Raw genomic sequence first — 144,179 nt, forward strand, 5'->3', positions numbered from 1 at the left:
GACAAGAGTCTTACCACTTCTGGTGGAGTATTAGTAGATGCACATTTAGAAATACAACTCCAAATTGGAAGCTTAAGAAGAGCCATTGTAATAAAAATAAATGTTAGAATACAAAGACTCCAATAGAAAACAAGTTTCATGACCTCCTTCTAGCGCCAAAAATGTTGAAGCTCGAAAATATCTGCCTACAACACTATAAGGGAGACCACCTGGTCCAGATTTTAAAACAATGCCTTTTCCATTGAAATGATGGTTCCAACTAGTTTAACTAGGTCCAATTACCTTCTCTCTATCTCCAATGGATTAAAATATGACTTTCATCTACCAATAGAGAAGAGACATGAGATCAACCTTCTTGTTGATCAAGCAAGAAAGTGATCCTTAAGATGATTTGGGGCTCAGTGAAGACACAACTAAATGTTGCCTCTATTGGAAGAGGACTTCTAAGAATGTAGAATTAAATCTAAATGAAAAATAAATCCTAAAATATAAGCAAAATGAAATAAATCCCAAGCCTATCTCGATTAGGAAGATGGAGATCTAACCCAATGGAGAGCAAGATATTTAAATGATTGGGATTAAATATGCTTATAATGAATATCGAGCTAACAAAGTAGTTCAATTAACTAGCATTATGAATACCAAAACACATTTAGTTCAGAGACCTATTAACTGAGATAATCAATCAACAACATTTAGGAAGTAGTTCACAAAATGATATTGATTGTTAAATCCGTAATTCAAATAATTAAACAATAATATAAGGAAATAGTTCACAGAATATTACTGTTTGTTAAGACAAAATTAAAACATAGATTTATGAGTAAATAGTTACTCAGAAATCAAAATGCAAATCCACAAGAGCAAAGATAAATAATAACATATAATTGAGACAAATTACTCATACTGACAATAGTGCACAAATATAAATAAAATGACACATTTCTGCCATCATAAAATGAAACCAATGTTTAAAACAATAGTATTATAAATACCAATTTATTGAATCTGTTTCTGTGGCTCAGGTATCCAACAATCATTTACAATGCTTTGAACTTCTTCTTTTAAAACAAAAGTTGCAGTAGTACAAGCTCTATTCTCCATACATAACTCAGAATGTAAAAAGAAAAATCCTCAATAATCCTCAGATCTGAGATTTTCGCTCCTCTCATCTACAACTCTAAATCCTCATTACAATAGTGCTTTAACAATTCCAGAATTGTAGAGAAGAGAATCCCCTAATACATTCTACAATCTATTATTTATAATATTTACAAAAAGAATTCTCAATAAGAAAGTTTGTTGAAGAATAAATCTGCTCAATCAATTTTCATTGGCCCAAAATATTATTCTTCTATTGCTAGAGTATTCTCATTGATTGAAGTATTCTTCTTTTCATCTCTTCAATTGTTTTCATGTAAAAACAAATCAAAACAAAATTAAAATGGAAAAATAAAATCAAAATACTAAATTTGGAATTAAAACATATCCAATCAAAAGTTAATTAAATAATTGAACGAAAATGAAGTATGATCTTTCTATTGATATTTGTGAGGATCTAATTGGTCAAAGAAAACATATATGAATGGATCTGCACTCAGAAGAAGTTGTGAGCATATGAGAATGCAGAAAATAAAATTCAGAGAATTGATTTTATTTAAAAATTTGGAGTTTGATCTTCTATTGAATTTTAAACCCATTAAATGATTAAATATGGTTATGGAATAAATATTTTCCTTGATTTTATCTATCCAATGAGTCATCGAGGGCCTCATTTGGTCAAGTAAAAGTCAATTTATGAACCTCCAAAGTTGATAAGTCAAAACTGTGAGAATTCTGGAAATTCTGTTGCCTCGGCTAAAAATAGATTTTTAAAATTAAATTCTAATCCTAAATTAGATTACAATATCTAATTAACTAATACTAATTAATTTCAATTATATTATTAATCTAAATTAACTACAAATTAATTATTAATGGAATTAAATTAATTAAAACAAAATATTAATTATTTATTAAAATATTATTATATTATATTAAAATTATAATATAACGTGATTATAATACAAATATAATACAATTATATTAATAGTAATCAAAAGAAAAATCAGGATACAACTCACCTCATATATAAGTTACCTTATAAAGGTCAACCCATAAATACTTATGTATGGGAGTTAAATGGGGAGGGAATTAATGAGGTGGAGGGATAAGGAGGGTGAGTGGAGGGTACAGTGAGGTGAGCGTGACATAAGCGGAGGACAGAGCGGGATTCATAAGGAGGTTAATACAAAAATCTTATATTAAAACTAAAAACCCCATCGCATAATTCAAAATTGCAAATTGTTAAATGAACGCACAATTAAACTTGTGATATGCGATATGCAATATATCGCACCACATTTTTTTGATCGGATTTTTTAATTTAGGGTTTTTGGAAGGGAGGATTTGATGAGAAGTGGGACCCATGTGGAATTAAAGATTTTACAAATCGAATTATAGCCACTTTGCAATTTTGAGATTCTGGGCTTGACAATTTTTTTTTTAAATAATAAATTGGAGTAAATTACCGAGATCCCAAAATGCCTTTTTCAACTGTCATACAATTTAGCTGGGTCATTTTGTAGGACTGTTAGTGAAAAATGAAAAAAATAGTAAAAATCAATGAAGATTTAATATTTACAATGAAGGAATATTGAACTTAATTAGTTACAAAAATTGAAATATTATACATTTTTTTAGTTGAGGCGACAAAATGATCAAAATTCGAAGGAGTACCGTTTACAAACTAGTTAACCAAATGAGGTGAAACAAGTATCAATGGAAAGATAGTGAAAAGTCAAATTCAATGAAACAATCAAAATATAAATTCGATGAAAACAAAAAGGGAAAATTTATTTTATTTTATTTATTTTCCATTAATTATTTTTATTGATTAAATGATCTTGTCTCGATTAGGGTCTTGACTCCTTTTTATAATTTTTGAATTCCCTCCTTGTTTGGAGTTTGACTTTGATTCTTTTTTTAAGATTATTTCTGAGTAATATAATTTTTAATAATATTTGATTTTAATAAATTAATTTAAATATTATTTTTCAAAAACTAGCCATTTAATATAGCCATTACTTATTAATATTTGTTTTTAATAAATTATTATCATTTTTAAAATATTATTTTCAAAAACTAGCAGTTTAATATAGTCGTTACTTAATAATATTTATTTTTAATATATTAATAAATTAATATCATAATTTAAATATTATTGTTCAAATATAGCCGTTACTTGAAATTATGGTCTCTACATTGCTCTCTATTTAAACATTTGCCATGGTCTGCCTCTTCATCTAGTCCTGATGATGAACCACACATGTTGGTTCGAAACACGTCGACCAAAAACTTATCTTATGTGATTTCTACCAAAATTCTTTTCTTAATTAAATATGTTATTGTTTGGAAAAATAAAACTAGTAATTGCATCAAGAGGTGTAAGGGAATGTTGATAGGAGGAGTAGGAAAATGTGGAAGGAAATACTCAAGTGAAATATATGGACAATTAAATAGAATCAAAATTTGAGTTTCTATAGTAGTAGGGGAATAAATTTAAGAAAAAAATTACATTAACATAAATGTCCTAGAACAATGGCATAGTAATGATGGTATCCTTCCCCTTCCTACTCCTTCCACATCCTACGCTTTACTATATGACATTTGAGAAATGGAGGAAGTACCAAGGTGGGATAGGAATCAATCAATGGAAAATATGAAGAGAGAAAATGAAGGAAAGGAAACCCTTTGCACTCAAGAAGCATAGAAAATGCATCCATGAACTCCTTCATACACTAGATCAAATAAAAAAATCATCGAGCTCCTTGCCAATAATGAGAAAGAAAAGAAAATTGGAAAAAAAGGAAACTTGAGAAAGAGATGCTCATTTCAATATAACACTGGGCTCAAAAGCATCTCTAGTTAAATTTGGCTACTATGTGAAGTTCCTTTGAAATTTAAGTACCTTTTTTCATTTTATAAGGACAATTTATCAATCAATGCTCAAGTCATTTCATAGGTTAAAATAAGAAGCTCATAAAAGTGATACTCTTTGAGCAGCCAATGATATTTTTATTTCCCATTGTATACCATGACTATATCTATAGAGGGGGGTTCACAGTAATGTTTACAGAGTAATGAAAAGGCACATAAAATAGATTGCACTTAGTTGATGTGTTTGTAAGTAATTACAATGATTAAAGTTCTACATAATATCAAATTGTCCAGTCATCCAACTAACTACTTAGTAGTCCAAAACTTCATATACAAGATTTGACACTCTTTTATTATTAGTAGGTTGTATTCACAGTGAGCACATGGAACGTCTAAAACTTGAGGATTAAAACATCTCTATAATGAGTAAATAATAGTGAAGTCTAGTTTCTGTACAAGCTACGTGGTTCAGAGGTGTAGGAGAGTTACATAGTGGGAACAAAATCCCTTATCAAGAGAATTTCATTATAAGGACATACTTTGCGATTTCCCATAAAAATATATCAATAGAGAGGCATAAAGTTGTTATCAGTTCACTAAGGAAAAGAATATACAAATGAGAACATCAACCCATCCTTGTTACTTTGCCTAGGTATTCCTTCCACCACAGTGCAAAATCCAAGCTTACAAATTTTCCAATTATTGTCAATTAGTGTCATTAGAGTTCGTGGAAGAAATCTCAAGTTTCTAATACAAAATAGATTTGAGATATGTAGTGCCATCATGTTAGTTATAGTAAGAAAAATATGTACTCTAATTTTAATACAAAATGAAATGAGATTATAAAACATATGCATTAAAGTGAAAATTTGCACATTGCTACTCTACAATAGTTGAAAATTGCATTATAAATAAATAAATGCTCTTAAAAGGCTATTTTAATAAAAATAGGGACTAAACTACACCCTCAATTTAACATTGAATGGTCTCCACAAGAAACAAAAGATTGCTTCCTATAGATACAGGAATAAAGTAGATGGAGAGAAGGTCAAGCATGTCATGGATTCTACACTTGAATATGACTCTCAACATAATAATGAGTCAAAAGTTGGGAGCAATAACTCCCATAAAATATGAACAAGTTGTATAGCTTGGTAGCCTTTTCAATTTTGTGATGCAACTAAGTTGTGTCAAGAGAATCAAATATATTCTTCATCCTGGGTCACAAATCAGGATTTTCTTCTACACATGCAAGAGAAATATAAAATACATCAAGTACTTATCTTGGCATGGAGTGATGGATCCACAATTTTTGATAGTGGGTGTGATGTAACCAAAATGAACTTGGCACCAACTACCCATTCTCTGCACCATTAACCTATGTGAATTCACATTCACATTTCAATTCATTCCTTAATGATTCACAACACTTCATGATCATCTTGATAAAAAGAACTCACCCAATAAAATATAATATAATTCATGGGAAGCACTCACTATCTCACCACTCATTCTCACTCCTTCCACTAAGCATCTCCTCTTCCATAAGATCATCTACTTATGTTTCAATTCAACATAAAATAATACTAGTTGCTTTCTAAAAAATAAACACTTAGCCTATTTCTTTGATAAACCCATTTTCGCATACAAATTTCCTTTTCATATTAAATGATGTCTCTCATAATTTCCATGTTTAATTTATATCTGTCCAATGAAATTTCCCATGCTACACTAAGGGTCTATCATACATTAGAGAAAATATCCACGCTATGTTCAGAGTTTGCAAGGTTAAGTTTGCCCCTAAAAGGTGCAAAGATATACTGAAGGAATATGCAAAGTAAGAAATATGCGACCGAGTTTCAACTAACAAGAAACCAAAATATGAACTAACATGCCCATTAACATGTTGAAATAAATGGCAAGTGAAAACTCAAATATAACAAGAGTCATTGGGTGACAATGTCACTTCTCTTGCTTTTTTCCACATTGCCACCACGTGGCTTTGTATATAAAATGCATATCTAAGTTGTAATGATGATACACGTGCTATGAATGAGTCACTTTAGCCACATTTAAAATCACAAACATTAATACCGGGTTGTAATTTTATTTCATGTCAATATATTATCGGCCTTGCCAAGCATAACAAATATTATTTCTCGTTTTTATTTTGCATGTCAAATTTTTTCATTCAACTTTGATTTGTTCAAAAACATAAAATTACATACAGGTGATTCAACTGATCTATTTTTCTCATTTGGACATTGTATCCACAAGGATTGTTGAGGTGATATTTTTACAAAAAAATTGTGATTCAACTTTGATTTGTTCAACCGATCCATTTTTCTCATTTTGACATTAGTATCCACAAGGATTGTTGAGGTGATATTTTTACACAAAATGTTTTCACACAAAAGGTTTTCTTCATGTATAAACAAGGTTGATACCAAGAATACCCCATAACCATGATTGCCCACATGAGAACCTTGGGGTCCATGTGCCATATGGAAATAAATCCAGGGATATCATCCTTCTCTCTACCCTTCCCCATTGAGATGATCACATAAATCAAAAGTCAAAATCCTCGTAAAGTAAGCAGAGAAAAGCATTGAATTAAACATGGCAAGGCGGTTCCTAACAGAAGAAAATTATGTTATTGGCAAAAATGAATACAAAATTATCTGATTTACTAATGACGCATTTAGCTTCCTCAAGCCGTGGTAGTTCCTAGCACAAGAAAGTAATGTTATTGGCAAAAATAAATGCAAAATTATCTAATTTCCTAATGGTACATTTAGCTCCCTCAAGCCTATGGAGGATGCAATGCCTATAAAATATGGGCACTATTTCCTGGCCCTTCAGATAAATTGATGAGTGAGCCAAGCACACAATGAAGAAAACTTTAATTTTTATATAAACCAGATTTGAAAGTGTGAATATTTATTTTCTATATAAATGATAAAATAAACTCAGTTTTTAAATTTTATAGTAATCATTTTATTAAATTCTAATAATTAACATTTAAAAATTATAAATTTTATTTTCTAAAATATGAATAATGATGTTTTTTTTTAATCTAAAATAAATTCAATAAATCAAATATTAGTTTTAAAAAATATAAATTTTCATCTTAATATAAACTTTAAAATATATAAATTTCCATTTTAAAAAAAAATATTAGTATTTATTTTTACCATGTGTATTTAAATTCAAATTCAAATTCAAATTTTAAATGAGTACATTTGAGTTAATTAATACCAATTTAAATTCAAAAATTATAATTTTTTTTTATAAAAATATGAATATTTATATTTTATATTTTTCAAAAATGTAAAACTTAAAAAAGGTTAATATCAAATTATTGCAATACATATTTAGATTTCATTATTTTTTTAATCTATATATATTTAAATCCAAAATACTACGTTTCATTTTATTTTAGTCAATATATATGCATATGGCATAGTTTACTTAATATATCTAGATTAAAAGGGTGGATTTTTTAAGCTAATGTATAATAAGGTTGCATAAATTAAATGATAATTATGTCAGTGGCTTTTATCTATTTTTCACTTTAATTACAAACACTATAAATGCTGTTGATTTGAATAAATTTTTGGAATAATACGTGTAATTTCATTGCAGGAATTAAATGTAAATTACACGTTTGAAAAATATCTCTTTCCATATACAAATTAAAAATTTTAGTGGAACTGAACAAGGGCTTCTTACAGTAATGCCCAAAGAACTTAGTGGAACTGAACAAGGGATTCTTACAATAATGCCAAAAGAACCTAATGCCTAAAAAAATAAAGTGATTCTTAATTTTGTTTTCCATTTAATACCCAAAGACTTTAAAATCAAAGTAAAATAAAATAATGCCCGGAAAACCTAATGCCTAAAAACCTAAAGGAATTAAGTTATTCTTTGTTTTGTTTTCTAAGTAATACCCAAAAAGTTTAGAATCAGTATAACCTAATTATTCCTGTAATTCATCTTTTTTCCCTCGCATATGTATAACAACCCTAAGATCCCTTTGCCTTAACTAAAAACAAGTTAACAAAAATAAATTGTGGACGTTTAGAGTTTCTCCAAACATGGCATTTAGGATTTCATACTTCTGAAATTGCTACTAATGTCGTATTATATAAAAATGGTTATCTTGTAATAATTACAAGAAAAGATAAACGGGACTTCATAAGATTATGTAACTAGCTTGAAATTTCATTTAATTATCATAATAAGGAAAACTTAATCTTCCCATAGCAAGTCCTTTAAATATAATCCGCTAAATATATAACGAAGAATCTGTATGGGGCACCTTGTAGTTTATCTTCATATGAATAGCTTTCAGATTTACTGTGTCAGGTTTCCTCAAGTTAACGAGGTTTTGAACATGTGACATGCAATCCATCACCAGCACAATGATAACTTAAATCTTAATAACTTTGTGTAATTTCTCGATTAATATTTTGAATTATGTAAATTAATTTATTTTGAATTAATTTCTATCATTTCTAAATCAATCTACTTTGAATTAATTTATTTTGAATTTTTCATGATTTTTGTTTGTTAACCTTGAATGGATCAAATTAATGGGCATGTTTTTAACTTTACTTTTTACTTCTTTTTCTTTTAGAGGAGCTTCTTTTATCTATTTACAAAGATAAATAAAACATGGTCATTTGAAAACATTCATCGAGCCATAAAAGGATTTTGTTTCACAAATTAAGAATACCATGCAACTTGGTCATCGTCTAGGATCAAGTTACCATGCTTGATATGGAAATAGTAAAACACAAGCATTGTTGAAGAACAAGCTTCATCTCTTTTGTGCAAAGGTATGAGAAAGCATAATCATGTATGGGTTGATGGGAACCATGTTCTCTGATAGATGCATTAACTTATGCTGCAAGCAAAATTGAAAGAAGAACACTATGTAAAGACTTGGAGATAAAAAATATGTCCTTTCTAAGTTCTCAGTTTACAAAAGGTTTAATCACAAATTAAGGCTACAGACCTTAGCAGTAGCTTTAATCCACCAAGTTCTGTAGATCCAACTACCTACTGAGCAATTGCCATAGGCTTTTCATATTCACAAACCAAAGGTTTGCATATATGAATTGGAGAATCAGTTCTGTTTTATGGTACATTATTAACTTAGCCATGTGCTCCAACATGTCCAAATTGCTAATATTGTTGACGTATAAGTTCACATAGCCACAACATGAGTCCAAATAATGTTTTCTCTTCGCCCCTGAGATAGAGAAAGTACACAGTTTTTTCATTCCAAAATTGAAAACTATCTAAAATCTTTATCTTCCACAATAATCGTATGAATTATTCCCATTTGTACATAGTCATCACTCAGACTTCTCAAGCCTCTAAAAAATTTCTATACTTCAAAATAATGTGCATTCTTATCATGAAACAATACAGATAGTCATTATTCCTAGTAGAATTTCAAAGTACAACAAGTATTAAATAAATAAACTTGGCCACTGGAGAGGATAGATCTTTACGTGAAGACACTTGTACTTCGAAATATAAGAACTTGGCATCCTTTTATCATAGGTAATCCTATGAGAATAACCAAATTAAAACACCACTCATGTCAGATTTCATCTCACACATGCATTTACTTGCCATGTATTTGCAAGCAGGATAAGTAATGGGCCAGAACACAAACAAACTAATATGAAATCCTTTCCTCTATGCTAAACAACTTCATGAAATGGATGAAGAGGAAATCCAGGAAACATGCTTATTCGGCATTTTGACTAAGGCTTGGATTCTACATATTTTTGGACTCCATACAAATATGGAAAAATGAAGTTGCACTTTACCTGGTTGGTACTCACAGAAGATTCAGTTCCCTGGCTCGTGCCTTGAGCAACAATTGATAATCCTCCCAAAACCTCAATGAAAACTTTTCCAATCAAAGTTCACAACCTAATGGGCACTATTATGTAAATATTGTAAATTCATATAAGAAACATATATAATGATACACCATGATTTTTATATGGAACAAAACTTTTTCTAGATGAAATAACATGGTTACAATTATATCTAACACCAGAGTAATGGATGTTTCGAAGGGTTTATTCTCACAAAAATATTTTGTGACTAATTCCCGCTTATTTGCCACAACCCAAAGTATGAGGTTCTTTGTACCATGCATGTATTGTGAACACTATCCTTTCTCCACATATATAGATGACATCAATATCTGTTGAATAAAAGAAAATGAATATTCAACTATGGATTATGAATGCAAACAATTTACAAAGAATAAGTTTTTCCTAATTATCATTGGTCAATAGGATCAAGCTAGAATTATTTTTTTTTTGAAGAATTTAGGCAGAATCACTAAACAATTTCTAATAAAAAACTACCCACCTAATCAAATGAATGTTCAACATAACTACTAATCAACAATTGGCCACCTAATCAAATGAATGTTCAACCCAACTAGTTCAGGGTAGTAATTCTTCTACTTCACCTATGGAACTCACGCTTATCAATGACTTTTTCATTTTGCAACGGTTAAGAATTTCAACCTCTTCTATAAATACAACTTTAACTGGTTTATGATATGAAAACTTTTGACTCAGCACGTACATATGACAATTGTCTCAATCCATTCTAAACCATAGTACAATCACACCTGCAACATGAAAAACAATTATAACAATGGAAGTTGTTGATCATGAAAGGATGGACAAGGAATAACCTAAAATGCAAATGTTGTGGAACACCAACATCTATGCTAAAAGGGGGTAAAAATTTAAAAAAATTACAATTATTTTTCACATTTTAATGCCTTAAAACATAAATATCAGATCTAGTTTTAGAGAAATGTAAAATAAAGTACAAAGTTACAAAATTATCACATAATAACAATGGATCTAAGACAATATTCAAGCATATTATTCAACTACTTAAATGTATCTCTCAAGGTACAAAAAGGAAAGTTATTGGGTCATCACCCATCTGTAAATTGTCTTCGTTCTGGTCACTCTGCACCGCCGAAGAATTCTTCAATTTGGTTGGTGGTGGAAACTTGAAATTGGTTGCCATTGTTATGCCCCACTTAGTTATGTAATCTTCTTCTACCAACATTGGAGGGAGGCCTAGTCATGGACCGCGAGGTTTCCATTGTCGCCACATCCCCTATGTAACTTAATGGTGTTGTTTCTATCGTTCTTCTGCGGAAAACCCCCCTTCTCAAGGCTAAACCAGTGAGGATTCATAGTCTTGTGATCTAGTCGTTTGTCTCATATGATATTCAAAGGAATCATTACTCTCCCCATAATTTCTTCCTTATTCAGCCGCAAATAATTATCGATTGTAAGAATCAAATGACCTTCGAATGGCTTCGCTACCACAAAAAGAAACTCCCCATTCCAGAAAGGACTCGTGTTTTGACTGGAAAATTGGATTTATCGTCTGCAATAGATTTCCCAACTTAACCTTGGCATGAAGTGCACTATTGTTGCATCAGAGTTTCGTGCCTCTGAAAACACTCGTCTTCTTGAGTACCCAACCAGAAAACCAACATCATGTCGCCCTTGACCTTCCCTTCACCTTGCTTATCCTCAAGCCGATACCACAGAAGCTCAAAGAACCATAGTGAAAGAGAAGGTAGAGGACGGTGGGGAGGATTTACCATATGTATGGTGTTTGTTGTGGTTAGGCGAATTTACTGATAAGACACCATTCTTAAGGAATTGAATCCCAATTCATGATTTTCATGCCTCTTTGGAAGTTTCAATGAAGGTTGAATTTCTTATATGCACCACCATACTGAAAATAACATCCACAATCATTTGACCAAGAGATAAATTAATAAAGGCCGGGAGGCTTAAATGCTAATTCGAATGAGAATTATAACTAAAATTAATTCACACTGATTTCATGACTTGGGTGTTCGATTTTGTCTCTACAATGAAATTTTCCCACATTTTCCAACACAAAGAGCCAATTAAATATTTTGTGCATCTGAGAGGAGCATCATCCATGATGCCCTTTCAATTCTCAAACATAGCTTTGAACCATCCTATGATCTGCAATCTATAAGGAAGATAAAACGACAATGTAGAAATTAATTGTAGATTTAATACTACTCATGTAATGTTCTAAAACATAAGACTCAAATCTACTCTAGTCATATGCGTAAAGAAATTCACGATTGAGAAGCAACATCAAAAACATGTGACATGAATTAATTAGCACACATAACATGAGGATCTATCTAGGGGAAAGCCATTGCTCAAAACCCCTTCCTATCTGTATTGCATTAATTAGAAAATAGAGAAGAAATATAATGTTTGTTCAAGCCTCAACAATATTTTCACAAGTATAATCTATCTCACTGCCTCACAAGATGACTCTGGTCAATACTTAGCCAATTTTGTTGCCTGCTAAGCTCCTATTTTCTTGCTCTATTTGTTAAGGAATAAACCCCCAATTAATTAGGGAAATCTCCATCTTGAAGTGTGAAATCCCTATAGGCCCTTCTCTGGCTACATGCACCATCTGTAGAACTTGGATAATTGTACAAGTAATAGTACACTTACCTTGAACTCCAATCTCAACTGGGTAACTCGTATTTCATGCCTGCATGAGTTAATTATGTTTGATTTATGAGTTAACTCGTTGATCACTTAGTACACACCCTACTACTATACCTTCCACTAGTTCCTCCAATAGTTGGAACTAGTTTAACTGACTTTAACTCAGTTTAATTGAATTACATTATTACAACTCAAATTAAACTCAACTTAGGTTCCTAAAATTTAGGAACCACTCTACATGGATCAAGTTAGGCCCTCAACTAGAATTAACTGAACCAACAAAGTAAAACTAACTTAGTTAACTCATACAAGTTGTCTTATGATGTGGAATTACAATTTTCTCCTAATTTAATTCAAGGGAAAATTAAATTAAGATTTTCTTGTTGCATTTTCAACACTCCCTCTGATCAAGAAAGGGATTATCATATACCCCAATCTTTTCTCTATGGAAATCGAATTTTCTTCTTGGCAATGCCTTTGTCAAAATATATGCATCTCGTTCCTCTACAGGAATGTATTCCAACAACCTAGTCTACCTTTGCACACAATCTCATAGATGGTGATACTAGATGTCGATATGCTTGGATCGATCATGAAAAATTGGATTTTCACAGAGTTTGATACAATTCTAATTGTCACAGTAAATCATAGTAGGATCCATCATCTAACCAAATAACCCAATAAGAATCTTCCTCGTCTAGCTAACTTCACAATTTTCTTGACTAGCACCCATGTACTCTACTTCCGCTAAACTGAGTGCAATTGATCTCTTCTTCCTACTTGATCCAAGAGGATCTCGAGACACCAAGGGGATGGATAAAGGCTCGAAATTAAAAATGGTTGAAAGGAGAATTTGATGGCATCAGTTGAGAGGGCTCGTCTTCTTGATCGCGGTGGCGCGAACGGTTTGTCAATCCGAGCTTGTATGCAAAAGATAGAGCTCTTCAAAGATTGGTATGGCAGAGGAAAAAGGGGGCCCACAGTGCGCCACATGGAATCCTAGTCAGCATGTGGGACCCACATGGCAACCCATCAAACGCTGACACATGGCATCCCGTCATTAGCCTCCTAAACCTGCACAAGAAACATTTTGGTTATAACTGCAGTTTTCATATAGTTATCCACTTAACTATATCAAAAACCAAATCAAATTAAAAAATATATGTAATAATAACCAAAACCATATAATAATATGGTTATACCATACATGGTAAAAAGTTATAACCATACCAAAACATATATAACAAATATAACAAACCAACCAACGTATGCCAAGGTCTGTTGTAACGTATGGCGGTTATGTTCAATGAAAACCAACGAAGTTCCATGTTGAAGTTTTCAACATATGGTTGGTTGCAACAAACGTATATGGTAAAGATTGCATGAAGATATGGTGTGGTTGGGGGCAGCCACGTGGTGGTCCTGTCGTCCCCCACATAACCAACATACAACCCAAAGTAAAAGCATGTTCCTTAGGTTGGGGTGAGTGCGGTCCCGTGGAGTATGGGCCCATTCCCCGATGAAAATTAAAAAATATATTATGTATTAAAAAAGGCATATAGTTTTTGGTATGTGGTTATGTTAAAATGGGTTTTGATAAAAATAAACCATAAAAACATTATGGTTTAATCCGCCCAGAATTATTTAAACTCATTTTTTTTACCATTTGCAAGGGAGAGATCAACGGGCATGGATTTTGAGACCAGGTGGTGGAACCTTGAGCAGTGGAGAAACACTGGTGGAACCTTGTTTGAGCAGTGTTTTTGCAGGAAGGTGATTTTGGTCCAGACTCAGAATTGGGCAAGTTTTATATGGATTTTGCACCTCTTGGCGACAGGAATCCATTGGTAGTGTCAGTTTCTGCAACAGAGATCTGCAATTTTCGAGCATTTTTCAGCATGGAGGTATAATGCTCCATTTTTGTAATTGATGAATGTAACTTCTTTTGATGCCATTTTTAATGAATGAAGGCCTCCCCATTGATCAAGCAGGGCCCGAAGACGTAGTCCAGGAGGGACGAACTCCATTATCAAGTTCTTGTCTTCTTGTCTTCTCATGTGTTTCTTCTTCTTCTTCTCACATGTGCACATTTAAGTTTCTCTTTGGTTAAGCTACAAACTGTTTATGTAATTCTTTTCATGCATCTATAAACAAAAGATAACCTGGATCAAGTGGTATCAGAGCAGGTGTTTTTAGATGTGAATTGCATGTTTGTATGCTAACGAGAAACAGGCTCCGAAGAGGTGAAGGAGAATTACAGTCTTTCGATCCCGAGGCAGGGCGTGCACATCGAAGGAGAAACATGGCAGATGAAGAGGCTCGGTATGAGGAGGAGCTCAATTTTCGCAAGACTTTCTATATGATGGTAGATCGTGTTGAGAAGTTGTTCTCAAAGCTCGAAAAGCAGGAAAATGCAGAGGGGAAAACTCCAAAAGGACAAGGTTCAGTACATGGAGGTGATGGAGGAGATCCACCTCCTTCTCCTTCTACAAGTGAAAGTTCTTCTTCTTCTCACCATAATGATAATCGAAATTCAAAAAATACATCTAAGAAGCCCTTTTTTAAATTAGATGTTAAATTTGATCTCCCCATGTACAATGGTGAAAGCAATGCAGAAAAGCTTAATAATTGGATTAGGCAGATTGAGATCTACTGCAGGATTCAGCAGATCGTGGAGGATGAAGCAAAGATTCAGTTGGCCTCTTTGCGATTAACCAGCACCGCTCTCATTTGGTGGGAGAGCAAGGTACAAAGCAATAAGGATGTGGGTAATCTTTATTCCTCTTGGCCTAATTTCATTTCTGCATTAAAAGCACAATTTTATCCGTTGGGTTACATGCAAAAAGCTTTAATGAACTGGCAGTATTTAAGGCAAGGCAAAGGTCAGGATGTTCAGAGTTTTACAGAAGAATTTAGAAAGCAAGCACTAAATTTGGGTATTGCACTTGATACACCTGAAATTGTAACTAAATACATTGGATCATTACATAATTATATTAGACATTCATTGTTATTGTTTGAACCAACCACCATTGATGCGGCCAGTGTAAAGGCCATTCACATTGAGAACAGGGGCAAATATGACAGAGATGACCAATCAAAGAGAATGGCAGTAGTCAAGAGAAGTGGAGCAAAGCCCTCTTGTACCCATTGTGGGAATGAAAGGCATGATGAAGAGAATTGTTGGAAGCTATACCCTGAGCTGAGACCTGAAAGGAATGACAGAAATGGGAAACAGAAGGCCATTGCCACCATACAACAAAGCCAAGATTCCGAGTCAGAGGAAGATGAGAAAGTCACAGCTACAGGATTTGCACAAGGTAGGCCCATTGACTTGGGGTCTGACTCTGGTGATGAGATGAAGTTTGCAGCCCTGGGGGTCGCGACAAGAGGACCCATAGATTTGGGGTCTGATTCTGGTTATGAATCAAGGATTTCAACCAGGACACTTCCTTCAGTAGGACACCAAGAACTTGAAGAAATTAACCACCGCATCCAAGCAGAGAATGTGGAACTAAGGAGGCTTCTACAGGAGGCGAGGGATGAAAACCAAAGGTTGCTATGCAAGTTACAAGCCAAGGATGGGGTCTTGGAATAGCCACAACATAGTTATCGGGAGGTAAAAAGCGATTCTCCAATTTCATATGATTTTCATGATGACGAGTTTGTTGCTTTTGAAAAACATACTATAGGGATTGGATCCAGACTAATGAAGAAATTGGGATGTCAAGGAAAGGGCCTTGGCATCAAAGGCCAAGGCATCATAAACCCCATCAAAGTCAAGGAGTTTCCGCACCATGCAGGAATCGAATACACCAGAAAGGAAGTGGAGGAAAATACCAATATAGCTAGTAACCAGCCAACAACAAACGATGAAATTCCTTCCTCACAATCCAGCAATAGTGAGGGCTCCATGAACACCTTTTGAAGAAACACCAAGGGGAAGCGCCCCAAGGCAGCCCTGAAAGTTTGGAGGAGAAAGAATCGTTGTAGTCATTGCAACAAAGAGGGACACCAACAAACCACGTGTTCGATGCTCCATGTTCCAGAAACATCGCCAAAGGAGCCGAAAGATGAACATGTTCCACAGATGAATCCGCACCAGTCACGATGGTCTGCTTTGTTAAGATGGTTTTTTTAGGAGTAGTAGCTTGTTATGGCCACCATTGTAAATCATACGTTGCAATGTAAAAATGATGGCGTGTTTCCCATCACTTCAAGATGCAACGATGATATTTTGGCCTTTCCTTATTAGTATTTGAGGCATTAATTACTTTTTATGTAATCCTTGGCCAATGAGTGTGTGCTATGAACTCTTGGCAAGGAGGGGTTGTTGAGTCATGTGTGGTGTGCATGATTGCAAGAATGTACCAGTTTCGCATGCAGGAGATTGACAGTGTGGATTGACAGTGTGCTAATGCTTTTGGAGGACCAAAAGCTCCTCAGTGGGGAGGATTGATCTAGGAGGATCTCGAGACACCAAGGGGATGGATAATGGCTCGAAATTCAAAATGTCTGAAATGAGAATTTGATGGCATCAGTTGAGAGGGCTCGTCTTCCTGATCGCGATGGCATGAACGATTTGTCAATCCGAGCTCGTATGCAAAAGATAGAGCTCTTCAAAAATTGGTATGGTAGAGGAAAAATGGGGCCCACAGTGTGCCACATGGAATCCCAGTCATCACGTGGGACCCACATGGCAACCCATCAAACGCTGACACATGGAATCCTGTCATTAGCCTCCTAAACCTGCACAAAAACATTTTGGTTATAACTACAGTTTTAGTTATCAACGTAACTATATCAAAAACCAAATCAAATTAAAAAATATATGTAATAATAACCAAAACCATATAATAATATGGTTATACCATACATGGTAAAAAATTATAACCATACCAAAACATATATAACACATATAACAAACCAACCAACGTATGCCAAGGTCCGTTGTAATGTATGGCGGTTATGTTCAATGAAAACCAACAAAGTTCCATGGTGAAGTTTTCAACGTATGGTTGGTTGCAGCAAATGTATATGGTAAAGATTGCATGAAGATATGGTGTGGTTGGGGGCAGCCACGTGGTGGTCCCACCGCCCCCACATAACCAACGTACAACCTAAAGTAAAAGCATGTCCCTTAGGTTTGGATGAGTGCGGTCCCGTGGAGTACGGGCTCACTCCCCGATGAAAATTAAAAAATATATTATGTATTAAAAAGGCATACTGTTTTTGGTATGTGGTTATGTTAAAAGGGGTTTTGATAAAAATAAACCATAACAACATTATGGTTTAATCTTCCCAGAATTATTTAAACTCATTTTTTTTACCATTTGCAAGGGGGAGAGATCAACGGGCACGGATTTTGAGACCAGGTGGCAGAACCTTGAGCAGCGGAGAAACACTGGTGGAACCTTGTTTGAGCAGCGTTTTTGCAAGAAGGTGATTTTGGTCCAGAATCAGAATTGGGCAAGTTTTGTATGGATTTTGCACCTCTTGGCGACAGGAATCCATTGGTAGTGTCAGTTTCTCCAACAGAGATCTAAAATTTTCGGGCATTTTTCAACATGGAGGTATAATGCTCCATTTTTGTAACTGATGAATGTAACTTCTTTTGATGCCATTTTTAATGAATGAAGGCCTCCCCATTGATCAAGTAGGGCCGGAAGACGTAGTCTAGGAGGGACGAACTCCGTTATTAAGTTCTTGTTTTCTTGTCTTCTCATGTGTTTCTTCTTCTTCTTCTCACATGTGCACATTTAAGTTTCTCTTTGGTTAACCTACAAATTGTTTATGTAATTCTTTTCATGCATCTATAAACAAAAGATAACCTAGATCACTACTATACCAAGAAATTGCTACTGACCCGATGTTGAAAATTCCTCCTGATGTGCTCTTCTGATTTGATGGACTACTAGTCCAATCTGCATCTATGAAGCCTTGAAGCTTCACTCCCTTTGTTCGTCTATACCAAATACCAGACTGAGTAGTGCCTCTGAGGTATTTCAACACATGTTTGGTCGCCTTCCAATATAGTTTGGTTGGCATAACAATTGTTTGACTAAGTTGGTTAACTGCATAAAACATGTATGGTCGTGTTCACCAAGTAGATGAATGAACCCACAAGCTGCATGTAAATAGTGGCCTCCACCTCCTCACCTAAAGTGGCATCCTCTTTCCTCCAAGTGCAAGCTAGAGCAGTGTCCATGGGTTTGCTACTTTCCATGCGAAACTTCTTCATTATCTCATTGGCATACTTTTCCTAAGAGACAAATAGTTCCCCATCTCCTTGCGATACTTCCAAACCAAGGAAATAATGCATGAGTCCCATGTACTTCATCTTGAATTCTCTTGCAAGATCCTCTTTGAAAGATTTGATCAACTTCTCATCACCGGTGAAAATCCAATAATCGACATATAGTACTAAAATAAAAAATTTTCCTTCAACAAAAATATGGTAAAGGTTTGCATCTACTTCACTTTTGGTGAAGCCAAACCTGGTGAAATAACTGTCGATCTTGGTGTACCAAGCACCGAGTGCTTATTTCAGTCCATACAACGCTCGCTTGAGTCTACACACATGTGACTCTCTTTTGAAGGTCTAAAATCCTTCTGGTTCAATGTAAACCTCCTCCTCAATCACTCCATTGAGGAATGTCCTCACATCCATTTGATGTATCTTCCATCACATCTGCGCTTCAAGTGTTAGAATTGATATGATAGAAAATTACCTTGATACTGGAGCAACAGTCTCCTCATAATCAATTACCTCCATTTGAGAAAACCCTTTGGCCACAAATCTGGCATTTTCTTTCTCGATGCTTCCATTTTCTCATTGCTTCACTTTGTAGATCCACCTCGAACCTACCACTAACTTGTTCTCTAGTTGCAGGACCACTTCCCAAACACTTTTTGTAACTATGGAATCATATTCCTCTACCATGGAATCAACCCATACTTTTTTCTACATTGCTTCCTTCAATAAGGATGGTTCTATCTCAAATAGATCACTCACCAGAGCCATGTACCCAGCGTATTGATCTGGTGACCTCCTCTGCCTACGTTGTGATGTGGGTGCTCCCACATTCTCTCTAGCATTATGCAATAGTTTGTCGGTGATGCAGGTGGATATTGGCGGCCACCCACGTATTCCACTTGGACCCTCACCATTGTTTCTTTAAGTTTTTTAGTTTCCTTAATTGTAGCATAATTTACTATTGTTGGAATTTTTTCGGGTTCTGAACTTCCAGAGCCGTTTTGAGGCCCTAAACAACGTTTTTTGTGAAATTTGAGGCCAATTTTGGTCATTAACCAAGTTGGTGACTTGAAAGTTGTAGTATTCGTATAGATATTTCTAACGAGGTATTGTGCACGTTAAACAAAGATCGTATGCCAATGTAATGACCCGGGGAAGTTGATGTACCAATTTACCCAAACGAGGCCCATAGTTTTGGTGCTTAATCTCCTAGGATTAGGGTTTTGGATGTTTAGGGTTTTCCATTATTTCTCAATAATAAATAAGACTTAGAGCCTCATTGTAACATAGGTCAGAGGCATGTAGCCGCCACATCTCTTCTCAGAGATAAGCTACCATCGCCCGAGCTAGTCTTATTTCCATTCTGTTTGTAAGCATAGTTCAATTCTTTGATACAAATGAAATGAAGTTTTATTTCTGCTGCATCTTTGCGTTTATGGTTATACCTGTAATTTTTTGTGTTCCTGTTTAAATTCAGATCAGTGGTATCAGAGGGTTATGCTCTTTCTCGATCCTATTTTTCATGTCCCCAACGAGGTCGGGGTATAAGGAGTTAGGGCTCGATCTGGTTGAACCTTTGCAAGATAAACCTCAAAAACCCCAATCCTATCAAAAAGACGAGGGGGCAGGAGATCCTATCAAAAAATTTCTTGAGGAGGCCTTCGATAAACAAAGGAATGCGATGATGGATAACTTTGCCCAGATCCTTCAATGGTTGCCCACCGACGACACATCCACATTCAACAGCCACTTTGGAGGTGCCACTCCTTTTAAGGTACAAGTAAAATTTGACATTCCCATATTTGAGGGCCAAATTGATGCAGACATTGTAGATAAATGGTTAAATCTACTAGAAGGATATTTTTCTGTTCATTATTTTTCCAACTGAGAAAAGATTACTTTTTCTCTTCTCAAGCCGCCCCCCACGTCAAGGACTAGTGGGAAACCTACTGTGAGCAGAAGGATGAAAGTACGCTCTCACTGTTTTCAGCTGCACCCACTTGGAATTTGTTCCAGGATGCCATCAAGGAGAAGTACTACTCTATCATGAGCTATGAGGATAAATACATAAAGTGGACCACGCTGTGGCAGGGAAGGGACCAAGACATGCCAGAGTTTACCAATGTTTTTCATACCCTTCGCACGAAGTTGGGTATCAAGGATTTTGAGAAACATTTGGTACTCAAGTACCACATTTGCCTACACAGATACATCTATGATGAGATGGAGTTCCTGGACATCTCCTCACTCGGCATGATGTACCAACATGTTATCAAGATTGAGTAGAAGATTAAATGGAAAAATAGAGACTTTGGATCTACGAATCTGAAGTAAGGGAAAGGTGCCCCCAAAACCGCAGAACAAAGGACAAAGCCAAGGCAGGGCGGCCTAGGAAAACCCACCAAAGCCACAACCAAAGAAAAATGCCATGAAGCCTAAGAAGGACACGGGAAAGTGGTGTGAGCTCCATAAGATCCCCACTGACAACACAAGTGAGTGTCAATCCAAGCAGTCACTGGTGGCCGAGATGAAGGCTTCTGAATCAGATGCATGTTCCGAATCTGAGTCAGAACCCGATAAGGGGAATGAAAAAGGGAAGCAGATTATCAACATGAATCCTAATGCCATCGTTGCCACCATGAAGATCTAGAAGGAGGAACTCGAATATCCAGAGGAGGAGGAGTGCCCCTTCCACTCCTAGATGTGGGTAAAGGGTTCCCCGCTACAGTTCATTGTTGACAACGGGTGCCAAAAGAACCTCATTTCAGTAGATGTCGTGAAGCAACTAGGCTTACCGACCACAACACACCCACAACCATACACCATCGGATAACTTCACCAAGGATAGGATATTCGCATCAGCCAGCAGTGTCGCCTTCCATACAACATCAAGCCCTTCATGAATTAGGTTTTATGTGACATTTCTCCTCTTGATGTTTGTGATGTATTATTAGGCCAACCATACTTGTGGAAGCGACATGTTGTGTATGAGTCAACACCTCGCGTTGTTATTGTTACCTTGGGAAATAAGTTGTACAAGATATTGGAGGTTGCACTGCTTACCGCCATCTCTTTCGTTATAGCAAAATAATGCGGCAAGCTCATTCCCAAAATTGGGAAATTTGTTTTCATGATGATATCCCCTCATGGAAATAATAAGACAGTGGCCACAACCTCAAAATAGGGCCTCTCCGCATGAAAACAACATATGGAAAAGGTCATGGAGGAGTATAAGGACATCTTGACCTCCCCCGTAGGGGTGCCTCTGCACTGTTAGTTCAAGTACTCCATCTATCTGATCGTAGGTGTGTTCTTGTCGAATGGACCAACATCTAACAGCTCTCTTCCGGAGAATGATGAAATCAAGATGTAGATTTAGGAGTTGTTGTAGAAGGGTCACATCTGGTCGAGTTCATCGCCCTGTGGGAGCTTGATCATGTTGGTATAGAAGAAGGATGGGACTTGGAGACTCTGTATTGACTATTAGATGTTGAACAAGATCATTGTCCAAAGTAGGTACCTGATCACACAGATTGATGACCTTCTGGACCAACTCAAGGGGGGAAATATTTCAGCAAGATCGACTTGAAGTCCAAATATCACCAGGTACTAATCAAACCCTTCGATGTGTGGAAGACTGCTTTCAAAGCCAAAGAGGGCCCTTTCAAATGGCTAGTTATGCCTTTCAGGTTGACGAATTCTCCTGCAACCTTCATGAGGCTAATGGATGACATATTGCGGCCATTCACCAACTCATTTGTAGTGGTATACTTGGATGACATCTTGATCTTTAGTTATAGTTGGGAAGAGCACCTCCACCACATCCAACAGTTTCTCTAAACATTGCAACAATACAAGTTGTCTGGTAATTTTGAGAAATGCACTTTTTGCAATGACCCGGGCTCAATATCTGGGATACATTATTGATGAATGGGGGGTGCATGTGGATCCAGCCAGGATCCAAGTCATTCTGGATTGGCTAGGCCCAACCACTATGATAGAACTCCGCAACTTTCTAGGTCTTGCCAATTTCTATTGCGGGTTCGCGTTGGGGTTCTCTCATATCACTTGGCCCTTGATTCAAGTCACCAAGGGAGGAGTGAAAGAAAAATTATTTTGGTCTGAATCTCAACAGAAAGTGTTCGCAAAGTTGAAACATCGCCTCTAGTTTGCACCAATACTCACATTACCAGACTTGCAACAACCATTTGAGATCGAGAAAGATGCCTCTGACTATGCTATTGGGGCAGTCCTTACTCAACAGGGGCATTTAGTGGCATATCATAGTGAAATTTTTTTAAAGACAATCTGAAAGTATCCCACTTATAAAAAAAAGATGTATTCTAATGTGCAGGCCTGCCGACAATGGGAGCATTACATTTTGGGGAAGGAAATGGTCATCCACATAGACCACTGACCCCTACAGTTCATACAGACTCAAGGGAAGTTGTAGAATGATCGCCATCAAAAGTGGACTACATACCTGCAACAATTCCATTTGAATATCATGTATAAGAAGGGAAACACTAATAATGTTGCAGACTACCTCAGCTAACCACTGATCATGGCGTTAACCACCGTGCTCAACCCTTGTGGGCACGAGACTTCTGATTGGCCACTTCTCTACAAAAGCAACCTAGAATTCGGCCACACATACCAAACACTCTTCGAGGGTCAGCAAGTTCCATATTTTCACCTCCAGGATCCACTGTTATGCCACCTGGGACACCTTTGTGTTCATTCAAGCGAGCGTGCCAAGATGAGTTCGGAAGCGCACTATAGTCAGGTCACTCGGCATTTCGGGGTCGAGAAAATAATGGCAGTACTGCAGAAGTATTTCTATTGGATGAATCTTCAACAGGATGTTGAGAAGTACATCAGATCCTACACTGCCTGCACCATTTCCAAACTGACCATCAAGAAGCAAGGCCTCTATACTCTGCTTCCTACCCCTAGTCGACCTTGGGAATCCATCTCCATGGATTACATGTCAGGTTTTCCTTCTACTAAGCATGGCAACGACTATGTTTTTGTGTTCGTCGACAGATTCTCAAAGATGGCCATTATGGTGGCTTATAAGAAGAATATCACAGCAGAAGTCACTGCTAAACTCTTCTTTGAATGAGTATGGTTACACTTTGGGATCCAACAATCTATCATCTCATATCGAGACAGCAGGTTCCTTAGTACATTTTGGTCCAGTCTCTGGTCGATGCTAGACACCAAGCTCACTAAGTCCACAAATTTCTATCCCAAAATTGATGGCCAGACATAGGTCATCAACAAGATGATTGTACGCATTATGCGCATGCACAACTCAAAGAATCCATGCACATGGGATGAGAGCCTCCCCTATGTCCAGCACAACTATAACTAAGCTCTCCACTGATCGACTGGCCATAACCCTTTTCAGGTGGGCTTGGGATTCCATATATTATGTCCCATTCATGTGGCCATACCATTTGTAGTTACTCAGGTAGATTCAGCTCATGTCTAGTCTGAAGTCGACAATCAAATTCATTGAGCACATCCAACACATCCACCAGTAGTTCCATGACATTATGGAGAAATCAAATGTCAAGTACAAGCAGTGACATGATCAACATTGGGTGCCACTCAAGTTTCAGGTGGGCGACAAACTCTGGTTGAATTTGCAGAAGGAATGCCTTACCATAGCCTATGGGGTCCGGGGCAGCACCCTCAAAAATTTTGGTTTTGGACCCTATGTTAGGTTGGGCGGACCCACCTATGGTTTTGTGCATGATTTTCGCACATGGTTTTAGACACGATGGTTTTCGGTCCATGGTTTTGGACACGATGGTTTTCGGTCTGTGGTTTTGGACACGATGGTTTTTAGTCCCTGGTATTGGATGCTTCAGCATGTATAAATATGCATTGTAACATTGAAAGGAACAAAAATGAAAAATCAAGTTGGTACTCCTGGTTTTGGGATCCAGGGGAAAATCTCTGTGTATATGTGTTATGCTCTCACATTTGTTTATTTTCTATTCTTAGAATTCGTATGCAGGTAGACCCTGTTCAGTGGGAGATCCACGGGATCGATTCTGGTGGTGAAAGAAGATGGCGAGCAGTGGAAAGATAGAGAGCGAGAAATTTAATGGTCAGAGTTTTGAGTTGTGGAAACTCAAGATGGAGGATCTGTTGGTGGATAAAGATCAGTGGATCGCGGTAGATCCGGGTACTAAACCAACAGGAGTGTCGGATGAAGATTGGAAGAAGTTGGATCGGAAGGAAAAGAGCACAATACGATTGTGTGTCTCAGATTCACTATTGTTGAATGTATCAGGGGAAGCTACAGTGAAGGATTTGTGGGACAAATTAGGGACTTTGTAACAATCCAAGTCTCTGGTGAATAAACTGTTCCTATGGAAAAAGTTGTATAACCTGAGGATGAAAGATGGAGACTCGGTGTCAGAGCATCTGAAAGAATTTAATATTGTGTTAAGTCAGTTAGCATAAGTTGATATTAAAAATTTAGATGAAGATAAGTGCATCAGTTTGTCGTGTTCTCTACCAGATTCATGAGATACTCTGGTTATTGCAATAGGTAGCAATGCAACTACCTTGCAGTTTGATGAAATAGTCTCATCCTTGTTGACGAAGGAGATGAGATGGAAAAATATGGAGAGCCAAAATGGTGATGCCTTGTCTATACGAGGACGGTCCCAGAACAGAAACAAAAATAAGTAATCGAGTGGGAGATATAAATCTAGAGGGAGATCTAAATCTCCAGGAAAACCTATAAAGATGGTGTACTAGAAATGCGGAAAGGAAGGGAACTACGAAAGGGACTGTAAATCTAAAGCTCCTGATAAAGGAAAGGGATCTGATGATGCTCCTTCTGCAGAAGCAAAAACCACCTCAGATGAAGGTGGGGATGTGTACTTGGCTTCTTCAAGTACACTTGTTGATCATGAGGCATGGTTGATTGACTCAAATGCATCCTTTCACTTCACTCCCCATAGAGAGTGGTTCTATGAGTATGAGAAATATGATGGTGGTGATGTCTTCTTGGGGGATGACAGGAAGGCTAGAATCATTGGTCGTGGAAAAGTAAAGTTGAAGTTGCAAGGTGGAAGGGTTAGAACACTTCCGGGTGTTCTGCATATTCCTGCATTAGCCAGAAATCTAATTTCCATAAGCAAGCTGGATGATATAGGTGTAAAAACAATGTTCGAGAAGGATACTTGCAAAATGGTTTGGGGAGCATTGGTATTGATGTGGGGAGTTCGGATTGGAACTCTGTACAAGCTGCAAGGTAGCACTGTTATTGATGGGTGCAACAGTTCTGTGGTTCATGAAAGTGGAGCAGAAAATTCAGTGGTCTCTGGAGAGAAGACCATGTTGTGGCATCAAAGGCTTGGACATATTGGAGAGAAGGGCCTTCGAATACTTCATGGTAAAGGTATGGTAGAAGGTATGAGTAATAGCTCTTTGGATTTTAATTTATGTAAAAATTGTGTATATGGGAAGCAAAATTGGGTGAGTTTCCCCTCTTGTGGTAAGAGGGAGAAACAGATATTAGAGCTTGTGCACAATGATGTGTTTGGAACTATGAAGGTTCCATCACTGGGTAAGTCTGTGTACTATGTATCATTCTTTGATGACTTCTCAAGGAATACATGGATATATTTCCTTAACCAGAAATCTAAAGTCTTTGACAGGTTTAAAGAATTTAAGGCTCTGTTGGAAAACTAGACAGAGAAGAAGATAAAGGTGTTGAGGACAGATAATAGTGGAGAGTTTTGCAGTAAGGAATTTTAAGAATTCTGTAAGAAGTGTGGTATATCATGGTAGAAGACTACTCCATATACACCTCAGAAAAATGGAGTTTCAAAAAGAATGAACAAGACATTGATGGAAAGGGCAAGAAGCATGCTTAGTGGTGTCGGGTTAGGACAAGAATTCTGGTCAGAGGCGGTGGAGACAGCATGTTACCTGGTCAACAGATCACCTTCATCAGCGTTGGAGGATAAAATTGCACAAGAGGTATGGACTGGTAAGAAACTCTTTCTTTCACATTTGAGGGTATTTGGATGTGATGCATATGTACATGTTCCAAAGGAGAAATGAACGAAGTTGATAGTAAATCTGAAAAGTGCATCTTTATTAGGTATAAGGATGGTTTAAAGGGTTATAAAATTTGGAACCCAGTAACAAGGAAGGTTGTGTACAGTTGAGATGTGGTGTTTAGAGAGGTGAAAGATGTTATTAAACATGAAGTCCAACCAAAGGAACCTGAGAAGATAGAGTTTGAGCTAAAGGAGGAAGAATCATACTCTACAACAGAGGAGGAATCAGAAGATGAAGAGCCACAAACTCTGGGTGTGAGAAGATTAGTCCGAGAAAGAAGGCAGCTAGAAAGGTAAAGTTCATCTGCTTTTTGTTTGAATTTTGATTTATCTATTACTAATGATGATCCCATAACTGTGAAGGAAGCAGTAGATTCAGAGGATGGAAAACTATGGAAAGAGGCCATGGTTGATGAAATGGCATCTTTGCACAAAAATGAGGCTTGGGATCTGGTGGAGTTGCCGGCTAGAAGGAAACCCATTGGAAGCAAATGGTTGTTCAAGAAGAAGACAAATGTAGAAGGAAAGGTGGAGAAATACAAAGCTTGGTTGGTAGCAAATGGTTATTCCCAAGTGCCGGGAATTGATTTTGGTGGTATTTTTTCTCCTGTTGCCAAGGTAACTTCTATTAGATTAATTTTGTCTGTTCCCGCTGCTTTTGATTTTGAGGTAGAACAGATGGATGTGAAGACAACATTTCTTCATGGGGATCTGGAAGAGGAGATCTACATGAAGCAACCTGAAGGCTTTGTGGTGAAGGGTAAGAAAGAACTGGTATGCAAGTTAAAGAAGTCTCTGTATGTGTTAAAATAGTCACCAAGAATGTGGTATCAAAAATTTGATACATTTATACGGGGACTTGGCTTCACCAGAAGTAGACAGTATTTTAAATTAATTGGTGACCATGTTATTTATTTGGTCTTGTATGTGGATGATATGTTGTTGGTTGGAAATGACAAAGAAATTATTCAGGATTTTAAGACCCAATTGTCCTCCAAATTCGACATGAAAGATCTTGGTGCTGCAAACTATATTTTGGGCATGGAAATTAAAAGAGATTGGGAAAAGAGGAAGCTTTGGTTAAACCAGAGGAAGTATGTCGAGACAATACTACAGAGGTTTAATATGCAGGATAGTAAACCGGGGAAGGTTCCTATTCCTATAGGTGTGAAGTTATTTGCTAAACAGTGTCCCAAGACACAAGAAGAGGAAGAGGACATGTCGCATGTTCCATATGCAAGTGCAGTCAGTAGTCTGATGTATGCAATGGTCTGTACTAGACCAGACATTGCACATGCAGTGGGAGTATTGAGCAGGTTTATGTCAAAACCACAGTGAAGTGAGCACTGGACAACAGTGAAGCGAGTTTTTAGGTATTGGCATGGCACTAGTAATTATGGTTTGTGCTACCAAGGAAGGCTAGGATTGGACACAGTGTTGGATATTTGTGGCTTTGTTGATGCATACTGGGCTAGAGATCTGGATCAGAGAAGATCTACAAGTGGGTATGTGTTTAACCTATTTGGAGGTGCAGTCAGTTGGATGAGTAAGAAACAATCTGTAGTGGCACTATCAACTACAGAGGTAGAATACATGGCAGCCACTCATGCAAGTAAGGAAGCAGTTTGGTTGGAGAGATTGTGTTCAAGTATGGGGTTAGTATAGGGAGATATAAGGATAGACTATGACAGCCAAAGTGCAATTTTCTTGGCAAAGAACCCTGCATATCATTCAAAGACAAAACACATTGATGTTCAGTATCACTTTGTGAGGGATATGATAGAAGACAAAAAGGTTTCCTGCTGGTAAAGGTGGACACTTTGAAGAATACTGCAGATGCATTAACAAAATCTATGAGCTCTGAGAAGTTCTCTTGGTGTAGAGAAACAATGGACGTTGCAGTGCTAGATAAATGACTAAGCTCTCTTGTGGCCCTCTTGGAAAGAAAACAACAAGTGGGAGAATGTTGGGTTGTGTTATATTCTTTCCACAACTAGCTGACGTAGTTAATCAAGGGGTTAGAAGGGGCACAGAGCCCCCTCTTTGTTGCACCGATTGTGTAGCGGGGGGGGGTCACAGGGGGTTTGAGGGGTGCAGGTAACTCCACTTTATGGGGTCTAGGGCAGCGCCCAAGAAAATTTTGGTTTTGGACCCTATGTTAGGTTGGGCGTACCCACGTATGGTTTTGTGCATGACTTTCACACATGGTTTTGGATGCGATGGTTTTCGGTCCATGGTATTGGATGCTTCAGCATGTATAAATATGTATTGTAACATTGAAAGGAGCGAAAATGAAAAATCAAGCCGGTAGTCCCGGTTTTGGGATCTAGGGGAAAATCTCTATGTATATGTGTTTTATGTGTTATGCTCTTGCATTTGTTTATTTTTTGTTCTTAGAATTCGTATCCAGGTAATTTCTGTATGGGGTTAAAACCTAAAACATCGCTCGTGTAGCTTTCATAATACTTTTGTTCTTCCTCTCAGCCACCCCATTCTGTTGTGGGTTATGGGGTGTTATTAACTCCCACCGAATGCCTTCTTTTTTACATAAGTTCTTGAACTCATTCGAAACATATTCACCACCATTATTTCTCCTGAGAGCCTTGACTTTACTATCAGTGTATTTCTCAACAAGTACTCTAAATTCACAAAATTTGGAGAATGTCTGGTCTTTGTTCTACATGAAGAAAATCCATCACTTACGTGAGAAATCATCTACAAAGATAACATAATACTTGTGCTTGGTCATAGAGGCTGTCGAGAAAGGTCCACACATATCTGAGTGAAATCTTTCAAATACTTCTTGCGCTCTACTTTCCTTATCATGAAATGTGGCTTTGGTGTACTTCCCTAGTGTACACCCTTTGCATGTATCTCACTTGTCTAGTGCACCCTTGGGAAGTCCTGTAGAAATCTCCTGCATGATCTTCAATGCTCCATGGTGATAATGGCCAAGTCTCCTATGTCATAATTCACTGATGTCTCGGATTTGCACCTTCTCTCCTTTCATGCTCAAAAGTCTTCTACATCTAATTTGTAGAGGTTGTTCACCTGAACCCCAATCTGCTTCAATTGTCCCGTGGCGTTGTGATGAAGAAAATCCTCTCCTTTTATAAATATCACATCGTAGCAACAATCTTCTAACATAGAAATTGAAACTAAATTATTCTTTAGACCCGGAATATACATGATATCTTTTAATGTGAGAGGAGAACCATACTCCCTTTGAAATGTAACCATACCAATATTAGTCATGCTATACCTTCCATCATCTCCTATCTCGATATGCATTTGGAGGTCCTTCTCCTCCAATTCACTGAAAAATTATTTGTTTCATGTCATATGGAATGAGGGTCCACTATATAGATACCACACACTATCCATCACTGATGCCATTGTGCATGTAATGAGGGTGAAATCCAACTCGAATTGTGAAGCTAGAGCTTCACCTGCTTCTCCTCCTGAGGGCTTCTTGTCGACCTTCTTATGCAGAAACTTCATGGCATAGTGTCCCAGCTCATTACAATGAAAACATTTAATATTCGACAAGTCTTTCTTATTGCCCACCTGACCAGAATCTCCTTTGGATTGGAATTTCTTCCCTTTCTTCTCCTTTCTAGCCAAGGCACATTTCTCCTCATCTTGAACCTTGAATGAAGTCCTGTCTCTAGTGTTCCACCTAAACTCTTATTGTACCAAATCTGATGATAATATTTCCCATTTTGGTAGCTTCTCCCTTCCATTGACCGAATCCTAGTAGTTGTGCCAGCTCTTGGGAAGGCCTAGAAGTGCTAGGTTTACCAGATCATCTTCTACAACCTTAACACCAACACTCCCAATTTCATCACAACATTGTGTGAACCTACCTAGGTACCGTGGTATTTGTCACCCTTCTGCATTTTTATATTTCTTATCTTTGAGTGCCAGCTTCCTATGGTCACCACTGTTCTAAAAAAATTATGTCAATATCTTCCACATTGCATGTGAAGTTTCTTTCTCGTGGATATTGGAGATAATATGGTCTTGTACTCCCTTCAATATGACCCTACTCGCCTTTGCTACACTATTTTTCCAATCTGCTAGATTTTGAGCATCAACTGATGCTGGTTTAGGAACATCATTATCAAAAATTCCTTCAGCTCATTATCTTCCATGACTGCTTCCAAACGATCCTTCCAAGCAATATAATTTGAGCTACCCTCAAGGGCATACTTGAGCCTTAGACCATAGAATTTCATCCTCATAGCTTTGAAGAATAGATTTGCAATCTCGTTCCCTACAAAGATAACTTCTAATTCTCTTCTCTAGTATGAATATAACTCTGATATTGTGTAGAAATTAATTGTAGATTCAATAGTGCTCATGTAATGTTCTAAAACATAAGACTCAAATCTATTCCACTCATATGTAGAAATAAATTCACGATTGAGAAGCAACATCAAAAACATGTGACATGAATCAATTAACACGCGTAACACAAGGATATATCTAAAGGTAATTCACTGCTCAAAACTCCTTCCTATATGTATTACATTAATCAAATAATAGAGAAGAAATACAATGCTTCTTCAAGCTTGAACAATCTTTGCACAAGTATAATCTATCTCACTGCCTCACACACTGTCTCTGGCCAATACTTAGCCAATTGTGTTCCCTGCCAAGCTCCTATTACCTTGTGTTGTTTCTTAAGGAATTAGCCCCCTATTAATTAAGGAAATCCCCATACTAAACTGCGCAATCCCTATAGGCCCTTCTTTGACTACTTGCACCACATGTACAACTTGGATAATTATACAACTGATAATACACATCCCTTGAACTCCAATTTGACATGGGTAACTCGTATTTTATGCACACATGAGCTAATTATGTCTTATTTATCAGTTAACTAGTTGAACGCCGAGTACACGCCCACTACTATACCTCCCACTAGTTCCTCCAACAGTTGGAACTATTTTAACTCACTTTAACTCAGTTTAACTGAATTAATTTATTACAACTCAAATTAAACTCAACCTAGGTTCCTAAAATTTAGGAACCACTCGACTCAAGTAAGGCCCTCAATTCGAATTAACTAAACCAACTAAGTCAAACTAACTTAGTTAACTCATATAAGTTGTCTTATGATCTGGAATTACAATTTTCTCCTAATTTAGGTTAAGGGAAAAATAAATTAGGATTTTCTTGTTACATTTTCAATAGACAATCATGCAATTATGCACAGATTCAAAAGACAGTTTCAACCTTAAATACGTACACATCAGAAAATACACATATAATTACAACTAGTGATTCTCACAAATGCAAATGAAATTCTTCATACAAGACAATACAGTGAAAACAGTTAGAGGCAACTTACGGAGAGTTCGAAGAATTTGGGTCGAAAGGCTGTTATAGGAAAGATTGAGAGTGCTCAACAATGAAGTAAGGTTATCGACATCCAAAAAATTGATTTGGGTTTTTTTGGAATGCACTTCTTATGTATGACTTGTACAACCCCTCTTTCTTATGTAGGCCTTATACAACCCATCCATCTTGGAAAATTAGTTTTAGGGTTCGATATTGGTGCATTCGTGGCACTACTACACCACCACACCCGCTTCAAATTCAATGACGTTCCATTCAGAGTGACAAGTTTCTAAGGGAGAGCTTGCAAGCCGAAGTATCCGCTTTGAGACTCTGCCTTGAGAGTCAACATTCTCCAGAATGCGCGTAGGTGACGAAGGAGATCGCCAACCTAGGTAACTATGACGAAGTACTAGAAATGGAATGCTTTCAGTTCCGAGTGTTTCAGATGTCACTACTAGCCCTGGGTGCTTGAGAAAAATGTCAATTTTTAATTGGAGGGAGAGACGAAAATAGATGCTTTTGATTGGTCAGAATGAACAATGTTTGCTCACCTAAGTCTAGGAAAGAAAACGCCTTCCTGGGTAATAAAACAAGAGACAAGTTTGTTGTTTATTATATTTTCATTTTCATATCTAGCTTTTAAACTTTCTTCCTTACTTTTTGAACTACAACACCCCCTTGTAAAGAAATAATGAAAAATGGAAAAAGTCAATTTGGAACCATAATTAATGTAATTTTTTAGATAGAAAAGTGATTTATCCTTGTGAAAGAAGTTTTTAAATAATGTAAAAGAAGCATTAGAGATATTCTAGTAGGTAAGATAATAGGTTGGAATAATACAAGGACAAGGGGTTGAGTATAATATTGATAAAAAACCATTTAGGAATTGTTCTTGCAACTTTAAGTGCATATTTATATGATGGAAAATAGATGGTTAACGTGCAAAGTAAGTATGTACTTAGGTATTTATTTACTCTTATCGTTGTATTTTTTTTAACCTCAATCTATGTAGGAAGCCTAACATTTGGGTCAAGATATAGAAAAGATTGGACTAAATTATTTTGAGGTTTAAGGTTAGTTAAAAAATATAATATTGTTTCAAAATTGATGATAATATTAGCTATGGTACATAGCTGCCATTTTTTTCCTTCTTAACATCTAAGACTAAGTCGTGTTATGATATTTTTTTTTTACAAATATTTTTTTTTAATTTATCTTCTAGATAAAAAATCTCGTTCAAACAAATATACATGTTCCATGTCAATAGAATTTAAAGATAATATTTATGAAATTATAAACATTTTTTATTTCCTTTTTCAATTTATAAAATTTAGTAAGTATAAACATCATAGTTGGTATACAAACCTACTTCAAATTAAAATGTTTCCTTTTTCAATTTATAAAATTTAATAACTATAAACATCATATTGGGTATAAAAACCTACCTCAAATTTGAAAGAACAAGAAAGAAAATATTTCTACGATGGGGAAAGATAAAATGACAATAAGACCATCCTTCTTCATTCTTGTTGTTATGACATCTAAAGTCTCCTCTACTCTTAAACTTGCCTTTCTCTATTATGAAATTTACCTCTTGGGACTTGTAGTTGCATTATTATTATTATAAACTAAGAGGTGCAAGTTGATTTTTAATTGATTAGTTGGTAGATGACATAGTAGGTTGATGTGGTTGTTTAAAACGAACTCAGGCTACTTTAAAAGTAAACTTGCCTTTCTCTATTATGAAATTTACCTCTTGGGACTTGTAGTGGCATTATTATTATTATATAAACTAAGAGGTGAACGTTGATTAATGGGTAGATGACGTAGTAGGTTGATGTGGTTGTTTAAAATGAACTTAGGCCAGTTTAAAAGTAACATGTATATAAGTTTAAAAGTAACATGTATATAATTTTAAGAACATATGCCCTTTCATGTTTCATGGGAGAGTGTGTTGTTGCGGGGAAAAGTATCCGACTCGGAATGACCCTATCCCTACTCTAAGGGTGATAGTTCCTTAGCAACAACAGAAAGTAAAGCTTTGATGTTTCTTCTTTATGAAAGTACAGAGAAGGAGAAAAGATTGACCAACCGATGTCTTTCGCTATTGTCGATCCCGCCTTCTCTCTTTGCCGCTTGCTCCCAGCTCCTTGCTCCTTTGCCGGCCCAGCTACACAAAGATCCTGCAAAGACACAAGAAAGGGAAACTACAAGAAGCATGTACTCATAACTGATCTATGGATTAGAACAAATCAAATATACAAATATGAACAATACATCATTGCAATACAAGTATATAGAAGAACCTCAAAAGCTTTATTGATAGAAGAAAAAGGTTCTGAGAGGGTTACAACCATAAAGGCTCCAATCCAGCAGCACCTCCCAGCAGCAAGAAATCTCCTCTTCTCCTCCTTAAAAGCAATCACCCAATAGCTCTAACTGTAAACCAACAGCACTTCCTTACTTTGCACAAAATTCCAGCTTCCCTAGACCTCATAAGAGAGCTCTATATATAGGGTAAATGGAGAAAGGATGAGTCAGCTTGAGACTGGCATGAAGCTGCCTTGTGTCCTCTCTCTCTTCAGTTAAACTTCAGTTATTGAGTCCACTTGGAGATCCTTGCTTCCACACGGAGATCAAGTACCTCTTACTCATCATAGGGCGAATTTGCTTATCCAAGTGTCTTCTGGAAGCTTCCTGGGCATTTGACACCTTGCAGAATGACTGTGCCACTTGGCCAATCTCGCCCAGCGCAGGTAGCCTTCAGCTCTTTTGACATTCAACGCAGGTACAGAGTGGGACAGTTGACATTCAGCGCAGATGCTCAGTGGAGCAGTTGACATGAACTTAAAATTGCCTGTTTTTGAGTATTTTCAGGTGGAGAATTGATAGGAAGTGCTGTGGTTTGCTGACCTTGTTCATCTAGGGGTAAGAACAACATGTTTAGGGACTTTGGATCCCTGTAATTATCGACATTTCATGCTCCATGCTGCGAGGCACAAAAATGTCTATAACATGTGTCCACAAATTTCTTATTACAACTTTTTTCACCATTATTTTTTTTAGTGCGAGGAGATGAATTTAGCTTTGATGGTTAGATCAACTAGTTTATAGCCAATCAGGAATCTTTTTCTTTAATATAAAAAAGGTCACAAGTTTAACTCTCTCGTGCTTCTTAGAGTAAGAACTCATAATCCCTTTCGTTGTCTCTCTCACAGAGAGGCATCATAGTCCCTTTGAAGTCAAGAGTTCAACACTATTATTATCCCTGTTGGATGAGGGTTTTTATTTATTTTAAATATGATTTATGTGATATGAATATAAAATTTCAATGAGATATTGACAATTATGTTGTAGTTTTTTTTTCCATATGTTGTTTTTGAATTTTTTATTATAATTTATGTTATATAGATATAAAGTTATTTTTTTGAAGATGGTATATTTTTTTTAAATTTATTAACAAAACTAAAATATTTGTATTTTTTAATAATTTTTTCAGAGAAAAACTAAAATATTTTTGGTATTGGTGATTTGTATTAAAAAAATGTTACAACTACAAGTATATAATGCTATTAATGTGTTCTTAAAAAGTTTTTCAAGAGTGATTCCTAATGTTTAAAAATGATCAATAATAATTAAGAATACTAAATAAATAGTTATAAAATGCCAATAGTATTTGAAATATAAATATATATAGAATGCAAATAGTATTTGAAATATAAAGATACATCATCATACAAGTTTATTAATTATTATAGTTAATAAAATACATATTACTTAAATAATTATAAAAAGAGAATATTTTGATATATAAAAATTATTTTATATATAATATTATTATATATAAAATTACATATTTATATAATAAAGTAGGTTTCAAGATTAATTAACTATTTCAGCTAAACAATATTGAGTAATTAATAATATTTTAATAAAAATCACATAAAGATTATACTAACCAACACATTTTTAGATGAGGAATATCAAGTTTTAAAAACAAACCAAACTAACACATTTATGATGAGTAATTTTATATTTTAAGTAGAAGAGAGATCAAAGTTAATATTTTCAACACACTCTTTTTGGGAGTACTTGAGTTTTCATCAATTTCTTTATCCTTTTTAAATTTTGTATATTGACCTCCATCACAACCTTCTATATTGAGTTGTACTTCCACTTGATTCCTTAAAGACTATTGAATCAATTTCATATTTGTAATTACTGAACTAATAACCATTCTATTTACATACTCCATCTATCTAAATACATTACTCACCATGGTACTCAAACAATATCATATTTATAATAAATAAACTACTATCCATTTTATTTTTTAAAAAAGGGGTGTAAAACCCTAGAAGAAGCTGAGTACATACATCATAGTCTATACATGAGACATATCGCTTCATGAAACTGGAACCTAGGTGAAAAAGTCATCATTAAACCCTCCCAACCACCAGAAATATCTTCCTTGACAACTACCCATTCTATTTACATACTACATCTACCAAAAATACATTGCACACCATTATACTCCCTAATTTTATAAACAAACAATCTACAGATTAAATCTACTAAAATCATATTACAATATAAACTCACATAAAACCAACATAATTTTGAATAATAAACCAGCATTCTACAAATTATTACAACATAAACTCACATAAACCCAATACAGTATTACAATATAAACTCACAAACCCGATATAATTTTGAATAATAGACCAGCAGTCTACAAATTATTACAAATAAACTCACGTAAACCCAATATAGTTTTGAATAATAGACGAACAGTCTACAAATTAAATTTACGTGAGCTGATATTACAACATGAACTCACATACACCATATGGTTTTGAATATTCATCAACATTTATTAATTATACTCTATATAATTTCCAATACATCAAGTAACTGTATATGTAAGCATTGCGACAAAAAGGAATCATACATTTATGAAATAAGTTATAGATAACTGAGAAAAAAAAGGACCACCTCAATGAATCTCACTGCGAGAGCTTTCACATCTCTCATTCTTACCAAGTTACTTATCGACCTCGGTTCACAGGCATCGGTGACATGAGGTGATATGAGAATAGACGCAGGGAATCAGACCATAGTTACCAAGTTCGAATTCGAATTTGATTCGGTACCGAAAAAATTTGGTTATTTAAAATTTAATACGGGAAAAATTCGGCAGTACAGTATATTTGTTATTCCAATATTTTAAATAATTTAAATATACAATTATAACTTTGAAAACAACAAAAACTCTTTTAAAACGGTTTCAATTATAAATATTGCAGATAAAATTATATAGTTTTATATTTAAAATAGCAAGTAAAATAGTAAGTTTTAAGAATTTTTGTATTGATTCATTCACCCACTTGCACCACAAATTATGACATTAATATAAAGTGAATTTTCAAGAAATAATATATTACAATGAATCACATAAATTCCACATTATTAAGTATTTTATGGTCACAATGAAATGGTATATTAAGTGTGTACAAACAATGTTTAAAAATATACGCTTATATTATCATTATTTATTTTTCAAACCAAACTCACGTCTAATTTATAAAGTATAGTAACAAAGTCTATTATTTAGTATAATACAAAATGTTAATCTGTATAATTGAATACTTAATACTTACTCAAAATAATAAAAAAATTTAATATGTATACTTTAATACTTACTCAAAATCTTAATTAAGAAAATCCACTTTAAAAGAAATTCCATTTACTAATATAATTGAGATAGTATTTTTGGGTTTTACTCCTAATTACCAAATTCGGCGGTACTGTCGAAAAAAATTAGAAAATTCGTTAGTTCGATTCGATTTGCGAATTAATTCGAAAATTCGGTTTCGATTCGGTTCACTAAATATTACGTTCACGGATTAATAATCCACGCCTGTTGCTTGAAAAACCATCGGTTCGCTCCTTTTCATAAGGGACATTCTGAGCCGTCCTCCGAGGGTTAACACCTCCATAGATCAGGTCGTGAACTCTTCCAGACCGTTAGCCTTGGTTTCACTTGGTTGGGGCAGAGTTTCAGTCTGCCTTCCACCGAATATCAAAAACCTTACAGCTACCTAACCCGCTAACACCCCGGCGAAGAGAGTCATTATTTGTGTCACATCCTCGAATTCGACAGAACGCTTTCCTGTTATCTCTCAAATTATAGGCATTGAAGCGATCGAGCGAGAGGGATCAGATAAGACTTCAGACTGACGAGAGTGGGAAAGTTGAGGAATTACCGCTGACATTGCTATTATATTCTTAGACTGATTCTTAGACCGTACTTTCATAATTTAGTGAAAGGCCTTATCCAAAGAACTTTTTACTTGCAATTTTGGTTTAATGAGTTAATGTTATTGTACCTTTCTAATCGAGACTGTAGTTTTCAATTTACAGTTCAAAACTTTTTTAAATTTAGGAAATAGCATGAAATTTTCAGACTCGTGTTTCAGTGTTGGAGACATCCAAAGATAAAAAATATCTACACGTTGCAAAACACATTGGCTGCACCTTGACTGTGCATGGTTGCCCACATGATATAATGTTATATTCCCAGCTACGAAGCAAAACTACTTAGATTCCAGCTTCTTATTAGCTATCTTCCCCAGGCACTTTCCTGTTCGTAGGCTACTTAGAATAACGGAAGAATCCACAACAAATTTTGCAATAAGATATTAAGATATTTTCATCGGACTTAACATAGCTCAGACAGTTAAACATACAGGTCACATTACCGGAAATCTTTATCATGTATTCCACACAATGTTCATGCAAATTTCGAGCAGGGTCTCCATCGAAATTATATGCACCATTTCCTACCACTTGAAAATGAAGAACTCGTGAGTTTGAAAGATAATGTCGGATTTGACCGATAATGCCTGATCGTTTAGAGATGGCCGTTGACAACACACTTACAAAGACAAAAATATATCCACATACTTATATTACTCTAAATTTTACATATCTAGGAGGTTACATTTCTCACATACTTTTGGGCTCTTTATAAGAAAGTTACACTAAAATAAAATTTGCAATAAAGTTATATAATTCAATAGACAATATTTCATATATACAATAAGTAAGGCTTTGAGATCAATTCACTATCTTAATTTGATACCTAGATAGTTGAAATATATCTCAACCACACAAAAAATTAAAATAATTTTTCAACCACATTTAAAACTAGAAACTAATTTACAACCTCCTACCCAAACAACATTTCATTTCACATAGAAATTACACTAACACATCACTTAATATCTACTGGACAAAGCTAATAGAAGTTAATATCTCCCATACGAAACTCCCTCTCCGATCCTATACTCGGTACACATCACTTAAACCAACTAAACTGTGAGGCAACATCATCCAAAGTTCAATCCTGGCTATTACAACCGAGTACACATCATTTACACTTATTATTTTTTTGGATGGTAAAAGAGAGGGGAGGGGATGTCAGGTTAGGGGAGAAGAGAGTCTACTTCTTATATACCGATATAATTGTGAAGATCGTTTGCAGCACGGTGAGCAAAAGTATGACAGTTGCGGCAGTCAAAGCTAAAGCATTCCACGGCGATGAAAAATGAACCTGCACAAGCTTCCCAATCTGGACTTTGATTTTATTATTGTAGTGCGCATTCACCTTTTCTGTCAGGTTGTCGAAGTCGTCTTTCCTTCTCACGGTGACTTTCTCACCTAGACCCTTGAAAAGGTCGGCAACCTCCTTGTCACTCCCCAACCAGTTTTTAACGACGCCCATTCTTCTCATCAAGGCCACGTCTTGTTCAGTGTCGATCAAGTCGGTCATGAGACCCACGTAAAAACTGACGTAATGTATTTCAGATGGCTTGCACATCTCATAAGCAATCAAGTTACGCAATACTCCCCCTGTGCGATCCATGATAGAGATAGGAGGAAGGAAAATTGTGGCGCTGTTCTCGTCAAACTTAATCTGCTTGATGCAGCCTCCCTGGAGTGCTGAAAATTTGATCCCAGCGTTTCTTAATTCTACTGCGTGAGGGATTATTTGGGCGTCATTCCGTGCTCTGCTTTTGCCTTGGAGCATCCTAATGCACTTATTACTGCAACCGTGAATGGAGATACAACACTTACCTTCATCTACGCGCTCACCCTCATTGGAAGCTGGAGATGCAATTACGGTGTGCAAGAAATCCAAAAGATGATGATGATGACAGTACCGTTGCTCATGTATATCCAAATTTGTATTTTTGAAAGGGATGAGGAAACTCGATATACCTGCCGCCAGATAGAAAAGGTTCTCTCGGACATCAACGGCCGAGTTGAGCTCCAATTGTAGTAGCTTTAGGAGAACGATGAAAGGTACTTGATTTTCAAGAATCAAAATGTCGTTCAATACATCTTTTGCAGCATAGCAAAGCTTGTCGTTACCAAAAATAGGCTCATAGCACTCATCCGCCTCCTTATCCCCAGCCCAAGTTCTTAATACTTCTATAACGAAGCAGCCGTCCAAACACAGCATCCGAGAGAGTTCCTCTCCATTGCAATTGATGTTTTCTTCGTAGCTGTCCCTGATTTCCTTCTCCAGCTGGAGTATCTCCTCCATTGCACGATCGGCGAAATCCATATCATTTGGATCAACTGGCAGGTTCTTATGATTATTGAATCTCTTCATCATTCTACGGAGGGCTCTTCCTTTGTGATGACCCATTGAAGGAAGCGCTGCACTTCCGTGATGATATGGACCCAACGAAACTCTTTGGGGGACATATGCTTCCCTTTTTGTGTCTTTCAGGAACTTGGGAACCCTGAATATTGACACATCGGACGGTGGCCTGTTACGAAGATGGGGACAACGGGGATCATCTCGAATATAATCAGTCCATTCCTTTTCGCTGACCATTTTCTTGATTATGTAGCGTAAGGTAATTGTATCAGTTAGTTCTACTGCGACATCCTTCTATCATCACTCTTGGAATCTGGTTCAGCATCAGGCTCTCTGCATCGTGGGCCGCAATTCTGAATTATATTAGTGGATAAAATTCACCATATAAATCTTTAAAAAAATTCAAAACTTAATAATCCAACTTCTAGAACTCAATGAAATCAAATCACACTTCACTCAATGAAAAACAAATTATGTGTTATAAAAACAATAATTTATGTAGAGTAAAATGTTAAATTAATTATATAATTTGATGTTTATAGGATTGGTTTTTATTTTTTAAAAATGACTATCTTAAAATTTATATTTTGATTGATTTGTTATATTTTATAATTTATTATCAACCTATATAATTCATTGGTGGAATATACATAACTTTCAAACTACGTAATTCATTGACGGAATATATATAACTGTTTTAATAAAGATTGATTTATTATTTTTACAAATAAAATGGAAAATTTAGTAAAATGTTCTTATAAAATCAATTAAAATACTTAATTAAATATTAAGTGATTAATTATGAAAATATATAATTAATTAATTTTGTAATATAACAAATCAATCAAAATATAAATTTTAAGATAGTCATTTAAAAAAAATAAAAACCAATCCTATAAACATCAAATTATCTAATTAATTTAACATTTTACTATACATAAATGATTTTTTTATAATAAAATAAATTAATACAAATATTTATTAATCATATTAATTTATCATCTAAACAAATCCAATTGAATGAGCATAGAATTATGTGATTCAATAGAAATGTTGCCTTTCATAATTTATTACTTTTATAATAAAATAAATTATTATTTTTTTTTAATATTTAAATTATATAAATTTATACTAAATAATTTTTTGTGAGTTAGAATAAAAGAGTGAGAAATCTTAAAGCATTTCTCTCCATTTCTTAGATGTTAAACCAAATGAAGGGTGGTCTAGAGTTTGAACTCTTGATCAGCAAAAACAAACAACCATATTAAAGAATAAGAATTTAATTAACAAATGAATAATATTTATTTTAAATATTTCACAAAACATTTTTTATTTTATTTATATTTATAAAAAACAATTATTTTATTAAATTCAAAATTATAATTATTATTTTTTATGAAAAATAATAATATTTTATAAAAAATAAAATCGTTTTTTTAATTATTATATACAATAATAAACTCAAATTTCAATCTTGATAAGTTTCCCCGTTTATGGAAAAATATAATGGAAATTCTGAGAACATCATGAGGGGAGAAATTAAAAATGTTCAACCCTTCAATACACTTTCAGAAATGTTGCTTCGCCAACCGCCTCATCTTCATCGCAAGATCCATATCTTCATGAAAATATAATGTTGCTTCACCAACCGCCTCATCTTCATAGCAAGATCCATATCTTCATGAAAATATATGAGGTAGATATATTCAAGATTCATATAAACCAATGGCCATCATCTTTCAATAATTATGAAATTATATGTGGATGTATGTTCAATTGCTGAAAGCCCAATACAATGATTGAAGACTTATTGCCTTACTTCAGAGCAAGGTAAACGTGGCCAATGTGGAGAGCTTAACCATCACTAGAAATGAAAAAATAAGGTGGTGTCGGTGTTTTCGTGCCATCGTTTCTCTCTTGTTTTTGTTGGACATCGCTTTTGCTTTTGTGGATCGTTGTAGAGTGACATGCCATCACTGTGACTATTAGTGTATGTTCTTTTCAATTGCACAATGCATAGCTAGATAGATTGACTATCAATATGTTTTTGGCATGAAGATGGCTATAGATGGCTATGCTACTAAGTAGCATTTAAATCTAAGTGGTATATATAAATTGTTGAATTATATTTGTTTGTACGTGTTATATACATGGAATAAGTCCAATACATAGCTAGATAGATTGACCCATAGTACGCTTTTGGCATGAAGATGCCTATGCTACTAAGTAGTATTTAATCCTATGTGGTATATATAGATGGTTGGATTATATTTGTTTGTATTTTTTATATAGATGGTTAGATTTTATTAAGAATGAGGATTTTTATTAAGAGTGATGGTATTTAATATCTTAGGGTTTATGTAATTTAGGTTTATTATTTTTTGGGGTTTCAGTATTGATTTTTTAGGTTTATTATTCTCTTGGGTTTATAATATTAATTCCTTGAGTTTATTAATCTAAGGGTTGATATTCCTAGGGTATAATATTATTTATAGGCTTTGTAATTAATATTAATCTTAGGGTTTAATATTATTACCTAGCGTTTATAGTTCCTTGGATTTGTAGTATTAAATCTAAGAGATTATAAACCCAAAGGAATTAATATTATAAACCCAAAGTATATAAACCTTAAAATAAAGATGGTTAACCATGGTCAACCATGATCTAACGTTGCATTGTGACAAGGATTGTCTCAAAATCGAAATAAATCATTGTCAACCATGATCAACCATGTTTATTTTAGGGTTTATAATACTTTTCTTAGGGTTTATATACCTTGGGTTTATAATATTAATCCCTAGGGTTTAATATTATTCCCTTGGGTTAATAATTCCTTCGGTTTTTAGTATTAATCCCTTAGGTTCATATTATTTCTTTTGGTTCATAATTCTCTTATGAAACCATCACAAAAAGGTAGATCAACGACTTAAAAAATATCCTCTTCGAGGGGGAAACCTCATTTACATTACATAAATGAACAATTCTTTGATGATACAAATGACAAGACCTTCTTTGTATATATAGGAGTCTAAGGGGTCAAAATATAATCAGAGCCTACATAACAATAATAATGTAAGGGCACAACAATAACAATAATGGGCTTCTATGGGGCACCATAAAAATAATATGGGGGCTACATGGGCACACCAATAACAATAAGGACTCTACACTAGTAATATAGGAACCTAACATGCCTCTCTCCTTCAAAAAAGTGTTGTCCTCAATGCTTGAGCAGTTCGGGATGCCTCTGTATAAAATTCTCATCCTCCCATGTGGAATCTTCAATGAGTAAGTTCTACTTAGTGAGATACTCTGAAATTGATCAATTACATAGCTATCAGGTTCTTATTTCCGTGACTGCTTCAGACTCAAATATGATTTTTCCTTCTTTCTCAAGTTCTCGCAACACTCATTAAACTAGAAGCTTGTACTGATAACCTTCTTTAAGCATGAAACATGGAAAACTGAGTGTACTTAAGAAGATGTAGGTAACTCCAATTTGTATGCCATAGTACCAATATTTTGAACACCTTGTAAGGACTGCAATACTTGGGTGATAATTTATTCTCTGTCTTAACTTTTTTTGAGAGAAATTTGTTTGTATGGTTGTAGTTTTAAAAATACTCAGTCACCTACATCAAAACTTCTTTCACTGCGATGTTGATATGCCTGTTGTTTCATTCGATTACGTGCCACATTGAGATTATCATTTAAGAGATTGAGAACTTGTTGTTGATGCTTGATGTGACCTTCCACTGCTTGAACCCCTTGAATTTTCTCTTAAATGTGATGTGATGGACAGTGGATGATATCTATAAAGGGCCATAAATGGGGTCATTTTTTCTGCAGTATGGAAGGAAGTGTTATAAAACCATTCAGCTAGAGGTAACCACTTGACCCATTGTGTTCGTTTATCAGATACAAAACAACAAATATATACTTCCAAACATTTGTTCACTATCTTGGTTTTCCCATCAGATTAAGGATGATAAGATGAGATATGAGCTAATTGAGTACCAAGAGAAGAAAATAATTCTGTCCAAAAATTTCCAGTGAAAATGGGATCTCTCTCACTTACTTTAATCTTTGGGTTTCCATGAAGATTTTGAATTGTTTTAATAAATGCAGTAACAACTGTAATGGATTTAAAAGGATGATACAATGCACAAAAGTGTGCATACTTGGTAATCCTATCAACTACCACCATGATGACACTCTTTCTTTTAGACTCAGGTAAATTTGTGATAAAATCCACTGAGACCTCCCAACGTTGACTTCGAATGGCTAAAGGTTGTCACAAACTTGGGGTCTTAATTGTCTCAAATTTATTGTGTTGGCAAAGCAAATGTTCTGCCATAAACTTCGGAATATCATATTTATGGCCATCCCAAAAAAATTCCTTCTTGACCCTATGGTAAGTTTCTAAAAATCCCAAGTGCCCTCCTAAGGGAGAGGTGTGCAATTCCAAAAAATATTTTGTTTGAGTTGGGAATTCTTACAAAGATATAAGCCATCTTTGTACAATAATGAATCATTTTTCTAGTTAAATGTATTAGATGTATTGGGATCTTGCTCTAACTTTTGAATAAGTGACCACACCTCTTCATCATTCTTTCGTTCATCGCTTGATTCAATTATCCACTCATGTTGGATAATAAAAATGACACAAAGCAATGTTTCCACATCCTCATCTTTTTTTGAGAGTGCACCTGCAACAAAATTTTGCTTCCCTTTTTTGTAGATGATTTCAAAGTCATAACCCAACATATTTTTCAGCCATTTTTGTTTCTCTTCTAAAGATAATCTTTGTTCCAAAAATGATTTAAGACTATCATGATCTGCTTTTACCTTGAAGTGTCTTCCCATTAGGTAAGGTCATCATTTCTTTAGTGCATATAGTATTTCCAACATTTCATTCTCATAAATAGGTTTGTGTAAATACTTTCCTTTGATTGGATGACTTTAAAAAGTAATAAGCCTTCCTTCAGAAACACCAATTCCATTTCATGAGGCATCACATTCCACAATAAAAAAAAATAAAATGTGAAGTATGGCGTAGCTAAGACCAGTGCTTGGCACATTACACATTTAAGATGTTCACAGGTCTTCGTTGCTTCTGGAGTCTAATAAAATGCATCTTTCTTCAGTGATGATGTTAGAGGTGTTGCTATTCTCCCACAATTCTTCACAAACTTGCGATAATACACTGTCAACCCGAGAAATCCTCGAAGATGCTTTATGGTTGTGGGGATTTTCCTTCCTTAATGGTTTTAATTTTTTTAAGGTCTACCTTAACACCCCCATGAGATACAATATGACCCAAATATTTGACCTCTTATATTCCAAAGAAAAATTTGGAGGTTTTTGCATATAATTGTTTCTCTCCCAATAGTCTGAGCACCTTGTCAACATGTTGAACATGATCCTTCCAAGACTTGTTGTAGATTAGTATATCATCAAAAATTACTAACACAAACTTTCTAAGGAAGGGTTTAAAAATGGAATTCATCAAACCTGGAAATATGGAATGATCCGAATTGGATCCTTAAACATTCTTAAAAGTTTCCTGAACTATGTAAAATTCATGCCAAAATTTCGAAGTCTTATGGATGTCGAGCTTATCAGAAATAACCTCTAAAACAGTGGCAATTTGTGGACAGCGTGTAACAACGAGGACCCTTGGTTAAAGCGCGCAGACCGTTGGCCCATGGTGACCGAGCGCTGGCACAAATTGACGAAAGGGAGGTCAAATCCAAAAACAACTTGGTAGTTTCTGATACACGATTAGCGCTAAAGTGCTAATCACATATTGCAGCGCGTCCCCCTCAATGAAGGAAATCCCCCAAGCGCTCGGTCACGAGGAAAGCATAAAATCGTACGGAAATCGCTTGTTCCGTCAGAAGGCGGGTCCAACATTAAAACCAACAGGATATTGGAAGGGCTTCAAGCGGTAAGCGGGTTCTGTTAGTGTCGGTCTTGAAGCCCTCCATCAGCGATCAAAGCTCTTTGCATTTGCATAGGTATGTGTCTCATCAGTGTCAAGTTTTGCATCCCGTTAGGCATGCCATAACCCTGATGGAGGAGCTGGTCTATTTATACCCCTCTTGGCTTTGCTGGATCAGGTCATATCAGTCATTAAGCTCTTTCAAGCTTGTCTTGTTTTGTCTTAAGGTCAAAGTCCTAGGTCTAGGGTTTTGGTAATTTATCTCTGCAAGGTCAGGTCTCTGAAAGTCCATGAGTGCTCAGCAAGCCAGAGGGAGGATTGTAAACATGTTTCTTCGATATTTTTATCTTGTACAATTCATTTTCACCTTGGATTTAAAAACTCTGTTTTTAAAGCCAAGGTCATTTTAAATTTTTGTAAAAATGATGAAATTCCAAAAAGACTTCAAAGGGCAGCAGTAACCCTGGTCCCCTTGCCAAAGTCCCTCAGATGATCTCCCTGCAAAAAGAATCAAGTCAAAGCACTAAAAGAGTCAATTTCAGGATAAAGGAAGCCAAAAAGTCAGTTTTAATAAAGTGTCAAAGATAAACTTTAGAAAGTGGGTTTGAGCATTAAATTTTTTCAAATGGAGTTTATAAAAGTTCAATTTCCCTCCTATTAGTCTCATTGTGCATCCAAAGCATGGTTGAGAGAGAGTGAGCAGCTATCCAAGCGTTTTGGGCAAAAACTGGTCGAATTCGGGCTCAGGACAGGCGCGCGACCCGTCAGGCCAGGCGCACGACCCGTCAGGTGTGCGCGACCCGTCAGCGCGTTTTCTACAGTGTAATTTTGAACGGGCGCGACCCGTCAGGCACGCGCGACCCGTTGGGCATGGCGCGTGACCCGTCAACCTGTTCTCTGCAATCTCCTTTCAAATTCGCTCAATCTTCCTCCAAGTCATCGAATTTGTTCAAGGTAGGCCCTCTACACTTCAGTTTGGTGGTTGGTTATGATTGATGGCCCTCATGCTTGTGTTCAAAAGTTAAATTGTGCAAGTGGATGAAATTTCAAATGGTTGCATTGTTAATGTTTAAATGTGCTAGGGTTTGTGTTGTTTCAAGGTATTTCCCTTTGTAAATTGTTTCCCTCCTTCCCTTTTTACTCATATTTGCATTCATATCCATTTTCCCCATGCTATGTTGTAAATAATTGCAAACCCTCCCCTTTCCCTAATCACCAAAAACACAAACCCTACCCCCTCCCAAAGCATCAAAAACTCAAACCCTACTCTTGCTTCACCATATGCATGTTATAAACATAAAAATTTCTTGGTGAATATGTGAAAGTGTTTGTAAATAAGTTTCCAAATGTCCCCTTGTTACATACATGTATTCCCTTATGTTCACTGTTTATACATGTATTTCTATATGCAGTGATTTTGTAAATGATTCCCTATATCCTTGTTATGTACATGTATGCCTGTATATATGCAAATTTTTGTTTGCAATGTATTCCCTAAATTCCCTGTTATTCATATATTCCCAATTCCTTGTAAAAAGGTCCCTCCCCTAACATTTCCCTCATGTCATTGTCCCCTTGAAACAACATAGAATTCAACATTTTTAAAGGCAGAAACAGTAGTACATTTTGTCCACTCTGCTCCTCAAACATGTCAGAAACCGAAACATATGAGCAGAGTGATGACCATTCATCATCTCCAGAGATTGAGGTACAGAGGAGGCCACATAGAGGTGGAAAAGGTGGCCATCACAGGAGAGAGGAGCCTACTTCTTTGGCAGGTCTACAAGCTTGTCCTTTGGCAGTTTCTTGCTTTCAGTACATGTCCTGTTATGAGTTTTGTGAGAGGATCTCTCGGATTCAGCATCACCAAGAGTTGGCCCGCCTCTTTGTCTTGCACTTGCATGAGGGACATGTTAACCTTGCCGGGGTGGAGTTCATTTTCACACCCGAGATCATTGCACAAGCTACAGGGATTCCAAATGTCGGGGAGATTTGGAACAAGCGCAAGGTACTGGATATAGTTCACTTTGAGCCTTTTGTCCGGCCACCATTCATGAGACATTTGGCAGGTGTGTTTCCTTTCAGGTTCCTCCAGAGTCAGTATGCCCCCATGATGAGACTCATTATGCTTTATTTCACCTGTGAGGGCAGATTTTCCCAGAGGAAGAGCCCAGCCCAGCAGTACAGGAGCCTATGTCATTATGGTTTGATTCAACTCGTAGTCTTGCATCAGTTGGCTCAGCAGGGCATCTCATGGGAGGAGTTCATTTCCCGTGAGTTTTTCACAGCACCACCCCAGCCACATCCTGAGGTCATTCAGGAGGAGGGAGGACCATCTCAGCAGCCTGATATTCCGGTCACTCGACATGTTAGTTCCTCACCTCAGCTCACTTATCAGAAAGGCCCGAGGGCCTTATTTGCAGCAGCTAGGCGAGTACTATCTCCACAGCAGGTGGAAGGGGTCTCGCCTTCATCATCGGCTCAGCGAGTGTTATCTCCACATCAGGTGGAAGGGGCCTCGCTTTCTTCACCAGCACAGGTACCAGAGAGGGGAAAACAGCCCATGATTGATGAGGGTCCATCAGGAGTTCCCGATATTGAGTTTGTTGACCTTGAGGCCAGTTCTCCTAGCCAAGAGGCAAAGGAGGTCATTCAGCATCTCAGAGCTGAAAATGATACCTTGCAGAGGATATTAGAGGGAGCACAATGGACCATCACTTACCTTGAGTAGCGCAACAAACAGCTAGAAGATGAGCAAGCACTTGATGAGTTATGGAGGATTCGTAGTGACCGAGTCTTGAACCGAAGAAGACCCGGTGATCCTTTACCCGCTGACCGAGAGTCCATGCTCATCCAGGAGAATGCACACTTAGAGAGGCTGTTGGCTAAGGCCAACCAAGAGAAGAAATTGCTGAGAAACATGAAGAATCATTACTGGGCAAGAATGCATGTGTGCAAGGCCAAGATGAAAATGTTTCAAAGGCGGTTGTCCGAGGCCCTTAAACGGAAAAAGAGGACCAATCCACTCCGTATCTTGGCTGAGGCTTCCCTCAAAGATCAAGGCACTAATTAGCCCAGCCACAGCACAAATCCCAAAAAAATTTGAGAATTTTGGGTGAATTTTGACATTTTCAGGCAATTTGCAGGTTTTTCCCATTAACGGGTCTCACCCCGCGCGCGACCCTTCATCATGGCAACTCCTTTTGGCGAAAACTCAACATTTCTAGATTTTTCATGCAAAGTTACATATGCCCATGGATGGACTTGAGATTTTGTGCAGTTTTGGTCCCCCAAAAGGTCAAAAAACTACCAAAAAATGACTTTCTGGCCCTTTTTTGAGTTGCAGAAACCAGTCTTGGGAGAATTAAGTTTAGACAGGGCAAATGACCTCCAATTTCAAAAATTCCAGTTGGGTTGGAAAGTAGACTCACAGACCTTTCCAACAAGCCTACTCTTGCCCAATTTGACACCTGAAAGTGCCCCAAAAGTGGCTCCAAAGGCGCGCGACCCGTCAGGCAGGGGCGCGCGACCCGTCAGGCAGTTTTTGCCAGATTGCATTGTACAGCCAGGAAAACGCAGTTTTGACCCAGTTTGACTTTTTGGGGTGGAAGATGATTATCTTTGATGTAATTATTGTAACTCTAAGACACTTTTACTCTTGTTTAACACTTCTAGAAGATTCATTCATGTAAAGGGTAAATATTTAATGAATGGATTGGTTTCCTAGCTTATAGAGGCAAGTTGTTTTGACTGCCTAGATTGTAGTGCTTAGTTTAGAAGTGGTTGAAACAGCTCCTAGGATAGTGAGCTCGACCCATGGAGGCAGGGAAAGAGGTTAGATCATCTATATTATGTACTTTCTTGCTCATTTTCATGGTTGGACTCTTGAGGGAGAAGCTTTCATTGTATTATTCATTGTATCTCTGCAATTTTTGGCTAAGGAAGACCAGGGTTTTATAGTCCTCTTTGGGATTCTTGTTGACTCATGTCTTGATGGTGTGTTTCTTAATGTACTTGTAAGTGTGTTTATGTGATTCATCTCCTTTCTTTACTTCTGCATATTAAACAAATGAAGTGCTAAAGTATGAATTCATGCCTGCCATGCTCTGCTTTTAATTTTGTTTAATTTCTATGTTTTCTACTGTCTAAAGAGAATTCAAAGTCATTGTTTGCTCTCTTTAGCACCTCCTTTTTCATTCCTGATCATCCATCTCAACTAAAGGCATCAATACTGTCTCCTACCTCGCCCCAAGGAACCCCCTACAGAAACTGTGTCCAATCCCCGCACCCAAAATTGCACTTTCCTCAATTTTCCACCAAAAACCCCAAAAAACTCCAAATCAAACTCTTTAATCAGTTTACTAGCCTAATATCAGTGTTACCCTGTTGGTCATCTCATCTATTGAAGATTTTACCGAGATAGACCGGAGAGAGCCTTCTCCTGCCCCGTAGGGCTAGCTACGGGGCTGAATGGTTTGATGTTGCCTTGAGGTTTACCTTTCTCAGCTTGAGGTGAAATTTCAAGCGCTAACATACTGGCGACCATACTGGGGAGAACAAATTGATTGTTTGCTCATTGATGTGTTTAATTCATAAGCTTAGACGGAGTCTGAAGATACGCCAGGTAGCCTTCGAAAACGCTCTTGTTTTACATCAGCGTAAGTAGATAAACGCTGCTTCAGTCGACCTCCGTGAGCTAGTGAATGTAACATGGCAATCTGCATTTTAACCCCAGTGTGTTTATAAACTCTGAACTTTCGGATGATTAAGTTAAGAGTTTTTATAGGATGATTGGTTATTTGTTCCTTGATTTTCAAACTGGCTTCCAATTCTGGTCGAATATTTAAATCTCGTTCATGCCCAACTATTTTTGAGTATCTCGAAGATATTGATTTCGACGAGAGTTTTGAGTTGTCATTGTTCAAAACCAAATTTGAAAGTGCACTTGATACTCTAGTTCCTAATCCCGATTTTGCAGCAGCTATTGAATTTGAGAGGCATAATAAATTGGTTGAAAATTTCATCTTGAGAAGTCTCCAGACACGTGTTCACGCTACTACCCTCGCTGATTTTGTTGAAAGTATCTCTGGTCATATTGGATCTTCTATCACGGCGCATGAACAGTCAAATCCTCCTTTTATAGCTATTTCTCCTATAGTTACTCATCCCCCATCTACAGTTGGTTCGCCTTCTACATCCCATACCGCTTCTCCTCCTCTTACTCCTCTGTTATAGACATTTTTGTGCCTTACAGCATGAAGCATGAAATGTCCATAATCTAAGGGATCCAAAGTCCCTAAACATGTTGTTCCTACCCCTAGAGGAACAAGGTCAGCAAACCACAGCACTGAAGATCAGTTCTCCACCTGAAAACACTCAAAAACAAGCAAATTCTGGATCATGTCAACTGCTCCACTGAGCATCTGCGCTGAATGTCAAGTGCTCCACTCTGTACCTGCGCTGAATTTCAACTGCAAAGAAGGCCACCTGCGCTGAGCGTACTTGGACAAATGGCACAGTCATTCCTCAAGGTGTCAGCGCCCAGGAAGCTTCCAGAATGACACTTGGATCAAGGAATTCGCCTGGTGATGAGTAAGAGGGTCTAGATCTCCAAGTGGAAGCAAGAACCTCCAAGTGGACTCAAGAACTGAAGAATAACTGAAGTGGGAGAGGACACTAGTCAGCTCTCAAGCTGACTCATCCTTTCTCCAAAACTCCTATATATAGAGCTCTCTCATGAGGTCTAAGGAGGTTGGAATCTTGTGAATGTAAGGAAGTGCTGTTGGTTTGAGTATAGAACTATTGGGTGATTTGCTTTGAAGGAGGTGAAGAGGAGATTTCTTTCTACTGGGAGGTGATGCTGGATTGGGCCTCTTATGGTTGTATCACTTCCTGAACTTTACTTCTTCCATTAATAAAGCATTTGTGATTCTTCTATATGCATGTGTCTCAATGGTGTATTGTTATACTTGTATATTTGATTTATTCTAATCCTTGAATCAATTATGAATGTATGCTTCTTGTAGTTTCCTCCTCTTGCCATTTTGCAGGATCTTGGTGTAGCTGGGCCAGTAAAAGAGCAAGGAGCTGGGAGCAAGCAGCAAAGAGAGAAGATTGGATCAATCATTAGCGAAAGACATCGGTTAGTGGATCCCTTTCTATCCTATTTTACTTTCATAAAGAAGAAATCTTAGATAGATTTGCTTCGGTTGTTGCTGAGGTACTATCACCCTTAGAGTGGGATAGGGTCATTCCGTATTGGATACTTTTCCCGACAACAAATTGGCGACTCCGCTGGGGATCGTATCTTGTTGGTTGTTTGTGTTTTTGCTACTCATTTCATAAACACAGGGAGTACCGAATCAAACTGCATTTGGATCTTTCAAATGCAAAGTAGAGGGCAGCTACTCTGGCTCAGTTTCTGGGCATGTTTATGATTTGAAGAGCTGATCCACAAGGACTCTAAACAGCTCTTAGTGATAGCTTTTCATCCTCCTAATTACCCTTTAGTCTGTACTTGATTGATAGCTTCTGATTTGGCCAAAAACTGTGAATTTTTGAGCAATCTGTGACCCGGAAACCAAGAGAAACGAGAGTTTCTCTCTTCATTGCAGGCACTGTGAAGGCAGTCTGCATTTCATCGCAGGTCCCGAAGGGGCTACCTGCGCTGAATGTCAAACTGACAATGTACTACCTACGCTGAACCAGTTTTGCCTTGTGCTACTGGGGTTCCCTGCTGTTCATTGCCCTGTTTTCATCCTTGTTTTTGCAGCCTGTTGTCAGTCAATGTACCTATCTGAAACCAACTTTCCTTACCACTATTCCGCCTCTGTTGTATAAAGAAACTATGATTGTTCTTTGTGTATTTCTTACATCATTTGCAATTCCCATAACGAAAAGTGAACTAGTCTTGCTGTGGCCTCTTAGATCTAGACCTGTGATAAGTGTCGTATTGATCTTAAGAGTTAGTTTGTTTGCTGTTCATAGCTGATTGAGCTTTTGCTTTCGTCATATGGTTTGAATTTATGTATTTCTAGTGTTGAAACAAGTAAATCTTAAGGTGTCTTTTGATTTTGGACAAAGGTTGTTTGCTTTCACTTGAAATTGAATTCAAAATTATACAACAGCTTTCTTTTTGTAATACATCAACATTAAGAAAGAGAAAAGAAATACCTGCATTGTGCATGTGCATTTTGACAACTTGCATGTTGATTTAGGGAAAAGTGCATTAGTGTGTGCTCTATGATCTGTGTGAAAAGATGATGTCTTTCTTTTCCCTCAGTAGTTAAGATTTTCAAAGTTGAAAGATTGAAAAGCTTGCTTATCATCTTAGACTGCATTTATGAAGTTGTATTATACATCTCGTGGTGATCCATAAAGGCAAACTGCTAAACAAGATCAACTTAAAATGAATTGAATTTACATAACAACGCTTTGAAACATAACGCAAACACATAGAGGTCTAAGCTAGAGACGTGTTCCGGCATCGTTAAACGTGATATCTTAGCGTTGAGTGGTTGGGTGATTCCTCCACGGTGAAGCGATAAGTATCAATACGGACTTGTGCTCCCACGTACCGTCGCGTATATATTGGGAGACCCCTATAGGAACAAAGCCTTTATCCTTAGGAAGCCGTGTCGGCCGCCCTACTGATCGCGATGCAGTGAACACAGCATTCACGAAGATCGACCACCCGTACCGTAAAACGTATTCTGTGGTTTCGCGAAAGGTTTGGCACACCCTCTGCCTAGATCTCCAGAGCAGTTTCTTTTGGCCTTTTTCAAACTCTATAACTGAAAAAGTCCATCTGAGCATTTGTCACTTCGGGCTCGTTAAAACATCGAAGGAGACTAGAGTCATCGTTACCTTTTTCTCGACTCTTAAAAAGTGAAAAAGCAAGTTGTGTCTAAAGCGTCGTTATAAAATTTATTTTAAACGGAACATAATCACCTCTTATTCTTGCGTTGATCTGTAGATTGAGAACATGGAACGCCCCAACTAAGGAATTCCCCATGATGGAAATCCTAGTCCTTTCTCCTCTTGGGGAGAAGTTGGTGCGCCCCACATGGCCACATTGTCGCTTCCAGGACTGACAATTGGCCTGCCAATTTGGCTATTCTCAACCAATGTAGTTCAGAACACCATGGTTCCTGAACAGTTGAGTCAACAGTTAGATCAGTCTAGAGCTGCCCACCAGCCTTCTACTTCCTATAACTCTTCCTCTAATCCCTCGTCTTCGCAAGGTAGAGCCGGCAAAAACCAAGCTCCCATGGAGAAGAAGGAGAAGAAGAAGGAGAAGAAGAAGAGAGAGAAGAAGAAGAAGGAGCCGAAGGTGACTGGGGGCAAGCAAAAGACATCTGACAAAAATCCACACACAGCACAGACCGGGCCTAAATCGCCATGTGTCATATGTAGAGGAGACCACTTCCATAGAGATTGTCCCTGTATTCCCCGGATACTAAGGGATTGGTCCCCTCGTTTGCACAATTCGGGAGCATCAACCTCTGATAGCCATGTTGAATGCTTACCGTCAACCAGCGAAAGTGAAGGTTCAAGACAAAGAGGGGGAGTAAGATCTCCCTGCAGACTGTGTGAAGGCGATCACGCCATCCACCGTTGTCACTTCTTAGACGAAGCGAAGAGAGTTTTGGAAGATCGTCCGGTTTCACCGTTGAGACTTCCTCCTGGATACAAAAAACTCGTGCCAAGTCCTTCGTTGGTTGAGAATACAGTTGGCCCGCTCAAGTGGTCGCCTGAAGCATCAGTCACTGAAAATGAACCTACTGAATCCAGACCGGACGGAAGTCCAAAGGTCGAAACGGCAGTTGACCCGGATCTCCCTTCAGAAGTTTCATCTTCAAATGACACCGTCACTGAAGACTCATCTTCAAATGACACCCTCACTAAAGAGAACAAGGATGACACCATCCAGATTCTTTTCATCAACAGACTCTGATGAGCATCAGGGCAATGTGCCCATTCCTTTATCGCAGGAAGGAACATCGTCAGGGTCATATCCGGCCGTATATTCGGTCCCACCACCAAGCAACCTGGTTGTATCCTTTGATTGGAATCAACTAGGCAGACCCCGGTTGCCAGCCAGTATACCATTCAGAATCATAGTCCAAATATACAGAATGATAATGGCTGGCACTATCATTGATGAAGGGGCATCTGTGAGTATCCTTTCCTCTATTGCTTGGAAAGCACTGGGTTCCCCGGCGCTTTTGCCTGAGATAAGAAATCTCTCGGGTTTTGATAAAGGAACCAGTCGACCATTAGGGATCCTCCCCAATGTGCCTATAACATTGAAAGGGAAGACCGTTCAAATGAACGTGATGGTCATTCAAGGACCCTTGGATTATAACCTACTCCTTGGACGAGACTATATATATTGCATGGGAGCGATAGTCTCCTCACTCTTTAGAGTAATGTGTTTTCCACACGAAGGAAGAATGGTCAAGCTCGTAGACCAACTTTCATTTCCGGGATCTCGCATAGCAAATAGTCAAATACCGACCCTGAATGGTCTATTCAATCAAGAAATGTCTCCACCCCCAGTCCTTCTTCCCGATGAGTGCGAGTGATTCGGAAAGATGGGACTGGAACCCAGGGGGCATGCATCCTGGTCTGCTTTGGGCAGAGAAAACCTTGGGTATAAGATAGAATTTCCGCGAGAGAATATGACTAGTCCGTACCCCGTCCATAGAGGAAGAGGGGTTGTTCTGGAATAGGATTCTTTTGTCAAAGTTACGTGTTTGACAAGAGTCATTCACCCTTGTCTATTTCGGTAGACAGTGCCGAGGAAATGTTTTTGTTTGAAGAAGTTAACGAAACAATCTTTGGGTAACCTGAAAGAGGTAAGCCTCACCCTTTAAAACAAATGTTTTGACGGATAAGTAGGGGCAGCCTTGAAATTGTACTTTATACCTGGGGGCATGCAACCTTTTGGAGTGCAAGCAAGGGACGACTATTTATTTTTTAAATTTTTAGGTCCTCCCTTTAAACCTGTAGGTCTAACCCTTTAAACTCGTAGGATTAGCCGTTTCCGAACTTGCATAAAGAAAGGATGCAGAGCATAGCTTCGTGAGATAAAGCTCCATAAAAAATAGCTATCTCACAGGAGACATTCTTATCTTATAACTGGTATAATCGAGCAGTTTTAGCACATAGTTCATGCTCGTTAAAAAATAAACGCAAGATCCGAGCAGTTTTAGCACATAGTTCATGCTCGTTAAAAAATAAACATAAGATTGAGCAGTGTTTTGGCGCATTCAAGCTCGTTAAAAAATGAACCCATACCGGTAAATAACCTCTGTGATCGTAAATTTATCAGCCATAAAAGCCTTGGTCGTGTTTGCACCTGTCACCTCCACCGTCATTTGGTCGATCGTTCACCTCCATATGATTGTTTACCCATTTTGAGGAACAGCTGCGAAGAGTGATTTCACCTAGCCATCCTTGTGACACTGCCGTGATTGGAAAATTCCAACCTGTACCTGGAATCTGCTGCTATCCCTGTTCATCACTCGTTCCTCAAAAGACGAGTCTTCTTTAAGCTCTTTTCATCTGACTCGTAAAATATGAAAAGTTTGCCGAGTTTTGGCCTTCCAGCTCGTTAAAGTGACCGGAAGAGCTATCCCTCCTCTAGATTTTAATCTTTTTGGACCTGAGGGATTATTGCACAAAAAGATCGAGCGCTTGTTTTGTTCGGCTCGTTAAAAGTACCGAAAACTCATCCCTTCTGTATTGTTTTATACTTTTTCGGACTTAAGGGATTAGATGACGATAAAGGATTTTCGGAGTTAACTTTCTGTACCTTTTCAGACTCTCTAAAAATGAAAAGGACCGAGTTTTCCTTGTCGTTAGACTCGTTAAAATGATTAAATAGCGACAAACTTGTCTTTAGACGAGAACGAGTTTCCCTATCGCTAGGCTCGTTAAAACATAGCGATGGGCTTGCCCGAAGGGTAGGTTATAGAACAAGTATCCTCCTCAAGCTTGACAAAAATAAAGAGGTACTGGTCATAAATGACTGGGGAAAAATTGGGAGAACCTTAAAGCTTTAATGGTAGCAAGTCGCTCTTGAACATGACACTTTTCCTCCGTACCACATCGGGTTGGGTTGTTTCATTCACCGGTCTCATCACCATGGTCTCGCCAAACCATCCACATTTGGGGTAATGCTACCGACCCATCGCATCAGTGTCATTATATGTTCAAGAGATGTCGTTCAGAAAGAGTCAACCATGTCCCATCCACTGCCATACATTATCCTTCATCCATTCATGACCGCCACCCTGAATCATATGTCACAGATTGTTTTCACCTCCACTAAAATCATTAGCTCTGTTCCGTGTCACTGATGTGGGATTCATTAAGGCCCTCCTTTGACGGATCGCTTCTTGTCGACTTCAGCTCATTATCCAAGAAGTTGATCTAGGAACAACCCCCTCAGTACTTTGAAGCTTGCATGCCTCAATGGCAAGTTTCTCACTTCCGGCGACAGGTATACATCAATGACCTTCGACCAGAAGACTTTGCGTGGTGTTCGACACCAACTCCTATATTCACACCACGTGAATTGTACTGCAGTACCTTGAGGGTCATTAGCATTATCGGTGATTCCTCTCGCGCTTGTTAACGGTTTACATCATTGACCGGTAATCAAGCGATGTCTTTCCATGTTCGACTTCAGCGCAATTCTCACATGGATTGACTTGTACTTAGAGTGAAGATCGAACGAGTTTGAAGACCCCGGATCTAGTTTCATCCATCCGGGCTGCGATATATATTCAGGAAATATAAAGACATTTGACATGTACATCATTGCAGCAGATGATCATCCTACTCAAAGGATGATAATTTCAGCAGAGAATTATCAGTCTACCATCAGACGATCGTCTGTTCTATGTACCAAAATGAATTTATAAAGCTAAGCATGGGAATGCCCGCCTCAGCTAGATCATGAAAGCAGAATGAAAAATAATGTATTGTATTGTATTTTATTACAGGTCATCTCTCAGCGATTGAATGAACTCCGGATCCTCCTGATAAAGCATTTCACCCGATAAACGACCTCATACTTTAGGGGGCAACTGTTATAGACATTTTTGTGCCTTACAGCATGAAGCATGAAATGTCCATAATCTAAGGGATCCAAAGTCCCTAAACATGTTGTTCCTACCCCTAGAGGAACAAGGTCAACAAACCACAGCACTGAAGATCAGTTCTCCACCTGAAAACACTCAAAAACAAGCAAATTCTGGATCATGTCAACTGCTCCACTGAGCATCTGCGCTGAATGTCAAGTGATCCACTCTGTACCTGCGATGAATGTCAACTGCAAAGAAGGCCACCTGCGCTGAGCGTACTTGGACAAGTGGCACAGTCATTCCTCAAGGTGTCAGCGCCCAGGAAGCTTCCAGAATGACACTTGGATCAAGGAATTCGCCTGGTGATGAGTAAGAGGGTCTAGATCTCCAAGTGGAAGCAAGAACCTCCAAGTGGACTCAAGAACTGAAGAATAACTGAAGTGGGAGAGGACACTAGTCAGCTCTCAAGCTTACTCATCCTTTCTCCAAAACTCCTATATATAGAGCTCTCTCATGAGGTCTAAGGAGGCTGGAATCTTGTGAATGTAAGGAAGTGCTGTTGGTTTGAGTATAGAACTATTGGGTGATTTGCTTTGAAGGAGGTGAAGGGGAGATTTCTTTCTGCTGGGAGGTGATGCTGGATTGGGCCTCTTATGGTTGTATCACTTCCTGAACTTTACTTCTTCCATTAATAAAGCATTTGAGGTTCTTCTATATGCATGTGTCTCAATGGTGTATTGTTATACTTGTGTATTTGATTTATTCTAATCCTTGAATCAATTATGAATGTATGCTTCTTGTAGTTTCCTCCTCTTGCCATTTTGCAGGATCTTGGTGTAGTTGGGCCAGTAAAAGAGCAAGGAGCTGGGAGCAAGCAACAAAGAGAGAAGATTGGATCAATCATTAGCGAAAGACATCGGTTAGTGGATCCCTTTCTCTCCTATTTTACTTTCATAAAGAAGAAATCTTAGATAGCTTTGCTTCGGTTGTTGCTGAGGTACTATCACCCTTAGAGTGGGATAGGGTCATTCCGTATTGGATACTTTTCCCGACAACATCCTCATACAGCTACACCTACTCCGCCTGCTACTCCAAGACCCACTTTACCTAGAACAATGGCAGCCCGGTTTGCCCCACTTGCTTTGCCTGCAAATCTCCATGACATGCCAGCTGATTATCAAAGTAAAATTCCCATGTTCGATGGCACTCCACAAAGTATTACTGCTCAGCAACATATTGACAAGATGACCACTTTCTTTGATCTATATGAGTTAGATGAAGAAGATGTTACTATGCGGTTGTTCGTGCAAACATTTGGAGGAGAAGTTACAAAGTGGTTCAGGGGGTTGGCAGCAAGAAGTATTCCCACCTTGGAAGCACTTCAGAATCAGTTTTTAGACCGGTGGGAAATCAGAAAGGATCCGCTTCAGATTAACGCCGAATACAACAACCTCAAGTGTAGTCCGAGTGAGTCAGTTCAAGATTACATAATCAGATTCAATACAGTTTATAATTCTATTCCCGATGATTTGAAACCGTCAAGAAAGTCAGCTCTACTTAAGTTCTCGGATGGCTTTGATCCGGAACTACTAGGGGTGAATCTAATGAGGCACTCAAACCTGAGTTATAAGTGGGGTAGTTTCAATAGGTCTTCGGTACACACAGAGACATAAAACAGAGTAAAATAAAGGCTCCAAATGTCAAATTGGCACATTATGGGGCATGAACTTGTGATCTAAAAGAAAAGTGGAGAATTCATCTCAAGTAGGCCTCGAGTTCAATCCTCATTAGTGACATAAACACTCTTGAGATCATCAATAACCAATTTGACTATGGTTTAGATCTCATGTTTGGAAGGGGCAGTGATATTCTAGGATAGCCCCTATTGAATTAGGATGCTTGTATGCTTACTTCAATTGCTTTATTAACTATTGTTGTAGTGGAACCTAGTGGTACAAAGAAATGAATTCTAAAATTCGCAAAAGAGTAGATTATGAATTATATAAGAAGTTTTGTTACCATCAAAATGAAATGAGAGAGACATTTCAGGGTTATACATATAACAAATATCCCAAAATATACTTTATTATCCATGGAAAGTAAAAAAAATAAAATTATATTACTATAAAATTTTAGTTGCACTACACACAACAACCCCTGGTGATAGAGAAGCTCAATTAATTATACGTGACTTAATGTGGAAATTACCTAGTTGAATTGGGAATTTAAGTGCTTAAATATAGAAATTTACCCTTTTATATAAATATATGGGTAAGGAATGTCCATTTCATCCTACATTCAAGTACAGGTTTGAAATACCATGTGAAGTAGAGCAGAAAATGGAGAGAGAAAATACACATTCACAAGAACTTGATATGAAGTCCAAGGAAACTACCGAATCTGATAGTAGGCATTGATCTATTTCCAATAGTTGAAACTATTCAACAATTGACATGTCTTTCGATAGAATAAACCCTCACCAAAATATTAGTAGTCATAGAGATGATTCTCGGTCTTCCCATGAATGTGAAAATGGGAGTTACACCATTTTTTCTTTAGAAGAAGAGGAAACAACAAGAGTCCATGAAAAAGCTTGTATAGTTATTTCCTATATTAAGATATTTCCATGCTTCTAGGCCCTTAAGTTGGGACCAACAAGCCTTGTTGAAAATCCTATCTCTGTCACTTAATGTTTCTAATGATGATAATTTAATTGAGTTGCTATGGCTTAACTCAACTCAAGCCACTTAAAGTTACTTTCTAATAAGGTTCATAGTTTTTCTACGCAGAATGAGAAGAAATTTACTTTTGTAGATGGTGTGACTCACTAATGATCTTATTATTTGATCTTTGGTTACATTCAATATTTCTAAAAAAGAATTTACACACATAAAAACGTGGAAGTAAATGACATATAACATTAACTTAATGACAACAAGAAGAAAAATATAGTGATTTTAGAAAAATTTTGAGGTCTAAAATGGGCCTCCTAAGGAATATTATAAAATAATAGTGGAAATAATCAAATAAGATTAGATTACATAATCAAAGTTTAGAGGGAAGAAAGATATATTTTTTTTTTCAACTCGTATTTTCAACTTATCTCCCTACAATTTTACTCGAATTTTAGGTGGGATCACTCATTAGATGTGGAATTGAATTCCTCATCCAAAGATTACCCATGTTCCATACTTTCTATGGATCTTGCTACATGAAAAATGAGAAATACATGAAAAAACGTGATTGCAATCACATTTTTTCATGTTTTTTCCCATTTTCGTGTAGTAGGGTCCGTCAAAATTATGCAACATGGGTACTCCTTGGATGAGGAATTAAAGTCAAATTAAATGAGTGCTCCTGCGGGAAATTTGAGTATAACCATAGAGATATAAGTTGAAAATTCAAGTTGAAAAGTAGTTTTTTATTTATTTTATTTTTTAATCTTTTTACTTTTTATTCCAAAAATGGTGAATCACCCAATGGATGAAATCATCAACTTGAATCTTATTGGTTCTTAAAAAGTTGATTTTGGTTGTACATTTTTGTTATGAGGCCCATCTTAGACCTCAAAATTACTATAATGATGAAAAAGTGATATGGAATGAGTGATATCACCACATTTTGAGCTTTTGGGTTTGTTGAGGCCTCTACCACTCTTGCGTGTATTCTCTAACATGTTGTAGTGATTATTGTGTGCAGTGTTGTTAGTCGTGTACAATATGGGGGTTGTAGTGTTTGCCCAAGTGAAGGGTGTGTTAGGGTCGATCTACTCAACCCTCCATCAGAGATCAAAATATCGTTTATTGCATTTCATCTTAGGTGTCTCATACAGTCCTATCATCTGCATTCCATTAGGAGCATCAATCTTCTGATGAAAGGGTCTTGTCTCCATACTTCCCTCATGTCATGTACTTCGATCTGTTCAGCCCTCCGTCAGAGATCAAAATATCGTTTATTGCATTTCATCTTAGGTGTCTCATACAGTCCTATCATCTGCATTCCATTAGGAGCATCAATCTTCTGACGAAAGGGTCTTGTCTCCATACTTCCCTCATGTCATGTACCTGCTGGTTCGTCTCTCATCATCAAAGTTCATCAAAGTCAATTTTACAATCATTAGAGATGGTCTTTGGTCAGCCAAGAGTCATTTTAGTCATTAGGTCTAGGGTTTTGCAAATTTTGTCTTCAAAGTCTCCAATAATGCTAGCAGGCACATGATGATGTTCTTAATAAGTTTTCATTCCAAAATTTTCATTATTAATAATGCTTGAAAATGATTCTTCTTCAAAAATCTGTTTTGAAGAAGAAATCGTCAAATTTATTGTTTGTAATAAATATGTAATTTTTAAAGTTTTTCAGTCATGGAGTATTTCAGGCATAGCCCTGGTCATCCTTTGCCAAAATCCAATGCCAACCATCCTTGCAAAAATTGACAAAGTTTCATCATTCAAGTCAAAAAGTCAAAATGGAAACAAAAAACAGAGTTTGTATTAAAGGTAAAAAGTGCCAAATTCAAAACATAAGAAAATGGGTTGTTGCAAAACAAAAAAAAAATCCATGACCATACAAGATATTTTCACCATTCAAATGTCATTTGCACACAAGAAGTTGTCAAAGACCCAAAGGAAAATCATGGAGGAGCGAAAATTTGTGTTTGAGGTTGGGACTGTGTATTGGAGTGTTGCGCGGCGCGTTGGGAGGTAGTCGCGGCGCATACAGCCACACATCACCATGTTAATTATAACGTGCGCGGCGCACATACGAGTCGCGACGCACTAAGTTATGCATGCGGTGCACAGAGCCAACAACCAGTTTTGTCATTGCCTTCACTCCCATTTGCCCAGAGTAAGTTCGATTGACCTAGCAATTGCTATTGAATAGTGTTTGGTGTGGTTTTGAAGTTTGACTTGGAGAATTTAAATGTTGAAATTCAAACCCTATCCTCTTATGAAAACTGCTCTTAGGGTTTGAATTTGAGTTTTGAATTTGACTTTGGTGCCAAAATAATCTATCCCCTATTTCCCTTTCCTATCGTTGTAATCATATTATCATTTCCAATCCCCTATTCCCTTATGATCCCAAGTCACTCATTCCCCACTTGTCCCTATCCCTAAACCCTACAATTTCACTTTTCCATATCAAACCCCAGATTCCTAAATACAGTCAAGTGACTGTTATTACTTTGACTGTAATTACATACACCCGTTGTCCATATTTCCCACAGTCCTTTCCTATTTGGCACACATTTGGCAATTGGAAACAAAGCACCAAATTCTCATTTTCAACAAGTCAAACATTCACTTGGCATAGACTTGTAACACCATGACAGACACTGAGTCATCATATGAACAAGACAGTGATTCTACCACAGAACTTCATGCATCGAGGAGGCCTCGTAAGGGTGGCAGACATGTCAGAGAAGAGCCCACCTCATTGACTGAATTGTAGGCCTTCCCACTTGCCATGGATTTTTTCCAACAACAGTCATGCTTTCAGTATTGTGAAATGATTGCTCAGATTCAACATCATTACGAGTTGGCTCAGTTGTTTGTTTTACATTTGCATAATGGTCAGGTAACTCTTGCTGGTGTAAATTTCACCTTGACACCAGAGACCATTTCTCAAGCAACCGGAATACCGAATGTAGGTGAGGAGTGGAACAAAAGACAGTAGGTAGAAAAAGTACATTATGAACCATACATCAGGCCCAGCTATGTGAAACAGCTCAACAGGGTGTTCCCATTCCAGTTTTTGAAAGAATCCTATGCGTCGTTGATGAGACTCATTATCAGATACTTCAGTTGTGAGGGTCGCTTCTCACGCCTCAATGCATACCATATCAGAGTATTGATGCATTTCACGAGAGTGAAGATGATGAACATTCCATATTTCATGTGTCGAAACATCAAGAGGATGACTACTCTTGTGCAGAAGAAGACTCCTGAACAACAGTACAATAGCATTTACCATTATGCACTCATCAAGATCATTGTTGTACATCAACTTGGCTTGCAGGGTATCACATGGGAAGACTTCATTTCCGTGAGTTCTTCACAGCTTCAGTAGCTCATCAGTAGGTTGTCCATGATGCCGGTGAATCTTCACACCAGCATGGAGGTCGGGAGGCAGAGACTACTAGTGTGCCGACATATGTCACCTATCAGAGAGGCATGAGAGGATTGTTTGCAGCAACCCAACGAGTACTATCTCCACCTGGGGTGGAAGGGGTCTCGTTGCCGTCATCAACATCACAGGTATAGGTACAGGACAAAGGCAAGAAGCCTATGTAGGATGAGGACCCTTCAGGAGGCCTAGACACTGATTTCATACTCATTGATGATGATGTGAGCTCTCCTAGCTCAAAGCTGAGGGAGATTATTCAGGAGCAGAAGGCCGAGATAGATGCATTGACCAACAATTTGCAGAGAGTGCAATGGGTCATAAACTATTTGGAGCAGCAAAACAAACAACTGGAGGATCAACATACAGTCATGGAGTTACAAAACATTCAACAAAACCGCCAAGCTGCCCAAAGGAGGAGGATAGAGTTCACTTCATTGGAGCAGGAGATAGAGGCTGATTGAGAGATTTGGCTTGAGAGGGTCAATATTCATCTTGAGAAGCTGTTGGTGAAGGAAAACAAAGAGGCACATGAAAATTCATTATTGGGCACGAACTCATGTTTGCAAAGCAAGGATCAAAATCCTGAAGGCAAGACTAAGGAAGGCACTAAAACGATGCAAAAGGCATGATAGGCTCCAAATCTTGGCCGAAGCTTCTTTGGATGAGCATGATACTTGATGATGGACCTTCAGTCCAAATTTCAACAAATTTGGAGAAAAATTTGTCAATTTTGAATTTTTTGGCTTCAAAACAGATTTTCCTGCCCAACGCGTAGCGCCACTTGGCGCGCGCTTATAATTGGGAGATCCTCTGGAGGAAAACTTTGCATTTCTGGATTTTTTATAAAAAGTTGTGTATGCTCATGAATTACCTAAGGATTTCATCAAGTTCTGGGTTGCCTAAAGGGTTAAAAACACGCAAAAAATGACCTCTCTGCCACCTTTTGCACCCACAGGAAGTAGTGTTGGGAGATTGGATTTTTGGAGGGGCAAATGGACGCCAAATCCAGAAATTTCACTTGGGTTGGAAAGTAGACATGCAAGACTTTCCAACTAGCTATCTTGCATTCGATTTGGACTTTGGGAAGACCCTCAAAAGCAAACTCAAAGTTGTGTTATGCATACAGGTTTCAGGCGCGGCGCATAGGGGAATTTGGCCTATTTTTCACTCAGCAGCTCAGAATTTCGCCCAGTTTTTACTAGTTTCACTTTTTCATGTAACTTTTGACTTATCTTGATGTAAATTCATGACTTTGATGTAATTTTGGCACATTGATGCTCATCCATGTAGATTCATTCACTAAAAGGTGAAAAGATAGTGAATGAATCAGTTTCCTTTTATTTAGAGGCAAGTTGTTTCATTGCCTATTTTTCAGTTCCTTGTTTAGATATGGTTGAAACAGCTCCTAGAATGATGAGCTCGACCCCTAGAGGCATGGGAAGGAGTTAGGCTTTTCTATATCATGTAATTTCTCAATCATTTTCAGGGTTGGACACTTGGAATTGCTTGGCACTCCATTGTACATTTTATTTCTGCATTTTTGGAAAAGGAAAGACCAGGTTTTGCAGCACTTTTTGGGATCCCTATGGCTCTGTGTTTTGATGGTGTTTTTTCTATATGTGTAAGTTCACTGATATTTGTGTGTACCATTTCCTTTCTCTTTTGCTTCTGAAATTAAACAAATGAGTGACAAAGGTAGAATTCATTAGCTTGTTGTGCTCTGCCTTACAGTGTTGTTTAATTTTCAATGTTTTCTTCAGTTTAAAGAGGATTCTTGATATCCTCTCGCCCTCTTCAGCTTCTCACCAGTCTGAGCCCTCCATCTTTACAAATCAAAGCATCAAAACGATTGCCTTTCTTGCCCCAATCAGAACTCTGCAAAACTGGCCTTCATCCCCGGACCCAAATTTTCCTTTCCCTTGATTCCAACAAAACTCCCAAAAAATCAAATCAAATCCTTGCACTTCATACCTAGCCTAACATTAGAAGATATTTCAGTCATCTCAAGCCCCATAGATCATCATTTGCTGAGATTGACCCGGAGAGAGCCCTCTCCTGTCCTCGTAGGGCTAGCTACGAGGCTGAGCATGGTTTGATGTTGGTCTTGGATCCTGCCTTTTCAGCCTGAGGTAAATCTAGGCACTAACATAGTGGCGACCATACTGGGGAACTAAATTATTTGTTTGTTGGTATTCTTCATTTTATAAACTACAGACGAAGCCTGAAGATTAGCCATGTAACCTTCGAAACGCTTTTTATTTTCATTAGAACAAGTAGATAAATGCTACTTCAGTCAATCTCCAGTCTAGTCTTATAAACAGAGTATCTAACTTGCAGATCATCCCAGTACATTTGAGAATTCTAAGCTTTTGGATGATAAGTTTAGGATTTGATAGGCTGAACAAGTTGTTAATGTCCTTTTGATTTCTTGAAATAATAGCACACTGGCTTCCAGAAGACATACCAGAGCAAATCCGAATCCTGATCCTCCTCCTGTCTACAAAAATCCCAATCTTATTCCAAGAATCATTCGCCAAGGAAGTTCTATCATTCCTGTGTTCAAAGCTCAATCGTGTCCTGTTGGTTTTTAGTATATTGAGGACCTTGAATTTGATGAGCAGTTTGAGTTGTCTTTGTTTTAAACCTAATCTGAAAGTGTCGTCGCTTCCACTGCCTTAAATCTTGAGTTTGTTCGAAATCTTGAAACTAAAAGGGCCAATAAATCCATTGATCATTATATTTTGAATCAGCTCCAAACTACAATTGTGGCTTCTAATATTGCTGATTTCATAGAGACTGCTTCTGCAACCCTTAGGTCATCCGCACATGTGTCTAGTTCAAGAAGTCCTACCATTCCTGTGCAAAAGTCTGCAGTAGTATTACCTCCATCTACTCCTTCTACTCCTAAAATAGCCAAGATTGCTTCACCTCCGCATACACCTCCTCATACCCCCTATACATTAGCTACACCTACTCCCCCAACATCACCAAGACCAATTGAAAATCCACCAAGCGCAATGGCTGCTCATTTTTCACCTCTTGTACTGCCTCAAAATCTGGATGATATGCCGGCCGACTATCAAAGCATAATTCCTTTGTTTGATGGCACTCCTCATGGTGTCACAGCTCAGCAACATGTGAACAAAATGACAGATTTCTATGATCTTCATGAGATTGATGCAGAAAATGTAACCATGAGACTGTTTGTACAAACATTTGGTGGTGAAGTAAGGAAATGGTTTAGGGCCTTGCCGACTGCAAGTGTCACTACATTGGCTGATCTACAGAGACAATTCTTAAACCGGTGGGAAGTGAAGAAAAATCCCCTTCAGATTCTTTCCGAGTATGAGCACATCAAACGAAATGCTAGTGAGTCTCTTCAAGATTACTACATTAGATTCAATTCAGTTTACAATGCAATCCCTGATCACATAAAGCCACCCATGGGGCTAGCCCTGACAAAGTTTCTGGATGGTTTTGAAACTGATATGGCTTACCAATTAAGAGAAAGAGATCCAGCTACTTTAGAAGACATGCAGAAGATTGCGGTCAGCATTGAAGCAAATCTGTTGGCCAAGAGAGCTAGAGCAAGAGCTAAAAAGAAAGTCACAATAAAAGAAGAATCTTCCTCATCAGATCAAGTGCTTCGAAAGGTGGAACAGATGCTGGATAGACTAAAACTTGACAAGCCTAAACCACAGATCATAAATCCTAACTTTCGTGGCCAGCAACAACCCCAATATAGGATCAAACAAAGAGAGCAGCGAGCCCAAGATCAAACAGCGCAGCAGCAAGTGCAGACACCTCTCCAACAAAATGTTGTACTTGGTCCGAAATCAGAAGAGGAGGAGAATGTGATTGGAGAAGAAAATCATTTCTTTACGCCCGATGACATGCCAATTTACATCACTGAAGATGAGGAGTACTCCGAGAATCCAGCTGAACGAGGGGATGAAAAATTTATTTTGGCAAATGAGACAGTGCTTGAGGAAGAGTCCGATGATTACCAAAGAGGATATATGAATGCTTTGTCAACTCAACAACGGCAATATTCACTACGAAATAGAGATATGCCTGTAAATCCAATTCAGAAAAAGAAGGAGGCAGCAACGTCAAAGAATGATCCTCCCAATGTGCAGAAAAAGGGAAAAGAGATAACCGATCCTAGCAGCAGCAAAATGACATCAGCAAGTGAAAGACCAAATCAGCCAAATGTGTCAAAGGAGAAAATGGAGAAGAAAGATGTTCCAGCAAAAGAGGTAGACAAAGTTTCAGTTTTTAACTTAGAAAATGAAATTTCTAAGTTGAAAATATCCATTCCTTTGACCGAGTTGATGAAGAACAACAATTATAAAAGTCAGGTGTCTAAAATTTTGAGCTTAGATCCATCATTAGACATGGTAAATGTGGAGGATGACAGTCCCGAGTTGATCTTTGGGCCAGCATTGGAAGGTCAGTCCCAAGATAGTGATGTTGCTCCTTTCTATATTAGTCTCAGGGTGCATGACTTTGTTTTACATAATGCTATGTTTGATTTCGGAGCTTCTCATAATCTTATGCTGAAAGCCATCATGGAGAAATTTGGATTGGACATCACTAGAAAATACCATGACCTTTACTCTTTCGATTCTGGTAGAGTAAGGTGCATCGGGCTTATCAAAGATTTGGTGGTCAGTTTGGATCAGATTCCGGCTAAAAATGTTTTGATGGATGTGGTGGTGGCGGATATACCTCCTAGATTTGGCATGCTTCTTTCCAGATCTTTGGGAGAAAAGATTAAGGGGACAATGCAACTTGATTTCTCCTATGCTACGATTCCCGTGTTTGGCCAGATGAGGAAACTATACCGAGAGAAAAAAATGAAGTACATGATTACTAGCAAGGAGAAACCGGTAAATCATCCGATCAACTATGTACATACTGATCTAGAGTCATTTGTTTTGTATTCAGATAGTTTTAATGATGTAAATAGCCAACTAGTGGAAGTAGAAGACATTCCTGAGATTACTGAAAATTTTAGAGAAGTCTTGAGACAGGAGTGGTGAAGACTTGATGGCATTGTTGTAAAATCAGCAGTTCGATAGCAGCAACATAATGACGGACAACAAGGTAAAGAACAAGAGTTTCAGCATTTGGAAGAAGATGAAACAGGCCTATGGAGTATGGATTTTGATGGCGCTGTAGGAAGGGAAGGTGCTGGAATTGGTATTTGGATACGCAGCCCTGTTTTCGCCCCAAACAAAGTGCCAAGTAATGTACGGGTCTTCTCTTATAAATTAGCTTTAGACTGTTCAAACAATGAGGCTGAATATGAAGCTTTGATTGCTGGTTTGAAAGTTTTTAGAAAATTGAATGCCAAAAGGATTTCAGTGTATGGCGACTCCGAGTTAGTCATCAATCAGGTGAAAGGTGAATATCAAGCTAAGCATCCTCGAATGCGGGCCTACCGCAATGCAGTGTTGGATATCTTAAAGGTATTTTCTGATTATATTATCACTTGTGTGCCCCGTGCTCAGAATGTCATTGCAGACTCACTTGCAATAGCAGCAAGCAATTTGAAGATTCCTATGAACTCAAACAACAAGTTTGAGATTCATGTGAAGCATCGCCCGGTTGTGCCCGACAATCAAAGGTATTGGCAAGTGTTCCAAGATGATGATGAGATCGATGAATTTCTGCAAAATAAAGGTAAATTCAAGGACATTTCTATTGATATGGAGTATGATGATGGTGATGAGAATATGGAAGTCAATCAGATGGAATTTTTGTAGCTCAAAGACAACATCATTCCTAAAGGTCTAATACCTTTAGAGGAGCTCTTTGATCAAGACGATGTGGCTAAAAAACCGACCTTGCTGCCAACTGAAAAGGGAGTTGAAGATGTGAACATTGGATCAGCTGAACATCCCAAGATGGTAAAATTATCGAAGGCATTGCCCCCACAGGTGAGAGCGAAATATATCAGTTTGTTATCCTCTTTTACTGATGTATTCGCTTGGGATTATTCATATTTGAAAGCATATGACACAAGCATAATTCAGCATGTGATCCCGATCAAGCCAAATCAAAAGCCTTTTCGCCAAAAGCTAAGAAGAATCAATCCAAAGCTGCTGCCCTCAATCGAAAAGGAGGTGAACAGGTTGTATAAAGCTGGTATCATAGTCCCTATCAGATTTTCAGATTGGATTTCAAACTTGGTTCCCGTCCACAAGAAGATAGGTGAGATTCGGTTATGCATTGATTTTAGAAATCTGAACAAAGTTTCCTTGAAAGACAATTATCCATTGCCCAAGATGGATCACATACTTCAGCGAGTAGTTGGAGCATCACGGATGTCACTACTTGATGGTTATTCGGGTTATAACCAAATTTTGGTCCATGAGGATGATCGTGACAAGACAGCGTTCACCACTCCGTGGGGAACTTTTCATTATGCAAAGATGTCGTTTGGATTGAAAAATGCTGGTGCAACCTTTTAGCGGGCGATGGATATAGCATTTGCCAATGAAAAAGATGTTTTTCTTGTTGTTTATCTTGATGACTTAACAGTTTTCTCCAATACAGATGAAGAGCACCTCTATCATTTGAAGATCATCTTTCAGTGGTGTAGGAAGTATGGCATCTCGTTCAATCCAAAGAAAAGCTTGTTTGCCATGGATGAAGGCAAGCTTCTCGGGCATATAATCTCAAAGGAGGGAATCCAAATCAATCCAGCTCGAGTGGAGGCCATTCAAAAGATTGATCTCCCATGAAGTAAGAAAGAAATCCAATCCTTCAATGGTAAGATAAATTTCCTATGCCGTTTTGTTCCCAATCTTGCAGAACACTTAAGAGAGATCACAAACATGCTGAAAAAGGATAGTGCAGTAAGGTGGACCAAGGAAGCAGTTAAGTCCTTTAATTTGATGAAATTCGATCTTTCTTCAACTCCGGTTTTGATCAGCCCGGACTATACTCAGGATTTTATTTTGTTTTCCTTTGCCTCGGATCATACTATGGCAGCAGTCTTGATGCAGAAGAGAGACCAACTCGAAAAACCAATTGCATTCTTCAGCAAAACCATAAGGGATGCGGCATTGAAGTATAATATTATTGAAAAACAGACCCTTGCATTGGTAAAAGCATTGAAAGATTTTCGGGTTTATATTTTGCATTCTCACATCCTTGCCTATGTTCCTAATGCTGCTGTCAAAGATGTCCTAGTGCAAAGATATCCAAAGGGAAGGAGAGGCAAATGGATTGTTGCCTTGCTGGAATATGATGTAGAAATCAAACTGACAAAGCTCATTAAAGGACAGGGGCTGACAAAACTTATGGCTGAGTCAAATTTGCACGCTTTGGACATTAATCTAATTGCTGCTATGTCCGAGGAAGATGAAGACAATCTGCCCACTCAGGTATCAGAAATTTTCCTTCTTTCTCCTTGGTATTCGTACATTGTTTATGTGCTTCAAAATCTGTCATCACCACCTGGCATGGCTAGAAACAAAAGTAGAACATTGAAGTTGAAGGTTGCTAAGTTTTGTATTTTGAATTCTGCACTTTACTGGAAAGATCCCGGTGGTATTTTGTTGAATTGTTTGGTGGAAGAAGAAGCAAAGCAAGTCATGGAGGACTTCCATAAAGGAGATTGCGGGGGTCACCTTTTTTGGAAAACAACGGCCAACAAGATTATGAGAGTCAGATATTATTGGCCAACACTTTTTTCTGATGTGTATAAGACTGTCAAAAGTTGTCATAAATGTCATATTTTTGAAGGAAGACAGAAATTACAGCCTTTTCCACTTAAGCCTATTGAGGTAAGTGCCCCTTTTCAGCAATGGGGCTTGGATTTCATTGGTGAGATCCATCCTCCTTCCTCCACTCAGCACAGGTGGATCCTCATGGCAACTGATTATTTCATGAAATGGATCGAAGCAATTCCCACCAGACAAGTTACGGATGTGGTAATAATTTCATTCCTTGAGAATAACATTTTGTCTCATTTTGGTTCCCTGAATAAGTTAATCACTGATAATGCAGCAGCTTTCAAATCAAAAAGGATGGTTGAGTTTTGTAATAAGTATTACACCACATTGGGACACTCAACCGCTTATCATCCACAAGGCAATGGATTGGCAGAGTCTTCCAACAAATCTTTGGTTAACATCATTAAAAAGTTGTTGGAAATAAATAAGAAAGGTTGGCATAAGAAATTAGTTAATGTACTTTGGGCAGACCGAGTGAGTCAGAAGAAATCTATTGGTATGTCCCCCTTTGATTTAGTATATGGAGTTGACACAGTGTTCCCTACCTCTCTCGCAGCTCTGGTAGTCAAAACTCTTCAGGAAGCTGGCAGTGAAGAATATCATATGCAGAGAAGACTAAATCAAATGATTCATTTGCAGCGAATGAGAGAAGAGGTTTTCCAAAACACATTCAAGCTGCAGGAGATAATTAAGAAAATCTATGACAGAAAAGCAAAGGCAGACAAGTTCCAATTGGAGGACGTGGTGTTGAAATGGGATGCAAGGAATGAGGAAAAGGGTAAGCACGGTAAGTTTGAGAATCTCTGGAAAGGTCCCTTCAAAATTGCTGCATATTGGGGTCAGAATGCTTTTCTTCTGAAGGAGATGAATGGGGAAGACTATCCAAGAGGGCCGGTCAATGGTCGGCTGCTCAAGCGGTACAATTTCTGAGGTGTTTTCTGTTGTTTACATTGTCACTGTATATACCATTTTATTTCAGTATCATTGCAAGAGTGTGCTGTGATCTTTTCTTCAGTTTGGGGCCCGAAGTGAAGGCTATAATTCTGAAGAATGATTTCAGCTTTGGTTTGAGTGTGTCAAGTCATGTTTTTAAGTCATTTTGGTTTCAAAAGTCAGTTTGAGTCAAATTTCAGTCAATAAATGAGTCAAAAGCCTTGTGTCAATTTGTCAAGTTATTGACTCCATAGCCCAATGGACGAAGGCACTGTCTATCTCTCCTAGAGATCTGTAGTTCTTGGCACCTCCAAGGAGCTACCATCCCCATTGGAGCCAATGTTAGAGTCCGTCTGTTCAGCCCTCCGTCAGAGATCAAAATATCGTTTATTGCATTTCATCTTAGGTGTCTCATACAGTCCTATCATCTGCATTCCATTAGGAGCATCAATCTTCTGACGAAAGGGTCTTGTCTCCATACTTCCCTCATGCCATGTCCCTGTTGCTTCATGTCTGATCATCAAAGTTCATCAAAGTCAATTTTACAGTGATTAGGGATGGTCTTTGGTCAGCCAAGAGTCATTTCAGTCATTGGGTCTAGGGTTTCACAAATTTTGTCTTCAGAGTGTCCAATAATGCCAGCAGACACATGAGGATGTTCTTAATAAGTTTTCATTCCAAAATTTTCATTATTAATAATGCTTGAAAATGATTCTTCTTCAAAACTCTGTTTTGAAGAAGAACTTGTCAAATTTATTGTTTGTAATAAATATATAATTTTTAAAGTTTTTCAGTCATGGAGTATTTTAGGCGTGGCCCTGGTCATCCTTTTCCGAAATCCAATGCCAACCATCCCTACAAAAATTGACAAAGTTTCATCATTCAAGTCAAAAGGTCAAAATGGAAACAAAAAATAGAGTTTGTATTAAAGGTGAAAAGTGCCAAATTCAAAACATAAGAAAGTGGGTTGTTGCAAAACAAAAATCAAATCCATGACCATACAAGATATTTTCACCATTCAAATGTCATTTGCACAAAAGAAGTTGTCAAAGACCCAAAGGAAAATCTTGGAGGAGCGAAAATTTGTGTTTGAGGTTGGCACTGTGTATTGGAGTGTTGCGTGGCGCGTTGGGAGGTAGTCGCGGCGCATTGGCAGGTCGCGGCACATACAGCCGCACATCACCGTGTTAATTATAACGTGCACGACACACATACGGGTCACGGCGCACTGGGTTATGCGTGTGGCGCACAGAGCCAACAACCAGTTTTGTCATTGCCTTCGCTCCCATTTGCCTCGAGTAAGTTTGATTGACCTTGTAATCGCTGTTGAATAGTGTTTGGTGTGGTTTTGAAGTTTGACTTGGAGAATTTAAATGTTGAAATTCAAACCATATCCTCTTATGAAAACTGCTCTTAGGGTTTGAATTTGAGTTTTGAAATTTGACTTTGGTGCCAAAATAATCTATCCCCTATTTCCCTTTCCTATCACTGTAATCATATTATCATTTCCAATCCCCTATTCCCTTATGATCCCAAGTCACTCATTCCCCACTTGTCCCTATCCCTAAACCCTACAATTTCACTTTTCCATATCAAACCCCAGATTCCTAAATACAGTCAAGTGACTGTTATTACTTTGACTATAATTACATACACCCGCTGTCCATATTTCCCACAGTCCTTTCCTATTTGGCACACATTTGGCAATTGGAAACAAAGCACCAAATTCTCATTTTCAACAAGTCAAACATTCACTTGGCATAGACTTGTAACACCATGACAGACACTCAGTCATCATATGAAGAAGACATTGATTCTACCACAGAACTTCATGCACCGAGGAGGCCTCGTAAGGGTGGCAAACATGTCAGAGAAGATCCCACCTCATTGACTGAATTCTAGGCCTGCCCACTTGCCATGGCTTGTTTCCAATAGCAGTCCTGCTTTCAGTATTGTGAAATTATTGCTCAGATTCAGCATCATTACAAGTTGGCTCAGTTGTTTGTTTCACATTTGCATAATGGTCAGGTAACTCTTGCTGGTGTAAATTTCACCTTGACACCAGAGACCATTTCTCAAGCAACCGGAATACCCAATGTAGGTGAGGAGTGGAAAAAAAGACAGCAAGTAGAAAAAGTACATTATGAACCATACATCAGGCCCAGCTATGTGAAACAGCTCAACAGGGTGTTCCCATTCCGGTTTTTTAAAGAATTCTATGCGACGTTGATGAGACTCATTATCAGATACTTCAGTTGTGAGGGTCGCTTCTCACGCCTCTGTGCATACCATATCAGATTATTGATGCATTTCACGAGTGAAGATGATGAAAATTCCATATTTCATATGCTGAAACATCGAGAGGATAACTACTGTTGTGCAGAAGAAGACTCTTGAACAGCAGTACAATAGAATTTACCATTATGTGCTCATCAAGATCATTGTTGTACATCAGCTTGGCTTGCAGGTTATCACATGGGAAGACTTCATTTCCCGTGAGTTCTTCACAGCTTCAGTAGCTCATCAGGAGGTTGTCCATGATGTGGGTGAATCTTCACACCAGCATGGAGGTTGGGAGGCAGAGACTACTAGTGTGCCGACATATGTCACCTATCAGAGAGGCATGAGAGGATTGTTTGCAGCAGCCCGACGAGTACTATCTCCACCTGGGGTGGAACGGGTCTCGTTGCCGTCATCAACAACACAGGTACAGGCACAGGACAAAGGCAAGAAACCTATGCAGGATGAGGGCCCTTCAGGAGGCCTAGACACTGATTTCATACTCATTGATGATGATGTGAGCTTTCCTAGCTCAAAGTTGAGGGAGATTATTTAGGAGCAGAAGGCCGAGATAGATGCATTGACCAACAAGTTGTAGAGAGCTCAATGGGTCATAAACTATTTGGAGCAGCGAAACAAACAACTGGAGGATCAGCATAGAGTCATGGTGTTACAAAACATTCGGCAAAACCACCAAGTTGCCCAAAGGAGGAGGATAGAGTTCACTTCAATGGAGCAGGAGATAGAGGCTAATCGAGAGATTTGGCCTGAGAGGGTCAATATTCATCTTGAGAAGCTTTTGGCGAAGGCAAACAAAGATAAGGACATGCTCAGGCACATGAAAAATCATTATTAGGCACGAACTCATGTTTGTAAAGCAAGGATCAAAATCCTGAAGGCAAGACTAAGGAAGGCACTAAAACGATGCAAAAGGCATGATAGGCTCCAAATCTTGGCTGAAGCTTCTTTGTCTAAGCATGATACTTGATTATGGACCTTCAGTTCAAATTTCAACAAATTTGGAGAAAATTTTGTCAATTTTGAATTTTTGGCTTTAAAACGGATGTTCCTGCCCAACGCGTAGCGCCACTTGGAGCGCGCTTATAATTGGGAGATCCTCTGGAGGAAAACTTTGCATTTCTAGATTTGTTATAAAAAGTTATGCATGCTCATGAATTACCTAAGTATTTCATCAATTTCTGGGTTGCCTAAAGGGTCAAAAACAAGCAAAAATGACCTCTCTGCCACCTTTTGCACCCACAGGAAGCAGTGTTGGGAGATTGGATTTTTGGAGGAGCAAATGGACGTCAAATTCAGAAATTCCACTTGGGTTGGAATGTAGACGGGCAGGACTTTCCAACGAGCTATCTTGAGCTCAATTTGGACTTCGAGAGGACCCTCAAAATCAGCCTCAAATTTGTGCTACGCATATAGGTTTTAGGTGCGACGCATAGGGGAATTTGGCCTATTTTTCACTCAACAGCTCAGAATTTCACCCAGTTTTGACTAGTTTCACTTTTTCATGTAACTTTTGACTTATCTTGATGTAAATTCATGACTTTGATGTAATTTTGGCACATTGATACTCATCCATGTAGATTCATTCACTAAAAGGTGAAAAGATAGTGAATGAATCAGTTTCCTTTTATTTAGAGGCAAGTTGTTTCATTGCCTATTTTTTAGTTCCTTGTTTAGATATGGTTGAAACAGCTCCTAGAATGATGAGCTCGACCCCTAGAGGCATCAGAAGGAGTTAGGCTTGTCTATATCATGTAATTTCTCAATCATTTTCAGGGTTGGACACTTGGGATTGCTTGGCACTCCATTGTACATTTGATTTCTACATTTTTGGCAAAGGAAAGACCAGGGTTTGCAGCACTTTTTGGGATCCCTGTGGCTCTGTGTTTTGATGGTGTTTTTTCTCTATGTAATTTGTAAGTTCACTGATATTTGTGTGTACCATTTCCTTTCTCTTTTGCTTCTGAAATTAAACAAATGAGTGACAAAGGTAGAATTCATTAGCTTGTTGTGCTCTGCCTTACAGTTTTGTTTAATTTTCAATGTTTTCTTCAATTTGAAGAGGATTCTTGATATCCTCTCACCCTCTTCAACTTCTCACCAGTCTGAGCCCTCCATCTTTACAAATCAAAGCATCAAAACGATTGCCTTTCTTGCCGCAATCAGAGCTCTGCAAAACTGGTCTTCATCCCCGGACCCAAATTTGTCTTTCCCTTGATTCCAACAAAACTCCCAAAAAATCAAATCAATTCCTTGCACTTCATACCTAGCCTAACATTAGAAGATATTTCAGTCATCTCAAGCCCCATAGATCATCATTTGCTGAGATTGACCCGGAGAGAGCCCTCTCCCATCCTCGTAGGGCTAGCTACAAGGCTGAGCGTGGTTTGATGTTGGTCTTGGATCCTGCCTTTTCAGCCTAAGGTAAATCTAGGCACCAACAAGGTGTATTCATTTGAAGGGACATCATGCCATCTAGCGGTAGATTTGATGGCGGTGGAGGTTGCGTCTTGGGGAGCATAGCTGCGATGATGAAGGCTATGGAAGAGGTTGTGATTTATCTAATATGGTCTGCAAATATTTACCTTATGCCTCTATTCTCAGCTAGAAATTCCTTTAAAACTCTAGTCGATCATGGAGTCTACTGTGGACTTTTCCCAATCTCTCAAGGAATCAATGATTAGAACACTTATAGCATTAGGAATATGTATTGCTTCCTTATTATTTGATGTGATTTTGTTATCTTGGGATATCCTTATTTGGTAGTGTTCACCATCACAACTTCGTCCATTATTCTTTCTATTAATGCTAACTTGTATATGGGGCTACTTCCCAAGCCTATATTTCTAAAGATGGATTTTCTAGTGGTATAGAGTAAGACACTTCATAACCATCTGTTAGAATCACTGCTAGAGCGTTTCCAACAAGATTCAAATAGGTCAAATAAAGTTACACCATAATACTAGAGTATTGTAAAACCAACCATAGCACCAACAATAACCCAATAAAAAAGAGCATTCCCAAAAATACCATGACTCTAAAGAACAAATTTTCCAATAGTCATGTTTGAAGACAATAGCTTTTCCCAATGGGGAGAAAGAAATTTAGTGACTATGATTGTTGTCCCTACATAGGTTAAAGGTGAGATTTAGTAGACCCTTAGCCGCCATTTGGGAACCGAACTTTGTGGAATAATAAACCCACTAAGTATGAATATAATCAATATACAAAATGTGCCTCAATTCTTAGATATGATCATCAAAATGGATTTATGCCCTTGGCCTCTTATCCCCTCTAAATCCTAAATTTTGATCTATGTTTCCTCCCCATCTACTACTACCTCTGCCTTTATTCTTGTTGAAGAAGCTTATACTGGAAATAAATTCACAAATTTACTTGCAGGTAATGAAATATGTTGAATTCATCATTAATAAAAGAATAATCATATGAGCTAAAAAACCAGTCATTAGTGACAAAATTGAGTCAGAAAGGGAGGGTGATGTTAACCAGTGGTAATAGACTATTCACAAATTCACAGAAAGCTAGTAAAAAATTGTTTTTTTTAATGAATAAATATGAAAAAAGGACAAGTAGAGCATGTGCAGGGGGTGGACTAGCCCCCCATCACCACACACACACATGAATTCACGGAGGCAAAATAGAATATGTTTTCCCATTTTCTTTTGTTTTCTGACACGCATGGTATATATTATAGTGAACAAAAATCATTGCATAGAGACAAAGGACCATGAACCTGACATCAAAATTCATCACAAAATGCGCTTTGAAAGAAGCATGGTGTGATAAGAACAATCAATTTATATAATGTGACAAAGAACCACGTCAAATCTGAATATGTATAATTTGTACCAACATGTTGGAAATTTGAACGGATAGATACATTAACGGAGGTTGAAGCTTAGCATTAATTAAAAAGACAAAATAATAACGTCATTTTAATTTTCTTTGATCATAAATGAGGGAGATAGAAATGCTTGCGCACTGCTTCACTGTGGTTTTTTTTCCCAAAGCTACGTCGCCTCGAAGGCTCCCATGAATGGAGGGGGCGGTTAGTTAGTCATGAGATTAGGGTATTAATAGCTTGAATTTACACAAGTAATCCTATCTGAATAACAAAAAATGACTTAACGGTATCTGAAATAGTTAACGACATGAAAATAATGAGAAATAAACATATTTTATAAACCATTAAATCCAGCTGAAAACGTGACTTTGAGTTTACAAGATTTATGGAGTGCATACATTTCAGTGTTGGCAATAGTGGTAAGGAAATTGTTTTTCACACTATGATAAGTCACACTAAATGAGAATTTAAAAAAATTCTTGCCTGGTGTTGTATGCCTAAGGGTTTCCTCAAAGGTGTTGCATCATAGTGTGCAAGGCTTTCCCGCTGAAGAGACTAAAAAAAAAGAACTCGCAATTACACTTTGAGACCCGAGACAATCAACTGAATGGGTTCATTGTATAAGACACATGAGGTTTGTTTTTAAATACTTAGCAATATTAGGATATTCCAACACATAGGAAATAGTTAAGTATAACTTGGTCTAGTGTAGAGTTAGGTAAAGTGTGTTACTTTACTATGTACTTTTGTAACTTACAATCTAACGGTCACGATATGTAGTGATCCAACGGTTCATTCTCTCCTCGGTATTACCGACACTTGATCCATGGCTTAACACCATATCTATTTAAAAAGCATGGAGGGTCATTTGTAGGGTAACCATTCATGAGAGAAGCTTATGTAAATTTTCATTCTTTTATTAATAAATTGCCTGAAGTGGCCGCGTTGGCTCAAGCCGTGGACTGTTTCCCTCTTTGAGGGTTTTATCCACGTCAACAATATTGGTGTATTGATTTGTGATCTATTTGTGAGCGGTGTCCTTCGGTGTTCTGTCTGAGGAACTTACCCTGTATATTCCTACTTAATCTTCCCTCGGTATTTGTTGCTCATAACAATGAAATGAGCAAACTTTGGCATGAGTGATTTGGTCACTTAAACTATCGCTCCCTTCAGAATCTATGTAAAGAAAATATGGTGACAGGTCTTCCAATGGTATCTTGCAGAGATGGTGTTTGTCCCGGATGTGTACTCAGAAAACATCATCGGGATAGTTTTGAAAAACGTGCCTCTTGGCACGCCTCATTCCCTTTACAGCTTCTGCATAGTGATTTATGTGGTCCACTTCCAGTTGTTTCATTCTCTAGCTACAAGTATTTCTTAACTTTCATTGATGATTTCTCCAGACGCACTTGGGCATACTTCTTAAAACTCAAGAGTGAAGTATTTAACATGTTCTTGGACTTTAAGGCCTTTGTTGAAAAACAATATGGACATCAAATTCTTAAGCTAAGATCTGATAATGGCAAAGAATATGTTAACAACAAATTCATCAAATTTTGCACTGAGAATGGAATTCAAATGCAACATATTGTTCCATATACTCCACAACAAAATGGTGTAGCTAAAAGGAATAATCACACCTTAAAGGAAATGGCTAATTGTATGCTTCAATCTAAAGGACTTAGTCTTAATTTTTGGGCAACAACAATTAACTGTACAAATTACATAATAAATCGCACTCCTACTAAGGTTTTAAAGAATATCACTCCAGAAGAAGCATGGAGATCAATTAAACCAGATGTAAGTCACTTTCATGTTTTTGGAAGTGAAGCATGGGCCCATATTCCAGATGAGAAACGTAAAGCTTTAGAACTTAAGAGTGAAAAATGTATTTTTGTTGGATATTCTGAAGATGTCAAAGGATATAGACTTATTCCACTTAAGTCCAGAAATGTTATCATTAGAAGAGATGTAAAGTTTGCTGAAAATATATCGGCCTATGAACCTAGTTCGGCGGATGTGCCACCTCTCTCTTCTCTTCTACTTTTGAAAATATTTCTTCTTCAGAAGATGAAAGCGAGGATGACAATCCTTCCCCACCTTCTTAGGATCCTCCTTCAGCTCCTCCGCTTCCAAAATGGGTCTGTGCTACTCGGGATGTAGCAGGTGCTCTTGTCGGTGATCCTACAGATCAACGATGTACATTTTCTCAGTTCGATAGAGCCTCTTCTTTACTAGCTCAAGCTTCAACGAATTATAATCCTGACACCTTTACAGAAGTTTCAGGCCATCCAGATTGGGACGTAGCTATGAATGAAGAATATCATTCATTATTGGCAAATGATACATGGGATCTTGTTCCTCTACCAAAGGGACGAAAACTTGTTAGATGAAAATGGGTTTACAAAACCAAGTATGGACCAGATGGAAAAGTTAATAAACATAAAGCTTGTCTTGTTGCTAAGGGTTTTTTACAAGTTGAAGGCATTAACTATACTAAAACCTTCTCCCCTGTTGCCAAAATGAACTCTATCCGCCTTGTTCTTTCCCTTGCTGCCTCTTTCAAATGGGAAGTCCATCAGATGGATGTTAAATTTGCCTTCTTGCATGGGGACTTGCATGAAGAAATCTATATGGAACAACCTATTGGCTTTATACAAACAAACTCCAGCCTTGTATGTCAGCTTAAGAAATCCCTTTATGGTCTCAAGCAAGCTGCTTGGGCTTGGTATGCCAAAATGGATAGCTTTCTTTTAGAAACTTGATTTTCTAGGTGTCATTCTGACAATACTGTCTACACCAAGAAAGTGGGAAAGTCTCTTATCTTTCTTGTACTTTATGTTGATGATCTTATCCTTACTGGTAGTGATTTCGACCTCATAAACCATGTGAAGCCCAGCCTTAAAAAGAAGTTTGAAATGACAAACTTAGGACATTTGCATTATTTTCTTAGTCTTCAAGTCTTGCAATCCAAGGAAGGTATTTCCCTTTCCTAGTCCAAGTATGCCTGTGATCTTCTACGCTATTTTCACGTGGAATACTGTAAGCCAACCCCTTCTCCCTTTCAATCTGAAGCCAAACTTTCAGTCACTTGTACTTCCCCTAAAGTTGATGCTATCTTATACCATAAACTTGTAGGAAAACTTTTGTATCTGACCCATACTCGTCCTGACCTTTTCTTTGTTGTTGGCCTTATTGCTCGGTTTATGCAAAACCCACATGAAAGTCATTGGAAAGCAGCTAAAAGAATACTTCGTTATGTTCTAGGTTATGTACTCACTCTTGGTTCAGGACCTATTACATGGGCTTGCAAGAAACAAAGTGTCATTTCTCTTTCTTTAGTAGAAGCAGAGTATTGTGGTGCCGTAGAAGCTAGTAAGGAAGCCCTGTGGCTTCGTCAGATCCTGTCAGAGTTTGGCTTTCAGCAGCAACATCCAACTACACTTTAGTGTGATAATCAAAGTGCCATTCAACTATGCAAAGATCCACTCCAACATCAGCGCAACAAACACATTGAATTGCTCATGCGCTTCATCAGAAAGCTCATTCATGTAGTGCAATATTGTTCAACAGATGATCAAGTTGCAGACATCTTTACAAAGGCTCTCACAGAGGCGAAGCTTACTAAACTTTGATTTATGGTTGGAGTTCAAGAAGTTGTTACTAAGGGGGGATAGGCTCTAATGCCTCCTTCCTTCTCCTATTGTGTCATATTTGTACATCCTTCAATCCTATCGCAAGTTGTTCTTAAGGGGGGATGTTAGGATATTTTGACACATAGAAAATAGTTAAGTATAACTTGGTCTAGTGTAGAGTTAGGTAAAGTGTGTTTGTTTACCATGTACTTTTGTAACTTACAATCCTAAGGTCATGATATGTAGTGATCGACGGTTCATTATCTCCTCGATATTACCGACACTTGATCCATGGCTTAACACCCGATTGGTCCATGATCTCTATTTAAAGAACATGGAGGGTAATTTGTAGGGTAACTGTTCATGAGAGAAGCTTATGTAAATTTTCATTCTTTTATTAATAAATTGCTTGAAGTGGCCGCGTTGGCTCAGCCCGGGGACTGTTTCCCTCTTTGAGGGTTTTAACCACGTCAACAATACTAGTGTATTGATCTGTGATCTGTTTGTAAGTGGTGTCCTTTGGTGTTCTGTCTGAGGAACTTACTCTGTATATTCCTACAAGCAAAAAATTGAAACAAATGTGTTTTAGTTTGAAAATAACCACGCCATTGCCAAATTTTAACTCAAGAATTGGGAAAAAAATGTAGGGAGAAAACTCAGATAATATTGAGTGTGTCGATGGAAGAAGACCATTTTAAAAAATACTTGGTGAGCATCAATAATTAAGAGAGAACGCTGAGTTGTCGCAGCACAAGACTCTATTTTGGTTCCTCGTTTCCCTATTTCTTAGTGTAATATTTTTTGTCAAAATTTCCTTCGTAGAGTGATCGAATATAAAGGTATAAAGAAATGAAAACCCTTTGAAGACTATAAAAAGGAAAAAGAGGAGTGCATGGCTCGAGATGGTGGTAGCAATAGTGAATAAATGCAGCAATAAAATTAAGAGTGGATTTTTCCAATTCATTTAATTGGACCGTAACCCAGCGTAGGGAATTATAAAACAAGTAACTCAAATAATACAATATGAGCCAATATAAGCGTGCCAGCAGGGTAGGGTTTAATGAATGCGAGAGATGACTTGGTGGTATGGTTAATAGTTATAGCTCAACTCCACCAAGGAGAGAGAAAGCTTTCCGTTCCATCATCTGAGCATCTGACATGGAAGATGAGTCATTGTGGGGAGATGGATTAAAATTTCAATTGAGCCAATAACCTTGTTAAAATAAACGACGCAAATTTCCAAATCACCTTCAGAGCATGGACCTATATTAATCTCAAATCATACGTCACAATTAACAATAAATATGGCATGTTGAATGATGTGCCAAATCTTAGGGTGATAATTCAACTATTTATACCCTTGCTTTGCTTATGTTGCATATAAACCCAAACAAACACTAGTGACCAGTTTTTAAGAGTTGTCAAGTCATTTCTTTGTAATTGGTGGATAGATTAAGGGTCACAGCTACAGAATATTAAACTTATGAAAAATCTCTCACACATATGAGAAAAATAGGCTTACCACGAGGTTCACTCATTTTTTTTGAAAAAATATATTTTTGATGTTTGAAAAATAGAAATAAAAAAGAGTAAAATCTTTTTCTTGCACATTTTATTTTAGTATCCAAAATAAGTTTAGTTATAGATCAAGAAAAATAATAACTTGTTAGTAAAAAAAGAAAGATTAAATGGATCAAAGGAAAATGATGTTGATAAAGTACTATTAAGGAATTTTTTTATGTTTTTTTAAAAAGTAGATCGGCTAGAATATTATGCTTCATGTAACATTGAAGGGTCTAAAAATCATCAAATTGTTGTTTTAATTGCAGGATCTTCCTTTCCCACTATCCCAATTGAAGGATTATAACTTCCACTTTTCCATTAAACCAGTCCACTGTTATTTTGGAATCACCAATCAATTTAAAAACCTTCACCTACTTCCATCAAGCTAATGTTAAAGCACAACACAGAGCAATAACCTCAGTGACAAAGTTGGTACCATTTCCAATGGCCAATTTACATTTTAGAACCACATCATGAGGGAATAGAATGACAACACCAACCCCACAATTCGCCCTTTGAAAAGCATCATCAAAGAAACCACATACATTTCCTTTAGATAGCACCAACTCCCTTATAATTCTTGTCTTCTTCAATTTCAAGGGCTTAACCTATTCCAGAAGAGAAACTATGGCATTATGTGCAATTACAATTGAGCATACAACATCATTATGGAAAGCAACTTTATTTCTCCCTAATCAAATGCCCCACATCACAAACCCTAAGAAAAATTTAAAAGAGGAAAAACTAAGCCAAAGGCTTTCTTCAATAGAGTTCCCCAAACCACCAACTTTTGATTTTTAGGATTGACAAATCCTCTTTCAAACAGTCTTTCACAAAAGGTAAAGAAACAAATAAAGGGTCACAAAAGGGAAAGAAACAAATAAATGGTCAATAGATTCTCTCTTCAACAACACAGAATCTAGGATCTTCCTATCTTTTTTTGCTAAAACATCCCAAGTGAAAATTTTCCTTTCAAGGAGAAGTCATAAAAAAGACAACGTTTCAGGGGTCCTTGACCCTTCCAAACTAAATTAAACCACCATTTTGATTCACTGGTTCTATTTTGCTAGATCAAAGCTTTGTATCCCTGTTGTCCTAAAATAACTTCACATTGCTTATATTTAAATCAAAAAATACTATCCTCTTCATCCCTACTTAAAAAAACCTCCTTTCTCCAAACTCATAAAAAAAAGAGCCCATTCAACTATAAAAATCGGCAAGATTTGTAAATCTTGAGCACAAACCCAACAGTCTCTAGCCACATTTAGAATATAATAAACACCATCAAAATTTAGAAATAATTTGTACCTACTGTCACACTCCATCCACCGAACTCATCCAATTAATACATTCTTGCCATTACTAATTTTCTATGTAATCCATTTTCCATTTTTCCATAACCTATATCCCTTAGATCACATTTCTTCTCTATCCACCCCTAATCTTAACCATACCTCAATGACTTATCTTTAAATATTTTAACATTATGATTGAGCTTCATAGTTTTTTCAAAAAAAACATCCACCATCCACTTTGGAATCGCCAATCTTTCCCATTTCACAGAGAGCGCTCTATTATATTTATTCTTTTCATTCTATAAAAATTGAACACTCAATTTCCTTGTAGACATTAAAATATAAACATTGAACACTCAATTTGCTTATACACATTAAAATATTTTTGGGAATTTTCACTATAGTTAGCTAAAAAAATTAAATGCTTGGCTTAATTAAATATATATCATTTATTTTTATAAAAAAAATGATTTATTATTTTTACAAATAAAACTAACAATTTAATAAAATCTAATTATATAATTAATTATCAAATTATATTTATTAAATTCTAATTATATAATTAATTATCAAATTATATTATTAAGTATTTGAATCATCCAATTATATAATTATTTATTTTTATAATAAAATAAATTAATTAAAAAAAATTATTATATCATATTAATTTTAAATATTGAGAGGTTTTTAGCAGTGCATTATATTAGATATCATTTTTTTGAGATTCAACTACGTTATGTAAGTTATTCATCTATAACTATTTATTCAACGTATAAACATCATATTATATTATAAATTTAACCTTTTATTGTACATGATTGATTATTTTTGTAATATTTAATAAATGAAAATATGATTTTATATTTATCATATTAACTTTATTAATTCATGGTGATAGATGATAAAATTATGTGATTCATTTGAAATTTGACTATATATAATTTATTACTTTTATAATTGGTTTATTAATCATCATTATTATTAATTAAAAATTAAAAATATTTTTTTAATATTTAAATTTTATAAATTTATATTAGTATATAATTTTTAAGAAATATAATTTATTATCGATTTCAGATTTTTGTGTTTTATATTGTTAATGTAAATGTATTTTTTGGAGAAATCACAATAAACAAAGAAGCTTAACAAGAAGATTGTTAGAAATTAAATAAGAGTGGGATTCAAGCCTTATCATATTGATGGTCTCCCTTTTTTTTAAATATATAATAACATATAATAATAAATATTATATAATAATATAATTATTAATTTCCTCTTCTTGTTTATTTTTTAAATGTAATTTTACTTATTTATTTTTATTTTTATTAGTATTTTGATTTTATATTATTTAGTTTATGAGAGATTTTTCCGCATAAATCACATGATATTTCATCTATTTCAAACCAATTAGTGTCGCCAGGACATGTTGAAGAATCAGGTCCAGTTTGCATGTTAAATAGTCAGAACATAACATCAATGACTATAATTTTTGACCAGGTAGCTATATTGACTAACTGCTAAATTTGACTGGGAAACGACTAATTGGACAGGGCCCGGGGCATAACTATATTTAATTAAAAAATTAAAGTAAGTTAATTTAAATTAATATTTAATTATACTATTATTAAATTAAAAGTTAAAGAGACATATGAATTTACATAAAGGTTTTAAATATTTTATATTATTTAGTTAGTTATTTATTTGTAATTTTTTATACAATTAAATGTTTTTACTATATAATATCTTACTATTTCTATGTTCATTTTAAAATTAATAAATATTCATTCTATTTTCTAACATTTATTTGAGAAACATGATGCATCATTGCCATTTATAATAAAGGTTTTAACTATTTTATATTATTTAGTTAGTTATTTATTTGTAATTTTTTACACAATTAAATGTTTTTACTATATAATATTTTACTATTTCTATGTTATTTTAAAATTAATAAATATTCATTCTATTTTCTAACATTTATTTTGGAAACATGATGTATCGTTGCTATTTATATTTAATGACACATCTGTTTTTTCATTCTCATCTTGAGAAAGAACCACATTAAATAGTTCTAGTCAACCAAAAATAATAATATGGTTTATCCAAAAAAACCATTTACAATAAAAATATAATTTATGATGATGATGATGATGATGATGATGATGGTTAACGTCCACTGAGACCAAATAATGGTCTATTGGACCTAAAGAAACAAATTATCTATTTTGATTTAAGATTTTATTCCTATGCTCAAAAAGCTTGGAGAGAAGCCTCCCGAGCTCACTATAATTTTGACATTGTAAAAGGCTAGGAAGGTCAGTATTGTAACAAAGATTGTGAAACTGAGATCTAATGTGGTTATATGCGGGGCACTCTAAGAGGAAGTGGTTTTCATCCTCGATGTTCCTATTCTCACATATATGGCAGATCCTTTCCGTCCATGGCGTTTTAGGAACTGCCCAACGACCTATTTCACTATGGAGCTCATGAGAATTCATTCTAATCTTTGCTATATTAATTTTCTTCTTTGAGCTAGTTAAAATAGAGAGATACTTTTGATCTTCTAGGGTGGGGTTGATGACCTTCTTATAATAACTTAATTTTCTTTTAGCCGCTAAGTCTTTCTCACACCACATTTTTTCTTTGAACTTAGAAGTAACAATATCTTTAATGTTATTTATGTTTTGCAGTGCATCATTTTCGTTGATCTCCCAATAGTTTAACCAGGCCCTTGTGTCTTTATGCCACCCTCAATTGAGCCTTAGGTGGTTTTGGCTAGCATTTAAAGCTAGCTTAGGAAGTCTATGATCGTCTATGTTACTGATTTTGTTCTTGTACAACAGAAACCTAAGCATAGCTAGGCTCTCAATAGGGGAAAGACTTGCTTCTATAAGGAGAATAGGATAGGGTGTATTACTTTTAATTTTTCAGGTTATAAGTTATAAAACGCTTCTGGATTTGCTCAATATTTCTTCATGATTCTCTGGAGATGCTGCAACCCCAAACCTCACAACCATATAAGATAACAGGAGTGACTAAAGTTTCAAAGAGGAACTTCTTTTTATCCCACATTACAAGGTTTGCTATTTTACAATTATTTTCAAGACCAAAGTAAGCTTTCCACCCCCCATTAATCCTTTTCTCAATGCTATGGTTCCAGTTGAGCTTGTGATGAATATCAATTCCTAGGTACTTGTAAGAATACACTTCCTCCAAGTTATTATTGTCATACATAAAATTAGCGTAAGTGTCCTTCTTGGATTTGATAATCATAACTTTTGTTTTGTCAGTGTTAACAGTCATACCCATGGTAGAGCAGAAATCCTTAAGAAGCCTGAGTTTCTTATTAAGATCAGATGGGCACCTTGCCAAAAGAACAATATCGTCAGCATAAAGAAGAAGGATGACAACTATCCCAGCTAAGATCGTGCCATCACATCCTACTTCCTCTAAATAGCCTTCGAGCTTATCGATGTAAATGCCAAATAGGGTAGGGGAGAGGGGGCAACCTTGTTTAACTCCGATGTTACACTTAATATCTTTCGACCACCCTTCATTGCTCTTTAGCTTGGCAATTACATTTTCGTATAACCTTATAGCGGCAACTCTCAACTCAAGAGGAACCTTTAGCTCTTCTAATCTATTCCAAAGGTTGTATCTAGGAATCGTATCGAAAGCCTTTCTGAAGTCCACAAAGCAACAAAATAAATTGGATTTATCATTACGACATTCCTCCACAATGATCCTAAGCGTAACAAGGTGGTCTGTTGTTGAGTGATGCCTTCTGAAACCTGCTTGGCCTTTAGCCCGCTTACCTTCACTTTCAAGCCATACGCCTAACTTTTTTTCCAAAATACTACCATATTACTTGGCTAAGAGAGGGTTGATCATAATTGTTCGATAATTAGAGGGGTTATTTGTATCCCCACTTTTAAAAATAGGGATAATGAGGCTCTCAGTCCAAGGTTTAGGGAACCCTTGCTTGACTGCTTGATTGAAAAGCTTGTGGATGTGGGGGATGAGGACAGGACCTCCAATTTTTAAGATTTCTGCTTGGTAACCTTCAATGTCCTTAGCTTTCCCATTAGCGAGGCGATTAACCCCACACTTAATGTCTTCTAAAGAGAAAACTTCTTTCGTTGTGAGAAGGGTTTCCAAATTATCCATGACATTTGGAGATTCATAAAGCTTTTTAAGGTAGGAATTCCAATCATGAAGAGCAATTTTATTATTATCCTTAGTCTTCCTAGTTAGAATCTGCCTCCAAAATTTCTTAGGAGCTACCTTAGAGAGGTGTAAGAGATTCTCCTGTCTTTGACGAATGTACTGCCTCTTTTTCCTTTTAGTTAGGGCTTTGTATATTTTTATCTTGTCCATTTTAAGAGATTCATCAACAGCTTCCTTAATTGCTCTCCTTACACTTTTACAATCTTTGTCATACCATGGATTGGTTTTGCTATTTCTTTTATTAATTGAAACTTCAATTGAGAACTTGTTAATAGAATATGAGAGGGTTGTAGTAAAATTATGATAGAGGTCTTCTATGTTGTCTATATTAGATAAAGGAAGCAAATTAGTTTTTAATTCATTTAGAAAGAGATCATTTTTATTTCTATCAAATATTAAGTTCTTTTGGCTATAAGTATTATTTTCTATGGGAACTCTATGCATGACAAATTTGAGAGTTATAAGTAAAGGCCTATGATCAGAGTCAGGTTCGTGGTCGTTTAAGATGTCAAAATTTATTATTTCGTTGTATAATGGGAGATCGGAAATAACGTAGTCTACCACGCTGCTACCAAGTCCATGGATGCAGGTCATCTTGCTAGAATTGGGCCACTTCTTTAGACCGTTGCAAATTATGAGATCCTAAGCACTATAGAGCTTGACTAGCTCCGACCCAAACAAATTTTCCCCAAGATCTTCAGAGTTCCTTTTGTACCTGCTAGCCAGAGTAGGGTCTTCGTCTAACCAAAGAGGATTAGGGTTGGAATGATTGCTTAGAATAATAGCTTGGTTGTTTAAAGTTCGAGCATTAAAGTCACCTATTAAAAGGATATTACCGTCATTCCTTAGGCTAGAAATATCATTCTCTAAACCATTGTAAGGGTTAGTTTTATCTAGATTCTTTTTCTTATAGAAGTTAGAATTAATGGGGGAAAATAACATATTGCTATGTAGGACTTTTTATTATTAATGTCTTTGATCTCTATCCAACTATATTGGTTGTGAGGGTCATTTTTATAAATCTTAACATGGGGGAGATGTTCTTCTTAATTATAATTAATATTTAATATTAATTATAATTATTAAAAATTATATATTAAATATATAACTTTTAATAATTATAATTAATATTAAATATTTAAAAAACTAATTTTTATTTAATTCCTTTTTATACACCATAATTATCTTATTAAATTCAAAATTATAATTAAAAATTTCTCATCTAAAATAATAATAAATGGTTAGACAAAAGTAAATTATTAATTAAATGCAAAATATATATATATATATATAGATAGATATATATATACATATATATATATACAATTAAAGTATTTAAAAATAAAATATTATACGACGTTAGATCTAAATTTCTACCGTGATAAATTATGCCACTATTTATGAAAAAATATAATGGCAATTTAATAATATGATGAGGGGAGACATTTAAGATGTTAACCTACGGAAAAGATGTTATGGGGATGCAAGTTTTTCCTTTCCTTCAATACACGTGTTGCTTCACCAACGGCCTTCCTGTTCATGAAAAGGTAAAAGATCCATATCTTCATAAAAACATGCAAATATACAACATCCATATATTGAATAATTATTGCCTTACTCCATGGAAAGGTAAACCAACGGCCTTCATTTTTCAATAATTATAAAAAGATTTGTGGATTTTTCAATCGCCGAAAGTACAATGATTGAAGACTGAGTGCCGTACTGTCGAGCAAGGTAAACGTGGAGAGCTTGACCATCAGTGGAAATGGAAAAAATGTGGCATCGCTGGGTTGGAATTTTCACCCTAAATGACTCAGTTTTGCCAATTTTGATAATTATTTTAATCTGAAAAGCTGATAATTTTGGAAAATGTTTAATTATATTTGACTAGAAAAACAACCACCTAAACCTAGGCGACATCAACTAAAAGAATATTCAGAAACCATTATATCTATTTAATCTAATACTTATTCGGCCAATACAGCCAATTCAGATTCTACTATTTCGATATTGATGACATAATTAGCCAGGAATTGCCAGCAACAAGTCCCTGCCTTTGTAGTAGCAAAGCATTTTCTCTTGGTTTTGATTTTATTGTGTGAGAGAACGTTGACTTTTTCTCAGGCCACTGAGCATAAATCATGGGGAGAACCTGTCCTCCACTAGTTTCACCATCCCAGAAATATCAGAAGCTTGAAAGACGCACCCCTCAGCCAAAGTAACACATCCCCATGTAACACTGATAGTTACACCCAAGGCTAATGGTAGCAAAACGGCCAAGGCTGTTTCATGTTGAAGTTTAATACAGGTGCTGCACGGAAAATACGTGCAAATATCCCATTGATTGCCAATTTGGTTTGCAGTACATGAAAGTTGGCTATTATTGGAACTGGAAGCTTACAATAGTTTAAACATTGAATCTTTTCCAGTTTACTTTATGTTTTCTGTTTAATTTGGCAACTAAGAATTTCCAGAGGATAATAAAAGTAAATATATTGGAGCAAGTTAATGAACCGATAAAAAGAGTTCAAGGCACAAAGATTGACATGGAGCTGGGAAGAGAGCTCCAAAGGAACTAAGCAACAACCCAATTTTGTCAAACCCATTTGAGATGAAGACCCCAAGTACACATGTACTTGGCATCCTGATACTGAAAAGCAGTGCTAATTGACTTCCATCAGATGTATGCAGGAGTTGTTATCATTTCAATGCATATTGCTAAGACAACTAAAAACCTGGCGCAACTCATCGAAGCATACAAGGATCAGACTAACATGGGGTTTAAAATTGAGGAGTTTGATGACAGAGGCACAATCATGGCACAGATTAGGCGCAAAATAGAGGCAATGGAAGACCACTCCACAGGCCCCATGCCAGACTCAGATCATCCGTCAAAGTAGAAATTTTGTCCTAGTTGTAGAAAGGATCCCCTTTTAGAGAAACCAATCCTTACCTCCTAGCTTGATGCATCACTCTAGCAATTGAGACACGAAGACTCAGTCTTAAACTCGGTCTCTCTGTATTTTCCATGGACTCTGAACATGCTTGAAAGACCCATTCTCAGAGAAAAAACATTGAAGTAAAAAATAAATACCTTTCAGTAACCAAAATCACATATCATCAGACGAAGAACGGGACTTCCATCCAAAAGTGTGTTCTCCAGCTTAAGATCACAGTGACAAACTTGCTGCACAGAACCCAAGACGAAGTTCCTTACAGTGAGCTTATTTCAAAAGCACCAGAGGATTGACGGTCAAATCTTCCCAAAGCAGCATCCGAAAAGGATTTCACATGCAGCTTATCCACTTACCATAGAATGGCAGGACTTCACCGCTGATATGAGCTGCTGGAAGAAAAAACGAGGTTGCATAATTCTGGAAATCAGCAAGATTAAGATACAGAACGATGGAATTAAAAGAAAACAATTTATGATTTAATGTAATCTCACCTTCTTTAGGAAGTAGAATTTCAAGGATTACAACTTCCAGGGGATTTAGAACCTGAGGAAGCTTCAATACCATTTCAAAGAACCTTTGCATCCCCACTTGAGCCTCAAATAAGCCTTGCAATCTAATAATGCTATTATTGTGGGGGCTCAAGTCAAAGGGGTAGAGGAAGATGCACAGTGAAGTGGATAAAGACAGTATTCGTAGCTGCTGTGGGTACGGTATAAGAAGAGGACACAGTGGAGAGGGTCAAATTGAAATTGGATAAGAGAGAATGGGTTCCCATTGCGCTTCAAAATGTAATCTCAGGCGGAATCTTTACACTTTAAAGACGAAAAAAAAAAAAACCCAGAAATTCCATGATGACAGCAGTTCCAAGCATGGTTGGAATTTAGAATTTTTTTTATATATCATATTTTTTTTTGAAGTTTTGGGTTTTTATGTTTCACCATTAATAAACATTATGTTTTCATAATAAATTATTTTTCAATAACAAAATTATGTTAAAAAAATTGCATATTTATCATAAGTAAAAAAACAAAATGACCATGACATACAAATGACTTATAAAATCTTGAATTTTGGTTTTAAATTTCATGGAACACTAACAATAAAATATTAGGAATCTGAAATCAAATGTCCTTCACTGGGCATGTCATAGCATTTGTGTATATGAGATATGACTAAAAAAATCTTATGGGACATATAAGATGACCAACCCATAGCATTTGTGTATATGAGATATGACTAAAAAAATCTTATGGGACATATAAGATGACCAACCCAGTAAAACTATTGAATGTTGTCAATAAAAACTCAAAAAACAGATTCATTAATATGGTTTAAGTTATGATTTACATAATTTGATAAATATTATTGGATTTAAAAATAAAATATATGTTTCACCATGTATATTTTAGCATTGTTTTTGGATCATAAGATATATAGTAATATTAACAAGATTTAATGCATAGTATCTGAACCTTTTAAAAATTAAAAAACTAGACTTATAATAAATGGAAATTGTGGATCTCATAACATCATGTTATAGGATTATGTTTTGATAACATCACAAAAGTTTCTATTTTTATAAACCTGATAAAAATAGTCTCATAAGACTAACTCACACCAAAAACTTATCAATTCCATCATAGAAACACACTACTCACACAAAAAATTCATCAATTTCAAGCTAGAAACACATTTAATCACACCAAATATTTGTCAATTCCAAGATAGACAAAGAGACTTAAACAAATAGACTTAATGCATTGATGATTTTATCTCCCTGAAAGGAATAGGTCCAAAAATAACCATTGTTTTTAACAATTCTAAAACATAATGTCTCTTATACATAATTCATACCAAAAACTTGTTAATTCCAAGCTAGAAGAAGAGACTTATCTGTTGATATTTTTTCTCCCGGATGGAACAAGTCCAAAAATAACAATTATTATAAACCATTCTAAAACAAAAATAGTCTCTAACACATTTAACTCAAACCAAAAACTTGTTAATTCCAAGCTAAAAGCACTTTACTCACACCAAAGACTTGTCAACTCCAAGTTAGAAACACATTACACATTACTCACACCAAAAATTTGTTAATTTCAAGCTAGAAGAAGAGACTTATTTCATTGATATTTTGTCTCACTAGATGGAATAAGTTCATAAATAACAACTATTCTAAAACAGAAAGTCTCTAACACATAACTCACACCACAATCATGTCAATTCCATGTTAGAAACACATTACTCACACCAAAAACATGTCAATTCTAAGCTAGAAGAAGAAATGTATTGCATTGATATTTTACCTATCTCGAACGAATAAGTCCATCCTTTCACTCAAAAGTTTAGGCAACCAAATTTCTAAAGGTTCTCTCTTTCCTTGTTGAGGAGCAGACCTTTAATAATATATGTTTGAGAGACATGAAGGTTATCCCTTTCCTTGCTGAGCAGCAAGCCTTCAATGATACTTATATGTGTGAAAGAAGGTTATCCCATTCCTTCTTGAGAAAGATGTCTTCAATGACATACATGTGTGTTTGCGACTATGTCTAAACCGTGTCTCTAATGACATGAATTCTCAAAACTAAGAATACAACTCTTGAGGATACCCGATTGTCTGCAAACAACAAGCATGCATGAATTCCTACTGGGAATAGTAGATTTCCTCTTCACCATTTTTAACCCACATAGCATAAGTTAAAGCAATGAATGAGAAACAGTTGCAGCTGAAGCTCCCATCAAGAATTTGCACACAAAAATTAAGATCAAAACAGTCATAAACATACAAAAAAACAACAAAATGCTCTACATGTTAATAAATATGCATACGACACTACAACAACACAAAATACGACACACCCACTTCCTGAAATTCCAAATCCAAGCCATGAAACACTGCAAAAATAACTTGAAGCTCACTCAAATGAATCAGAATAGGACGAATTGGAATACAAAACAAGCTTGAACCCAAACATAGTAACAATCCCATACTCTTGGCCATGGACACCAAAGCTACCACTGAGCAAGCCAAGTTCAGTACACGAAGAGAAACATTAGCAAGATCAAACCATATCTACATCTTATAGATTGTTGGCTTCCTCTCATAATCCCCATCAAGAATTCTAGAGTTAATCTCCATCAAGAATTCCATAATGGGAAACTAGAGGCCCACCCATGGCAATCGAATCCATCCCAAGCCCCATGCCCATTTTCCATCCTCGATTTGAATTTGTGTCTATCTTTCTACCCACATCCCATTGTTGTTGCTCATCCTTCCTCCTCACACCAAAATACTCAACAGAAAATCCAAACCAAGGCAAACAAAACAGTGGAGGTCAGTAACAAAACTTTTTTCACACTGAATTTTTCTACAGATTGTAAATGGAAACATTGCAGAAAAAGTGGAGTGCACTTGATGAACATCGTAGACATACTTTAATAATTTTTGCATCAAATAACGAGGAGTCTCCTTTGACAATATTATGACATCACATGTATATAGTTCTTTGGAACAAGTTGTCAACCCTTCTAACAACTTTATTTTCTTCAATTTCTCATATCTTAATGTTGGTGCAAACAAGGAATGATCCACTATCGAAATTTGGACTACTAAAATAATTGTTCTTTTTGGCCATACATGTGATTGCTATATCTGGAAAATTAATAGAACTTGTAAAAGCTTCATTCAACTGTCCAAATGTAAGACCACGCAACCATCTGAACCAACATAGTAATATTACAAGGAACAAGTGGATAACACATCGACTTTCCCTGAATAGATCCATTGGCAAATGAAATCCAAATCATAGGGAAGTTGTATTCCTAAATTGTATAAAGGAAAAAAATAAACTCTCATTACGCACCTATAACTTGTTAATGTGCCTACAAATTTCTATAGAAAAATCTTTTGGATACATAGTACCAATATGTTGGCTTCATTGTATTCTAGAGGGTAAGGGAATCAAACTTATATCTAGAGCATCATCCAGAAGGTATTAATAAAGTGGAAGAGATGTACCAACGTCAATTTCTTTTTTCATCGCCACTTGAAGTCCTGTATGAAAATTCAAGACACATCACAAGATACATTCATGCAAAATCTTTAAATGTATTTAATTGCCAAAATACCCTATAACAACTATTTTTCACAACAAAATACCCTATAGCAACTATTTTGAACAACAAATTCCAACCTTGGTTCCAAGCCTTTGAGGGGGAGCGGGCCCAACAAACAAAGGTCACATGTGGCAAGGACAACAGGGCTTCAGGATAACCAGCCGCACTTCCCGGGCCATACATAGTGGAAATACCAAAGGCCACATGTGGCAAGGACAACAGAACTTCACGACAACATTCCACTTGTCAGATTTTTTTGAGTGTGTTTGGAGTTTACGTGATATAACTATAAAGGGTGATACATACATGTCAGGGATATTTTGGCCTCAATTAACTAACAGTTCCATTTTCCGGCAGTTGTACAACTCTCCTGATTTCTTAGCTAGGCAATAACCCCATTGAAGAAGGATGGTTGTGCACAATTACACGATGACAGCCGTTCTTCGTACTACCATTCAATTTCATTATAAGTATCGTTAACCAGTCAGAAGGGTGGTTGTCCACAATCGCACGATGAGAGGTGTTCTTCGTACTACCATTCAATTTCATTATAAGTATCGTAAACCAGTCAGAAGGGTGGTTGTCCACAATCGCACGATGAGAGGCGTTCTTCGTACTATCATTTAATTTCATTATAAGTACGTTAGCCAGTCGGAAGGATGGTTGTGCACAACCGCATGATGACAGGCGTTCTTTGTACTACCATTCAATTTCATTATAAGTATCGTTAACCAGTCAGAAGGGTGGTTGTCCACAATCGCACGATGAGAGGTGTTCTTCGTACTACCATTCAATTTCATTATAAGTATCGTTAACCAATCAGAAGGGTGGTTTTCCACAATCGCACGATGAGAGGCGTTCTTCGTACTACCATTTAATTTCATTATAAGTATAGTTAGCCAGTCGAAAGGGTGGTTGTGCACAATTGCACGATGACAGGCGTTCTTTGTACTACCATTTAATTTCATTACAAGTATCGTTAACCAGTCAGAAGGTTGGTTGTCCACAATAGCAGTTGGCTTTCCAGAATTCTCAATTGGATTCCTGAGTTCATTACTACGCATTTTAAAAAAAGTAGTTTAAATTTTTTATTTGGAAAAATATTTAATTAATTTTATTTAAAATTTTGAGAACATAATTTAACTGTAAAATTTATATATGTTTTAATATTTTGAAAATATTGAAAAGGATTAGTTTTTTTGACATGTACTCTCATTATGATATAATCAAATTATAATTTTTATAATAATTATAAAATGAAAAATGTTAATAAGAACGAAGAGGTGTAAAGTTAAGTTTTAGGTAAAGTCTAATTTATCGTGTGGTTGTATGTTAAATTTATTTTGAATAAGTTTTTATAGGAAAAGTTAAATACTTTTCACTAAATTTATATTTTATGTGATTAATAAAAAAAAAACAACTCTATATTTTTTACTAGATTCATTGTAATCATCAGATTTATATAATACATAATAAAAAATGACAAATTCTAGTTGTATGTTAAAGTTATGTTGAGTGAGTTTTTATAGAAAAAGTTAAACATTTTTCACTAAATTCATATTTTATGTGATTAATAAAAAAAATAACAACTCTATACTTCTATACTTCTTACTAGATTCATTGTAATCATCGGATTTATATAATACATAAAAAAATGACAATTCCTGTAATTGTGATTATGTATGTGATTTTTTTTTCTATTTCTTGCTCAATGTTTCCAAACAGAATTATAAATTTAAAAAATCCAAGACCTCAATATTAAAAAACGGAAATGTTCACAACTATCTCTTAAACGAAGATCACTTCCAAAATAAATAAATAAAAAGAATTACTCTTTTAAGTGTTTGGGAGTACTCTTTTAATGTTGAGTCCTTAACCACTTCTCAATTGAAAGATTTTCCACAGGTGATGGGTGGAGAAGAGGTTCCGTTCGAAACCATTCTCTAGGATAAGAATGTATTTATGCTTGAGGGTGTCTTTACGACTTTGTCATTGTGTAATCTTACAACTAATACTGCTTTCTTTCTGGCTCATGATTTCTGTTGTGCACTTTCATCCCATTCTGCTATTTGGTTTCTCCTATTGTAATGTCTCTACCATATTAATTTACTAAATATACAGTCACATTAAAAAAAAAACTAATTACTATAGAATACATAGCTCGATGGCTGCACCCATTTCAATGTATAAACGTTGCTACGGCTTCATTGTTAATTAAACGAATTAATGTCTTTTGACCTGGCTAATTAGTTGGCTGGAGTTACTGGGATGGTTTGATTATTGTTGGAATCCACGCGGCTTGTTGCTCAACACCCACGGTGTTTTCATGTTGCTGCCATCACATGGCTTACCATGTTTGCTGCGATTGACATTAACTCCACTGCTCCGTCATGTATGTGGCCTCAGCAGGCCATCCGACCTCAGTTGCACCTCTTGGAATCTTTGCCCTCATCGACGGTGTAGCACACTCCTCGCGATCCTACGGTGGCGCTATCCCGGGGACTTTTCTCTTCTCCGAATTGCAATGGAAATGACCTCATTTTTCAGGCAACTTTCCTACGAAGCCTACTCTGATGTGACCCTTCCTTTGGCCGCTCTCGATATGCAAGACTATGTTTATGACGTCTTTACAGTTCCAAACTCATGGTCTGGTGGTGGACAAGTCTATTTCAGGTATTCCCGATGTTTGCAACCGATTATTGTTTTTCTGCCTTATCAATTCTTAGCTAAATGCATTATGTTTACCAGTAGCTCTGATTGTTTTCATGTGTGTTTATATACCTTGCAGGATGTTCCGTTACAGCTTGAGTCTCTCAGCTATACCAGTTGGGGAGGCGCTCCTTCAGTGTCAGGCTTCGACGGCTTCCAGGTAAGATTCACCCTGGTTGGTGCTTTCTTGCTGGAGGATTTTGGGCCTTGTCTATCATATTCTCTAGGCTCACCACATTTTAATGGCTTTTCTTTTTTCGTTTATTAACATACAATCACCGAATGGTTAGGGTTTTAGGGAAATTATTTTTAGGGAAATTATTCCTAAGTTAGTCGGAGAACTCCCCTTTGGGTTTTTAAGGTTTCTTTCTGCATGAGCCTAGATCCTAGTGGGCTTCGTTCCCACTACGATTCCTGAGCTCTCTGTCGCATAGGTCTGTCTAGATTTTTGTTGATTCGTTTGGAATATGTAAGGGTTTTTCGGCTACAATATGTAAGAATATTTCTCGGTTATATTATAGTTATTCTGGCGCAAAATTGGAAAAATGTACACATGTTTTGAACTCTTTTATCCATTACATATTATAGTTCTTGTGTGGGTCTTCCAATTAATCTCTCATGATTATTATTCTGTGACTGTTCAGTTTTAATGAGGTTCTTGCAATGGAGTTATGTTCTCGGGCTCGAAATGTGGCCTCAAACCAGCGTGAAATTTAGTTCATTATAAATCATTTTTGAATGTCAAATAAAAGAATTTATTCGAAAATCGCATTTGGGGCTTTTCGTCGTTTCACATAATACTGCGTAATTTTGTGTAAAAATTATCAGAGACATACCGAGGCAGAGCTTAGGGTTTTTATTTTTCTCTGGATACCAATCCCTCTATGGAATTTGCTCTTCGTTGTCGGTTCCAAGAAATTTTGCCTAGAGGATTTTTACCCCTCGGGAAGTTTGAAAATGATGGGTAGGGTTTACTGAGGATGTCGTTCTCAGGAGTTGTTTGAGTCCATTTAGGGTTCAAATACCTGAAATCCTGATCGACTATGGGGTTTAAGTCTATTTCATTTAATTACGATATTCATGCAAATGTAACGAATAAAATATATAAATAATATAAATATAATGTAAAAGATAATAATCATAAATAATAGTTAAGTTAAGCTAATAATTAGGTTGAAGAGGCATGTCTAATATGACATGACTCTTCATGAAGAGACGTTTGCGTGATATATAAGCAAGCCTTTTGTTCTCATTGTAAATCATTATCATTATCATTCTTATTCATTTTATTTAATATAATATTTATATCCTTAATGGATAATTTGATATTCCAAGTCTTTTGGAGTAATTAATTTATAGAAGGAACTTTGTTCGCTTCATTTGGTATCAGAGCCACGTTTGGTTGATCACCAGGCCTTTGGCTATCAACCTATCATCAACCTTGTTGCTGTCATAATTGAAGCGTTTCGCTATTTATTGGGAGATTCTCCATTTTTTAGGCCTTTGGCCATTAAAAAAAAAAAAACCAAAAAAAATATAAGTAAATAAATTTAAAAAAGAAGAAGAAAATAAAAAGTAAAAAAAAAAAAAAACAAAACGGATACAAAATCTCATACCAAGTATATTTAAAGCTTTTTACGTGGAGAAGCCTGTGGTTTTAAAAACAACCCATGGTAATTGCCCATGGTATTTTAAAAAGTTAAAGGAAAAAAAAGAAAAACAAAAAACAAAAGGAATATGTTTTACTTTTTACGTAGAGAACATTTTAATGGAGGTTTTAAAAACAACCCATGGTAATAGCCCATGGTATTTTAAAAGTTAAAGAAACAAGAATACAAAAGCTCTTACGTGAAAGGTAAATATTACTTTTTATAAGAGGTTTTAAAAACAACCCATGGTAATAGCCCATGGTATTTTAAAAGTAAAAGATATTTTGATAACGTCGGAGAAAAAAAAGTGTGATCTAAATAATTTTAATCGTTCAAATCTAAAGATTGTGACCGTACCAAGAGTCACGTCTCATCCAAATTTTCCGAGAAAAAAATATTATTATAATTATAAAAAATGATACTAATAAGCCTTATATAGTTACATATAAAAGGAAAAGTGGGTCTCAAAAAAGTATATAAATAATTTTATATAATTATAATTTTATAATATATATAAATTATAATTATATATAAAAAAAATTATTATTATATAATTTTTTTATTAAAAGAGCGAACCAAGAAAAGAAGAAGAAGAGGAGAATATTTGAAAAATATATATAGGAGAAATAAGTGATATTTTATAATAAAAATAGCTCTAGTTGACATATTGTTTACATAAAAACATCAAGCAAAAAATGGAGACTAGTAATGAAAGGTTTCTTAAAACCCGTAGTACATGTGTTCGCACACTATTTAACGTCAAAGGATCACTCGCAGGAAGAGACATCAAAGAAGTAATTATGTTAGTCCTAAATGTGCTAATCAATTGGTGATTCTTGAATCAAATATAGTTGAAACAAATTTTTTTGGCAAACAATACGATATAAGCAATTTACACCTAAATATTGGAGATTATACCTTTACCTCACAATTCACCGTGCAAACCCTATATTTTAACGATAGTGACATTGTTTTGGGATCACCATGGATGAAAACTCTAGGTTCCTTTATTCTAAATACTAAGAAAAAGTTTTTAACATTTTCTTACAAGAAGAAGAAAATAACGCTTCAAGATGTTACACTGGAACCTAATTCAGTAACGCCAGAAGATATATCGGATATTTCAAAAGTAATTTCTCAAGAAGGTAAAAAAGTATTACAAAATATGCAAAATGAAATTGACAAAATCATTATTGACAAAAATGAAGAAGTTTCTCGACTTAAAACCATAGTGAAAAATTGCTGACGCAAATTAAGATACTTAAGAAGGATAAGAAGTCATTAGAAAACTAGGTAAAACAACTTATCAAGAAGGAAGCATCAAATGTAGGAATTCAAGTTGATGACAAAACAACACATATCGATTCAATGAATGTCACAACTCAGGAAGAATACAAGCAAGTTGAAGAAAAGACGCGCGTGGATGTTGCAATCCAAATGATGAACATCCCCAATGAATATTTCATAACAAACTCAACAACATCTCCGCCAGAAGAAAATGTAAAAATTGTCGCATGCCTAGTAAGGAAAAATCAAACAAAAAGGGTTCCATATCAGCGTCCGAATCATGAGAACAGATGAATCAACCATGCTACATATTTGAACAAGTCAGAACCGAAACAACAAACCGATGTTCCGGATAATAGTGATGTAATCTCAATCCAACCTTATGCTAACAAGTCGTCACAAAATTCCAGTGATCAGAATGCTATACAGAAGATTAATTTGGGATGGTCTGATCCCTTCTCAGTGCGACAATTTTGTTTGTCACTAAGAAGATCATATCAACTTGTATCGACGAGGATGACTATTCCAAAACAGAAAGACTTTCAAAGCCGAAAAAGAGATCAAGCCTTTTTTTATCGACAAGCTTTGAGGACAAATCTTTTTGAGGAAGGAGGCAATGTAACGAATAAAATATATAAATAATATAAATATAATGTAAAAGATAATAATCATAAATAATAGTTAAGTTAAGCTAATAATTAGGTTGAAGAGGCATGTCTAATAGGACATGACTCTTCATGAAAAGACGTTTGCGTGATATATAAGCAAGCCTCTTGTTCTCATTGTAAATCATTATCATTATCATTCTTATTCATTTTATTTAATATAATATTTATATCCTTAATGTATAATTTGATATTCCAAGTCTTTTGGAGTAATTAATTTATAGAAGGAACTTTGTTCGCTTCATCAAACATATTTTCTCTATCAGTTCTTATATGGTCATGCACGTAGACCTTCTTTGCTTACAGGGGTGTTTTAAATTCTGTACGGTGTCCTAATTTCCTATATTACTTTCATCTATTTATATTTTCTTTGAAAAACTTGTACAGCTTAGCCCAAGTGGCCTATTTCATGTTCTCCCAACGTGGTTCTGTGTATTTCTACTTTTTTAAAGAACTGTAATGATATATTTTCCTATTTATTGCTACACATGATAGAACTGTAATAATAACTTCTTATTTATTCCCGCATTCAACAAAACTGTAAAAGTATTTCTTTACAAGTACAATTGTCGTTCTTCCAGTTTCCAAAGATTATCACTGTTGAATTTTCCACAAGTAATATGAACTATATTCACAGTGAGAGGGTGTCGAAGACATATAAAATAGCCAAATATAATATAACCAAATCCACATTGAGATAATCTCATTGCGACAGCTATATTTTCTACAGCGATATTTTCCTCTCTATCTTTATGAAATATCAAACTCTGTAAATAAAATGCATCTAGGTCTTTCTATAAATGTATAGTAGTTGTAAATCCTTCTAAAAGAAAACCTTCTGCTTACAAGACACTTCTAACTCAGTTCAACATATCAACAATTTATGAGAAGGTACCTCATACCTGAGTTGCTTTTAATTAAGTAACTCCAACTCTGGTTGTAGCTAGTCACACCTCCCGGCCTTGAGATTGTCTTTCGGGACCAAATCTCCCCCCTAGCTTGCTCACAAGACCTTCAGTCTTCTGCAAGTTGCTTGTGCACTGCAATCTGGCTATCTGATCCTCACCAAACTTAGCAAGTATTTTTTCCCCTTTCCCCTGCCTATCTCTACAGCACAGTTTTTTCTTCCCCTCACTTCCTTTTCCTGGAAGCCTTGCACAGAGGGGAGCCGGTTAGGGTTCCAGCAAATGTTTCTTTTAACTTCCTTCCTCAAAAGTTACATGATCTTCTGCCACTAAGAATCATTTCTCATTTTTTAAAATAAAATAAAAATACTAATTAATTCAAACAAATAATAACATCAATCCTTTAGTTTGTTTTTACTATGGTAAATAAAATATTTACAGCATTCTGGGGATATTCAATCTCCCCCCTTGAAATTGAACATCGTCCCGATGTTCTCCAGCTGCAAATAGTTTGGGATAAATTTCTCTCATGAGTTGTTCATCCTCCCAGGTGGCCTCATCTGGCCCAAAGTGCTGCCATTGCACTTTAACCTGGGTGATGACTCATTTCCGCAACGTTACTTCTCTCCGATCTAGTATTCTCAGTGGCTCGACCAAGATTTCTCCTTCCGGTTCGACCTAAAACATGCAATAATTTAAGTCAGTTTTTCCTTAGTCAACAAATCCAATTGGTCTACCTAGGACACATTCTTACTTGAATATCCTGCCAACTGATTACATGCTTAGGATCATAGACGTATTTTTTAAGCACTGACACATGGAAGACGTTGTGGACCCGGATATGACTTGGCAGAGCAAGTTGGTATGCCATCGGGCCAACTCTTTCCGAGATATGAAATGGTCCGCAAAACTAGGGTGTCAATTTGGTGCTCCCACTCCATTGCAATGTGCTCCTTTTTGCTCGAATTCTCACATATACATGATCTCCTACTTGGTATTCCTTAACATTTCTCTTCCATTCAACAAAATTCTTTTGTCTATCTTAAGCGGCCTTTAAGTTTTTCGGAACTTTCCTGACCATCTTCTCCATTTCCTTAAGCATTTTGGGGCCTAACCTCAACTTGTCATCTGGTCCTCCCCAGCTTGAGGGTATCTGGAATTTTCGTCCATACAACACTTCAAACGGGCTCATCTGCAAGGATGTATGATAGCCATTGTTGTATGCGAACTCAACCAAATGCAGGTAATCTTCTCACTTAGATGTTTGTTGCATTACATATGCCCTTAGCATGTCTTCTACCACCTGATTCACCCATTCCGTTTGTCCATCGGTTTAAGGATGGTATGTGGTATTGAAGTTCAGCTGCGTCACCAATTCCTCAAACAGGGTTCTCCAAAAGACTGATGTAAATTTTACATCACAGTCAAAGATTATAGTCTTTGGTAACCCATGCAGTTAAAAAAAAAATTTGCATAAAAATATGAGAAATCTGCACCGCTCTATAGGTACTCTGTACCAGTATGAAATGAGTTGATTTACTTAGCTTGTCCACCACTACCATGATGGAATCATTGTTTCTTTTTGACTTGCGTAATCTTGTGATGAAGTCCATAGAAATGGTTTCCCATTTCCATTCTGGAATTGGAAGAGGATGTAATAACCTAGCAGGGTGCTGGTGTTCTGCATTAACTTGTAGGCATTCCAAACAACGAGTTAAATATTATGCTACATCTTTTTTCATTCCTGGACAAAAGTATTCCTTCTGAAGTGCAGTAATCATTTTCTAATATCTCGGGTGCCCAGGGTAATGACTTTTGTGAAATTCATCTAGAATCAAGCTTTTGATGTTGTTTTGGTTGGGCATATACAACCTTTCTTTATATTTCAGCAAGCGAGCAACATCCATTGTATATCCTTGCTGATTTTCTTTGCTGGTTGAATTCTGAGCTTGTTGTCCTATTTGCTGATATATTAAATCTTGTTCTACTACCTCTTTAATCACTTCATCAAAGGTACTTTATCCTTCATTGCAAGAAATCTCGTAGAGGCATTGTACTTTTCAACTCAAAGTGTCTGCCACCCTGTTTTCCTTCCATTTTAGATACTTAATCTTGAAATCAAAACCACTTAATAAATCTACCCACCGTGCCTGCCTAGCATTTAAAGTAGGCTGACTAAAATAGCTAGTCAGACTGTGATGGTCCATTAGTAGCAAAAACTTTTTACCCATTAAACAATGGCACCACATCTTCAATGCATGGATCACAACTGTCAATTCCAAATCATAAGCAGAATATTTCTGCTCATGTTCTTTTAATTTCCTAAACTCATAGGCAAGTACCTTTCCTTCTTGCATAAGTACTCCCCCTACCCCTTCCTTACTCGCATTTATGCACACCACATAGTCCTTGCCCAGATCAGCTATGATTAGTATAAGTGCAGTGGTGAGCAAATGCTTGAGTTGCTCAAAACTCTTTTGACATTTTGTTGTCCATTTAAAAGCTTTTCCCTTTTTCTGCAAGGAAGTGATGGGGTACGCCACTGTTGAAAATCCTTCCACAAACTGTCTATAGTACCCTGCTAGTCCCATGAAGGATTTGATGTCTACCACATCTTTGGGCACTGGCCACTCCATTATGGTTCTTATCTTCTCGGGATCCACAACGATCCCTTCTTTAGTAACTATATCCCCCATGCACTGAATCTGTTTTAAGAAATCACACTTAATGTATTTAGCGTATAATTTATGTTCTCGGAGGGTTTGTAATACTACCCTAAGGTGCTCCTTGTATTCTTCCATATTCCGAGAATATATCAATATATCATCAATAAAAAGTAACACAAACTTGTCCAGATATTGATGGAATATGTTGTTCATAAAGCACATAAAGGTTGCGGGGGCATTAGTTAACCCAAATGGTAAAACCAAAAACTTGTATTGTCCATATCATGTTCTAAAGGCAGTCTTGGCTATGTATTCCTCTTTAATTCTGATTTGGTGGTACCCTGATCACAAGTCAATCTTTGAGAATATCGTTGCCCCTTTTACCTGATCAAAAATTTCATCAATACGGGGTAAAGGGTATTTATTCTTGACTATCAATTTGTTCAATTGACGATAGTCCATACACATGTGAAGGGTCCCATCCTTCTTTTTAACTAACAGCACAGGGACTCCCCATGGCGACATGCTGGGGCGGATGTAATTTTTGTCCAACAGCTCTTGCAACTGCATTTTCAATTTAGTTAATTCTGGCGTGCTCATCCGGTAAGGAGCTCGGGATACGAGGGCTGCTCCTGGCACCAGTTCGATAGTGAAGTCTATGTCTTTTTTAGGTGGCAGTCCTAGTATGTCCTTTGGAAACACATCTGCAAATTCTCGTATTACTGGAATACTCTCCAATGTAGCAGTCTTATCCTTTGTGTTGGCATACCCCACTTGGATGGCATAAATCTGACATCCTTTTCTGATACATTTTGCCAACTGAGAGGCAGTTATTGGCCAAATCTACACAAATCTCTGAATGCTTTGCATTTCCTGCTCTTTCCCAAGTTCATCCTTGTAGCAGATAGTTTTTGTTTTACAGTTTATAATGGACCAACGGTTTTCTGGCCAGTCCATGCCTATCAACACGTCATACGAAACAAGGGGAAGCATGTTTAGATCCGCCATCACTCGCTAACCTGCTATCTTCAAGGGGTAGTTATTTACCTTAGCCAACACACGTCTTTTTTCCCCTATTGCTAGCTGTACTAGCCAAGGGTCCTTAAACTTAACAGTTGACAGTTTACATTGTTCCACAACTTTAGGACTAATATAGCTTAATGTAGCTCTAGGATCAATTAAAAGAGTTATAGTATAATCAAAGATCTTACCTTCAAACTCCACCATAGTCGGCTGGTAGTCCGCTTGTCGATCCTCTAGAGCAACATTAATTCTTGGTAGATTCCGGCCCACATCACCAACTGTAAATGCTTCATGGATCTTCGAAACCTGTTAAGTTCCTTTCCGATGAGGACAATTTTTAATATAATGAGGCCATCCACAACCCCAACATTGTACAGGGGGTCTTGTTGTCCCTATTGTTGATTTTTCCAGATTGTTCGTTGATTCTAGACTCATTGGGTGGCTTTAATCTGAGCAGATTCCTTTGCATATTTCTGTTATTCTGCCCTTAGGAAATCCTTTATTAACATTGCCATGGTTTCCTTTAGAGTTCCCATTCACCTTATTACCATGCTTATCAACCCACCTCTTTCCTACAATTTCCCCCTTGTGCTTACTTTGTTGTTAACAAATCCTGGCTTTTCATATCACCTCATCCATCATTTTTGGGTTGTCAAACTCAATTCTCTCTCTCATCGCCAAGGGTAAACTACTAACGAATCGATGTACCTTAGCCTTCTCCTCTTGTATATAAGGCACATAGTGGAGCAATGAAGTGAACCGGGTGATAAACCCATCCATAGTTTGTTGTCCAAGTCGCAGATCATGGAATTCCCTTGCTTTCTCATCGTAAAACTTCTCAGTCAAGTATCTTACCTTGAAGTATTTTTGAAATTTTTCCCAATTTATATTCTGTTCACTTACCCTTTGTACAATCTTGACTTCTTCCCACCACAAGGTGACCTTTCCTTGTAGTTGGAAAATTGCCAGCTGTGCCTTGAGATTGTGATCGTATTCGTATAATTGAAAATATTTGTTCATGTTAATCAACCAAGCTTCGACTACCTCTTCCTGCTCTCCATCCAAGTGTGGCAGTTTTATTTTCCTTAACTCCCCTTGTAATTCTACTCGTTGTCTTTTTGATGTCTAGTGCTCGGAGGCATTGTTCGACTTCTCCTCTCGATTCTCTTCCCTTCCTTCTAACTCTTCTAGATCTGTGCAATAGCCTTATTCTTCTGACACTCATGGCCGTTCAGGACTGGGATTTAATGGGCGCTGATTCTGCTTATCAGACAGACTTTTCATGATCCTTTCCTGTTCCATAGTTAATCTTGCATTATCTTCCCGTAAGCGGGCCATCTCATTTTTCAGTTCCTGGACTGTCTCTAATATCATTAGATTCGTGTTGCACGTCTCTTCTCCTAGTTGTACCCATATCTCAGGGTTAGTTTCAGGTCTTGTTATAGGTCCCTGTTCAGTCATATTTCTGTGTGGGAAGTTGTCCATTCTCCTAATAATCTGCTGTTGACTGAACACAAAGAAATAATTAGCACAATATTTTTTTTTTATGATGGTTGAGGAAAATAAGAATGACACATGTTTTGCATAATTTCATAGTATATACTTTCCAGAGGCCGCATTTTTGTAGCTTGGATCTGATACCACTTGTAATGTCTCTACCATATTAATTTGCTAAATATACAGTCACATAAAAAAAAAACTAATTATTGTACAATACATAGCTCGATGGCTGCACTCTATCCCTTTAGCCATGCGAAACATGGTTCACAAATTCGGTTGCCACAGTGGAATAAATTTGAAAATTGTACCATACTATCGATTCCATCAAAATTATTTGCATCTATCCCTTTAGCCATGCGAAACATGGTTCACAAATTCGGCTGCCCCAATGGAATAAATTTGAAAATTGTACCATACTATCGATTCCGTCAAAATTATTAGTGAATTTGATTTGAGTGGCAATAGACATTCCCTAATACTTTAAACATTTTATTTATTTTTTAATCTCATGCTTGATGTAAAAATTGATAAAAACATATTATTAACATCAATGATTAATTAAAATTATTTTTCAGAAGAAAAAGGATATAGATTATATTAAGACAATATAAGAAGCCTGATAAGGTACAAAAGGGAGCAGCCTCTGAGGCCTCAAAAAAACCCAACACACATAAGTTTACAGATATGAGGAGAATACCGGACACATGAGACATATAACAAAATGACTGAGAGGAGCCAAGCATAGATTCAAGGCAAAATACACAAAATAGCAAAAATTAATTAAAATTATATAATTTAATTAATTTAAAAAATTCAATTCAATTGTTAGGATGGTTAAAAGTGGTTGAATTTAGGGTTAAAAAAATTAAAAAACCTTGTACAAATAGTCTTTGAATTATATTTTTGATAGTTTGCAAAAATCCCCGCCAGAATTTTTCTAATATAACCTGAATTTCCATAATTTTCAAGGCAAAAATGCAATCTAGTTAGACTAAAAACTTAACATTTTCTCAAAAAATAAAATTACTCCAAATAGTTTAATAAACAACATGTTTCCTCAACTGTATTGGTCCATTATACATTCTATTGTTCTAATTAAAAATAATAACAATAATAATAATTATAGAATTTAGGCTTTTGTGATCAGTTTATTGAGCAAGTATGGTTCATTGTCCACACTTGTTGGTTGAAATGCATCAACCTATAAATGGCCAAAAACCTTCTCAATAAAAATTATAATATTATTTTAAAATACTTTATACAGTTTAGCTATTTCAAGTATTTTCATTAAATTAAATTCATTTATATTCAAAAATGTATTTTTAATAATAAAATTTATTATTTAAAAAATATAAAATAATTACACAGAACCAAAAAAATATATGGATACTGTGATTGTTTTATATTGGAGCTTATTCAGGCATACTTTTTAATCAAAATTTGACCACTTTTATTAAAATCAGAATTGTATGGTATTTTTCATTACGTTGAATTCATTTGTATTCAAAAACATATTTTTAAATTAAAAATTCATAATTTTAAGAGTAAAAAATAATTATACAATACTTAAAACATATTTTTAAATAAAAAAATCATAATTTCACACATATAGAATAATTATACAATACCTAAAAAATTTATGGACCAAAAAATTTGGATGGAATCTTGAGCAGCAAGGAACAGGTTGGATATTATATAGTGCATGGAGTCTCAAGGTGATTGACGTGGCAGTTTGAACGATAAAAATATTAGATCCGGTCAATCTTCGGTGATTTTATCTTATAATATCACTTCAGTGCTCGGCGTAAAGGATGGTGAATGCCATGGGCAACACAGAACCAACGACGAAACTTCTCTTTCCATCCTTTGTTGTGTCATACGGTTGAGGACAAAATATAATAAAAGCCATGGGCTACAAAAGGACAGCGACGGGTGAGGATGGGATCCTGCTGCTCGTCTTGACGTATATAACAACCAGCTGTATTAGTAGGATTTCCTTGTTTTCACTTGTAGGGGTAGGAACTTGTTCTTTTCATATAGTCTTACCCACTAGCATGACGCAGGGTGAGTTGTGTATTTAATGTGCCAAATATTTTCTTTAACCAACAAAGACTGCCAAATATTTTCTTTGGCAAACAAAGACTTTGAGAATTGTCTGTATTTAACATGCCAAATATTTTCTTTGGCAAACAAAGACTTTGAGAGTTGAGTGGGCGAGAGGGACGTTCTTTGTTTTCAGAGAGGCTAACATCCTCTCCTCTCAACCCCAGAGGACCGTTGTCCGTGTTAACAAACTCCTCTCAACCACACAGGATGCGATTAAGTAACTTCAATAAAGTTATTTAACAATTTACCCGGGCCTTCTTGTCATATTGGCGCCCAACCCGCTCAACCGTCCAATTCGTCCAATTTTAGATGTTGTGATTGAAGACGACCTCTAAAGATTTTTCGCTCAACTCGCTCAAACGTCCAGTTCGTCCAATTTTAGATGCCATTGAAGACTGTTAGCCCAACCCGCTCAACCGTCCAATTTTAATTTTAAATGTGATTGAAGAGGACCCGTAAACATTTTTCTAAAGATTCTTCGCCCAACTCGCTCAAACGTCCAATTCGTCCAATTTTAGATGCCACTGAAGACTGTTCGCCCAACCCGCTCAACCGTCCAATTTTAAACATTCTTCCAAAGTTCCAATTATACCACCCACGCATTCTGTTTTAGATTCTTCCATCTCGTGGAAGACCAACAGCCACCATATTGTCGTAATACACACAAAAAAACAGAAAATCCGCATCGCTTAGATGAGAAAATGAAGTCTTTCCATATTGTGGTAATACACACAACATCAATATAGTGACAGGAACATCAATCCCACGGGATCGCGATTGAAACGTATACTGCCATCAGCCAGCCATGTCTTGTCTGTGTACGTTCCTTCCTTTTGGATTGCCATCGTTCAGCGCTACAAAAGGACAGCGACGGGTGAGGACAAAATATAATAAACGCCCTGGGCTACAAAAGGACAGCGACGCTTGAGGACAAAATATAATAAACGCCATGGGCTACAAAAGGACAGCGACGGGTGAGGACAAAATATAATAAACGCCATGGACTACAAAAGGACAGCGACGGGTGAGGACGATTTAAACAAGGATGGGATGGATTCCTTCTGCTCGTCTTGACGTATATAACATCCAAGTTATACATTATATAACACCAGATGTAATTAGTAGGATTTCCTTGTTTTCAATGGTAGGGGTAGGAACTTGTTCTTTTCATGTATTAGTAGGATTTCCTTGTTTTCAATGGTAGGGGTAGGAACTTGTTCTTTTCATATCAATCCGTAGGATTTCATGGTTTTCACTTTTAGAGGGTAGGAATTTGTTTTTTCCATTTGGTTAGTTGAGAGGTGCTTTCTGCACTCCAAATGATAAAGATGGGTTCTGTTCTTTTAACATTGAAGGTATGCATATAAAACACGAGTTTTGTAGGATTTATTGTTTTTATTTGTAAGATTTCATTTGGCTGAGTTGAAAAGTGTAGCCATTGTTTTTTAGTGCAGGAATCTGTTTTTTTTGCCATTGACTTGGAAATGGTTAGAGTAAGATATATATAATTCAGTGTTTAATATGTATATACAATTTAAGGTTAATAATCAATCAAATATTTTAATATTTATTTTAATTTAAAATATATAAAAATAAAGTAATTAAAAATGTATTTATTTATTTATTTTTTAATTAAAAATAAAAAATAAAAGTAAATAAAAAGGAAAAATAAAAAGTATTTATACTTCATGTTGTGAAGTAAAATTAAAATTAATGTGTGTAATTTAAAACTATATTAATAATCAAATAAGAAACAATTATTTTTATTTATATATATATATATATATAATAAGTTTTTAATTAAAATATTTTAATAGCATGTATATAAAGTAAATGTACATTTTTTTATAGAGTTAATATATTATGTATGGAAATATAATTAAATAAAAAAAATAGATGAACCATTAAAACAAATACTTTTTCCATATATAAATAATTTATTTTATTTTAATTTTAAATTTAATATAGATTAAAAGAGATTAAATCCTTAAATATGCAATTTTCACATACAGATTTGAATAAAAGATTGTATCTTGCCCCTTTTGGATGGATAATAAATCAAGGGTTGCTTATAAAAAAATGTAGACTGTATCTTGACCCTTTTCAATGGATAATAAATCAAGAGTTCCTAAAAACTATTGAGGGTTAATCTTTCTAGGTGTTTGATAACACCAAGGATATCCATAGGAATTCGTTCCTTTTATTTGTTATTGCTATAAAAGTTATGGTAGGTATGTTTTTATATGGAAAACTAAGAATGCTCTTATGTTTTTATGGTCGGTATGTTTTTTTTTTTTAATATATTTTCAATCAAAATTTAATCAAATTTATTAAAATCACCAAATATAGAAATTTTCATTAAATTAAATTTATTTATATATTTAAAAAAATCACTAAATTATTTTATTATTTAAAAAAATAATTATACAATATCTCAAAAAATTACCTAAAATCGTGACCAGTAATTATCTACATAAATATTCCATGGAAACTAAAGGTGATCAACCAAATAAATTTATGACCCTAACATGCGGGCGATTTTATCTTATAATGTCATGCCATGTGAAACATGGTTCACTAGGCTCTGCACGTGGAATAAATTTGAAATTTGTAACATAGATTTTATGTGAATTATTGGTGATTTTTTATTTTCATTTACATTAAATATCTTTAGACATTTTAAAAGTTTTATTTATTTCGTAATTTCAGATTTGATTTAAAATTTGGTAAAACAATTCTAAATTCATTTATATATTCAAAATATTTTTAAACAATAAAAAATTATAATTTTATGAGTTACATAATATTTTAAGGTTTTATCAAAATAAAAAATTATGAAATAATTTGTTTCCCAAATACAAAGGTTGAAGAGACATTCTCCAAATTTTCCAATTCTAATTAAAAAAAAATAATAATATTTAAAAAAAAAATTCATCATATTTACACTCCAGTCTATAACTAATAATAATAATAATAGATTTAGATTTATAATACACTATTCATCTATATAAATGAAAATTAAATATAAGAATAAGAAGTTTATAGGAATAAGCATTTGTAATTGTCTTATATTTTGGAGTTTTTCCAAAAATATTTTTCAATTAAAATTTAGAGAAATTTATTAAAATTAAAAAACTAAACTTTGTATAATTTAAATGTTTTGAAAGGTTATCATTAGATTGAATTATTTATATATTTAAAAATATATTTTAAATCATTTAAAAAAAAATATATATTTTTTTATAATTTCACAAATAAAATAATTACACAATATCTTGAAAACAAATTATCCATGGACAAAACAATTTGCCTGGAACAAGTCTGAGATGAAACAGGTTAGAAATTATCTTAAAAAAAATCTTCATAAAGTCTCAAGGTGATTGAAGTGGCAAGTTATAACCATAAAAAAATTTTATAATCCCTCAACATCCATCTGTGATTTTATCTTATAATATAACTTCAGTGCTCCGCGTGTAAAGGATAATGAATGCCCGGCATGGGCAACACACAACCAACGACGAAACATCTCTTTCCATTCTTTGTTGTGTCATATAGTGAATGCCATGTGCTACAATCATGAGATTCTTTGTTGTGTCCCATGTGCTACAATGATGGGATTTGTTTGATATATTATATAAATCTATATCTATATTAATATAGGGCAAAAGAGATTAAATCTTTAATTATGCAATTTTTAAAATAGAAACTTCAATAAAGAATTGCATCTTGACACTTTTAGATGGCTAATAAATTAAGAGAGATGGGTAATAAATTAAGAGATAACAGAAAAAGATGGAGCCATATGTCTAGGTGCATGATAACACCAAGGGTATGGATAGGAATCTCTTCATTCTATTTGTTTTTTTAATTAAGTTATTATAAAATTATGGTAAATAGTGTGTAGTAACAATTGTTTTGGTAGGAATTAATTGTTTTATAATTTGGATATGTAGGAATGTTTTTTTTATTAAATTTATAGATGATTTTTATTTAGAAAAGAATTTATTGTTTTGATTTGTATAGATAGAAATTTATTTTTTTTATTAAGTTGATAGTTTTTTAGTTGGAAAAGAATATATGAGTTTGAACTAATGTAGATTCATTTAAAATGTAAATTCATTGAACTTTGATTTATTATGAGTTTTATGAGTTCAAATTCCTTGAAATGACTACATTTTTCTCAAATTTTACATTATAAAAATAGGTTTGCACCTTAATGGAGTTGATCCTTGCCCATCATAGATCCAACTTGATGTTGAGAATGAAAGGAATTACACATATCGATCATGTCAATACCATGTTGATTATGAAAGGACCTACATGCCTCCCTCCCTCATATTAAATAACACATAGTTGAAATGTTTTAACTATAATGTGTGTGGGGAAATATTGTATTTGAAATATCTTTTTTGTTGTTGATATTTTTTTTTTAAATACAATGAATTCACTTATACATCTCCTTCATATTGGGATCTAGAGAGAACTTATGAGTGTAATGAGAAATTTTCTATTTCAATTTCTGGTTATATATTATATATAACTAATTTTGAAATATTTTTCCTTACTTGAAATATTTTATTTATGGCTCATATATAAGTACCTTTTTGTTATTAATATTTATTTTAAATGTTAGTCATTAATTCCAAATTAAACATCAAGTTGTTGGCATTATGTCTAGTTTGTTGACCTTGATGTCAACTTAGATCATGTTCTTATCACACTCTTTGTGATTGGCAGTAGAACTGTAGCATGATGTAGAGGTGCCTCGAAAGGTGATGTGTGCCTGAAAAAGAAATGATTTTATATAGCCTACTTATAGATGTATCACGCCCTTTGTTCTAAGAAACATTGTAACTTCACCCCTTACCCAACACCAGAGTAGGAGGTGGTCTCTATGCAAACCCAATCTTCAAATTGTTGTTATGAAAATCGGGCATAAAATGTTTGATATTTCCCAAAATTCTCTAAACTCGAAGTAACCATCGCCATTGGATTCATCTCGTCAAGAAGAATATATTGTTATAATTTTTTTTTTCTCAATCTAATCCCCAAATTGTGAGATATTGCCTCCCAAAGTTTTTTACCTTACCACCTCTTCGGGCTGCCACATGGCAATCCATTGTTGCTTTATGGAGCAGTTGGGATTTTTTACCATTCAGGATTAGCCTCCTCCACTTACTTGTCGAAGCCCTTCATTATGTCAGACTAACTTGGTTGGTAGGACCCCTACTCCACTAATTGGATATGACGTCCCGCTAGTCTCCTCTTGACATTTATAATTGACTCGTTACTTTAATATTCCAGGGTGAACTCATCGGGTTGACTCGACAGGTGGGCCAGTTCCTGAACAATAGCACTACGGCAATAGTGTGGCCCTGCCACACACTTGCCTCACGTCAACCTGTTGGGTCCCTTCCTACCCATGCCTAAGGATGGGCCTTCACTAACCACTAGGCTTATGTGGTTGGTGGGACCACTCCTCTACCAGTGGAGAAGCAATCAGAACACATCATATTGTTGGATCTATCTTCACGCTCTCTTCCGTTGCACTCGTTAATACCACTCGGGTGAGACTTCTAGGGTGGCGTCAGGTGACATCATCCTGCTCCTATGCTCCTTGTGTTTTATTTTGCACCACTTCTTGAAATTGTCGGGTGGGTTCCTCCAAGACACATTATCCCACTGAATATTGTTTGAATCATTCCCTATTGCACTTACCCCTTTTCTTATGGGCTAGATCTTCTGGGCCACCTAGCTAGTTGGCCAACTTTGACCAATCGCAGGACTTCTGGGTTGGTGTGTCAACTAGCTCATCCTCACTGACGTCATCTTGCAAACCTAGTCATAATGCTTTGTCCAATCACATTAAAGGAAATCAGGTCGCGCCAATGCGAAGCTTCCAACACTAGTGTAACGTCCCGCGGTTTTGCCCGAAGTGCGACCGCGTTCGGGTGAAGAGCGACCGTGGGCGAGCAACCGGTTGGAGGGCGAGCTGCGGTTGTGCGACGGTCATGCGACGAAGTGTGCGACGAACATGCGACGATATGAGGAGAGCATTGGTTTCTATACACCTTGGAACGTTGAATGATTTGGTTTGAGGCTGATTTATGATGGAAGCAAAGCCGACATGGTTTTGGGCGTTTTAGGGGTGTGCAAAGGCGTTGGGCAAGTCAGCTGGGCAGCCAGACTTAGCCCCAAGCTTTGGTATATATTGTGGAAACGTTGGAGCATTTTGGGCACCACATTCGATCATCACATCTTCACACAAGAAGTAGAAGTGCGCAAGACAAGAAGGTGAAGGCGCAAGTCTCATGCGCCCATCCTTGGGCTAGTCGCACAGTGGAAGGTTGCACTTGGTGTTGGGTGAAGGTGTAGGCAAGGTGCGCCCGGTGATTGGGTGAGGCGTGCACGGTGAACGTGTGGAGCACCCGGTTTGTGCTAAGTCTTGGCGTGGGTGTCTTGGTGACTCGGGTGAGCACCCGCCCATCGTGCAAGTGTGCACGAAGGTGAACGAAGGATTGGCAAGTCGTGCGGCGACCGTGCCGAGGCACCGACGAGCTAGGCAACCGAGTTTTGCCTTGGATTGTAAAATTGGCTAAGTATGAAACTTGGTACTTCCAAGTATACTTGTAAAAGCTTGTAATATTGAAGATTGTATAATACATATATTTCAGGCAGACTCATTGTTCAGGGAGTTGCCCCTCCCTTTATACTGTGCAATTGTGTTCTTGTTTATAATTGTTGTTGATAATGAATGTGTATGGGTGTTCATTGGTATAAAGGATAACATAATAATACTTGGTTGCGAAACACAAACTAAGTAGGAGTAAGTGGTTAGGCGTAGTCCACGAACATAAGTATTGGTGAAAAGAAAGTGTTCGGTGGTGCCGCACCTCGCTAAGAGCGGTTGAAAGACTACCGCCGGCTTGGGGGCGTGACAGTTGGTATCAGAGCTCGGTTGGAGCTGGTGAGCAGGGTTGCTCGTGACGAAGTGCAGGTGTGTAGACACTTGGAAATTGAAGACAGTGAAGCAGGTACTTGCAGGTGAAAGAGGTTGGTGAACACTTCCTGATAAGTGTTGCATCAAGGACTTCGGTTGCAGGCATCTTGGTGAAGCTTTTGGATGGTCGAAACTAGATTGCAAAGAAGAAGGAAGCTGTTAGCAATGGAAGTTGAATCTCAGGCTGGGTCTAGTCACGGTGTGTAGGGTGCTACTATAACACTTATGGAAAAGGTGTTGGTGAGGATGAAGGTTATGGAGACTTCCTGGGAGAAGAAGATGGACTTGTTCGCTAAGGAGCAAGAGGCCAATTCAAAGATGAAGGAAGAGCTCGATGAACTCTGGACACAACACAGGTACACTGATCTTTTGTGTACACAACTTGAAGTAAGGGTCAAAGAGGTTGAAGAAGCAAGAGACCAGGGTCTTGCAGAGATCCTGGACTTGAAGAAATCTCTTGACGAAGCCAGAGATGAGATCACGATGTTGAAGAAGGCCGTGAGGCATAACTCAGGTGGAGGAGTGCCTCATGTGAAAGTCAAGGAACCAGAATCTTATGATGGTACAAGGAGTGAAAAGACTCTTGGAAACTTGGAACGATTGGGTCTATCTGATGATGAGACGAAGGTTAAGGTAGCTGCTCAGTTCTTAACAAAGGATGCTAAGATGTGGTGGCGAAGACGGATGGATTAGATTGCCAATGGCAGTGCTGGTGTCATTACTTCGTGGGATGACATGAAGAAAGCTTTGCAGACCCATTTCAGTCCTCAAGATGAAATGTGGGAAGCAAGGATGAAAATTAAGTTCATAAAGTAGACCGGGAACCTACAAACATATCAGTAGGAGTTTGCAAGTGCAGTTCTGGAACTTCCTGACATGGCGGAGAGGGACAAGGTGTTCAATTTCATTATTGGGTTGAAGCCTTGGGCACACAATGAAGTGAAGAGGCAGAGAATTAGAACACTTGAGGAAGCTTTTGCTGCTATGAACAGGTTGGTGGAGCATTATGATGAGACTTCTTATGATAGGAAGACGAATTCCGATAAGCCAAAAGAGAAGAAGAAGGATGATGCTTCGAAATCAGATTATAATTTAAAGACGAAGAAAGCCTTGAAGTGTTGGATATGTGCTGGACCACATACGGTGAAGAATTGTCCTTCTAGACCGAAAGTGGCTGCGATTGCACAATCTAATGCGAAGAATGAAGAAGCTTATGTGGGGATGATGCAGATACTTGGTGCTGCTGCTACTACAGAGGTGGTCTCTCAGAGGGATCCTGAGAGGAATAGGTTGGAGTATGTTCGGATGAAGGTTGGAGGTGCTGATATACTCACTATGGTAGATAGTGGGGCCTCTCACAACTTCATGGGTGAAGATACTGCGAGAAGAATTGGGCTGAAATTTGTACCGGCGATGGCACAGATGAAGACAGTCAATTCTCCTCCTGTTGAAGTTCTTGGTATAGCTGAAAGGGTGGACACAACACTTGGTGAATGGACGGGGAAGGTCGACTTCACTATAGTGCGGATTGATGACTATGAGGCTGTGCTGGGGATGGAATTCATGAAACAATTTGATGCTATGATTGTTCCACATTTGAGGAAGTTGTACATTTACGATGGAAGGGAAGATGTACCCATTGGTGTGCCAACCATTGGAGTGACAAGACCTGATTGTAAGTTAGCAGTGATGCAAATGGAGGATGAGAAGCGAATGGAAGATATGAGTAAGCGGTTGTCCATGGTTGAGACAAAGCTTACCGAGCAGTCATTGGTCATCAGGACACTTTCAGATAGCATCTTGGATTTGTCAAGAAGGCTAGAAGTAGTTGAGGATGATGATGATGATGATGAGGTATATGTGAGGCCGAATGTCCGGGAGGAGGATCGGGTCACTTATCTACAGAGGATGGAGATTGAGGATCCTGACAGATGGATTGAGTTGATTAGTGAGGGAGAGCCTTCAGGCTCTACTCCCTCCACATCTTCTTAGATGGACAAGAAGATGGGGCTCATTGTTAGCTGCTCATACAGTGAGTCCTTAAAACAGGATGAGCAGGTATGACAGATGATGCAGGGATGGCTTGGCATCAAGCATCATGACATGTTGCAGATGAGATGAGGACTACTTCATGGACCTGAGCATGGCTTACACTTGTATGGAGATGGATTCTTGATCGAGTTGAGGATGTGACAGGATGTTCTGAGAAACAACTGATGGTGGCATGAGGATGTGCATTCTCATGGTTTGAGCATGACAGTTGGATTAGCTACCCAACTAGTTCGAGTCATGAGGGGATCCAGTGTACAGAATGATGTTGCTGTTGGGTTGAAGTGTTGGCACATGACAAAGATGTGTTAGCATTTGTTGGAGTATCATGGCAGCAGTTCACATGATGACACATGATGAGGTCGACACGAGATGTTACAGGAAGCATGTAGCTTGAGATGGAGGGATCAGCCTTCCACGTTGGAGAGCAGCAGGTGGAGATTGTGACAGGGTGATCGATGATCATGGATTGAGATGATCTCTAATGTATGACATACCGATGGGGTGTACACCTTGGTATGGTAATCTTGGTGACAGATGGTTACAGGGATGATACATGATGGAGACGATGGTTCTACATATGTTGCAGGGATGTTTACAGTATGTGGAGGAGTTGACATCATGGATATTGATGATCTTGGTGGATGGCTACCAGGATGATATGTTGTCGAGGACAACAATGACTTCAGGTGGAGGAGGATGTAATGTCCTGCGGTTCTGCCTGAAGTGCGACCGCGTTCGGGTGAAGAGCGACCGTGGGCGAACGACCGGTTGGAGGGGGAGCTGCAGTTGTGCGATGGTCATGTGATGAAGTGTGCGACGAACATGCGACAATATGAGGAGAGCGTTAGTTTATATACACCTTGGAGCATTGAACGATTTGGTTTGAGGCCGACTTACGATGGAAGAAAAGCCGACATGGTTTTGGGCATTTTAGGGGTGTGCAAAGGTGTTGGGCAAGTCGGCTGGGCAGCTAGACTTAGCCCTAAGCTTTGGTATATATTGTGGAAACGTTGGAGCGTTTTGGGCATCACATTTGATCATCACATCTTCGCACAAGAAGTAGAAGTGCGCAATTCTAGTGTGCAAGACAAGAAGGTGAAGGCGCAAGTCTCATGCACCCATCCTTGGGCTAGTCACACGGTGGAAGGTTACACTTGGTGTTGGGTGAAGGTGCAGGCAAGGTGCGCCCGGTGATTGGGTGAGGCGTGCACGGTGAACGTGTGGAGCGCCCGGTTTGTGCTATGTCTTGGTGACTCGAGTGAGCGCCCGCCCATCGTGCAAGTGTGCACGAAGGTGAACGAAGGATTGGCAAGTCGTGCGGCGACCATGCTGAGGCGCCGACGAGCTAGGCAACTGCGTTTTTCCTTGGATTGTAAGATTGGCCAAGTATGAAACTTGGTACTTCCAAGTATACTTGTAAAAGCTTGTAATATTGAAGATTGTATAATACATATATTTCGGGCAGACTCATTGTTCAGGGAGTTGTCCCTCCCTTTATACTGTGCAATTGTGTTCTCGTTTATAATTGCTATTGATAATGAATGTGTATGGATGCTCATTAGTATAAAGGATAACATAATAATACTTGGTTGCGAAACACAAACTAAGTAGGAGTAAGTGGTTAGGCGTAGTCCACGAACATAAGTATTAGTGAAAAGAAAGTGTTCGGTGGTGCCACACCTCACTAAGAGCGGTTGAAATACTACCGCCGGCTTGGGGGCGTGATAACTAGGGTTCTGCCTCAATAAAGATAAGGTTTAGCTAGACTGTGCAATAATTTTATGGCACTCCTCTATGCGCGTCATCAAACTAACACTCGATTTCTACCACGACTCGACTAAGGGACATTGAACCTTCCTTATGCAATGCATAAGACAAGGATCTTTACGACAGTTGTAAGAGAAAGTCTCGACATTGCCATGATTTCCTTGAGCTAATTATTTTGATCATGGCTATGTCTTAGAGGTCTTGTAGACCTCTAAATCAATGCCAATAGTCAGTGTTGACATAGATGGTTTATTAAGGTGCTCTATGGTTCTACCCTTCCTAATATTGAACCAATACAACTCCAAGGAGTTCTTGGCTTGGACAAGGAATTCAAAGCATGTTGGGGTAGGCACTCCTACAACCCTTACCTACCATGGGCTTGGTGTGAACTCTTGAAAGGTCTCCACCTCACCTACGACGCACCGAGAGTGTCAGAATCCATTTCAAGGTTGTAAGCAACTCTATGGCGGTATGCAGAGTCTTCAAGGGAAAAGATAGCTACGCTCTGATGCTAGCAAAAGACATCTAGGCTACTGATAATACATGGTTGGTGAAGCTTGCCTCAGGGGTTTCGACTATCCCTACACTCGAATGGAGAATAACCCTTCCACCATCGACACAACATATTTTACACAGGTTCAAGCGTTTATATCCCGATCAAGGAACATCCATGTATATCCACATGCCCTGCTAAGTGGGTGATTTCTTATGTAATTATTTCATGTTAATAAAAAGGGTCTTTATGCCCAATATTCCAAGTTTCATTCCAAGTTCTTATGACTCCTACTATGGCCTATAGCATGGCATGATGTTTTTATCCTATTTATTTAACTTTTATAATCATTCCAAATGAATCATGGTGCACATATTAAGGTTCATCACATGGATACAACTCACGCTAACTAATGTATATGGCACAATACTTTATGTTGCATGTTAGTTGTCATGAACCATACTGCTCCTATGCTCCTTGTGTTTTATTTTGCACCACTTCTTGAAATTGTCGGGTGGGTTCCTCCGAGACACGTTATCCAACTGAATTTTGTCCCAATGGTTCCCTATTGCACTTACCCCTTTTCTTATGGGCTAGATCTTCCAGGCCACCTGGCTAGTTGGCCACCTATGACCAATTGCAAAACTTTTGGGTTGGTGTGTCAACTAGCTCATCCTCACTAACATCATCTTGCCAACCTAGTCACAATGCTTTGTCCAATCACGTTAAAGGAAATTAGGTCGCGCCAATGCGAAGCTTCCACCACTAGGGTTCTGCCTCAATAAAGATAAGATTTAGTTGGAATGTGCAATAAGTTTATGGCACTCCTCCATGCGCATCATGAAACTAACACTCGATCTCTACCATGACTCGACTAAGGGATATTGAACCTTCCTTGTGCAATGCATAAGACAAGGATCTTTATGATCGTTGTAAGAGCAAGTCTCGACCTTGCCATGATTTCCTTGAGCTAATTATTTCGATCATGGCTATGTCTTAGAGGTGTTTTAGACCTATAGATCAATGCCAATAGTCAGTGTTGACATCGATGGCTTATTAAGGTGCTCTATGGTGCTACCCTTCCTAATATTGAACCAATACAAATACAAGGAGTTCTTGTCTCGGACAAGGAATTCAAAGCATGTTGGGGTAGGCACTCCTACAACCCTTACCTACCATGGGCTTGGTGTGAACTCTTGAAAGGTCTCCACCTCACCTACGACACACCGAGAGTGTCAGAATCCATTTCAAGGTTGTAAGAAACTCTATGGCGCTATGCAAAGGGCCAAGATAGCTACATTGTGATGTTAGCAAAAGAGATCTAGGCTACTAATAATACATGGTTGGTGAAGCTTGCCTCAGGGGTTTCAACTATCCCTACACTTAATGGGAGAATAACCCTTCCACCACCGACACAAGATATTTTACACAGGTTCAAGGGTTTATATCCCGATCAAGGAACATCCATGTATATCCACATGCCCTGCTAAGTGGGTGATTTCTTATGTAATTATTTCATGTTAATAAAAAGGGTCTTTATGCCCAATATTCCAAGTTTCATTCCAAGTTCTTATGACTCCTACTATGGCCTATAGCATGGCATGATGTTTTTATCCTATTTATTTGAATTTTATAATCATTCCATATGAATCATGGTGCATATATTAAGGTTCATCACATGTATACAACTCAAGCTAACTAATGTATATGGCACATTACTTTATGTTGCATGTTAGTTGTCATGAACCATCCTGCTCCTATGCTCCTTGTGTTTTATTTTACACCACTTCTTGAAATTGTCGGGTGTGTTCCTTCAAGACACGTTATCCAACTGAATTTTGTCCCAATGGTTCCCTATTGCACTTACCCCTTTTCTTATGGGCTAGATCTTCCGAGCCACCTGGCTAGTTGGCCACCTCTGACCAATCACAAAACTTTTGGGTTGGTGTGTCAACTAGCTCATCCTCACTAACGTCATCTCGCCAGCCTAGTCATAATGCTTTGTCCAATCACGTTAAAGGAAATCAGGTCGTGCCAATGCGAAGCTTCCACCACTAGGGTTCTACCACAATAAATATAAAGTTTAGTTGGATTGTGCAATAAGTTTATGGCACTCCTCTATGGGCGTCATCAAGATAACACTTGATCTCTACCATGAATCGACTAAGGGATATTGACCCTTCCTTGTGAAATGCATAAGACAAGGATCTTTACGACTGTTGTAAGAGCAAGTATCGACCTTGCCATGATTTCCTTGAGCTAATTATTTCGATCATGTCTATGTCTTAGAGGTCTTGTATACCTCTAGATCAATGCCAATAGTCAGTGTTGACATCGATGGCTTATTAAGGTGCTCTATGGTGCTACCCTTCCTAATATTGAACCAATACAACTCCAAGGAGTTCTTGGCTTGGACAAGGAATTCAAAGCATGTTGGGGTAGGCACTCCTACAACCCTTACCTACCATGGGCTTGGTGTGAACTCTTGAAAGGTATCCACCTCACCTACGACACACCGAGAGTGTAAGAATCCATTTCAAGGTTGTAAGCAACTCTATGGCAGTATGTAGAGTCTTCAAGGGCCAAGATAGCTATGCTCTAAAGCTAGCAAAAGACATCTAGGCTACTGATAATACATGGTTGGTGAAGCTTACCTAAGGGGTTTCGACTATCCCTACACTTGAAGGGAGAATAACCCTTCCACCATCGACACAACATATTTTACACAAGTTCAAGGGTTTATATCTCGATCAAGGAACATCCATGCATATCCACATGCCCTTCTAAGTGGGTGATTTCTTATGTAATTATTTCATGTTAATAAAAAGGGTCTTTATGCCCAATATTCCAAGTTTCATTCCAAGTTCTTATGACTCCTACTATGGCCTATAGCATGGCATGATGTTTTTATCCTATTTATTTAACTTTTATAGTCATTCCAAATGAATCATGGTGCATAGATTAAGGTTCATCACATGGATACAACTCAAGCTAACTAATGTATATGGCACATTACTTTATGTTGCATGTTAGTTGTCATGAACCACATTAACAAAAAATTTAACACAAAACCTCATTCTAATATCTATCTATATATATATATATATATATATATATATATATATATATATATATATATATATATATTTGCCAAGTTTGATTATCAAGATTGTCCATTTCAGAGATGTCATATGCACACATATTTATATGTAATTTCCGTAGCTATAAGTGTCATATTTGCACAGAAGTGCATCTACATGTACATCATATTAATATCCCAAATACAGTCCTAAGTCAAAAACCATTGCAACCATAAATGCATCATGATTCACTAACAAGTAGGCAAACATAAATGGATACAAATCTTTAAATTTGAAAGGAAACTAAGTCTGGGATAAGGAATATCCACCTGTTGATGGTGCTAGACCCACCAACATGTCAAGGGGATCTCCTTGGTAAGAAGTCCCAATTAGACCTCAGACTGTTTGGTGTAGGATTCCCAGCAATGGGTCGTAAGGTAACGCCTTGAACGCGGTATCGCACAGAGGCAAGTAGAATAACTCTGTCAGCATCAATGGTGTGACTGATGCAGTGAGTCAAGGAAGGTGTATGAGAGGTTCCAACACTTCAAAAGGGGAAGGAGGTGAAGGTGAGTTCCAGGTTGAAAGGGATCATTCCCAACTCAGCTAGGAACATACAACACAAAAGGACATGCACAGCTTCCAACAGAGCAGTCCATCCAGATGCAGAAGTCACATCATACAAGGTAAGATAGCACGAACAACACTCACGGATCAGTCCAAGATGAGTGTGACAGTTTTTATAGCAAGGTTCAAGTGAAAGTTCTGTCTGATGTCCAACAAAGCAGTCGCCACAGATGGTGACAACATTAACAACATATGCAACACATTAACAACAAGATTCATATAATTGCATGTGAATCATTTCATACACATATACGTAAGTTAAAAAACACATGTCATTAAAGCAACCGGAGCAGTCCAACTATGATAACAACATATGCATGAAAATGTGTTGGTTCTTATTATATAAATAAGTGTAAGTCACAATCATACGATCCATCCATGTAAACTTGTTATTCCCAACAGTGGAATGTTACAGCCACATCCGCCTGCTCCTCCAAAGAGATGTACTAGCTCTGTGAAGTGGAGAAGCCAAGGCGTGCTACAATATTGTCTAATCCTTCTTCAAAATAGTCTTAGTAGAAGCTCGGCTGACCAAAATCCTATACAATGAGTTATGAGGGACTATTTATAGCAAAGGGTGGGGTGACCCTTGACATTCCCCTTTGTGACAGTTCAACTACCCTCATGACTCTTCACCTACTCTATGACTGTTACATCAACCATTGACACTTGACTTACACTTGACATGACTCAACATTACAATGCACTTGTACTCATGTGAGACAACATGGCTTGAGCAAGACTTGCAAGATATCACTAGCACTCGGTCCGCTGTGATGAGACCAACTCTTTGACATGCTTGTGATGGTTAAGGTGGTGAGATGATGCGAAGCTTAGTCGTCTGTGATGGTGTGCATGCACCTCATGGTGACATCTTGCTGAAGCAAACTCTTGCCTCCATTGCAATCGGTGCATTGGTTTGACCCCTTCATCCAACTGGTTTTCTAACATGCACATGGCCTTCTTGGGTACGATTGAACTGGAAACAAACTGATGCATAGTGTCTGTGCTGATCTTCAAGTGTGTGTTGGTGGTCATGCACATCAACTTGTCGAACTTGCTTCTTGTCTTCGCCTTGGTGAGTGTGTTGAATGGGTTGGATTGCATGTGTGCGCTCAACGACATGCATAATGTTGAATCCCTTGCATGCAATCCCCAACACTTCTCACCATGTCTGCTCCGTGTTAGCTACTGGGATGGATCTTTAACTTGTACAGGCGGAGTTTCATCTGTGAGTGAAGGATGCCCTCACTACTATTCCTGATCCTACTGGAACTCATTTGTCTATCTGTGAAGCTTCATGTTCTTCCTTGAGTTGTTGCTTCAGCACATGCAACTCCTTCTTTGTTCCATTCTCTGTCTTTGCACAATCTTCATGTCGTGTCATCACCTCGTAGCCGGAGTCCCCAAAGTTTCTTTCATCATCAATGGATCTACTTGAGCTTACAACCTTGTTCCACCTTCGTGTTGTCAACAACCCTCCTCTTGCATTCATTTCATTTGGTATGATGTCTTCAGCTACTGTTATTGATGCTTCTCATTGTGATGTTGTTGTTGTCATATCTTGATGTCCTTGTCTATGAACAACTTGATGTCTTCATGGGTAGGTAAGTCCATAGACATTTGATCGACTGCATCCCCAAGTGTCCTCTGAGAGGTGTCTTTATTTGTGCTCTCCTGGAAACCATTGTACCTATACTACTGAGAGGCATATGAACACCTGCGATACCTGGAGACATGGAAACACTCATGGCAAGCAATCTATCAGTTGAAAGCCAAAATGAACATGAAAACTGACTTGCAACATACCTAGGTGAACAATCATGAAGGTTGCACAATTTTGGTCAAGGGGTTGTGTTGTTGGGAAAAGTATCCAATACGGAATGACCCTATCCCACTCTAAGGGTGATAGTACCTCAGCAACAATCAAAGCAAAGCTATTTGAGATTACTTCTTTATGAGATGTAAAAGAGGGGAGAAAGAGATCCACTAACTGATGTCTTCCGCTAATGATTGATCCAATCTTCTCTCCTTGCTGCTTGCCCCCAGCTCCTTGCTCTTTCACTGGCCCAGCTACACCAAGATCCTGCAAAATGACAAAAGAGGGAAACTACAAGAAGCATACATTCATAATTGATTCAAGGATTAGAATAAATCAAATACACAAGTATAACAATACATCATTGAGACACATGCATATAGAAGAACCTCAAATGCTTTATTAATGGAAGAAGTAAAGTTCAGGAAGTGATACAACCATAAGAGGCCCAATCCAGCATCACCTTCCCAGCAGAAAGAAATCTCCTCTTCACCTCCTTCAAAGCAAATCACCTAATAGTTCTAAACTCAAACCAACAACAATTCTTTACATCCACCAGATTCCAACCTCCCTAGACCTCATGAGAGAGATCTATATATAGGAGTTTTGGAGAAAGGATGAGTCAGCTTGAGGCTAGCATGAAGCTGACTAGTGTCCTCTCTCACTTCAGTTATTCTTCAGTTCTTGAGTCCACTTGGAGGTTCTTGCTTCCACTTGGAGATCTAGAACCTCTTACTCATCACCAGTCGAATTCCTTGATCCAAGTGTCATTTTGGAAGCTTCCTGGGCATTGACACCTTGAGGAATGACTGTGCCACATGTCCAAACTCGCCCAGCGCAGGTAGCCTTCTTTGCAGTTGACATTCAACGCAGGTAAACAGTGGAGCAGTTGACATTCAGCGCAGATGCTCAGTGGAGCAGTTGACATGATCCAGAATTGCCTTGTTTTTGAGTGTTTTCAAGTGGAGAACTTTTATTCAGTGCTATGGTTTGCTGACCTTGTTCTTCTAGGGGTAGGAACAACATGTTTAGGGACTTTGGATCCCTTAGATTATGGACATTTCATGCTTCACACTGTAAGGCACAAAAATGTCTATAACAGTTGCCCCCTAAAGTATGAGGTCGTTTATCGGGTGAAATGCTTTATCAGGAGGATCCGAAGTTCATTCAATCGCTGAGAGGTGACCTGTAATAAGATACAATACAATACATTATTTTTCATACTGTTTTCGTGATCTAGCTGAGGCGGGCATTCCCATGCTCAGCTTTATAAATTCATTTTGGTACATAGAACAAACGATCGTCTGATGGTAGACTGATAATTCTCTGCTGAAATTATCATCCTTTGTGTAGGATAATCATCTGCTGCAATGATGTACATGTCAAATGTCTTTATATTTCCTGAATATATATCGCAGCCCGGATGGATGAAACTAGATCCGGGGTCTTCAAACTCGTTCGATCTTCACTCTAAGTACAAGTCGATCCATGTGAGAATTGCGCTGAAGTCGAACATGGAAAGACATCGCTTGATTACCGGTCAATGATGTAAACCGTTAACAAGCGCGAGAGGAATCACCAATAATGATAATGACCCTCAAGGTACTGCAGTACAATTTACGTGGTGTGAATAAAGGACTTGGCGTCGAACACCACGCAAAATCTTCTGGTCGAATGTCATTGATGTATACCTGTCGCCGGAAGTGAGAAACTTTCCATTGAGGCATGCAAGCTTCAAAGTACTGAGGGGGTTGTTCCTAGATCGACTTCTTGGATAATGAGCTGAAGTCGACAAGAAGCGATCCGTCAAAGGAGGGCCTTAATGAATCCCACATCAATGACACGGAACGGAGCTAATGGTTTTAATGGAGGTGAAAACAATCTGTGAAGTATGATTCAGGGTGGTGGTCATGAAAGGATGAAAGATGATGTATGGTAGTGGATGGGACACGGTTGACTCTTTCCGAACAACATCTCTTGAACATATAACGACACTGATGCGATGGATCGGTAGCATTACCCCAAATGTGGATGGTTTGGCGAGACCATGGTGATGAGACCGGTGAATGAAACAACCCAACCCGATGTGGTACGGAGGAAAAGTGTCATGTTCAAGAGTGACTTGCTACCATTAAAGCTTTGAGGTTCTCCCAATTTTTCCCCAGTCATTTCTGACCAGTACCTCTTTATTTTTGTCAAGCTTGAGGAGGATAACATATGCTTGTTCTATAACCTGCCCTTCGGGCAAGCCCATCGCTATGTTTTAACGAGCCTAGCGATAGGGAAACTCATTCTCGTCTAAAGACAAGTTTGTCGCTATTTAATCATTTTAACGAGTCTAACGACAAGGAAAACTCGGTCCTTTTCATTTTTAGAGAGTCTGAAAAGGTACATAAAGTTAACTCCAAAATTCCTTTTTCTTCATCTAATCCCTTAAGTCCGAAAAAGTATAAAACAATACAAAAAGGATGAGTTTTCGATAACTTTAACGAGCCGAATAAAACAAGCGCTCGACCTTTTTGTGCAATAATCCCTCAGGTCCAAAAAGATTAAAATCTAGAGGAGGGATAGCTCTTCCGGTCATTTTAACGACCTGGAAGGCCAAAACTCGGCGAACTTTTCATATTTTACGAGTCAGTTGAAAAGAGCTTAAAGAAGACTCGTATTTTGAGGAACGAGTGATAAACAGGGATAGCAACTGATTCCAGGTACAGGTTGGAATTTTCCAATCACGGCAGTGTCACAAGGATGGCTAGGTGAAATCACTCTTTGCAGCTGTTCCTCAAAATGGGTAAACAATCATATGGAGGTGAACGATCGACCAAATGAAAGTGGAGGTGGCAGGTGCAAACACGACCAAGGCTTTTTATGGCTGATAAATTTATGATCACAGTGGTTATTTACCAGGATAGGTTCATTTTTTATTTAAAAATGAGCTTAAACTCTGGAGGAAACATTGCTCACTGCTTTTATTTATTTTTTAACGAGCATGAAGACTGCGTTAAAACTGCTCGGATCTTGCGTTTATTTTTTAACGAGCATAGACTTTATGCTAAAACTGCTCGAAATACCAGTCATAAGATAAGAAATATCCCCTGAAAGATTCCATTTTTTATAGAGCTTGCGCCTTACCAAAGCTATGCTCCCTCTCATCCTTTCTTTATGCAAGTTCGGAAACGGCTAATCCTACGAGTTTAAAGGGTTAGACCTACAGGTTTAAAGGGAGGACCTAAAAATTTAAAAAATAAATAGTCGTCCCTTGCTTGCACTCCAAAAGGTTGCATGCCCCCAGGTATAAAACAGAGTTTCAAGGTTACCTCTACTTTTCTGCCATCGAAACTTTCGTTTCACTGGGAGAGGTACCTCTTTCAGGTTACCCAAAGATTGTCTCGTTAATCTTTCAAACAAAACACTTCCTCGGCAATGTCTACCGAAGTAGACAGAGGTGAGTGACGACCTTCGCCCTCTCACATAACTTTGACAAGAGAATCCTATTCCAGAACAACCCCTCTTCCATCCACGGACAGGGTACGGACTAGTCATATTCTCTCGCGGAAATTCTACCTTATACCCAGGGTTTTTTCTGCCCGAAGCAGACCAAGATGCATGCCCCCTGGGTTCCAGTCCCATCTTTCCGAATCACTCGCACTCATCGGGAAGAAGGACTGGGGGTGGAGACATTTCTTGATTGAATAGACCATTCAGGGTCGGTATGTGACTATTTGCGATGCGTGATCCCGGAAATGAAAGTTGGTCTACGAGCTTGACCATTCTTCCTTCGTGTGGAAAACACATTACTCTAAAGAGTGAGGAGACTACAGCTCCCATGCAATATATATAGTCTCGTCCAAGGAGTAGGTTATAATCCAAGGGTCCTTGAACGACCATCACGTTCATTTGAACGGTCTTCCCTTTCAATGTAACAGGCATATTGGGGAGGATCCCTAATGGTCGACTGGTTCCTTTATCGAAACCCGAGAGATTTCTTATCTCAGGCAAAAGCGCCGGGGAACCCAGTGCTTTCCAACCAATAGAGGAAAGGATACTCACAGATGCCCCCTCATCAATGATAGTGCCAGCCATTACCATTCTGTATATTTGGACTATGATTCTGAATGGTATACTGGCTGGTAATCGGGGTCTGCCTAGTTGGTTCCAATCAAAGGACACAACCAGGTTGCTTGGTGGTGGGACCGAATACACGGCCGGATATGACCCTGACGATGTTCCTTCCTGCGATAAAGGAATGGGCGCATTGCCCTGATGCTCCTCAGAGTCTGTGTTGATGAAAAGAATCTGGACGGTGTCATCCTTATTCTCTTCAGTGAGGGTGTCATTTGAAGATGAATCTTCAGTGACGGTGTCATTTGAAGATGAAACTTCTGAAGGGGGAACCGGGTCAACTGCCGTTTCGACCTTTGGACTTTCGTCCGGCCTGGGTTCAGTAGGTTCATTTTCAATGACTGACGCTTCAGCTGACCACTTGAGCGGGCCAGCTGTATTCTCAACCAACGAAGGACTTGGCACGAGTTTTTTGTATCCAGGAGGAAGTCTCAATGGTGAAACCGGACGATCTTCCAAAACTCTCTTCGCTTCGTCTAAGAAGGGACAACGGTGGATGGCATGATCGCCTTCACACAGTCTGCAGGGGGATCTTGCCCCCCCTCTTTGTCTTGAACCTTCACTTTTGCTGGTTGACGGGAAGCATTCAACATGGCTATCAGAGGTTGATGCTCCCGAACTGTGCAAACGAGGGGACCAGTCCCTTAGTATCCGGGGAATACAGGGACAATCTCTATGGAAGTGGTCTCCTCTACATATGACACATGGCGATTTAGGCCTGGTGTGTGCTGTGTGTGGATTTTTGTCAGATGTCTTTTGCTTGCCCCCAGTCGCCTTAGGCTCCTTCTTCTTCTTCTCTTTCTTCTTCTTCTCCTTCTTCTCCATGGGAGCTTGGCTTTTGCCGGCTCTACCTTGCGAAGATGAAGGATTGGAGGAAGAGTTATAGGAAGTAGAAGGCTGGTGGGCAGTTCTAGACTGATCTAACTGTTGACTCGACTGCTCAGGAACCATGGTGTTCTGAACTACATTGGTTGAGAATAGCCAAATTGGCAGGCCAATTGTCAGTCCTGGAAGTGACAATGTGGCCATGTGGGGCGCACCAACTTCTCCCCAAGAGGAGAAAGGACTAGGATTCCCATCATGGGGAATTCCTTGGTTGGTGCGTTCCATGTTCTCAACCTACAGATCAACGCAGGAATAGGAGGTGATTATGTTCCGTTTAAAATAAATTTTATAACGACGCTTTAGACACAACTTACTTTTTCACTTTTTAAGAGTCGAGAAAAAGCTAAAGATGACTCTAGTCTCCTTCGATGTTTTAACGAGCCCGAAGTGACAAATGCTCGGATGGACTTTTTCAGTTATAGAGTTTGAAAAAGGCCAAAAGAAACTACTCTCGAGTTCTAGGCAGAGGGTGTGCCAAACTTTTCGCAAAACCACAGAATACGTTTTACGGTACGGGTGGTCGATCTTCGTGAATGCTGTGTTCACTGCATTGCGATCAGTAGGGCGGCCGACACGGCTTCCTATGGATAAAGGCTTTGTTCCTATAGGGGTCTCCAAATATATACGCGACGGTATGTGGGAGCACAAGTCCGTATTGATACTTATCGCTTCATCGTGGAGGAATCACCCAACCACTCAACACTAAGATATCACGTTTAACGACGCCGGAACACGTCTCTAGCTTAGACCTCTATGTGTTTGCGTTATGTTTCAAAGCGTTGTTATGTAAATTCAATTCATTTTAGGTTGATCTTGTTTAGCAGTTTGCCTTTATGGATCACCACGAGATGTATGGTACAACTCCTAAATGCAGTCTAAAGATGAGAAGCAAGCTTTTTCAATCTTTTCAACTTATGAAAATCTTAACTACTGAGGGAAAAGAAAGAAATCATCTTTTCACACAGATCATAGAGCACACACTAATGCACTTTTTCCTAAATCAACATGCAAGCTGTCAAAATGCACATGCACAATGCAGGTATTTCTTTTCTCTTTCTTAATATTGATGTACTACAAAAAGAAAGCTGTTGTATAACTTTGAATTCAATTTCAAGTGAAAGCAAACAAGCTTTTGTCCAAAATCAAAAGACACCTTAAGATTTACTTGCTTCAACACTAGAAATACATAAATTCAAACCATATGACGAAAGCAAAAGCTCAATCAGCTATGAACAGCAAACAAACTAACTCTTAAGATCAGAACGACACTTATCACAGGTCTAGATCTAAGAGGCCACAGCAAGACTAGTTCACTTTCGTTATGGGAAACTGCAAATGTTGTAAGAAATACACAAAGAACAAATACAGTTTCTTTATACAACCGAGGCGGAATAGTGGCAAAGAAAGGTAGTTTCAGATAGGTACATTGACTGATAACAGGCTGCAAAAACAGGGATGAAAACAGGGCAACAGAAAGCAGAGAACTCCAGTTGCACAAGGCCACACTGGTTCAACGCAGGTAGAACACTGTCAGTTTGACATTCAGCGTAGGTAGCCCCTTCGGGACCTGCGATGAAATGCAGATTGCCTTCACAGTGCCTGCAATGAAGAGAGAAACTCTCGTTTTTCTCAGGTTCTGGGTCACAGATTGCTCAAAAATCAACAGTTTTTGGCCAAATCAAAGCTACCAATCAAGTACACACTAAAGGATGAAAAGGAGGATGAAAAGCTATCACTAAGAGCTATTCAGAGTCCTTGTGGATCAGCTCTTCAAATCATAAACATGCCCAGAAACTGAGCTAGAGTAGCTGCCCTCTACTTTGCATTTGAAAGATCCAAATGCAGTTCGATTCGGTACTCCCTGTGTTTAGGAAATGAATAGCAAAAAAACAAACAACCAACAAGATACGATCCCCAGTGGAGTCGCCAATTTGTTGTTGGGAAAAGTATCCAATACGGAATGACCCTATCCCACTCTAAGGGTGATAGTACCTCAGCAACAATCAAAGCAAAGCTATTTGAGATTACTTCTTTATGAGATGTAAAAGAGGGGAGAAAGAGATCCACTAACTGATGTCTTCCGCTAATGATTGATCCAATCTTCTCTCCTTGCTGCTTGCCCCCAGCTCCTTGCTCTTTCACTGGCCCAGCTACACCAAGATCCTGCAAAATGACAAAAGAGGGAAACTACAAGAAGCATACATTCATAATTGATTCAAGGATTAGAATAAATCAAATACACAAGTATAACAATACATCATTGAGACACATGCATATAGAAGAACCTCAAATGCTTTATTAATGGAAGAAGTAACGTTCAGGAAGTGATACAACCATAAGAGGCCCAATCCAGCATCACCTTCCTAGCAGAAAGAAATCTCCTCTTCACCTCCTTCAAAGCAAATCACCCAATAGTTCTAAACTCAAACCAACAACAATTCTTTACATCCACCAGATTCCAACCTCCCTAGACCTCATGAGAGAGATCTATATATAGGAGTTTTGGAGAAAGGATGAGTCAGCTTGAGGCTAGCATGAAGCTGACTAGTGTCCTCTCTCACTTCAATTATTCTTCAGTTCTTGAGTCCACTTGGAGGTTCTTGCTTCCACTTGGAGATCTAGAACCTCTTACTCATCACCAGTCGAATTCCTTGATCCAAGTGTCATTTTGGAAGCTTCTTGGGCATTGACACCTTGAGGAATGACTGTGCCACATGTCCAAACTCGCCCAGCGTAGGTAGCCTTCTTTGCAGTTGACATTCAACGCAGGTAGACAGTGGAGCAGTTGACATTCAGCGCAGATGCTCAGTGGAGCAGTTGACATGATCCAGAATTGCCTTGTTTTTGAGTGTTTTCAGGTGGAGAACTTTTATTCAGTGCTGTGGTTTGCTGACCTTGTTCTTCTAGGGGTAGGAACAACATGTTTAGGGACTTTGGATCCCTTAGATTATGGACATTTCATGCTTCACGCTGTAAGGCACAAAAATGTCTATAACAGGTTGGGAGGTCAGGAGACGACTTTCAAGACTGCACAAGGCACAATGTTGGCTATTGGGTGACTGATTGATTGCTGTAATTTGCAAAATGCATAGTCCAGTCTGGATGCTCACTGTTGGTATTACGCAATGCGCAATTCAAGCTAGGAAGGACTGCTGGCCCAAGGACAAATGTGCGCAATTTCTTGGGCCAAGCAGCCACTATCCTCCAAAAATGCCCAAAACAGTCCTAGAGGCCAGTGCTGGGTAGGAATGCGCAAATCTAGAGAGAAAGGTGAGCCTTCCTTCCCCATATTACGCAATGAAGCCTTAGTGAAGGCAGAGTCTGGGCCAAGGTTGGCTCTACTCACCAAAGGGAAATTGAAAACAAGTAAGTCAGTGAATACATGGAAACACTAAGTGATAGCAGAAGTGATTAACAGTGCATGCAAAACATGAATGAAATATTCAACAAATAGATCAACATGCATGTGGGTGAGGCAGTTTGCTAGTTGGGCAAACGTCCGTGAAAAACAGTTTCATGCATGTGACAATAGTGAGATAGCAACAAAAACTAAAACAAAGCTAGGACAAGCTAATATATATGTAAATTACAACAAACATTCAAAGAAATCAGGCAAACAGTACTCCCACAAGCGAAGACACAAAAAGCGACAGAAATGCAACACAAGGCATGGGAAGCGGGCTTACCGCGAAACAATTGAGCTGAATGTGTCGACTTCTCCTAGATGTGATGTGGGATGTCAGAGCTAGAAGGTTGATGTGAAGAATGAGCTTTGTAGTGTCTAGTTGATGATTTTTGATAACTTGAGGTTGTGATGTGCATGCCACAAATATAGGGGAAGCGACACTTGGTGGGAGGTTTCGGAATTGCCCTTTGCATGTAACCTCCAACTACTAAACATAGACCATTGAACAAGGGATGCCTTTGCATGCTGCCTTGGGAGAAGCAACCCATGCATGCAATATTGTTTTGCTCAGTCCCGGAGGGAACCAGTCAACTCAGCTGCACATGAAAGAGACTGCTTGACTGCTGGAGAAAAATGAGCATTTATGGCTAGGATTTGGGTTGGCTGCCCAAGAGATTTGCACAATTTCTAGGCAGAGCAGCTGACTACTACCCAGATCTATGCAAATCCTAGGCAGAATATCCCGCTGCTGGGAAATTTTGTGCAAATCCTACCGGGAGGCTTGACTGGCAGGATTGTGCAATCCTGTAGCCCAGCATGCTGTCAGAGACGATTGTACAATTTCTAGAGGGAAGGATAGTTGCCCTCCAGAAATGCACAATTTTCAAGGGGAATCTTCTCAGCCTGTAGATGGACCAAGTCTGGGTGGGTAGCTTGTGAAGTGAAAATATCAAACTGTGATCGATAGGTTGACTTCGAGCAATAAAGAAACTGAAGCTCGAAGGACTTGACGAAGTGAGGCAAGCTGCTATGAAGGTTAGTAGGGAGGCTCCAAAACAGGCTAAGAAAAAATTTTAGAGGGTGGTTATAGCTGCTACAACACTTGGAAACACACTGTTAGAACTCCAACTATCATAATGTACCTTGTTTGTGAAAAGCAATTCTAACACCTCCGGAAGTATTTTTCGGCTCTTAGCTTGTCTTGGCTTCACACTAGCTTAATTCTAAGATGTAGAATTTGCAAGACTCTTGGTTGATTGACACACATTCCAAGCCAAGGAAACACATTTGTTTCGATTGGGGTTGAGGGGCATATAGGTGCATAAGCAGTATAGTCATCAGAGTCTTAGTTTCATCTCTAGTGTTGCTCTACTACTAATAGACCTAGACAGTACCCCAGTGGAGTCACATAGGAACACAAGCATGGCTTCGCTGCCAGTGAGCCTGGTTATTAACTCGGTGGAGTTACTTGCATCACCTCCCTGCGCAGGAAGACTTTCTCTTCTTTCACCTTATTCATCTTTCATTTTGAATTTTTTGACTTTTCATTTTTCATTGTGCATATCACTTATTCATTTCAGAGGCGGAAGAGGGATCCTGAGTTATTGAGAGTAAAAGAGGTTGTTCTAGCAAAGAAGTAGTTTATGTATCTATGATGTGCCTATTAAGGTTTTCCCCCTCACCTTACTCTACTTGATTGAGCTGACAAGGGTTAACCCAAAAACAATCGCCTCGAGAAGGTGACACTAGTTAGCGCACAAGCGTTGTGTTTTCACCAAGGTTCACTTCAAACAATACGTATTTTCCTTTGACGTATCATGGACTAAAAGTAACAAGCTCATAATACAAAGGCAAGATGATAGATAACCAAGTAGTGATAGATGTACAAACCCTCTTACACTTTATCCAGCTTGTTTCATGAGTCACACATGGTTTCATGCAAACTAACCTATGAATGAAACAAGCGAATGAACTAACAATCAACAAAGTAAAGAAAAATTAGAAGAAAAAATGCAAGCGAAGCAAGTAAACAAACAAGCAAGAAAACAAGAAAACAAAGGCATGTAAGCAAACAAGCATGCAAACAAACAACTGAAAGAAAACACTACTCCTACTCCTACACTAATGGTGCATGGGCCTGATCACGTGAAGTGATACTTCCAATGCATCCATTGGCGAATTGGTATACCCATGTTGGTGAAGGCTTCGTCCGCGAGTAACCCAGTTGTGCGGACCAGCAACCAAAAAAGATATAACAATGAAGAAAACCACACTTCATGTTTCAAAGTGTCCACGAGACGTAAGTGAGTGCATGTGCATGACGGGCAGTCCGCAGACTTATCATGGTGTTGTGTGACACTACGTGCAACTTTGAAGCATAAGAACACTCTTGACTGAGACATGCAAGCAAACGAAATAAACAAAGATAACTTGCGTCACACACAAGTGCTTGCAATGTAAAACTCCTCCAACACATGAGCAATGGGACCGTGTAGCTCGAGTGGAGGAAGTGTGATCTGTGTGTGAGATGGATCTTCAGTGCATACAAATGAATGATGAGGATCCTTTGTTGATTGAACAATTTCCTGATCGGGAGTGAAACCAACCTCAGGACAGTGAGGGTCTGATATAACCATCAGCTCGGGCTGAAGTTCCTTGATAGTCTATGGGGTTTCGACTTCGTTGACAGATAGGTCTTCATAGAACAGTGGCTTAGACAAATTAACAACAAGTGAATCAAAATCATGATTGGGTGATGAGGTGAAGAGATCACGACAACCAAGATCAGAAAATTTGGGATGTTGGTCGGCATCCTCATGATTTGATGAATCACACAGAGGGGTAGATGATAAGGAAGGATGTTCACCTTGTACATTTCTAGAACAAATGAAGGATCAAGTGGATTTTCAATGAATGATTGGTCTTGTGAAAGATCAATAATGGGTGCATCCGTAGATGAAGACACACATGCAAAATCATGGATGGAAGGTTCACCAATAGTGTTAGGAAAGAACAAAGGGGGCTCAGATGAAAGGGAGTCGTCCTTCGCCGAGTGTTGATGCTCAAGCTCCCACTCATACTCTTCATGAATGACAACACATGTTGGTTGTGCAACACCGACTCTGTCAGTGAGTTGTTCCTCATTCACAACAAGTGAAGGGTTTGGAATGGATGAACACAAGACAACATCATCTGGAGGAACACCTAAGTGTGAAGGCGGAGGTCGAAGTAAAGAATGCATATGAGAACTTGAAGGACTCACAACCAAATCTGCGCAAAAATTGAGTGGAGTGATGTTGGGAGAGTGTGAAGGATGAATAGGTGTGTGAGCATGATCCTCAACATCACTGGGCAATGGTGGAGCTATTGAATGAGAGGGAGGTGGACAGTCAGATGAGACAGTGCCCACTCCCACATGATATTGCATAGTTCCATTAATGAAGAATGTTGAGCGAGGCATGATATCAAGATTCCTCTTGGGACGGGCAGATTTCTTAAGGAAATACTCGAACTAGTCCCAAAGATAAGAAAATTTCATCTATCTCTTCGAAGCTTGAAACTGCAAGTCATAGAAGTGCTGCCAAAAATAAATAACAGATTCATGTGGTGATTTAGGTGGATCTTTAGACACAGTGGCATGGGAAAATCTCAAAATTCAAAGTGGTCGAAAGGTGATGAATTGACATCAGATCGAAGTGCTCATCGCCTTGATTCTAACGGTGTGAATGACAGTCCAATTTGAGTCTGGATGAAGAAGATAGAGGCAGTCAAAGTTGGGATGACTTTTGATGACTGGGCAGGATTAATGAAGGCGCAATTTGACATTTTCTGGTGGTCAGAATTCGGCCAAATTCGGCTAGATTCTGGGCAAAATCGTGGCCTCGTTAAAATGACCCCTTCGGTCCAAAACCGAATTTCCAAAAATGCATAATTTGTTATACATAATTAAAAATATATATAAAAAAATGGGGGTGGCGGGCCACCAACCCCGCCACCCCAACTCTATCCACATATTAAAATTAGTGGAGGGGAGGGCCACAACCCCTGGCCCCTCCCATAGACTTTTGAAACAACCATTGAATGGGAGCAGAGTTGGGTGGGCCAGCCCTTGGGGCGCGGACCCAACCCATTCAACGCCCCAAAAACATATGCAATTAAAACATAATGGGTGGTGGGCTATCCCTTGGGGCACAGACCCAACCACACCAAAACACTTACCAAATGAGATCCAACTAGCGGGAGGAAGGTACGGTGGGCGGGTTGCCCAAGGTGGGCCTGACCCAACCAAAAAGTTAATTTTAAATTTTCTTTGTTGTAATGTATAAAAAAAGGAGAAGACAGGGTTTGACCTCCCGACCTCCTCCCTATTAATTGGATCTTCAACCAACGCACCACAATAGAAATGTGGGAAAATCTACCAGCATTTTTTATTTAAAACATAGTTTTCAATGCGGTTAGGCAGAGGAGGCAATGCACGTAGTTCGAGGTAGAATTTTGCAGGAGGGCCAAATTTTCATTTTTGTCAGTGTTTGACAAATTATTTATGGTTTCAGCACTTCTCAATGCCACAAATGCAATGGTGCTATCCATTTCTCCATTAGAGTTCTGCATTTTTTGGCCATTTTTCAATATGGAGATATAAGACTCCTTTTTGTAACTGATGCTTCTACTCTTTTTTTTCATGCCACTTAATGAATGAAGGCCTCCCCATTGATTGAGCAGGGCCCGGAGATGTAGTCTAATATGGACAAACTCCATTATCAAGTCTTGTTGTCTTCTTTCATGCTTTATGTGTTTCCCCTCTTGTCTCATGTGCACATTAAATTTTTCTCTGTTAAGCTACAATTTATGCATGTAATTCTTTCACACATCTATAAGCAAAAGATTTTGGATTAAGTGGTATCATAGCAGGTCTTTTTTAGATGTGAATTGTAGGTTTGTATGCTAACAAGAAATAGACTTTGAAGAGGTGAAGGGAAACTAAAGTCTTTCGATCTCGAAGTGGGGCATGCACATCGAAGGAGAAACATGGCAGATGAGGAGGCTCGTCTTGAAGAGGAGAGCAATTTCCGCAAAGCCTTCTATTCAATGGTAGAGAATGTCGGTAAGTTGATTTAAAGGCTGGAGAAAGCAGAAGAGAGAAAACCAGAAGAACAAGGTTCAGTGCATGGAAATGGTGGAGAAGAACCCCCTCCTTCTCCTTCCACAAGTGAAAGTTATTCTTCCTCTCATCACCATAATCATAGAAATTCAAGGGATGCATCTAAGAAACCTTTCTTTAAATTAGATGTCAAATTTGATCTTCCCATGTTTAACGGTGAAAGTAATGCAAAAAAGCTTAATAACTGGAATAGCGAGATTGAAATCTACTACAAGATTCAACAGATCGATGAGGAGGAGGAAAATATTTAGCTGGCCTCTCTTCTACTGAGTAGCAGCACTCTCATTTGGTGGGAGAGCAAATTGCGAAGCAGTAAGAGTGATCTGGAATTTATCTAGGACAAAAATTAAAGGTATTATAGACTCATGTGCATGGATGTGCCTATGTTACTTTATGCAATGGATCAACAAGATTGCTAGAATACATAGACACTGAGGCAGTTAGAGAAAACATAATAGTCAAACATGTAAACACAACAAGTTTAATAAGGAGTTCACCCAATGCTCCTAGGCTACGTCTCCTTGTCTAGCCTTCAGTGGTGGCCTCTCTATGATGTTTTCAAGTAGAGTTTTTACAACAGTGAGCTCAATTTAAGTCTCACTAAACAGATAAAAATCAGTAGGATTGGAGTACACAGACTCTCCTTACTGAAAATCGACCTCTATTGGTCACAGCAGTATAAGCCCAATCTAGTTCTCATACATGACATACCTATGTCGAGGAGTCCGCTTGAACCTCTCAAGCCTTCTCTGGAGTGCATAGACTCTCTGACTCTCTCTAGCTTTGTTTGGCTCGATGCTGCCTTCAGGTCAACTTTATTCTCTTCTCTGTTCTCTGCTCTTAGCTTCTGCGTCTAACTAACTCCCTCTTTTGTTGTCTCCCTCTGCTAGTCTGTTCATTGACTGTTCATTTCCACTTCCTGACTTTCTATTTTCCTGCTCCTGTCCATTCGAATTCCTCTACTCTGCGTTATCATCACTGTGTAACGCTTCACAAGGAGGTGGCCACCTGTTTCCTAACAAACTGAGTGTGTCAGATTCCTTGAATCGCATTTGAATGGCCATTATTTCCATTTGCTTCAAGATTTCCCATGAAACACAACTCTTTTGCCAACTCATCATCCATGTCAAACTTCAAATGCCCTATAATATTGCTTCATAACTTCGCCAAATCCGGTCATTTATCGGGATGCGCCTTCGCCGTTGATATGGGCCCCCTAGATTCTATGGTCGTCGTTCATATTGGGCAGGTAAATTGCATGACGTTTACCCGTTCGATGCGAGCGGTTTTCTCTCTCATCCGCTAGACGCGTGTCGCTCGGTGTGTGGCATTAGGCGGGACTCAGTCAAAACTGCTTACCGCTTCGAGGCCTTCCAATATCCTGTCAGTTTGTGGAATCCCACGCTATGGAATCGAAAGCATTACTTTTCTGCATTTCATAGTATTTTCGGGTCTGGGCGCTTCAGGGCTTTCCTTCACTAAGGGGGACACCCTACGATATGTGATTAGCACTAATCGCGTATCAAAAA

At 37.5% G+C, this 144,179-nt stretch overlaps 1 protein-coding gene and 1 pseudogene across 4 annotated transcripts; one reads left to right on the forward strand and one right to left on the reverse strand.

Annotated features, from left to right (window-relative positions):
• Positions 1 to 9,048: 9,048 nt before the first annotated feature.
• On the reverse strand, positions 9,049 to 94,351 carry LOC149197041 (putative UPF0481 protein At3g02645). 4 transcript variants are annotated; one of them, XM_089403830.1, is made up of 4 exons: positions 94,104 to 94,348; positions 93,966 to 93,998; positions 93,750 to 93,842; positions 39,419 to 41,262 (listed from the first exon to the last, which is right to left on the reverse strand). In XM_089403830.1, exon 4 carries the CDS (start codon positions 41,164 to 41,166, stop codon positions 39,763 to 39,765), a length of 1,404 nt encoding a protein of 467 aa, XP_089259956.1. In that variant the 5' UTR covers positions 41,167 to 41,262; positions 93,750 to 93,842; positions 93,966 to 93,998; positions 94,104 to 94,348; the 3' UTR covers positions 39,419 to 39,762. The 4 variants fall into 4 exon arrangements, 3 of the variants coding, with proteins under 3 accessions (XP_089259956.1, XP_089259954.1, XP_089259955.1); XM_089403828.1 differs by having other exon boundaries at positions 93,966 to 94,001; XM_089403829.1 differs by having other exon boundaries at positions 93,966 to 94,029.
• Positions 61,236 to 61,719, forward strand: LOC149197042 (uncharacterized; annotated as a pseudogene).
• Positions 94,352 to 144,179: the final 49,828 nt, after the last annotated feature.

This window comes from Pinus tabuliformis, chromosome 2_2 (genome assembly GCF_031772625.1).
Source record: "Pinus tabuliformis cultivar Carrire ecotype Pingquan chromosome 2_2, CPIR1, whole genome shotgun sequence".
Taxonomy (NCBI): Eukaryota; Viridiplantae; Streptophyta; class Pinopsida; order Pinales; family Pinaceae; genus Pinus; species Pinus tabuliformis.

What these genes read in the sequence shown, in the direction of transcription:
- LOC149197041 (XM_089403830.1), bottom strand. Translation starts at nt 41,166, where the DNA reads ATGGTCAGCGAAAAGGAATGGACTGATTATATTCGAGATGATCCCCGT.